We start from the raw sequence: 134812 nt of genomic DNA on the forward strand, positions 1-134812 counted from the left end.
TGGATGGATGCACCGACAAACTTGTTTTCACAGACAGTGGTTTTCAGAAGTCTTCCTCAGCCCATGCAGTGACTTCCACTGCAATGATGCCTGTTTTTAATGCAATGCTGTCTGAGGGTCCAAAGATCACAAATTTTGCACTTGAATTTTGCACTTGTACGTGCAGTATTTAACAGAGTGGTGATCCCCTCCCCATCTTTACTTCTGAAAGACTCTCTGAGCACTTTTTAACACAATTGTGTTACTGACTTGTTAATCAACCACCAGGTGTTGCATTACACAACTTTAACAGCGTTTTGTTGTCCCCCTCTCAACTTTTTTGGAATGTGTTGTGGGCATCAAATTCCAAATTGATATATATTTTTCTAAAAACAAATTTCTCATTTTCAACATTTGGTATGTTCTCTTTGTGCTATTCTCTTTTTTTGTGAACAATTGTTTTATTGTTTCTTTTCCTTTTTTTTTTCCCCCAACCCTCCCGGTTCCCGGCCCCCCTACTGGCAGACCCCACCCGAACAAATCAATATACAGTCACATATAAAAGAACATTGCTGCCATCAATCTCCAGAGTCTTGAGAGTTCACTTGTGCAAGAGAAGCAGTTTCACCCTCTCAAAGGCGTCATGCCATCTTCCCAGAGTCCTAGCCTTAGCCCCGTGTATACGAGCTGTAGAAAGTTCCATAGATATTATGTCCAATAAGGTTTGAATCCAAGCAGTTCTGTGCAGCTTACATGTAGGGTTCCAGCGTTTGGTCAGTAGAAGTTTTGCCGTGGTAAGAGCTGCAAGCAGTAGATTTCTCTGCCATAGTGACAAGTTGAGGCTTGAGATGTTATTTAGAAAGAATAAGTCCGGAGTTAAAAAGAAGTCTTTCTCAATCAACTCTGATATGTCAGATGTAAACTGATTCCAGAATGCTGATAATGATGGACAGGACCAAAAATAGTGCATAAAAGTCCCTAATTCCCCTAGGGAATCACACAGGGGAGAGCTGGTCAGGTGCATATGATATCGCTTTAAAGGAGTTAAGTATGCTCTATGTATAAATTTCCAATGAATTACTTGATGATTCGGGTTTTTAGAGGATATAAATGTTAGACCCCAAATATGTTCAGTCGGGATGTCTTGTAAATCTGTGTCTAGGTCTTTTTCCCATATTGGGATAATACCCAGAGCAGTATAAGTAGATTTTAGTAGAAAGGATTAAATGTTAGATACTGAATTCGGGGTAAGGTCACTCTGCAAAATTAGTTTACGCAAAGGGTGTATGGGTAGATTGGCGTTAACTAGAATCCCATTTGCGCGGAGTACTGATCTAATGCGTAAATACATAAAAAAAGAAGTAGCTGGTATGTTAAATTGAGATTGAAGGTCCTGAAAAGATTTTAGGCCTTCATCATTGTATAAATCACAAATTTTTTTAATGTGCTTCTGAGACCACTGCGGGCAGCATAAGGGAGCATTAGCGGAGAGAAGATTATAATTGCGGAAAAGCGGGGAATGGCGATGCCATTTAACAACTGATCCAGTCATTTTCTCAACGGCTCTCCATATGGATATCAAATATGATATTATGGGGCCAAAGCGTAGCTTACATTGTCTAATAGATATGCCACTAAATAACAAGTCCTCAAGGGTGTGTGGTGCAACAAGCGTTTCTTTGATGGGTCGCCATGAGGTACAGAGATTTGAATTAAACCACACTGCCAGTGGACGTAGAACAAAAGCTTGGGCGTACAGTTTAACACTAGTCCTCCTGAGATTTCAAGATCCTCAGGACATCACCCCTCCTTCTTGCCAGCAATTAGCAGGACCATACATCACCCTTTATTATGTTAATTCACAGAGGAGGACTGAGACAGCAGCTCTGTGGTGCACACAGAAAGTCTAATACTACTACTAATATCCTCTGCAAATATATAATATTCTGCTAAATGTTTGTTGTATATCAGATTATTTTTTTTTGTATCTGATTTGATCAGAATAATGTTGTTTAGCACCACATGTATTTGTTTCATCCTCTTATTGCCTTTATTGAGTATATTCTGTCTAGAGTAGCTTCAAACTGTAGTTTATTTTGTTATTTAGTGGGACTCATTAGTGAAATAGTCGTCTGTACGTCATCTGCTATGTGCAATTGAATTAGATAGATAGATAGATAGATAGATAGATAGATAGATAGATAGATAGATAGATAGATAGATTCAATTTTTCTTTTCAGCTAGAGGTATGGAGCCACAGATTTTCTTGTTTATGCATGTCATTAGCGCCACACATTTACATCAGTGAACCATTATCACGGGTCCATATTATCGTCTTTCATGTTGTTGCCGGATGTGCATGTCATTAGCGCAGTATTGGCATTATGTAAGAAGCGCCACACATTTACATCGGTGGACCATTATCACGGGTCCATATTATCGTCTTTCATATTGTTCCGTGTATGCATGTCATTAGCGCAGTATTGACGTTATGTATGAAGCGCCACGGATTTACATTAGTATGAGCTGCTGTGGGCGTGTTCTTCAGAGTTATGATAAAAGCAGAAACACAAATGCAGGTGAATTACATTTTCCCTACTATCCTGTGTGGAGAAGACTGCGGGCATACACAGTGCGCGCAGGAACACGCTGGTGGCCAGTTGCAGCCTTCTACAACCTACTTGACCTGGCAGCGATGAATGCGCATGTTTTGTACACGGCATGCACGGGGTCCACAGAGAGTAGGAGAGTCTTTCTATGTGCACTTGCTGAGGAACTTCGTCATCGTTATCTGCAGGAAAAGGAACTGAGGTTGAATTGTTTGTTTTTCTGACTATTTGATCAGAATAAAGTTGTTTAGAAGCATATGTATTTGTTTTTTCCTCTCATTGCCTTTATTGAGTATATTCTGTCGAGAATAGCTTTACAATTGTTGTTGGATGCAGTACAGCATAAAATAGAATAAACAGCGCTTACACGAATTGAAACGCAGAACCGAAAGTGTTCGATGACAAAATATCATTATATATTATAGTAAAAGAAATGTACAAAGAGCGAGATTCAAACTGTAGGTTTTTTTATTGTTTAGCGGGATTCATTAGTGAAACAGTCGTCTCTACGTCTGCTGCTACATGCGCTTGAATTTTAACTTTTGAAACACGGGTCTACAAATTTTCTGCCGCTTGTTGTAGGATCGGTAACATATACAGTCCACTTGTAACTTCAAGTTTACCTTGAAGTTGTATCACGTTCGTTGCTTTGGGAGTTGTATGAGCTCGAGGTGGGCATGGGGGGTTTCCACTTCCACCGCACTCCATATCATTACCAAGACAATGGGCGTTAATCGCTTCACAGCAGGGGAGTGGGCTACATGGTCGCTGGTTTCCCTTACGAAAATTTTCGTAGCTTTCGGAAGATTAGTGTTAAAATTTGGTAAAGAGAGGCCTCCCTCCAGTTTACTACGCTGAAGAGTTGACTGTTTGATGCGTGGACGTTTCCCATTCCAGATATAATGAGACAATTTGGATTTAACTTTATCCCAGAACCCAACTGGCGGAGAAAGAGGGATCATATATGAATAAAAATTAATGCGAGGAAGGACATTCATCTTACTGCAGAGACACGTGCATGCAGGGAATTAGGAAAATGAGACCAATTAGAGAGATCGGCGTCTATCTTAGATAAAATGCCATTAAAATTTTTCGCCGCAACGTCAGTTAAAGACGGGAAAATTTTTATTCCAAGATATTTAAAGGAGGTGATAACCGGGATAATACTAGGAAGTTTCTCAGCACTAGGATCGAAATTAATTGGAAGAAAGCAAGACTTATTCCAATTAATCTTATACCCAGAGAAAAGACTAAAATTGTCAAAGAGGGTCAATATATGAGTGATGGAGCTGTTTGGTTTATCCACAAATAATAAAATATCATCTGCGTATAGGGATATGTGATGAAGCGTGTTGTTAATGATTATCGGTGAGATCAATGTCGACTGGCGGACGGCCTGTGCGAGGGGTTCAAGGGACAAAGCAAATAGTAGAGGAGAGAGGGGGCAGCCCTGACGGGTCCCTCTACTTAACTGAAATGGTTGTGAGCAAGTTCGTCCTGTTAAAATAACTGCTGTTGGATTGAAATACAGAACTTTAATCATGTCAATAAAATTCGAACCGAGCCCCATTTTTTCTAAGACCAGCCATAAATAATTCCATTCAAGCCTATCAAACGCTTTAAGAGCATCTAAGGAAAAAACTGCATGATGGGAATCTGTTTGTTCCGAAGAGTGGATAATATGTAGTAAGCGCCTAAGATTGTCTGAGGCGTTACGCAATTTAATGAAACCAGTTTGATCTTGCTGGACCAATTTAGTCATATATGTCTCTAATTGGCAAGCCAGAACTTTAGCATATAATTTTATGTCAGAGCCTATTAAGGAGAGTGGGCGATAGCTAGCACATGAAGTGGGGTCTTTGTCCTTCTTTAGAAGAACAGATATAACAGCCATGTTAACTTGTTGACGAAAAAAAACCATTTTCAATGGAATATAGAATCATTTCTAATAGAAGAGGGCCCAACTCAGTCCAGAAAGTTAAATAAAATTCGTTGGGGATTCCGTCTAAACCGGGTGACTTGCCTTTATTCATACCTTGAAGTGCAGATTTTAATTCGTCGAGAGTATTGGTTCAGCTAGTGAATTTGCCTCAGAGTCTGTCATGTGTGGTAGGTTAAGGGAGGAAAGAAAGGATAAGGTGGCGTCATTTTTTTGAGTTTACTTCAGATGTGTATAGTTCTGAGTAGAAAGACCGGAATGTTTCATTAATATCGGCTTCGTCCGACATGATCTCACCGGATGTAGATTTAATAGCCGAAATATTAGCAAATTTCTCGTTACTACGCAATCTCAGAGCCAGTAAGTGGCTTGGCCTACTTCCATGAAAGTAATAATTTTGCCTTGATCTTTGTATAAGAAATTCTGCCTTATGTCTAAGTAACTGATTGAGTTCTTGCTTTATAACAAAAATTTCTTTTACTGTATCGTCCGAATATAGAGTCTGATTAGAGTTCTCTAGAGATGTTAACTGCGCTTCAAGATCAGATATCTTTTTAAGGCGTTGTTTATTATTCCATGAAGCATACGATATTGAATTATTTCTGATGAGACCCTTTACCGCATCCCAGAGTATACGTGGATCATCCACCGAGCCCTGATTTATTGTAATAAACTCCTTTAATTCATTTTTGAACTGTGCACAGTAATCTTTATCTTGTAATAATTTGGTATTAAAGCGCCAACGTGGTGCCCGTGGTGGCTTAGGGGTTATAACTAATCTAAGAAAGTTACTATTATGGTCTGAGAGAGTCATAACCCAAATATCAGCCATGGGAGCTAATGGAAGAAGAGTTCTAGATATAAACATATAGTCAATTCGAGAGTATGTCCTATGCCTAGACGACAAAAATGTATATTTCTTCAGGGATGGGTTTAGAGAGCGCCAACAATCTACTAGAGAGGATGAAGATATGCACTGTCTGAGTTTCTCTGCACACATCTTCTGCAAATAAGATTCATTTTCTCCGGACTGATTGTGCGACATAACTGCATTCATATCTGCCCCTAGCACCACCTCACAGTCTGACAAGTTCAAAAGATAAGCAGATAACGTAGAATAGAAACTTGGATCTCCAGTGGAGGGGGCATAAACAGACAAAAACGCAATCTTTCTATTAGCGACCAAAGTTTTAACGTGAGCTATTCTACCCTCAGTATCACCGCCTTTCTCCAATATAGAAATCTGTAATGTCCTACGTATCATAATCATCGCTCCCCTAGTTTTACTGCCTGCAGCAGAGTGAGAAATCACTTCGTAAAATTTATTATTGCACCTGTAAACATCTTCTTCTTTTAAATGTGATTCTTGAATTAGGGCTGAAACAATCTTTTTCCGTCTCAGTAATTCTAAGCAGCTCGTACACTTATGAGGCTCGTTCAGACCGTTAACATTCCAGCTTAGGATATTTAAGTCAGTCATAGCTATCGAATATTAACTGCACCGTAAACATAACCGCTTCCCGCACATTCACCCGCTTCATTAACAGCGGGTGAAACATGTCAGAAAAATGGGGTAACAGGAATTATATGAAACACTCGAGTTTCTACCTACCCATCCCCGACACATAGTTAGCAAACCGAAAACAAACACTACCTCTCAAATTGCGGTGTTGTGTACAGACTTAAGGGGCCTCCATATCTGAATCGGTCAGTCGGAGGTGAGAGTCGAGAAGCTTGCGGGCTTCTTCTGGATCATTCAGCATTTTAACTACTCCGTTGATTAAGACCTTCAAAGTCGCTGGAAAAATGAGAAAGTTCTGAATGCCTGCCTCTCTCATCTCCCTCCGAACCGCGGTAAAGGAGCTCCGCTTCTTGGCCGTAAAAGGAGAAAAGTCGGGGAAGAAGCTAAGCGTGGATCCGCCATTGAATCTTACCGGCCCGTGCTTCCTCGCTTCGCGTAGGATCAGCTCTCTATCTCCGTAGCGGAGGAGCTTAAAAATGAAGATTCTCGGTTTCTGCCGGTCAATGCTTGTCTTGCTGTATATGCGATGAGCCCGCTGTACTTCCAGTTCTTTCTTTACCCGTTAGCGATGGAAACCACTGCTGTAGTGACCGCCTGATGAAGCCTACCGGGTCGTCCTTTTCGGCTCCCTCAGGTAGCCCCACTAACCGGAGATTATTGCGCCTGCTGCGGTCCTGCAGTTCCACCACCTGTTGCTCGAGAGCTTCCAGTCGGCGAGCATGATCGTTGAGGGTTTTCTTCTGTACTCTCTGTTCGCCCATTAACTGGTCGAATTTCGAACACAGCGAATGAACTGTGCTCATATGAGAGGAGAAGTCCGCCCTCAAAGCTGCTAACTCATTTTTCAGGATGCTCTCCAGTTTGGCTATGGCGTCCGCTGTAGTCGCCATGTTAGCTTGATCCGCGGAGTCGTTTTGTTTCGGTTTCTTCTTTGTTGGAGAGGACGTTGGAGTCAGGTTAAGCTGTTTTCGAGTGGAGGCCATGAAGGAGAGTCAGATTTATCGTCCGAAAATAGTGCCAAAATGAATATACATGAAAATAAATCCACCAAAAAGGGCTGGGGTCGCGGAGCTGAACAGATTCTGAACAGTGCAGCCCTGTTCACACTTGAATTTGTCTGTCTTGAATGGTCAGTGAGATGTATACATCTGTTTACATATACACATATACACTCACTGCCCACTTTATTAGGTACACCTTATTAGTAAACCATGCTAGTAAAAGGTTGGACCCCCTTTTGCCTTCAGAACTGCCTTAATTCTTAGTGGCATACTTTCAACAAGGTGTTGGAAACATTCCTCAGAGATTTTGGTTGGTTATTTGAGTTACTGTTGCCTTTCTATCATCTGGAACCAGTCCATTTCGTCCACACAACTGCCGCTCACTGGATATTTTCTCTTTTTCAGACCATTCTCTGTAAACCCTAGAGGTGGTTGTGCGTGAAAATCCCAGTACATCAGCGGTTTCTGAAATACTCAGACCAGCCCGCCTGGCACCAACAACCATGCCACATTCAAAGTCGCTTAAATCACCTTTCTTCTCCATTCTGATGCTCAGTTTGCACTTCAGCAAGTTGTTTTGATCACCCCTACATGCCTAAATGCATTGAGTTGATTGGTTGATTAACTATTTGTGTTAACAAGCAATTGAAAAAAAATCAAACTGAAATGTGTCCTGTGTAAAAGTTAAAGCACATTTTGTTTTATGGGTTTTTTCCAATGTTAAACTCAGCAAATAAACAGGAAATTGTGTAACTATATATGTAATGTATTGTAAATATCGACATGAAATAATGTCTGTTGATAATGAATGCAGTAAATATAATGCATGATTTAGCTTAGCCACAGCTATGTAAAATTATAGTAATTTGAACTGCATGTGAATTATAGAGTGAACATTACAGCACTTGAAGAACTGACATTATGTATTGAGTGCAACAATGTGCTAGTTAATGGATATCATATTTGACCAGAAATATGAATGCATCTGTAATTATCATTCCTGTGTATGGTTTTCATCAACTTCATTTTTACACTTAACGTCTAAATGCTAGTATATTGCTTAGATTTTTCTGGTTGTGTTATCCAGTGAGAGAGAATTTGGATACCTTTTGTTGCTGCCATCAAACAGATAATTACCTCCCTTCCCCATCCTCGTAGTACTTTCTCACTCACTCTCTCTCACACTCACCCACACCCACCCCCCAGTACATTCTCCTCTCTTACCAGTGCATGAAGCAAGAAGAGCTGTTGTAACAAAATGTTCTACATCCAAAATGGTAAATTAATGGGTAAAATTAAATTGCCTTAACTTTAATATATACTGCTCAAAAAAATAAAGGGAACACAAATAACACATCCTAGATCTGAATGAATGAAATATTCTCATTGAATACTTTGTTCTGTACAAAGCTGAATGTGCTGACAACAAAATCACACAAAAATCATCAATGGAAATCAAATTTATTAACCAATGGAGGCCTGGATTTGGAGTCACACACAAAATTAAAGTGGAAAAACACACTACAGGCTGATCCAACTTTGATGTAATGTCCTTAAAACAAGTCAAAATGAGGCTCAGTGTTGTGTGTGTGGCCTCCATGTGCCTGTATGACCTCCCTACAATGCCTGGGCATGCTCCTGATGAGGTGGTGGATGGTCTCCTGAGGGATCTCCTCCCAGACCTGGACTAAAGCATCCGCCAACTCCTGGACAGTCTGTGGTGCAATGTGACGTTGGTGGATGGAGCGAGACATGATGTCCCAGATGTGCTCAATCGGATTCAGGTCTGGGGAACGGGCGGGCCAGTCCATAGCTTCAATACCTTCATCTTGCAGGAACTGCTGACACACTCCAGCCACATGAGGTCTAGCATTGTCCTGCATTAGGAGGAACCCAGAGCCAACCGCACCAGCATGGAGTCTCACAAGGGGTCCAAGGATCTCATCTCCGTACCTAATGGCAGTCAGGCTACCTCTGGCAAGCACATGGAGGGCTGTGCGGCCCTCCAAAGAAATGCCACCCCACACCATTACTGACCCACTGCCAAACCGGTCATGCTGAAGGATGTTGCAGGCAGCAGATTGCTCTCCACGGCATCTCCAGACTCTGTCAGGTCTGTCACATGTGCTCAGTGTGAACCTGCTTTCATCTGTGAAGAGCACAGGGTGCCAGTGGCGAATTTGCCAATCCTGGTGTTCTCTGGCAAATGCCAAGCGTCCTGCACGGTGTTGGGCTGTGAGCACAACCCCCATCTGTGGACGTCGGGCCCTCATACGATCCTCATGGAGTCGGTTTCTAACCGTTTGTGCAGACACATGCACATTTGTGGCCTGCTGGAGGTAATTTTGCAGGGTTCTGGCAGTGCTCCTCCTGTTCCTCCTTGCACAAAGGCGGAGGTAGCGGTCCTGCTGCTGGGTTGTTGCCCTCCTACGGCCTCCTCCACGTCTCCTGGTGTACTGGCCTGTCTCCTGGTAGCGCCTCCAGGCTCTGGACACTACGCTGACAGACACAGCAAACCTTCTTGCCACAGCTCGCATTGATGTGCCATCCTGGATGAGCTGCACTACCTGAGCCACTTGTGTGGGTTGTAGAGTCCGTCTCATGATACCACGAGTGTGAAAGCACCACCAACATTCAAAAGTGACCAAAACATCAGCCAGAAAGCAGAAAGGTACTGAGAAGTGGTCTGTGGTCCCACCTGCAGAACCACTCCTTTATTTAGTGTGTCTTGCTAATTGCCAATAATTTCCACCTGTTGTCTGTTCCATTTGCACAACAGCTGTGAAATTGATGGTCAATCCGTGTTGCTTCCTAAGTGGACAGTTTGATTTCACAGAAGTTTGATTTACTTGGAGTTATATTGTGTTGTTTAAGTGTTCCCTTTATTTTTTTTGAGAAGTGTACATTAACATAGCAAAAAAGTCCAAATAATTTCAGGAAAGTTCTATTGGTCCATTTATCAAGTAATATTCATGCAGTGTGAAGGGCAGCTAGTGCTTTCCAGCGGTGTTAAAATGTTTTAATATGACAGTGATTATGTATAGATCATTCTGCCAAAAACTGATTGAACATTGCACTTGGAGCTAATTTTGAGCATAACTCAAAAACAGCTTCGAAACATTTATATACACCATATTTTTTTTATACAACATAAAGTATTTTCACATGTTGACATTAATGATTTATGTATATCATAACACAATACCTGTACATATTTAAGATCTAAATACTTTCAATTTGTTCTTTAAATAGGTTTTTTCCCCTCCACAGTTTGAACTTCTGTGTTGGTCTGCACTCCTGGAGTAAGTGACAGGTTATGCTTGGTAGGTGCACTGTTGTTTGGTTGTGATCATTATTAATATTAACTTGTGTCTTGTGAAAAAAGAGAGAAACATCATCAGGCAATTTTTGCAGAATTGTATTGCCTTGTATAATCTAATGGAATGAGGATTCAGTAGTGACCTGAGCCAACAGAAGTAATAACGTGTGCATATTGGCAGTCATGTGTGAAAATGTGTATACCCAACTACAGAAGTGGGAGGTAAGTGCTTGTTATCTGGCAGTACTTGGCCATAGTCTGTGCATACTTGCACACTCTCTCACACTCATAGACAGACTGTGTCTCCTTTTGTCCATCCATCATCCTCAGTCTCCTCCAGTGCATGCCACCCAGTAAGGTTCCTGTTCGGACAGAAGCCAGGTCTCTGTGCTGGATCCATAGCTTCCTGTCCTCTTTCCACCTGTCAGGTGCTCTTGGCTGTTTCAATGGGAAGAAAAGGACATAGCCAGTAGTCAGTGTGCCAGACCCAGTTTGTGCCAGCCTAACCATGCCAACCGTCCTGGCTGTTCGTTCTGCAGCTTCACTCCGCTTCCGCTTACTATCTGCCAAGTCTTCTGCAGGTGTCCCTCAGCAGAATGGAGGTCTGTTAAGGCAACCACAGAGGGTCCACTTTTTCTCATCTGGTTGCACCAAGAGACAGTCATGTCAGACTATAAGTGCATGTCAGCAAGCACTTATAAATGCAGCTTTATATTCCTAGAGCAGAAGCTTAGGAATTAAGCATTATTAGGTTTAACAATTCTTTCCATCTGTGATGAAGCAAATTCACAGTATTCTACGCTGCAAGCTTCTTCTGACAGAAATGTAATTGTGTTTTTTGATTGCATCACTCTGTCTGGAAAGGTTTGTCCATGTTCCACTGTGGTTACAATTGACGTAGCCTGGCAGGTAGGACTGTTTGAATCCAGAAATTTTTTAATTCACTTTGATTCTGTTTCCAGATTTGGCCTCAGATACAAGATTTGGCCTCAGTAGGCCTTAAGGAGAGCTAAAGCTAGCCAAATGAACTGACTATCAGGGCTAGCTAAACTTACCTGATTCTCCTGCCAGCTTTTTCAGGTGGATACATGTCTTGATACTGGGAAAATTTATTGTAAAAATGTTTTGTTACAAATTGTAAATTATACATTGTTTTCCAGCTTGTTCAAAGCAGAATACAGCCAGCCTATTGCATGTGTTGTGGACAAGTGCAGTGGAAACCACATAGACACAGACAGCAGAGTATCACACTCTCCGTGTGCATGTGGAATGCAAGCTTTGAAAGTTGAAGCTGTTCTAGCTGCAAAAGGTGGGCTGACATAGTAAACCCTATGGATTAAGAATGCAATGTCACTCAAGTTCATGTGTGTGTGAAGGCAGACGGCAATATAGTGTATGTACATATACTGTGTTCTCCACAAATATTGGCACCCCTGATAAACATGAACAAATCAGCCTCTAAAAACATTCTGTTATCCTTTTGATCTTTCATTCAAAATATTAAACAAAAATCTAACCTTTATTAAACAATCTTATTAGGAAATAAATATTTTTCTCAAATTGTTGTTGGAACCGCTTCATTTAACACCTTGTGCAGCCTCCCTTTGTAAAGATAACAGCTCTGAGTCTTTTTCTGTAAAGCTTAATGAGAGCACATCACAAGTGATCTAAGACCATTCCTCCATACATTAGTTCTCCAGAACCTTCCGTTTCTAAGGACCGTACTTGTGGACTCTCGTCCTCAGCTCATCCTGCAAGTTTTCTATGGGGTTGAGGTCAAGGGATTAAAACTTCAGTTCTGTGGTCAGCAAACCATTTTTGTTTTGATTTTGAAGAACACTCTGGACCATTGTCTTGCTTTAAGATCCAAACTGTGGCCCAGTTTAAGCTTCCTGGCTGAGACGGTGAGGTGTTAAATTTTCTTTCTGCCACAACTTAAATGGAGTCTATAAGTTGCCCAGGATCTTTGTAAGAAAAACAGTCCCACAGTGTCACTGAATGACTGAAAAAGAATGTATTTTGAAAAAGAAAATTTAAAAAATCAGTTTTTCTTGAATTTCTTACCTGAAATTGTCAAAATATTTTTGCAAAATAATGACTTATGCCAAAATATTCACTTTCTTAACAAGTAACAAATATTTTTCACTTACTTTATTTCAACCTAGTGAGTCACGATTTGAACCTGAAATAAAGTCTTGAGAAAATAAACCATTATTTCAACAGAATCAGTCAAAGACATCATTTCATCAAAATCTTAAGAAAATCATTGTTTGAGATAAGAAGTCATACTATCATGCTGGGGAGGTATCTTCCTACATGACAATTTAATTTCATGGGAGGCTGAAAAAAGCATGTGAAAATTATACATTTAAATGTTATTTCCACCAAAAGTCCAATCGTCGTTCCAATGAACAGTGAGAGAGCAAATGCACATTTGCACCCCCCTCCAATAAAAGTGGGGGTGTACAGGCTCCACTTGCCCCATTGTTCAAGCATCTATGATTTCAGACACTCTTTTCATATTTCCATTAAATATTAAAAAATAAAGAATTCATGGTTTAGACGAGGTAGACGCTAACTGTAGATGAATACATCAGCTGAGGGAAGAGCAGCTGTCACTTTAATTGAAAAAGGACTTTGCATATTCCAGTAGGTGCTGTGCGAGGCCGGGTGACCAATCGTATCTCTTGCGCATGCCTATTGGCTGAGGGGTGGAGGTTGCTTGGCTCCCAACTGGGCTGCTCTCTCAGCTTCACTCATCCAATTCAACTCCTGCAGTCAGCAAAACACCCGGCAGAGTGGAGGTCCACAACTAAAGCATCCTGCAGAGACTTCATGGGCTGTGCATGTATGTGTGTGAGAGCGAGAGAGAGCGAGAGCAAGAGAGATAGAGAGAGAGAGAGACGGCTTGCTTATGGACCACTGCTGTAGCATTAAATCTGGGGCTGAGACAGAATCAGACTAAAGATGAGAAAAATATGTCAGGGACTCCAGTTACGGATTCCAAAAGATGCTGTCCTTCAGTAGATCACACAGGAGGAGACATACTTAAATCTTCTATTGGGGACACAGACAGCAAGAGAGTTGGATGAAAAAGAAAATTAACTTGCAAAGGTGAAGATTTGGACTATATTTTTGATTTTCTGTCCTTTTTTTGGGAGGGGGGGCCTCGAAACACTTTCGTGTGTCCCTCAAGTCCTTCTTCTGTTCAGTGTCCTTTCTGCATGTCCTGCTCAGCAGGTGAACACACTCATGGTGGATGCCAAGGGAAGGAACATGAAATGTCTGACGTTCTTCTTGATGCTTCCAGAGTCCGTGAAGAGCAAGTCCAGTAAAGGCTCCAAGAAGGGAAGCGCCAGCGGCTTCTCCAAGCTGCCCCCTGTTTGTTATGAGATCATCACCCTGAAGACCAAAAAGAAGAAGAAAATGGCTGGAGAGTTCTTCTCAACCAAAAAGTCGACTTCGGCTAGCACAGTACAGAGATACCAGCAGCAGAACCTGAATAATAACAACACCATCCACTGCTGCAACTGGCAGGGGCTGTATTCCACCATCAGAGAAAGGTTGGTTTTTCTTGGTTTAAAAAATACCCTGTGAATCCTCAAGTAGCTGCATACAATATATAGACCTTTTAGGCTTTTTCTCTTTTTCTGTAATAGGGTTATTGTTAACTGTGGGCTTATATAAATCCTAATAGTCTTGTTTCTCTGTGAGAAGAAGTAGCACAGGTTCAGTCTGTTTTCAAAATCACTTCTGAACTTCTCAGCTTTACTCGTTCAGAGTAATAAAACATTTTTTTTACTGTATTGGTGTCAAATATGATTGAACACAACCTGTCAGATCCTAATATTCCAAAGATGGATCCATCTTATTGATGCCAATTGTGTACAAAACTGAAAACATCACCTGTAGCATGATAAATACCTGTGGCAACAGTAAATTCTACAGCATGCCAGTTATTCAATAATCATCAGTTTCTGTTCAGAGAGTTTGTAGCTTGCATTAAAAAAAGCATGAATGCTTGAGTGTAGAGTTAGCAGTGGGCAGTTATAACCTATAATAAATCTTGCACATTTTTTATTTATGTAATCAGGAAAGGTGATAAATCTTTATCCTTGAAAATAAAAGCAAAATTTGATTCTTAGATTTTTGGAGAGCTGACAGTGTGTTGAATGTTTGAGCTGTGTGGGGAAGGGAACAAGTGTTGTTTAATGTCCACAGTGTCAAATGGTCATATTACCCCTTCCATCTCAGGACAACCCGGTGCTGGTGAAATCAAATTAGTACTTTCAGGTCTGCTTTAGTTGTCTTTATAGAACAGCATGCTTTGTTTACCCAGTACTCCTTTGTGGCCCAGCTCTCAATAATATATGAGGAAGGTTCTATTGTGTGCTGAAGATGCAGAAGTTCGTAGGGATTTTCCATGAGGTGGTTTTGGAAAACAGTGTTTAAACATTAGTTTTTTCTTTGGATGTGTTAATATACACATTGGCAGAATTTTTTCCCCCCTATTTAAAACTTACACTCTTAGAGAACCATAGCTAACAGTTGGTCATAGAATTTGACATTGAGAGCCCGCAGAATTTACACAACAACAGTATTCCCCGATGCGTTTCACTGAAATAAATAACAATTCGCTGCTCCTCTTCCTAAGACCTTCCTTTTTTTGTTTTTGCATTTGTTTCATCAAACATCTCGTCGTCTTTGCAGAAATGCTGTGATGTTCAACAATGAGCTAATGGCAGATGTACATTTTGTAGTGGGCCAGCCTGAAGAAACACAGAGGCTTCCAGGACACAAGGTAGGTTTTGTCCTCATCTTAAAGCAGTCACATTATCATTGACAAACTGAGCACAACACAGTGTCACTTTCCTTAGTAGCAGCAGTGAAGCAGAATGTGTCTTTGCGAGAAACAGTTCAATTATTTATGTAAAGGATGAACAAAGGGGCAATGAAAGATTTACAGTTTGCTTTGCATCTATTATCTATTTATCTGTCTATTATATATTTATCTATCTAGTTATTTTGAATTACTAATTTATACTAACCTAGACCCGTGTGTGTGTGTGTGTGTGTGTGTGTGTGTCCATAAGATAGAGAGTCCTTGTATCTGCACTCAATGTCCCTTTTCTCAGCTCTACTTACTATGTAGGCGCACTTTGTAGTTCTACAGTTGCAGACTGTAGTCCATCTGTTTCTCTGATACTTTGTTAGCCCCCTTTCGTTCTGTTCTTCAATGGTCAGGACCCCAACAGAGCAGGTATTATTTGGGGGTGGATCATTCACAGCACTGAAGTTAGTGACTGATGTGTTGTGCTGATATGAGTGGATCAGACACAGCAGTGTTGTGACAGTTTTTAAACACCTCAGTTTAACTGAGAACAGTCCACCCACCAAAAATATCCAGACAAATGGGTCCTGTGGGCAGCATCCTTTGACCACTGTAGGCTTAGAGGCTTTTATCTCTGATTTTACATCTACAGGGTGACAAACAAGGTAGGCGTGTAATAGAGTGGACAGTGAGTGGACATAGTGTTAAAAACTCCAGCAGTACTGCTGTGTCTAATCCACTTGTACCAGCACAACACGCACTAACACGCCACAACCCGTCAGTGTCATTGCAGTACTGAGAATGATCCCCACCCAAATAGTACCTGCTCTGTGGTGGTCCTGTTGGGTCCTGACCATTGAAGAACAGGGTAAAGGGGTTAAAGTACACAAAAAAACAGATAAACTACAGTTTGTAATTATAGAACTACAAAGTGCACCTATATGTAGTGTAGACAAAGAGGTGCACTTAATAAAGCTTGTAGTTTGTATATATGTTTGAAAACTGTGTGAGCCTTTCTGTGTGAGTTCAAACATGTTTCATTAATTCAATAACCAGACTTAATCAACTCTTATTGTCGTTCAATTTAAACTAACTGATATTAAGCAACCTTTTAGTTCAAAAGTCTCACCAGTGGCAAAAAGCATATCTGATGTACTTTACTGCTGTACTGTATATTTTATACTTATCCATCTACAACCCCAATTCCAAAGAAGTTGGGACGTTGGGTAAAACATAAATAAAAACAGAATACGATGATTTGCAAATTCTTTTCAACCTATGTTCAATTGAAAACACTACAAAGACAAGATATTTAATGTTCAAACAGATAAACTTTATTGTTTTTTGCAAATATTCACTCATTTTGAATTCAATGCCTGCAACAAATTCAAAGAAGTTGGGACAAGGGCAACAAAAGACTGGGAACGTTGAGGAATGCTCAAAATAACCCCTGTTTGGAACATTCCACAGGTGAACAGGTTAATTGGAAACAAGTGAGTGTCATGATTGGGTATAAAGGGAGCATCCCTGAAAGGCTCAGTCATTCACAAGCAAGGATGAGGCGAGGTTCATCACTTTGTGAACAACTGCGTGAGCAAATAGTCCAACGGTTTAAGAACGTTTCTCAATGTGCAATTGCAAGGAATTTAGGGATTTCATCATCTACAGTCCATAATATCATCAAAAGATTCAGAGAATCTGGAGAAATCTCTGCAAGTAAGTGGCAAGGCAGAAAACCAACATTGAATGCCCATGACCTTCAATCCCTCAGGCGGCACTGCATTAAACGAGTCCACATTTCAAATTGTTTTTAGAAATCATGGACGTTGTGTCCTCCAGGCCAAAGAGGAAAAGGACTGTCTGGATTGTTATCAGCGCAAATTTCAAAAGCCAGCATCTCTGATGGTATGGGGGTGTGTTCGTGCCCATGGCATGGGTAACTTTTGTGAAGGCATCATTAATGCTGAAAAGTACATACAGGTTTTGGAGCAACATATGCTGCCATCCAAGCAACATCTTTTTCAGGGACATCCCTGCTTATTTCAGCAAGACAATGCCAAGCCACATTCTGCACCTGTTACAACAGTGTGGCTTCGTAGTAAAAGAGTGTGGGTACTAGACTGGCCTGCCTGCAGTCCAGACCTGTCTCCCATTGAAAATGTGTGGCGCATTATGAAGTGCAAAATATGACAATGGAGCCCTCGGACTGTTGAGCAACTGAAGTTGTACATCAAGCAAGAATTCCACCTACAAAGCTTCAACAATTAGTGTCCTCAGTTCCCAAACGCTTATTGAGTGTTGTAAAAAGGAAAGGTGATGTGTAACAGTGGTAAACATGCCCTTGTCCCAACTTCTTTGGAACGTGTTGCAGGCATCAAATTCAAAATGAGTGAATATTTGCGAAGAACAATAAGGTTTATATCCTTATATCCTTTTGCATAGCCCATTTGTTAGCACAAATTTCGCCACCCAGGAGCCAATACGACTCATGAGTTCAGTTTTTTTAAGAGACAAAGTGTATAAGACTGATACGGACCACTTGGCTCATGTATAGATGCCATTTTTGGAGGGGTTTTCATGACTACTAATCTGTACAGAATAACCTCAGCCAATAATGCAGTGGGGCAATGAACAGTTATGGCTGAGCATCCTTTATAACTATCCATTTGGCTCGTATTCAAACGTGCATTATGGGTTTTATTTTCAAAACCTATGCTCTGCCTAGTAATAATATGCTGTCTTCTGCATATTATTTTTATCACCTGATGCTCACAGTAGTTAACTGTCACATACCATCACTGTCAGAAATAAAACCTGTATCTGCCTTTTTACTTTTTTACATTTTTTTTTAACAATTTGAAAATGTCAGCTGCCAAGTTTTGTGATGGCTGAACCAAGTTTTGTGATGGCTCGACCAACAGAAATGCTACAGAGTTACTTGAAATAAAACCTTGTTTCTTTATCCAACAAGCAAGCTGGTCTGGTTATGTGTCTCATGCAAGAAAGTTATGCTGAGAAAACATAGCATGCTTTACTTTGGTTTATCCATGTAGTGAGTAGTGATGGCTGTCAAGAAGGCTGGCAATGTTGTAGCTGTCGCTACCTTCAGTCAGCTCTGGCAGTGCTGTACATCATGTGGGCCAAAACCCAAAAGGAAAACCACAAGCATAATTAAGTGCTTTGCAAGTCAATTTGATTGTGCTCCACCAGAGTTCATTTGTAATTGATTCCAAGAGAATGAGAACAAGCTCAGATTTAAATAAGAGGAGACTTAAAAGAAATGTTGTGTGTGGACAGAACAGCCCCAGTTTAAACATAAATGTAGGCCATGTTGGTTTTGTGTGTGTGTGTGTGTGTGTGTGTTATCCTTAACCTAATTAAACATCTGTGCTAGTTTTCTTTCTTCTTCCACATGGAAAAGCCTCCTGGTGAAAGTGTGTGACGCATTAAGGACAAGTGCTACATTTATGAGAGAGAGAGAGAGAGAGAGAGAGAGAGTGAGAGAGAGTTTAGGAAGCTTTAGAATTTTGAGAAGTTTGAACAATTTTTCATGGCTAACACTTTCATGGTGTTGCAGTTTGTTATATTCCAGGTTTTATTGAGTCACTGTATTGTGCTTCATTCAGAAAACAGTGTGGCACTTCCACAAATATTGGCACCCCTTGTAAACATGAGCAAAATGGGCTGTATAAAACATTGTTTATCCTTTTGAAGAAAAAAAAACTAAATCTTATCATAAAATAAATATGATGCAACTGCAATAAATGAGATGTAGGTACTCAGAGGATAGAACACTGATATAGAATCTTTCAGATTGTACAGGATATGGGATGAGATGTGGATGAGGTGATGATTGTCCATGGAGATAATGACTCAGAGGTGCAGTGACAGGCCTACAGATTGATACACCAGCACTACTGGCTGTTTAGCAGCCTGATGGTGCAGGGGACGAACCGGCTGGTTTTGGACTTTATGCTTCTGTACCTCTGCCCGCTCGGCAGCTGTGAGAACAGACAGTGGCTTGGGTGGGTGGAGTCCTTTAGAATTCTCCTGGTCTTCCTCAGGCAGCAGCTGGTGTGTAAATCCAGGATGTTTGGAGCTGGACCCATGTTTGGTGCTGGGCTGTCCGCACCACCCTCTGCAGAGCTTTCTGCTCAATGGCAGTGTAGTTTCCATACCAGGTGGTGATGGAGCCTGTTAGAACGCTCTCTACAGTACATGTGTAGAATTTTCTGAGGATGCGGGGGTTCATGCCAAACCCCTTCAGCCACCTGAGGTGGAAGAGGCGCTGTTGTGCCTTTTTTACCACCCATGTTTGCTCCGTGTCAGTTCCTCTAAGATGTGAACACCGAGCTGCTGACACTCTCTACCATGACTCTGTTGATGCTGATGGGGATGTGCACTCTCTCTTGCTTCCTGAAGTCCACTATGAGCTCCTTGGTCTTATTGACATTGAGAGAGAGGTTGTTCTGCTGGCACCGGAGTGTCAGAAAACCTGACCTCTTTAGGCTTCCTCATTGTCATAGGAGATCAGGCCAACAACTGTAGTGTCATCTGCAAATTTAATGATGACATTGGAGCTGTGTCTGCCTGAGCAATCATGGGTGTACAGGGAGTACAAGATAGGGCTGAGCACACAGCCCTGAGGAGCTCCGGTGTTAAGGGTCAGTGAGGAGGAGGTGATGTTGCCCATCTTTAACACCTGGCGTCAGCCCATCAGGAAGTTCAGGATCCAGCTGCACAGAGAACTGTTCAGACCCAGATCCCGAAGCTTAATGTTGAGCCTTGAGGGCACGATGGTGTTGAATGCTGAGCTGTAGTCCACAAACAGCATTCTCACAAACATGTTCTTTCTGTCCAGATGGGAGATGACAGTGTGTAGAGTCAGGGGTATTGCGTCATCAGTGGATCTGCTCTGTAAGCAAACTGCAGTGGGTCCAGGGGGCAGATAAAGTCTCTGACCAGCTTCTCAAAGCACTTGCTGTGGTCAGAGCAACCGGGCGCCAGTCATTTAGAGTATTATCCCTGGCTGACTTTGGAACTGGCACAATGGCGGCCAGTTTGAAGCATGCGGGAACAACTGAGAGTGAGAGAGAGAGGTTAAAATGTCTGTAAACACTTCTGTCAGTTGATGTGCACAGGCTTTGAGAGTGTGTACAGGGATCCCGTCAGGCCTGGCTGCCTTGTAGATGTTAACGCGCTTGACGGCTTTGCACATGTCAACGATGGAGACGGAGGGAAGTGTTGACTCGGCAGTAGCGGGGGCAGGGACTCTTTCACATAGATTCCCTTAAAGATCCATCACTATGAGAAAGACCAGAAAATATAGCAGAAATGTACAACAAAAGGTTGTTGGGCTGCGCAAAATCAGGAAATGGCTACAAGACAATAGCTACACAGTTTAAAATGTCCATTTCCATGACCAGGCCATTAAATAAGGAAAGTAATGCAACTGGAGAACATAAGAATCTGCCAGAAAGAGAACAATTCTAGTAGCCAAAGAATTGTCAAGGATGACAATAGATCAGGGGCCACCTACATACGCATAAGTTGCTGGGAAGGTTGCCAAAAGAAAGCCTGTGCACTCAAGGACCAACAAACTCAAGTGCCTACAGTTTGCCAGGCATCTATTTTTGAAGCTTGTTTTTGCAGCATGAGCTGCTACTAATATTGCCTGACAAGCAATAAGATATTAACAAAGATATGTGTGTAATTGTGGTACATGGATTGTGGGATGTATTTTTTAGCATTAACAACTTAGCAATTCCATTCAAACTGACATGAGCAGATAAAAATTAAGGTTTGTTATTGTTTGATTGTGATGCACAGAGGTTAACTGTCTCTATTTTTAGTTTTTTTACTTTTAATTTCATGCTCACAAATGTTAATCATGCATGCTCATCAGAATATTAGGACCGCATCCACACAGTTCCCAAACAGGTCTGATAAGCCATTTTTAAGGCAAGTTTTACCATATCTTGATTTTTCATTCAACATTTGCTGGATGTTTAAAATGTAACACTTCATATTAATCTCATGCGAACATTTTTCATTTTGGAACTTTAAAGGACAACAAATGACTTAACTCCCATTTTTCTGCATTTCTTTTTAACAAGTATGTCCTGGCTGTGGGGAGTTCAGTGTTTCATGCCATGTTCTACGGAGAACTAGCAGAAGATAAGGATGAAATCAGTATTCCAGATGTGGAGCCTGCAGCCTTCCTGGCCATGTTAAAGTAAGAGTCTGTCTCAGTATCTGTCTCTGAAGAGTTTTAGCTGACTCCTCAAGATTTCCCTTTAAACTCTTTCTTGTGTACTGTGTGAATGAATGAACCGTGATTGTTTCTTGTGAGGAACAAAAGTATGAGTAACCCCCTGTTTAAAGCATGCATCTTTCAGTCAGGTAGTCTCAGCTTTAAGGACCAAAGCTTTGTACCGAATCATTCACAACCGTTGAAATTTAGGGAAAATTTCCAGTTGTGGTCTTTGTAATCATTAGTAATTGACTTAACATTTTATGTACAAATCCAATTCCAGAAAAGCTACCAGTACCAGCTTCCAGTACGTAAATTAACAGAAAGTAGTGATTTGAAAATCCACTTTTTCGTATTTGAATGAAAGCAGTACACTTTATCAACTTTTTTGCTTACATGCTGATTCTGAAATTGATGCCTGCAACACATCCCAAAGCTGAGATAGGGGCAAGACAAGACGAGGAACAGTGTTAAATATTCAGAAAACATTTTCAAAGAGGCAATGTAATTATGCATGGCTATAAAAGGAGCATCTAGGAAAGGCCTAGTCCTTTATGAGTAAGGATGGGTTGATGTTTGCCATTTTGCCAAAAATGTATCAGCACATAGCCGAACAGTTTAAGAACAGTGTTCCTCGATGAGGCTTTTAGGTATTTCATCCTTTGTGGTGTATAATATTATCAAAATATGATATTATTATATTATATAGTATAATATTATATTATTATATTATATAGTATAATATTATCAAAATCTGAGATGGGTGTAAGCACATGGCCTCAGGAACACTATGACAAACCACTGTCAAAAAACACTGTTCATCGCTGCTTTGATGCTTTGTCTTTACAGTTCATAGTAATATGTTTAATATGACTGCATGTCATAGAGAAAGTTCTGTCAGAATTACGTGAAAAAAGGCAAACAAAAGTTTTTTCACTTCACTTTCCATATAGCACACTGTGATTGAAACAATGTTGATTTGATGTTCAGTGTAGATTTCTGATGTTGAATTTGCATTGATCTTGCTGGTGGTATTTGCTATTTATAAAATGCTGGAACATCAACTATGTTGAACATTGATCCAACAGCACTTAATGGCAGAACAGCTCTTGATCTAATGTCAGTACTGATGTGGACTTAATTGTGAAACAGGGAGGTTGTGTAGTCTTTTTCACAAGCCTAGACTAGGCTTTATTCTATTATGTTGTCATCATAAGTTTGTAGAATTTGTGCTTGACAACACAAAGTCTTATATGTGAGGATGGTGCAGTGGGTAACACACATTGCCCACCATACCATACGCTGCAGTTTCAGCCCCCATCCAGGCAGGAGTGCCATTTGAGAATAAAAGTCAATGGATACATCTCTAAATGGTGCACTTGCCAACCACTGTAAGTTGCATTGGACTCGAGAGTCTGCTAAATGCTTAAAACGTAAGTAATTCTGAATTTACTACACTGTTTAAAAAGACATTTTTTATGGGTTTTAGTAAAGAAAATGGCTCTATATAGAACCCTTTTCTAAAAGGTTCTATATAGCACCATATCCATTCTCCATTAATCTGAAAATCAATTTCACAATGCAAAGAACCTTTTAAGCATGCAAACGGTGTTCATGATTCTATAGAGAATCATTTGTTTTTCCTAAAGAACTCTTGAAGAACTAACTTTTTAAGAGTGTATGTTTTTAATTTTGAATCAGCACAAAGTTGATGAATTCAGTGTATTGCTTCAACATTAAATTAACATTGTTGCTGACATTAGATCAACCACTGTTCAAACATCAGTTAGTTCTGTCGAATTATCAACAATTTTCATCATGGTTGTTTTTCCAATGCTGGATCATTAACCATTACAGCATCATTGATGTTGCTCAACATCAAATCAACATTATTTCACTTAAGTCAAATTCTAATAGGGCCTATTGCATTTCTAAGCAACACTTATTTATGTCTTCCTCAGGTACATATACTGCGATGAGATTGACCTAAGTGCTGATACGGTGTTGGCGACATTATACGTAGCGAAGAAATACATCGTTCCACATTTAGCACGAGCCTGTGTCAACTTCTTGGAGACGAGTTTATGTGCTAAGAATGCTTGCATTCTGCTGTCTCAGAGCTGCCTTTTTGAGGAACCAGAGCTTACCCAGCGCTGCTGGGAAGTGATTGACGCCCAGGCTGAATTGGCCCTTAAATCGGATGGCTTCTGTGACATTGACCCCAAGACTTTGGAGAGTATTCTACGTCGAGAGACGCTGAATGCCAAGGAGATTGTGGTGTTTGAGGCAGCTCTGAAATGGGCAGAGGCTGAGTGTCAGCGAAGAGATTTGGCTGTTTCCATTGGTAACAAGCGTAAAGTTCTTGGCCAGGCTGTATACCTGATTCGCATTCCCACCATGGGCCTCGATGACTTTGCTAATGGTGCAGCTCAGTCAGGTGTGCTGACGCTAAATGAGACAAATGATATATTCCTGTGGTACACAGCAGCTAAGAAGCCAGATCTGCAGTTCGTCAGCAAGCCCCGCAGAGGACTGACCCCACAGAAGTGTCACCGCTTCCAGTCCTGTGCTTATCGGAGCAACCAATGGCGTTACCGTGGACGCTGCGACAGCATTCAGTTTGCTGTTGACAAGCGAGTATTTATTGCTGGTTTTGGCCTCTATGGTTCAAGCTGTGGCTCTGCAGAGTATAGCGCCAAAATTGAGCTGAAGCGCCAGGGAGTGATACTAGGCCAGAACCTCAGTAAGTACTTCTCTGATGGTTCAAGCAACACTTTCCCTGTGTGGTTCGAACATCCTGTACAAATAGAACCTGACACTTTCTACACAGCCAGCGTGGTTCTGGATGGGAATGAGCTCAGCTATTTTGGGCAGGAAGGAATGACTGAGGTACAGTGTGGGAAGGTGACTTTCCAGTTCCAGTGCTCCTCAGACAGTACCAATGGCACAGGTGTACAGGGTGGTCAGATCCCAGAGCTCATATTTTATGCTTAAGGTTCCTCAAAGAAGACAAGAAAATGCTCTCATTGACAAAATAATTTTTTCTTTTATTAAGTAACTGTTTTTATAAATCCTGCTTTGACATGTAAATGTTTTGACTGTGAAAATGTGGACTTCACGGCAAATCAGAACAGGACAGTTGTATGCATGTACAGTGTATATTTAATTGCCGTGTGTTGCAGTGATTTGCTTGCACAGGCCACATGCACATGGTAGCAATACTTACAATATTCAAGTCAAAGGTAATTATGTGAATCTAATCATTTTCCCTATTCATTAGAGGGTAAGGACACCTTTACAATACCTTACACAAAAGTAACATTGCAACCACTGTGTGATCTTCATGTCTATTAAGCAGGGGTGGAAAAAAGTACAAAGAAATTGTATGTCAATATAAGTATGAAAGTATTGGGGCTAAAAATATACTTGAGTGAGAGTACAAAAGTATTAACATTTAAACCTATTAAAGTAAATAAATCTATGTATCAATAGATAAATTAATAATTTGTCTTTGGTAAGTTTTGTGTGATGCAGTTGGGCAGCTAGTCGGCACTAATCCTCACATATACGAATTTGCTTGGATTTTTGGTAGTTTTGAATTTAAAAAAAGCACTAAATTCAAACGCATGTGAACTCAACTGACGAAGTACTTTGAATGTCTAAGTGACTTACATCAAGTAAGAAATAATGTGTAATTTATCTCTTTGTATTTATCTGCTTTGTGTATTTATCTCTTTGAAATGTAACTGAGTCAAGTATAAGACATCAATCATTAGAAATCAATAATAATATTACAGTACAAATATGCAAAATGATACAATTTCTCAAATATTTTCCACCCCTCACTTATATGTATTGTATTAACTTGTCAGCAAACAAAAATTTAACAACCACTTTGTATTAGCTATGAAATACTAGAGTATTAAATACCCCCCTCACTGCAGGAAACATTTATGGAGACAGTTTGGTGCAGTAAGCACCCTTTAAGCAGTGTCGCGGTCTTTACCTTTTTTATTTTATAGAATTAAGAATTCATCTGTTTGAATTTGACTTGTTGCCAGTGACATGGCAGGCTCTTAGAGTTATCAATTAGTCTGTTATTAAGAAGCTTTACCCTGTTCAAGATACACATTGGGTTTAGTGGTGTAATTAACTTTACACTACACCTCTCATGGATATTTGCAACAAAGATTTGTTCTACTTTATTGCTTTCAGCTTTGCTATCCAGTATTTAATATCTTACTGCCAAGGATTCAGTTCTATAGATAACAATTACCTGGAAAAGAAACAAACCTACATGTTTATGTTTGTCTCACAATTTAAGTAACATATTTAATTGATTCAATTTAACAAGTATTTTATGATAATAATAACTTTGACATAACTTGGAACATATCAGTTTGTATAAAGCTAAACTATGGGTCTCTGGAACTGTGTCAGTTTTGATTACAAGTTGAACATCCTTTTCATGTATTACTGAAATGTATTTTGATCCATGTGCACTAACTGATGAGGGAGCTTCTCAGTATGTGAATGACCTATGTTTTGCAGGCTTACATTGCAAAAAGGCTATGAATGTGAATGAGAGCTGAATTTGCTGGATTTTTAATAAGTGAGATATCATGAGTGGTTATCACTATATAGTTAAAGTCTCCTTACATATACCACAATTGAAAGATGAAACGTCATCAGTTTATGCAATGTACATGCCAACAGACACTGACTGTCCACTTCATTAGGTACACTTCTCACTGTGAATTTTATGAGGTCTACTGTCCGTACAGGTGCACTTCATAGTGCTATAGTTACTGATTGTTTTCTGTCTGTTATGATGTTTTGGTAAAAATCAATGGCTAATTTTGCAATTCCAATGGAGTCATTTTATTCCATTCTGTTCATTTTTTAAAATTCTGACATGGATCTGCCATGAATAAATCCATGAGAGAATTATATTTGGTTGTTATGAATGAATGATTAGTAATGCTAAAGAAACTAGGGCAACATGTCAGTTTGACAAACACACTGAGGGAAGTCTCTGATCATTTCCACTAGTAGTAGGACCTACTATTTCTGTACAGTTCTACAGATCATTCCACAGTCAATGTGTTTGTGCTCTGTTGTAGATGAGGAAATAAAGAGTGACCACACCTTATTCTGTGTTCAAAAATGGATTGTCTTTAACAGAATGTATTAAGTCCCCAAATACAGCTCTATGACCTGGTAATACAATAGGGACTTCAAGGCCTTCAGAGAAGGTTATCTGTTTTGTTCATTTTTATTCAATAAAATCTTGCTCGTATTTACACTCTGCAAGTTTGAAAGCACTACTCTTGTTTCACTGTAAAGCTTTAGATGAAAACTAAAGGGTTATATTTGTGAAATGCTGAGCAGAAAGTTGGGCAATCCATAATAGTTTTTGTCCATGGTATCTAGGAAGAAATTAAGAAAGTAAGAAATAAAGAGTCTAACACATAAAATTAACTATCAGCATAATTACAGATTAACAAAAGAATCAATCAATCACATTTTAAAGATTTGTGTGGGACCAATTTTCATGAGAAGAAAACTTCATTCTAGCTCTGGAAGTTCTAGAAGCGTCACTGACTGCGAATATTAGGGGCAGGTTAATCAGTAGGTTGTTAGAAAAAGAAAACAGCACCAGCAGCTCTATACTAAAACTACTACTGATTCACAGTGAAACTGCTACAAGGTATCTTAGCTGTATGCTAATGTTTCTGTCACAAGCTTCAAGTAAAACATGGAAGCTTCAAGTGTCTGGGCTTAATCTAGAACTGCCTTTTTCAAAATTCCTTTCCGAAGCAGTTACATTCTGGTGCCAGCAAGTTTTCCATTCCTGCTTAAGAATAAGAAGCTAATTCAGCCTTGTCAGAAAGTGTTCATGTGAATTACAACTGTAGTCAGGGATTATCATTGCCATGAAGGGGTGTACCTTGTCAACCACAAAGCTTAGGTAGATGGCATGTGTCAAATTGGCATTGACATGAAAGTCTGGACCTAGGGTTTCCCAGCAGAACACTTCTCAGACTATCACACTCCCTCCACCATCTTCTCTTCTTCCCACAGTGCATCCTTCCCAAGGTAAACAGTCCATACATAAAAGAAAACAGGACTGGCAGATCTTCTTGCATTACTTCAAGGTCCAGTTCTGTTGCTTTGAATAGTGGACAGGGGTTAGCATGGGAGCTCTGACCAATCTGCAGTTAAGTAGCCCAATATGCAGCAGGGTGTGATGCACTGTTTTCATGACAGATTCCTTCTGAAACCGTCATTAAAAATTTCTGTGACTTCACAGTAGCCCATCTGTCGGTTCAGACCACACAGGACAGCCTGCATTGGCTTTGCATGGTCAATAAGCCTTGGGCACCCAACACCCTGTGTCACAGTTTGTCCCTCCTCAGACCACTGTCAGTAGCTACTGATCACTGCTGACTGGGAGCATGGTATAATCCTTGTCGCTTTATATATGCTCTGACCCATTTGTCTGCCCATAATGATTTTGGCCTTGTGAAAGACACTGAGGTCTTTACCCCGGTCACGCCTCTTACATCCAACACATCCACTACGAGAACTTTTGCTTACGTTTGCTTACTGTAATATATATCCCAGGCCTGGACAAGCACACCTGTTACAAGATAATCTGTGTTATTCACTTCATCTGTGAATGGTCATAATCTTTTGGATCATCAGCATATATATATATCATGTTATATAAAATTATCATAAATCATAAAATTATCATAAAATTATCCTATTTTCCAGGGAAAATATGAAAAAATCATGCAGTCTGGGGAAGTTCATCACTCAAGATCAGAGACAAATCTACAGGGTAATGCATTATGTTCATTTTGATTGTATCTAACTAAGTATGCTCCATATGACTGGTGCTATAATGGCAGTGTGTGATCAAACTGCAGGGTGCTGGCAACATGTCAAAAAGCGAAGGGGAATAAGTGCTGAGCAAAAATCGTTTGAAGGCAAAGCACATATAAGCCAGCTAGCCATTTTTAATTCTTAAGCAGCACAGGGCCATGTGTGCATTACCATGTATATTTGTCTCTGATCTTGAGTGATAAAAATATTTTCTCTTGACTGCATGATACACATTTAAATAAGAAAAAGAACCAATGGCAATAACAAGTGATAAGAAAAATAAATGTTTTAAAAAATGATTTATAATAGAAATATTTAAGGAAATAGTTCACAAAAACAGAGAGTGTGAGACTGTCTCCTATTGGAAACGTGTTTTTTTAAGCTCTGAAGGCCAAGGCCCTGTACAGTTGAGACATTCTACATAACAGAAGAATTGCGGGGGAAAAAAAAAACGCTTTCAAAAATGGGTCAGTCATCATCACGTGTTGCAGGTTTAGTTTTGAACCCTTCTGTGTAATTTTCTGTTTAAGATGTTCTCTGCTTTTTTCCTCAAGTTGAAAAATGAGTATCTTGTACTTAAAGGCCATTTTGAGTGGAAATTAAAAGTACTGTTGACTTTCACATGTTACTGTACACACAAAGTTTGCTACTGAACGTGACAGTGAAAGATGGACAACATGAAGACACCAACAGAAGATAGCTCAGAGACAGCTGTGACTCTGGCAAGGCTTCACAACCACTGAGAGAAAAAGGTGAGTATAAATGCATAGCAAAATATCTACTGATGGAGTTATATATGCAGCTGACAATGATTAGGATGGAGAATAGGAAACAGAAGACTGAGGTGTGACAGGTCCTCTTATTTACAAGAAAAATTAGATTAAGGTGCAATATTACATATTGCCAAATTTATCTTACTTCAATTGTGTAATGTAGGTGACATGGTCTTTATACAGGAATCACCACAATGATGCTGGCATATTATTTATGTTATAAGTTACTGAGTTCTTTGAACGTCACCTCCCCTTGAGTCTTCACAGATCTGTTTCTGTGGCCTCATTTACTAAGCTGCTTCATGTCTTCGTACTATTTTTGAGAGGAGAGAGAGCGAAGAGGAAATCAGGTCTTAGGTTGTCAGTGTGTCTCACACAGAGTGTTATAAAAGAACATCCTTTATTCAGAGACATGCAGAGACCATTTCTTTATTCAGAACCATACAGAGGCTGCAGGACTCCAACAATGGAAAGGAAAAACCCTGACGTGTGAAAGGTACATTAGTACAAGTACATAAGTAGAAACAAAAAAAATGTTGTGTAGCTAAATATATTACTATATATTTCCACCTGAGAGACAAATGTCAAAACATGAACCCACCTCCAGGATAATGCTAGCTTCTGTTAGTGGCCCTATGGAATTCTAGTAGCATTTTTAGCACTAATGGTAATTCACATTAATATGTTTTAGCAGTTCTAGATAAAAAACAAAAATTCAAAGCTTCTGAAAGACATTCCATTTTTAACTTGAAGCTTGAAACAGACATATCAGCATATATTTTACCTGGCAGTTTCAAAGAGACGTTTCCATAGTAAACTCTAGAATAGAGTTTTTCACTACTGCTATTTTTCATTTTTATATTCCCATTGATTAGGCTGCCAATCATATTCAGTCAGTGAGATATCTGGGACTTCCAGAATGGACTGCGCTCCAGTTCCTACCAGGAGATCTTGCTCAACTATATCTACCAAGATACCACAGGAAAAAAAATCATGATTAGTCAATTTTCTGCTGGTGTTTCAAGAATACAACCCTTTTGTTTTCATCCAACACTTTACAATGAAACAAGAGCAGTGCTGTAATAATTGTAAGAGTTTTATTTATTTATTTATTGTCTATTGAATAAAATTGAACTAAAAATTATAGACTTTTTTTCAGATCCCAGAAATCATTAGGCCTTCTCTGAAGACCTCAAAGGCCCTACAGGCCCCATCTGTTACTGAATAATGTGTTTTCTAACTGTGCATCAGTGCATTATACTGTCAAGCAAAGAGTGTGGAGACCTTGTTCACTGAACATCTCTACATTTCTGTTTTCAAAGGTTGCATATTTATGCATGTCTTAGTCATCCTGGTCCTCCAGAATTTCTGAATCTCCACTTCTTCAGCCTCCCTGTCTGATTGTTGGCACCTTGCACACCCTTAAACAAACAAACAAGCAAAAAAGAAAGAAATGCTTTTTCAAGAAAGCCTTCAGTTTGTCAACTAACACTGGGTTCAGAGAAATAAGGGACAAAGCACCGTACAGCACAAAATAACTTGGTGACAAAGGTGCAAACTACAGCAAGTTTGCACAATGTAGTTTGCACAATGTAATTTACAAGCACATAATGGAGTTCATGGCAAACCTCTTCACATAGCCAGACATTTACAAACACATCCCCATTTCCAAAAGAAGCTGGGACACTGTACAAAATGTAAATAAAAAACAAAATTCAATGATGTGCATATATTTAATTGAAAATAGTACAAAGAAAACAAATCAAATGTTGAAACAGAGAAATTTTATTGTTTTTTGAAAAATATTTGCCCATCTTTACTTTAGTGACATTTCTTAGTTTTAATATTTGATATGCTATCTTTGAAGCATTTTCAATGAAATACAGAGTTTAAATGGTTTGCACATCATTGCATTTGTTTTTATTTATATTTTTCCACAGTTTCCAAACTCTACAATACTTCTACAACAGGCCGAAGACTCAGATGACTACACCTTCTTAGTTCTGTGAGAGTGTGTCCAAAAGCCCTGTTTAAAACATCTATTACCTAAAAATACCTTTCGACTAGTCTGAGTGGTATGGATATAAAGGGGTGAGAGATAAAAGAACAGCAGAATGGTAGGTGAACCACAGAGCACTAGGAACCAGCAGCCCTGTAGTTAACAGAATGGTAGGAGGACTCATTAAGTTCACCTGTTGCCGAAAAATCTTATTTTGATCTTGTCAGATCTTAACTTAGGACCAAAGATAGGAAGTTTCTATAATGCGGCTCCTGGTCTTATATGACTGGAGATAAATACCTGAGGGCATTGCTAAGATGGCCATCAAGGGGAAAAAAACTGTAAAGACTTTTGCTGTGTTGAGTCTGAAACTAAGAAATAACAATTTTTCTATATGTATATTGCATTTTATCAGCCGACAAAGCGGAAACTTGGGATTCTACAAACAGAAAACTAATGCAGGCTTTCACCACTCTGAATCTTATTCTTTCGGCTGCTCCCTTTAGGGGTCGCCACAGCGGATCATCTGCCTCCATCTTGCCCTATTCACTGCCTCCTCTACTTTTACACCAACCATCTCCATGTCCACCTTCACTACATCCATACACCCTTCTCTGAGGACTACCTCTTCTCCTTCTACCCGGCAACTCCATCTCCAACATTCTTTGACCAATATATCCACTATTCCTCCTCAACACATGTCCAAATCATCTCAACCTGGCCTCTCTGGTTTCATCTCCAAACTGTTCCACCTTCACTGTCCCTCTGATTTGCTCATTTCTAATCTTGTCCATCCTTGTCACTCCCAACGAAAATCTCAGCATCTTCATCTCCGCCACCTCCAGATCAGCCTCCTGTCTTTTAGACAGAGCCACAGTCTCCAAACCATACATCATAGCAGGACGCACTACTGTCTTGTAAACCTTCCTTTTCACTCTTGCTGCAATCCTTCTGTCACACATCAGCCCTGACACCCGTCTCCACCCACTCCATCCTGCCTGCACCCTCTTCTTCACCTCTTTTCTACACTGTCCATTGCTCTGGATGGTTGACCCAAGATATTTGAAGTCATCCGCCTTTACGACCTCTACTCCTTGCATCTTCTCCTTTCCACCTGCCTCCCTCTCATTCACATACATGTATTCTGTCTTGTCTCTACTGACCTTCATTCCTCTCCTGTCCAGTACAAACCTCCACCTCTCCAGATTCTCTTCCACCTGCTCTCTACTCTCACCACAAATTACAATGTCATCTGCAAACATCATGGTCCATGGAGCCTCCTGCCTGACCTCATCTGTCAACCTTTCCATCACCATTGCAAACAAGAAGGGGCTCAAAGCTGATCCCTGATGTAACCCTACCTTCACCTTGAAACCATTTGTCACTCCAACTGCACACCTCACCACTGTCTCACTATCCTCATACATGTCCTGCACCATCCTAACATACTTTTCAGCTACACCTGACTTCCTCATACAGTACCACAGTTCCTCTCTTGGCACCCTATCATATGCCATCTCTAGATCCACAAAGACACAATGTAGCTCCTTCTGACCTTTTCTGTACTTCTCTACCAACACTCTCAATGCAAAAATTGCATCTGTGGTACTCTTTCTGGGCATGAAACCAAACTGCTGCTCACTGATCTGAACCTCTCGCCTTAGCCTTGCTTCAACAACTCTTTCCCATACCTTCATGGTGTGGCTCATCAACTTTATACCTCTGTAGTTACTGCAGCTCTGCACATCACCCTTGTTCTTAAAAATGGGGACCAGTACACTACTTCTCCACTCATCAGGCATCCTCTCACTCTCTAGGATTTTGTTAAACAACCTGGTTAAAAAGTCCACTGCCTTCTCTCCTAAACATCTCCATACCTCCACAGGTATGTCATCTGGACCAACTGCCTTTCCATTCTTCATCCTTTTTAAAGCTGCCCTCACTTCCACCTTACCAATTCTCTGCACTTCCTGATCCACTATCTCTCCCCCCATTGTCCTCCTCTCTCTCGTTTTCCTCATTCATTAGTTCTTCAAAGTATTCCTTCCATCTACTCATCACTCTCTGTTCACTCACTAGTACATTTCCCTCTCTATCCTTTATCAGCCTAACCTGCTGTACATCCTTTCCAGCTCGATCTCTCTGTTTAGCCAAACGATACAAGTCCTTTACTCCTTCTTTACTGTCCAGCCTCTCATACAGCTCATCATAGGCCTGAGCCTTTGCCTTTGCCACCATTCTTTTCGCTATGCAACTAGCCTCACAGTACTCCTGCCTACTACCTTCATCTCTCTGGTTATCCCACTTTTTCTAAACTGCCTTCTTCTTTTGAATACTCTCCTGGACTTCCTCATTCCACCACCAACTTTCCTTGTCTCTTTCCTCTGACCAGACGAAACACGCAACACATTTTTGCCAGTTTCTCTCACCACCTTAGCTGTAGTTTCCCAGTCCTCAGGTAGGTCCTCACTGCCCCCAAGGGCCTGTTGCAATTTTTTCCCGAACTGCCTGCAACCATCCTCCTCCTTCAGCTTCCACCATTTAATCTTTGGTTCTGTCTTCACTCTCTTCCTCTTCTTTGCTTCTAATCTCATTCTACAGACAACCACCCTATGCTGCCTTGCTACACTTTACCCTGGTACCACTTTACAATCAATCTCCAATCTCCTTTAGGTGGCATCTCCTGCTAAGGATATAATAAACCTGTGTGCACCTCCTTCCACTCTTGAATGTCACCCTGTGTTCTTCCCTCTTCTGAAAATACGTGTTCACCACAGCCATTTCCATTCTCTTTGTAAAATCTACAACCATCTGACCTTCCGCATTTCTGTCTTTCACACCATACATACCCAGCACCTCTTCATCCCCTCTGTTCCCTTCACCAGCATGTCCACTGAAGTCTGCACCAATCAGTAATCTTTCCTCTCTAGGGACACCATCTACCACTTCATCCATCTTACTCCAAAATTCCTCTTTCTCCTCTAACTCACAACCAACCTGTGGTGCATATGAAATGACCACATTCAATATTACACCATCAACCTCCAACTTCAGGCTCATGATCCTGTCTGACACTCTCTTTACATCCAGAACACTTTCCCCAAGCTGTTCCTTTAGGATTATCCCTACTCCATTTCTCTTCCTCTCTACACCATGATAGAACAGTTTGAATCCACCTCCAATGTTCCTGGCCTTGTTTCCTTTCCATCTGGTCTCCTGGACACACAGAATATCTACCTTCCTTCTCTCCATCATGTCTGCAAGCTCTCTGCCTTTACCAGTCATTGTCTCTATGTTCAGAGTCCCTACTCTAACCTCCACACTCTTGCCTTTCCTTCTCTCTCGCTGCCTTCTAACCCGCCTTCCTCCTCTCCTCTTTGATGGTCTTCGACCTACAGTAGTCCAATTTCCACCAGCACCCTACTGGTCAACAGCACCGGAGGCGCTCGTTGTTAACCCGGGCCTTGACCGATCTGGTATGGCAATCATATTTGTGATCCGCATGATAGTTTTGGCACAAGTTTTACGCCAGATGCCCTTCCTGACGCAACCCTCACCATTTATCTGGGCTTGGGACCGGCACCAGAAGTACACAAAGTACACCCCTAATGGCTGTTTTTTTCACCACTCTGAATAATAATAAGTAATTTATAGAAGTTCATAATTTATGGTGTGTGAGAAAAACATGCCGTTTGAATGCTGTATTCAGGTGCTCATTGGGACGTTGTACACATCAGATAGCGAACAATGAAAGTCAACTTCACACTGTTTAGGCACTTGTTTGGTCCCACTTTATATTTAGTGTCTCTAATAACTGTGTAATTAGAAAATGCAACAACATTGATTTAATCAGTGTTACAGATGGATTACAGAAGTAAAGCCTATGTAATTACACATGTGTATCAGCTTCAGTTTTGCCTCATGTAATTACATAAGTGTATCTTTTACACAGGAACTTTCCTGTAATGTTGTGTTAAAGTTACACTTCATAATAAGTGGACAGCTCCTGTGAAGTTGTTATGTAGGTACTGTGCAACAGTGGGGTGGTAATATAGACATTGCTTTGGGGGAAATGCAACACATTTAATGTTATGTTACATTTTAAGATAAGGGACGTCTGTTGTTCTGTCACATTACAGAATGGTTTAAAGCTGAAACCTGTTACAGTGTCACAGCACTGGCAACATAAATGTTGGCTAAATGTTAGGAAAGCTGGCAGATACACTGTAATGTCTTAATGTATGTTATTACATACTTCCTTTTACTGCTGAAAAAAGAATTTCAAAAAAATGCTGTTCTAGTCTAATTATTAATTACACTTGTCTTATTACTCTTGTGTAATTACATGCATGAGAATTAGCTGTTACAACTATTAAAATACACTTGCAATTGCATGAGGCCAAACTGAAGTTGATACACATGTATAATTACATAAGGTGTGCTTCAGTAATCCATCTGTTTCAGTGACTAAATCATTAGTAGTTACATTGTTGTTGCATATTATGTTGTTCACATGTAACTACATAGTTATTAGAGACACTTAATATAAAGTGGGACCACTTGTTCAAAGATGTGGAAGCTACATAGAAAAAGAAAGCACATTCCATCTCACAGAAGCACATCAGGCTTTTTTTTTACCTTCACTGAGAAATTAATTGTTTTTTTTTTTAACCAGCAGAAGAGGTGAAAGGTTGCATTAGTTTCCTGTTTGTAGAATCTTGCCATCTTAGCAATGGCCTCAGGCAGTTATTTCCAATCATAAAAGACCAGGGACCACATTGCAGGAACTTCCTATCTTTTGCCCTAAGTTAAGATCTGACAAGATCCAAATAAGATTTTTCACAAATTTATATTACAAAGGCAAATTCTTATATTTATTTAGAAATTCTGTCATATTTTACAGCATCTTATTACCTATATACCTAAATTACTAAACAACAATACACACACAGCTGAAATGCAAACAAGCAATCAAAATAATGCTATAAATGTAAATTAAAGTTTAAAAAAAGATAGAGATTAAGAATATTGTAAGAGCGCCCTTGCTGTTTATCAGAGCGTTGCTGTTTCATAATTTCAGTTGAAGTTTTAACCAAGCATGCTAACATTATTCCTCCTAATAAACTGCCATGCATTTAACTCTGTCTCCTCATTATTCACCAACATCACTGTAATAATTGATTTGACCAGTTTTTATGAACATTGACACACACAAGAGTAATAAGAGGGGACAGAGGTTGTGAACCATCTCTGACAGCACAGTTTTGCAACATAGCTAAAAACAAAAGAAACAGATGGACCAAGCTGAAGTTGGGACACCATTGGAGTTATTGTAAAGTCAGGAAAGTAATTATAGGCACGCCTGGTAAAGACAAGTAAAAAGGGTTGTAAAAAGTAACTGGTGAGTTAGCTAAATCACATACCAAAAAAAAAAAAGTGAAAATCCAACCTTTAATTGAAGTAAATTTATTCTGGGATATAAAAAAATTTAGAAATAGTTCTTTTTAACAAAATCACGTGCTACAATTGTTGATACCCCTGCATTTAATTCTTTGTGCAACTTCCATTTGCCAATAAAACATTTAGCTTTCTTCTATAAAATCTTATAAGGTGGGAGAAAACAAAACAGGGAACTTGAGACCATTCCTTTTTACAGAATCTCGACAAATCCACCAGTGTTCTAGGTCCTCTTTTGTGCATGCTCCTCTTTAGTTTACCCCACAGGCTTTCTATGGAGTTTAGATCAGGGGACTGAGGGTAAAAGGTTCTTGGTGAACAATTTTTTTGAGGTGATCTGGACATATGTTTTGGATTTGCTGGACGATCCTCTGACAACCTCTTTTTAGTTTCTTGGCAGAGGTTCAAGACAAAGTCCCAGTAGCAAAATTCAAGTCGCTTATGTTTATGTTTAAATGACAGGAAAGGCTTTTACCTACCATGCGTTCCAAATATTGTGTTGGCATGGAGGTGGTGTCTAAGGGTAGTTTCGGAAACTGATGACCAAATAGTTAGCTTTTTCTGTAGCCCTCCAACAGTGATCTTTGAAGATTTTTTGCCTCTCTTGTGGGGGCTGTGTGTGGGGGCAAAATAGAAGGCAAGTTTGTCATAGTTCCAGTTGATTGGAACTTTTTAATTATTGCTCAAATTGCAGGTGAGTGGCTATTTTTTATAGCCATTCCTAACATACTTTTTCCTTATTTGAATTGTTTGTTTCAAGTCTTTCCCACAAAGAAGAATAAGAAAAATGACTAGGGGAATTTGACTTCTGTGACTCTACTTTCAAAAAAGTAATATGAAAATGGAAAAAATTGTTACATTTTGTTTCTAAGACCTTCTCAGAATAACATTACTTTAATTAAAAATTTTAATTTTTCTCATTTTTTTCAGTGTGAGATTAAGGTATATTTCATATAACCCTTTTATTCATCTTTACCAGGGGTGCCAATAATTGTGGAGGGAACTGTATACTGTCTAATGGAAAGAGACCCATAAACCCAATACTAAAAGTTATATAATGTTTCAAAAACATCTTTGAAATGACTTCTAAAACTACTAAAATCTGGCAAAACCAGCATAAATACACTATATTGCCAAAAGTATTCGCTCGTCTTCCTTTACACGCATATGAAATTGAGTGACATCCCATTCATAATCCATAGGGTTTAATATGATGTCGGCCCACCCTTTGCGGCTATAACAGCTTCAGCTCTTCTGGGAAGGCTTTCCAGAAGGTTTAACAATGTGTTTATGGGAATTTTTGACCATTCTTCCAGAAGCACATTTGTGAGGTCAGACACTGATGTTAGACGAGGAGGGCTGGCTCACAGTGTCCAGTCTAATTCATCCCATACCATGTACTATCATGGTACCACGCTGGAATTCACTGAGCTCCTGAGAGCGACCCATTATTTTACAAATGTTTGTAGAAGCAGTCTGCAAGCCTAAGTGCTTGATTTTATACACCTGTGGCCATGGAAGTGATGAGTTCAATTATTTGCAGGGGTTTGCAAAATAAGAAGCAGCTTCATCTGTACTGTAATTTTCTTCTTTTGAACTTCCTTGATGAATCCCATACTTTCAAATTCTGCTGATGGTGTTTTTTTATTATTATTATTATTATTATTATTATTATTATTATAGCTCAACATTGATCCACTCTTCAAGTGAAGCCTTTGAGTTGAAGCTGATCATTTATATACCAGTTCAGTTTTATGAATTGTGGCCATTTGCGCTTGAATGCCTTCTTTGCCCCATTTTTTTTTATCAAGACACACTTAGTGAGCAAGCCAAACGTTGGTATGAAAAGGTAAGTGTACTTAGGATAGTGTGCAGGGGCACAATGTCTAAGGCTGAAGTTTGTTAGTGTTCATGCAGGAATACACAGATGTTAATACTATACTGATTAGCCACTTCATTAAGTACACCTCTGTGTATCCATACCATTTTATCAGTTCCACTTACTTTATAGGTGCACTTTGTAGTTCTACATTACAGACTGTAGTCTATCTGTTTCTCTGCATACTTTCTTAGCCCCCTTTTACCCTGTTCTTCAGTGGTCAGGACCCCCATAGACCCTCACAGAGGAGGTACTATTTGGGTGGTGGATCATTTTCAGCACTGCAGTAACACTGACGTGGTGGTGGCGTGTTGGTATAGTTGATCAGACACAGCAGGGCTCCTGTGTCACTGCTGGACCATCAATAGTCCATCAACCAAAAATATGAGGCTAACAATGTCCTGTGGGTGGCATCCTGAAGGACGCCAGTGTTGTCAGGAGAATCAAACTCAATCTCCTGACTCAGCAAAAGCTAAGCTCAGTAGCAACCTGTATGTACCCATACTGCAGCTTTTGGCAAGGACTACATTGATGCAGACTCAGCAGTGGCCTCTTACTTCTTCCTTGAAAAAAAATCCCTACTTAAGTACAAGAACTGTTACCCTAGTGATAATTTGCTCAAGTACAAGTAAAAGTAGTAGTAAATATAATTACTTAAGTAAGGGTAAATAAGTAGTTCATTGAAAATGTATTGAAGTCACTAAACACATTCACAGCCTTCAAACTGTATATTTCCACTGATATCTGTTATCAGAATATTTGCACCATTAAAAACAGCAGCAAGATCAGCAGTTTATCCAGTTTCAATTTTAATTGTAATATATTTCACTAGCAATCATGCTGATCACTTAAGACAGAATCAGACATTATTACTTACTTTGACAGTTAAACAGCTAAACAGGAGGAAGACAGAGAGGCAGAGGAAGAGAGAAAGGAGAAAGACCATCTCATTTCAGTTTAGTCTATATGGGTCCACATAGCCTTTGAAGGATGCAATCTATGAGGACATGTCCTTCGAAGGCTGTGTAGCCCCACAAAGGTTGCAGCCCATGAATTGGGGCACAGCTATAGATAGAGGGTGGGGAGGTGGCAAGGGATCAGATCAGGCCAGTCAGATTAAACAATGACAACATGGCAGAATCACTGTCCTGAGTTTATGAAGAGTCTGTATTAGACTAGATTTCTTGTACCATAGCCCTACGCCGTGTTTATCTCCAAAACAGCAGCTAAACTAGGCTGTATTTAAATGCTAAACTGTAGGCTGTGGACAACACCTGTTAACTAAAGTAGCTGACAGGCACTGTAATAAAACAGATTTCAAGTTTAATAAACAGAAGCATTGTAAAAGAAAACCGTAAGCATGGTAGCTGTTTAGCTCAGATCAGCTAGCTTGGCTAAGGCTGCCTCAGGCTGAAGTCGAGCTGTGAGAGTGGTTTTGTATTTGGCCGCTGATAATAAGACAGTTTTCTTTAGTTCATGTGAAAATGAATACAGATGACCGTTTGGATGCAGTCTGTTCCTCAAGTGTGCTGTTTAAGCTCTGTCCTTCTCCACTAAACTAGACACCACTGCAATATTTTTTTGATAGGTGAATCTTTTAAATTTAACCACGCTTTGTTCTTAGTGGTTTATGAGCTGATATGCTCATAATGTATTTTTACACTGTAATGTTATTAATAATTAAAGTAGCAAATTAAAAGTTTTTAATTCAAAATTAACTCAAGTACAAGTACTATGATTTAATTCTACTCCAAAAAGCACCATTACAGGAAAAACTTTACTTAAATACAGTAACAAGTGTAAACGTAATCCCTTACATACACCTCTGATTATGTTTGGAATCTGTACTGATACACTCATTTAAAACAAGTTTGGCCAAAACTGTGTGGACTTTGAGGAGGACTGCAGATCTTGGGAGCTATTTTAGGACTGGGCTTCAAGAATATTCACTTGCTCTGACCAATCACCTCCCCTTCACAGTGAATTGGACCTGTGGTTTGTTATTAATGTTCTGTGAGTAGATTTGAGTATTGAAAACTCTTGTGTTTATTGACAAGTCTTGTATCACTTAGTCATGTCCTTGTTAATCTTTTTTTTTAATTCGCCTATAATAACTGTCTCTTATGGAATCTTCGGAAAAGGTGCTCTTGCCTCTGGTTGGTGTTTGTCACTATTTCACAGCACAGTACTGTTACTGCCACTTCAATCCCTTTTCATTAAGTGGATTGCTAATAGACCTTTAATACCCACCACCCTAGTTTAGTTCTACAGTATGCAAAATGTTTTCATATTTACTGAATTTCCTCCAAAAATATCAGGTAATATAATTTTAACTCATTGTTCTCTTGAGAAGATGCATAGCAAACGTAATGGCTATTTCCAAAAAAAAACATGTTAATATAGTGCCCTCCATTGGTAAAGATGAGCAAGTTCATTCGCTTGATGATGAAATGCTGAAAATATGCTCCATCCCTTTGACAAGATTAGAATATCAAGTGTCTTATTTTGCAGTTTGAGGTAGGAGAAAGGCATCTGAAATCATTCTTCCATACAGTTCAGGGTTCACTGCTTGCAATCTGTCCTCTTCAGCTTAGCCCACTGGTTTATAGTCAGGTTAAGGACAGGAATGAGGGCAGATGTGGTTTTTGGCCTATGCACATTTCTCTCATAAAGGACTAGGCCTTCTCTGGATGCTCCTTTTATCATATTAAGGTGAAACATTTTACCCTGTTCTTCGGTGGTCAGGACCCCCACAGACTACCACAGAGCAGGTATTATTTGGGTGGTGGATCATTCTCAGCACTGCGCTAGTATGTGTTGAGCTGGTATGAATGGATCAGACACAGCAGTGCTGCTGGAGTATTTAAACACTTTGCCCACTTACTGTCCACTCTATTAGACATGCCTCTTGTAAATGTAAGGTCAGAGACAATACCTAATCTGCTGTTGGAATATTTTGGTTGGTGGACTTTTCTCAGTCCAGCAGTGACACTGCAGTGTTTCAAAACTCCAGCAGCACCACTATATGATCCACTTCTACCAGAATAACACACATTAACTTACCACCACCATGTCAGTGTCACTGCAGTGCTGAGAATGGTCTTGACTACTGAAGAACAGCGTGAAAAGGGGCTAACAAAGCCCCTTTCATAAATTCTATATATTCAATATATTTTATGCGTTTGTGAATTTGATTTATTTACTTATTTTTATTTTATATTTGTAGATTCCAAATTATTTGTGCATCTGGATTTTACATGTATGTAGTTGCTCAAACAAAACTGCAGATATAATTGAATATAATTTTTCAAGCTTAAAATCGTTTTGACCCTTTTGACATATGCACAGAGCCCTGACCTCAAGCCCAATGAACACCTTTCTGATGAAGTGGAACGTCAATTGAGAGCGAAGCCTTCTCATCCAACATCACTGTCTGAACCCTGCAAATGCTCTTTTGACTGTGTGTGTGTGTGTGTGTGTGTGTGTGTGTGTGTGTGTAACCTCACATCTCCAAAAACCTTTTGGAAATCTCCAAAATTATAACTTTACAAGAGAAGGAAAAAACATACCTTACCTTTAATGCAAGTCAATGGAAAGTTGACTTCTTTGCCATTTCTTTTAGTCTAACCATCATGAAATTAACACACAATGCGTACCTGCTATAAAGCTCTGTAAGTGGGACATGTTTTTCAAACATATTGACAAATCAAATCCCATTTCCCATCATATGACTAAGCTGTTTGATAAGCATTCTGAAACAATTTCTTTATCTACAGGGATGTGCTTCAAATAATTCCAGACGTTTTCAAACCAAGCTGAATTTTAAATTGAACATTACTAGAAATAAATTGTATACAGATCAGCAATAAACAGCTAGAGAATAATTAATGGGGAGCAAACATAGATGGGAAGAGGGGACATGTTTTCTTGCAGAACATTTCCTGCTATGCTCTTGACGTATTTGACTGATTTCCTGAAATTCAATGCAAAACACCTAAGGAATATTATGGAGCAGAAGTTCAGTTTCATTCATGTATTTAACCTTGTTGAAAGCAAATTTAAAATGGTTCATTGTTTACCTGATTAGCATAGCTTGTTAATAATATGGTTCTAGCTGTAACATTACACATAGTAAATTAATAGGACTAATGCTATTTATAAGCATAACCAGTGGTTCTATGATGTATTTGCCTAATGTGCGCTGGGTACTGCAGTGAGAGAGAAAAAAAAGAAACATGAAAATGATATAAAATTGATAATTCTGTCAAACCAATGAGAAGACATGACGAATAACACATGAAATGCTAGTCTAACATTTGCTTGATGATTTAGGCTTGCAGAATACACCATGCTGAATAGTAGATATAAGCTTCCATTTCTTATTTGCTACATTAGATTTGTATCCAATGTAATTTGCCCAAAGCGCTTGGAATATAGCACAAGTCATAACTATGCTCCGTTAGGTTTACAGCACACAGTAGTCTCAAGTCTGTCCTTGAAAGACAGATCAACTACTTGTGTCTCTACCAAGTGATCCATGTATTAGCTGCACAGGAGTAATGCTTTACACAGAAGTGGATTTACTGAATAACTCAAATTATAGATAGGAATGGCCAAATTGTTAATGCTCAGAGAATTCAGGATGACACAGCAAAATACATCTGAAATCATTTAATATTTACCACATTTTCACATTTAGTGCTGTATGTAATGTTTTGCCATTCCCAGGAAAAAAAGCTGAGATACCTCAATCATTTCTAATCCATAGCCCCCTGTAAAATCAAGCACTGCACATTAAAAGCACTTCTTTTAGAACAAGAACTGCTAAAATAATATATGGTTCATTCAGTTTAGATTAAATAAATGATTTCAAAAAGAGGTTAAGGAAAATGGCTTAAATATCCACTGTGCAAAACAAAACGCACAATCTGTGTGAAAAACTGAATCTGAACCCTCTCTGTGCCTATAAGTTACTTGCATGAGGTAACGTAAGATAATGACATCAAACTAAAATGTTTGTTTGGTGACTTTGTGGTTTATGGTTTGATGTTGTAAAACAGTTTTCATTCATTTTCAAACACTTTATTTCTTAGCTATGTACCAACTGTGCAATACAAAAGGAGCTATATTGGTTTATCCTGTAATAGAGATTTTAATGAAACACATTGCTTCAGGTCTGAATATGATTAACCATTTAATTACCTTATAAGACAATCTTCTTCTATGTTGATTAAAAGTAAAAAAAAGTCAACATTAATACCTCCATTGATAAGACTTTGTCTTGATTACGATGAGCATATTGCTGCTGAAAAAAGGGGATTTTATCTGCTTTCAATCATTTGTGGCCCCCAGCCGACACACACCACCTTCGATCGCCAGTGATTGTCCAGCCACAGCTCCAGGAGGCAGTCTGGATATATGAGTCTGGCGAGAGAGCGAGAGAGAGCAGAAAACAGAATAGGACAGTATGTGCTCAGTATTATGATTCTTCAGAACAAGGAGTGAAAGACAAGTGTGGCTGGTGCAATCTCATTAAGTCTAGTACAAATACATGAGGGTGTTTTTCATGCTGCTGGGATCATTAAACACCTTAAGAACTGCAGGCCTCAGTTAAGGTCAATGTACATGATTCCACTGTAAGAACGACACTGGGCAAAAATGGCATCCATGGGAGAGTTGCAAGGTGCAAACTGCTGTTGACCAAGAAGAACACAAACATTTAGATGACCCCAAGACGTCTGGGACAATTTTCTGTGGACTGATGAGTCAAAGGTGGAACTTTTTGAAAGGCATGGGTCTTGTTACACCTGGTGTAGAGTTAACACCACATTCCACCATAAGAACTTCATACCAAAGGTCAAACGTGGTGGTAGTGTGATGGTCTGGGGTTGCTTTGCTTCTGCAGGACTTAGATGACTTGTCATGATTGATGAAACCGTGATCTCTCTATCAGAAAATCCTGAAGGAGAACATCCACCCATCAGTTTGTGACCTAAAGCTCAAGAGCAGTTGGCTTATGCTGCAGGACAATGATCAGAAGCACACAAGCAAGCCCACCTCTGAATGGCTCAAAAGAAGCAAAAATATATATGGTTTTGGAGTGGCCGAGTCAAAGCCCTAACTTGAATCCCACTGATACACTTTAGAGACTTTAACCGGGCAGTTCATGCTCGAAAACCCCCGAGCGTAGCTGCAATGTAGCTGAAATAATACAATTCTGCCAAGAAGAGTGGACGGAAATTCCTCCAAAACAATGTAAAAGACTCATCACAAGTTATCGCAAAAGCTTGATTGCAGCTGTTACTGCTAAGTGTGGCAGAAACGGTCATTAGGTTTAGGGGGAAATTACTTTTTCACATGGCTGATAATAGGTTTTCAATAAATCTTTATCTTAAATAGAATGATAATTAAAAGCTGCATTGCTGTCTTGATCTTACATTAAAATTAGTTGGATGATCTGAAACATTTAAATGTAAGAAATCAGGGAGGGCAGCTCTTGAGCCTGAAGATGGTACTGAAAGAAAAATGTGCTGGAAAAGAAAGATAACCATCACTGTGTATACAAGCACCGCACATAAAGCCTCGCTTCAGATTCACTAACTGTGTCCTGTCCTAGAAGCCTCTGTCTGTTTTTTATAGCTCCAAAGTCTTTAATGCCTACTTGGGTCTCTGCTAATCTCAGCCTTGTTGTCTCCTACTCTCCTGCTTCACCTTAGTCTGGGCATCTTGGTGGCATAGTTGCAAAGCCAAAGCTAAAAGGCTTCCAGTGATTACACACTGCACCACTCCTCCCTGATTCACAAGTCCAACAGGATTTCTCAATGTCATGAGACACTGAGAAGCCTCCAAGAAGCAGCAAGAGTTAGCTGTACAACCAGAGGCAGAACGTCAGACATCAGATGGAATCTAAAAGTGCTAACTAACGGTAGATGATGGTAGATTTCTAAGACAGTTATTTATAGCTTGTGTTTATGATGTATGAGTCAGTCAGAAATGAACAGAGTACTATTAATTAGGTGTGAGAATAGCCAATGTTATGCTGATAATGATAAATATTTTTTGAGGCTGGACAACAGACAGATTGCCTAAACCAACCATCTGCCTTGCCAAATAGGTTACAGGCCTATTGATACTGTCTGTTCCTTGAATCAAACAAAATTTCAGATAAACTGTTCTAGCAACAAAATTAACATCAAACTAGTGATGGGGATTCAATTCTGAAATAAATGTTTCTTCGACTCTTACACTCCTGGGAGTCAGGGTCAACCCTTGGCCAGTGTCTTAGTTTAAATGTTGGAGATGACTCTTCGTCTCTGTTGTGTCTATCTTATTTCATCGTAATGGGCGCGCTGGGCATTTTGATAGAAGCACATGTGAAGCAGGAAAGAGATTCAGTAGTGTGAGTTTCATTAGAGTAAAGCTTTAAACAATGCCAGTGCTGCTCACCAGCCACTGAAAGCACTTAGTCTGCTCACAAAAGCATTTTCAATATGTCCTACATTGCAACCCCTCATGATAATGGTTGCAATAAACACTGATCAGAAACAGTATATGAAACGAAAAACGAAACCAAAAACGAAACCATTTTTACAGAATATTGTGCAAAAGCAGATGAAGCTGAAATCTGCTCTATATTTCCCAGCTTCTAATTAAAATTTCTGTTCCACCTTAAATGGCACTGCAGTTACATTCTGGCACATGTGCATCTTTTAAGGTCGACCTGAAAAGTCTAATATGATGCTGGTACCTACAAAGCCAATGGAACATCTTCAAAATCAAAGAATTCTGACAACAGTGATCATTTTCTCTGTACATCATTCCGAGTCTCCAAACACAGTCATGCACCAGTGTATCAAACTAGCTCAACTGCCAACATCTGATACGTGGTCTACTGAGGACAACAAACAATGTTTTGCTCTTCTCTGATGAGCGCTTTATTATTCACTTAGTAATAACATAGCATTTGACCCCACAGATCATACAGTCCCACTAATCAGGCCAGTTTCTACCTAATTGTATTTTGTTCATTATCAGAATCAGAATCAGAATCCTTTATTGATCCCAGAAGGAAATTGCAGCTGTTACAGTTGCAACCATTTATGTAAAAGAATTAACACTTTAATAATTTAAAACAAAACATAAAGAGAAATTTGCAATATGTACATGAGATTTAAACTCTTATGAATACAGTAAAGTGGCAGTGACTGCGATAATAAATATTAAACATCTAGTATAAAGTGGTTCAAATTAATGTACCTTTACATTATTTATGTTATTGCACACGTAATTATTATTATTACACATATGAACAGTACAGTTTGGTATTGAGTTTTGCACAGATGAACCATAGTATCACACACTGAGGGAGGAGTTATAGAGTTTGATGGCCACAGGTAAGAATTGCTTCCTGTGGTGCTCTGTGGTGCATTTCGGTAGAGTGAGTCTTGCAGTGAATGAGCTCCTGTGTCTCATCACTGTGTCGTAGAGTGGGTGGAAGCCATAAGTTAAACACAAATGGAGAATTAATGCTGTTTCACTCTATTTCTTGTTAACATGGCATCAGGAACCACTCATGCTGATGACACTTTTTAGACAGAGGATTGTCTAAAATACAAAAAAAACTGGATATAGAGTAATAGAGTAACTTCCAAGTACAGCTGGACTTCTACGGCTTGCTATCTAGATGCTCCAGTATAAGCCTAAATAAGTTTTAGTTAGTCCAGAATGCAGCACCAAGAGTCCTTAAAAGAACCAGAAAATTTATTATTTTCAGCATAATATTGCTGATTGACATATAAATGGCCTTGCTGGATTAAGGCATTTGGTAATTCTCCCTTTCGTTTAAAAGATTCTGTCTGAGGGTAAAGGAACAGTGAAAATTAAGGTAAACTGAGCTGCTGATGCTCTTGGTGTCAACACCAACATAAGCTCTAGAATAATTAAATAAATTGTTCATATCAATTAGCTATTATCAATCTGGAGGGCACTATATGTCTGTGTTACTCTGTAGTTGGTGTATAGTATGTGGAGATTTCCTTACCTTGGCTTTACTGTCATGCGCAGACATGTAACCCACACACATACTTTCTGTAGTATGGCTCCAGAGGAACTCTACTAAAGACAGAAGAGAGATGCATCAGGGACCATTTCAAGAAATGAAAACATATAACGGACACATTTTTAAAGGGGATCTATCATGCTTTTCAGATTGTTCACTTTCCTTTAGTGTGTTTATTAGCTTTCTGTGCATGTAAATGGTCTGCAAAGGAACAGAGCTCAAATGTACATGGCAGAGGACGTAACACCCTCCCACAGAAACCACTTTTCCCAGGTGCCTGAAACATCTTGTTGGAATTCCAGCCCTTTTTTTCAGTTAAAAGGCGACGTCAGCTACTGGTACGAGTGGATCAGACACAGCTGTGCTGCTGGACAACTCTGTGTCACTGTTGGGCTGAGAACAGTCCTAAAAATATCCTTCCAACAGCATCTTGTGACCACTGATGAAGGACTGGAAGATGACCAACACAAACTGTGCAGCAACAGTTGCTCTACTCTCTCTGATTTAGCATGTCTAACAGAGTGTCTAACAGAGAGGACAGTGAGTGTTTAAATGCACCAATTCATGTTAAAAATGGAAAAGCTCTATACCAAACCTTTCTACTGAGTCTCTTATACTATAAGGTAAAATATACTGTATATCCTAATGTCCGTTACAAGCTTCATGTAAGTCATGAAATGTCTTTTAAAAGTTCTAAATGTCTGATGTCAATTTAGAACTGCCTTTCTCAAATAATTAATAAAATATTCTTTCATTCTGGTGCCTAAAGGCTCTAGCTACAATGCAACTGCTTCACCATTTAAGGTGGAATGGAAAATTCATATAAGAAGCTAACTACACCTGCTACTATGCTTACTATACTGATAAATAGCCTTATAATTGTTGCGTACTATTCTGTTTACACACTGTTTCCTATAAATTTTTGGATGTAGGCATTGACTTGTTAAAGCGGCACACAATTAGGTTTGAAAATCATCTACACTGCTTTTTCCTAAAATGTGCTGCTGCTCCCTGGTGGGACCAGAAGGTATTACAGACTGGATCTAACCGACTCATCATTTTCCGTTTTACATAAAAAGCTGTATTTGTAATAGTTACATAAATAAAGTCTAGCATATTCAGTAATGCATAAGACAGGTCAACCTTAAAATCATTACCGTAAAAACAGCAGCAAAGATGCTAAAATGAATGCACATACAATAATTACTTCAATAATGGAACAACTGAGTATTCACTTAAAACATTAAAAGTCGCACTACATTTTTTTAAAAATAGATGCAGACACATACACACACAAAATGCTACTTTTATTTCTCAGCTTCTCTCCTTTTAGGAATATTGGAATTTCTATTTGAATGTTTTCTTTTGTAAGTGCCTTCTAAGCAGATGCTAAAACAGATTTCTAAAGCAATACTTAATCTAATATGGAGTACTGTGTCTGTTTATTATTTGTAGGCATTTCTGTGTCTGTCTGTTAATGAATTCCTGTGTAAACAAAAGTTTTAGTTGCTGGGACATGGCCTATTCATCTTTATTGTCAACATTCAACGTTCTCTGCGAAGGTTTACAAAAATTGAACAGAGGGCGAATAAATTAATGTTATCATGTTTTGCATTTGGTGTACATGTGATTCATTTATTGTTGTAGGAATAAATCATGCTAAGTATGCCACATAAAGGCCTTAATAGGCCTTGACGGTTCGCCACTGCATTTAAGTGTATGTTAGTATTTATGTTTGAATGAAAGACAGCATGTAAAGATGTTCTGCACTGTAATTGATTTGAAGACAGCAACATCCTGCATAGCACTGGGAAAATTAAATACACTTAAATGCAGTGGTGAACCAGGACTATCAAGGCCTTTACATTACATACGCAGTCGTGGGCTGGAGGTTAGGGAACCAGCCCTTGACCAGAAGGTTGTAACAGATAACCAGTTTGATTACAAGGTTTCTGGTTCGATCCTGGCAAGGCACCTAAACCCCAATTGCTTCCCAGGCGCCATGGATAGGGCTGCCCACTGCTCCAGGCAAGTGTGCTCACTGCCCCCTAGTGTGTGTGTGTTCACTAGTGTGCATGTATGTGAGTGTTTTATTGTACGGATGGGTTAAATGCGGAGGTCTAATTCCACAGTGTGCAAACACAGTTGGCAAATAATTCTAAATTCTAGCTTCAGAGGGCCTCTTACAGTGCTGTATATCTGCTTATTCAAATCAAGAATTAAATTATGCTTAATTTTCAAAAAATACTCTTTTTTTGTTTTTGTACTACTCATTTTTGCATCAGATTTCTTATTTGAAGATTTGGTGAGATGTTTTTTGGCTTCTGAATTTTTACATTTGTGTGGGTTTTAGAAGAAAGCATTCACTCTATTGGTCAACAGATTTTGGAGTGACAGATCCTCTGACCATAGGCACACCCACTCCACACACCATGAAACTTCAACATTGCAAAACACAGGCAAATCCGATTATAAGCAGTGTTTCCCAGTGTTTCCCAGACATCAGTCTCGTTTAACATGTTTGATTCCTGTGTTACGCAAGATGTTTTAGAAGCTGAAGTAGATTTGGTAAAGCTGTTAGACAAAGCACTAGTAACTTCAAAACCAAAAGGTGTTACAGCTTGGTCTAAAACTAGGTATGCCCAAAATATATTTTGCAAAGCTGATCACTTGACCCATAAATCCAAACTGTATTATGTTCATAACTTGAATAGAACATTAAAGATATTGCTTAAAAACATTGAACATGCCAGTGCAATAACACACTTGTGATGCGTTCTGTCACGTTGGTGGTACTCTATGTTTTTTTTGGTGTGGCTAGAAGTCAGGAGACTGGTCACTTCATGATCAGTTGACTGAAAGAAAAAGAAAGTGGAATGCCTATTCTGAAACCAACCCCCCCCCCCTTGTGACAAATGCCCAAAACACTATCTTGCAAAATTCATAAACAGAAAAAAGAAAGATGTGCAAAATGCTAGTAAAGGGACTAAATATCTTTGAAAAGAAATGTAGCTTAATTCAATTCTCATTATTTGATTTAATATAATATAATACTTTGATGATGACAGAGCTGCATTGAAAATCTGTGTTACTGATTACATGGGCTTCCAATTTTCTCCCTGATGCACACTGAGTCACCATGGTGTGTTATGAAGTGCTATTCAGGCACTTTTCAGGATTTAATACTTCCTTCAGCCCTTAGCTACTTATGTTTGCATGTATCTGTGTATCTTTAGGGAAATTCTTGAGTGTCACTGAAGGTAAGGGTGCTGTGTTGACGGAAAGTGAGGGTTATTGTGTTGTGTTAGCAAGTATAGGACATACCCAGCAAAGCCTGGAGATTCTCAGAACTCTGATCATCTCCACATTTACAGCACCTTAGAACAATTACCCCACCCAGAACACCATCCTCACTGGCCAGGAATCGGGAACCTGTAACAGACACACAGTTAGATTGAGTCACATTAATCAAGAGTTTCTCTGTAATCAACACACACACACACACACACACACACACACACACACACACACACACACACACACACACACAGCGATCAGGCGTAACATTATGACCACCTCGTTTTTACGCTCACTGTCCATTTTATCAGCTCCACTTACTTTATAGGTGCACTTTGTAGTTCCACAGTTACAGACTGTAGTCCATCTGTTTCTTTACCTACTTTGTTAGCCCCCTTTCACCCTGTTCTTCTGTGGTCAGAGGTAGTTTGGAATTTAGCAGTGAGTAGCAGAGAATGATTTTATCTACTTGCAGCACATCAGGGCAAAGCTAGCAGATAAAGGACTATGCTCACCATAACAGCTCTTCACTATAGTGCATTCTACTGCAACTGCTGGGTTATGGAGATGATTATATGTTTTGGATTTTATGCACCTGTGAGGAAGAATGCTGCTGAAATATCAGAACACACACATTTGCTCATTATCCAGTGTGCCCTAATAGTGAACCTTTCAAGTAGACATTGACTGCTTTTGGCTGCAGTAAAAATGATGATTCTTTGCACTGCAACAAGAAGTAATGAACTTTCTTTCACATAAAAATGTTACTACATTTCATGCAAACCTCCTTGACTGACCTAACTTAAAACCTGACCTGTAAAGCATCCTAGACTAAAGCATACTGCCACAGCAGGCATAAAAAATATTAGATTGTTTTATGAGATGTGAACGAACAGAATGGCAGTTAAATAAATTTGCTTTTTAAACACAATGATCTTGTTCATTTTAAGAATTTTGGGAATAGAGGTACACTGTGCTTAGTTGCATCATGAGGGCCTGCAGAACTGGAGTGGTGAGCACACAAAGGGGGTGGCTGCTGTCACCCACATGTCACCCTGTAGATCAGCCGTTGCATTTAGGACAAGTAGGGTCTTTGGTTGTTCATTGTTTGTCATTCATGTACATAACTTTGAAAATATGAGGATGTCCTTGGATCTAGCCTAAGACCTTAGCTAGAAAGTATTAGTTAAAACTCTTCAGCTGCAAAGCAAGGTTGAGGATTGGTCCAAATAAAATATACATTTAAGTTATTTAAATGCTCTCTACAAAAAACAGCCACCACCAATGCTGCATTCCCAACTGCAGCAATGGGATCATAGAAATTTGGATCTGGGGCCATAGTGTCTGTGGTGGCTGTGTTTGATGTCTTGCTGTTTAAGGCTGTTTTGCCTGATGTCCAATTGTGTAAGATCTAAAGTTCTTTAGTCTGAGGAACGATGCCTGAAGATCGTCTAATTTGTACACCATCATTTTTTTGTGAATGAGAAAGCAGCTTTAATTATCATGCAGTTTTATCAACTGTTTTATATTAAACATTCTACTCATAATACCGTTCATGTTCCATCAACTCAGAGTGTCCACTTCCTAGTGGTTCACTTACTGCTGTGCAGCAAATGCCACTGCGAAAGGTCAAAAGACACCGCAAAAGAAAAAAAAAAGATGTTTCAAGGTAGACCAAGCCATGTAGTAGCACTATTCACCTATGAACTTGTTTTGCATAGCTTCCAGGAGGGCTTGATGTGCATCTTCAGCCTGCACAGCTGTGGAACACTCTCTGGCTAGCATAGTGCGTATCAGATGCTCACCACATCCTTAAGATCAACAAGAATAACAGGAATGAGCAAAATTCTACAACATGTGTATAGATGTGCATAGAGTGGACATTCATTATGTTTGGCCATGTTCAAATCAGTCACTCAACTAAAGTTCTGATAATAGATATGAGGGGACAATTATCTGCATTCAGAATCGACATGGGTGTTTAAGTTGATTTTGTGGGTGGCGCATATAGATTACTGAAATTAAAAGTATGCACTTCACGTCTCCTGTGCAGAGCTTTTTGGGCATGTTTTAAATACATACATACATACATATGTAAATAAATAAATAAATCCATGTATGTAAGAGTAATATGACAATAACCTATGACAAAGCAGGGATTTTTCATACCTGAGGTGCTTACAGCTGTAGCGTAAGTTCTGGCATCATGTGCATTTTCAGCCCAGCAGCCACAGCCATAATGAGCAGCCTTACACAGAGTGGGAAACAGGCATGGAAGGAGATAACTGTTGCTGTTGCATTATATTCAACACACGAGGCTGAGAAATGGTAAACTTTCTACCAAGGAGTATAGAGATGTTTTTTGGATTGGAGTGGAGAATATCATTCCAGCAAGGATGTGATTCTATAATCCAACTGCATAATTGTGGAAGATGTAGTGCTTAGAACAAACTCCAAAACAGATGAGTGTCTCCTACCTGGCCCACTCGCCCTGGATGTTTCATGGCCAAACCTCCACTGGAGACAGCAGCTGCCACATTCCCTTCCTGATCCACAACGATTGCCCCCACTGTGTCCAAGGACGAGGAGATAGGCTCTACAATTTCACTCACCTATTGGAAAAAAAATCATTACATTAGTATTCTGTTCAGTTTTGTTTGCAATGGTGATGGAAAGGTTGACAGATGAGGTCAGGCAGGAGGCTCCATGGACCATGATGTTTGCAGATGACATTGTAATTTGTGGTGAGAGTAGAGAGCAGGTGGAAGAGAATCTGGAGAGGTGGAGGTTTGTACTGGAGAGGAGAGGAATGAAGGTCAGTAGAGACAAGACAGAATACATGTGTGTGAACGAGAGGGAGGCAGGTGGAAAGGAGAAGATGCAAGGAGTAGATGTTGTAAAGGTGGATGACTTCAAATATCTTGGGTCAACCATCCAGAGCAATGGACAGTGTAGAAAAGAGGTGAAGAAGAGGGTGCAGGCAGGATGGAGTGGGTGGAGACGGGTGTCAGGGCTGATGTGTGACAGAAGGATAGCAGCAAGAGTGAAAGGGAAGGTTTACAAGACAGTAGTGCGTCCTGCTATGATGTATGTTTTGGAGACTGTGGCTCTGTCTAAAAGACAGGAGGCTGAGCTGGAGGTGGCAGAGATGAAGATGCTGAGATTTTCGTTGGGAGTGACAAGGATGGACAAGATTAGAAATGAGCAGATCAGAGGGACAGTGAAGGTGGAGCAGTTTGGAGATAAAGCCAGTGAGGCCAGGTTGAGATGGTTTGGACATGTGTTGAGGAGGAATAGTGGATATATTGGTCAAAGAATGTTGGAGATGGAGCTGCCAGGTAGAAGGAGAAGAGGTAGACCTCAGAGAAGGTTTATGGATGTAGTAAAGGTGGACATGGAGATGGTTGGTGTAAAAGTAGAGGAGGCAGTAGATAGGGCAAGATGGAAGCAGATGATCCGCTGTGGCGACCCCTAAAGGGAGCAGCCGAAAGAAGAAGAAGAAGAAGTATTCTGTTCAGTAAAATGACCATTGCCATTACATTTACCTTTAACAAACAAGATCCTCTTGCCACAAACCAGTATTTCTATCATCCATGTGTATTGTGCTGCCATCCCAATTCTTATAACCCTGTAAAATGTGATGTATCACTTATGTTGTTGTAAATCATATTTCGATTGTTTGTAACATCTAGTAATTGGAGTTGCTTCCAATCTGCACACCTCTTAACTCTTAGATTTGTGGTTAAAACAGTTATTGCAGTGTCACTCCATGTACTCCATGCACTAAAACACAATACTAATGAAAGCTGGAGCAGTTAACACACTGATAATATTACTAGAATTTATTGTAAGCACAGGTATCAGCACTATTTAGGTGAAGATATCAATGCACACTAATCAATGAAACTCTCTTAAATTAAGCACTAATCAACTGCTAGATCTGGATTGGATATTTGTAAGCTGGCTGCATTTTAAGTGAAAAATAAAATACAACATTTCAAATGAAGTGTCCTGTAAACATTTCATGACATTAAAATAAAATAAAATGCAGTAACAGATAATGCAAAAAGTCCCTGATCCAAAGATGACGGTATTGTACCAGTGGCGAGCCATATTTATTAGAGCTAGGCTTTTAATTTAAGTCGTACATGTCAAAACCCACTGAAAACATGAGGAAAAAACCCATCTCTACCATAATGTTAACTTCTGATAGCAAAGCTATGTGATTCTAGGAGTTTGTTAGCACTAAGATAACAGCAATTGCACGAACAGATTAAACACAGACATTAGACGCTTCTTAAAGACATTCCTTGTATTACCTGAAGTTTGTGACAGACATATTAACATATATTTTACCTTGTAACAGTTTCACTGTGACTCTTTTAATAATGAGCTCTGGTATGAAGCCGCCATGACAACAAACCACTGATTAGGCTTCAGAGTCAGTGACAAATCTAAGACTTCCAGAAAGCCTAGAGTGATGTTTTATTGCACAAAAATACCCATTCATGGTTGCCATAGAGAATTACATTTTTAACCATAAAACCTTAACTAAAATGCCCAACATAAACTTACCATTAGATACAAGATTGTGAGGGGGTGGTGTATGATCCTTGCTAAAACATACCACTAGAACTTTTAGGAAACCTGATGGTTTTTCTTTTTAATGGGACTTGGCCTAGGCAGTACCAGTGGTGGCATTACTCACCACTAGTTTCCTAGTTAGGACACCTGTTTAGGAAATCATCAGATGCATCTGGTATCAATTCTAGGTCACCTGTTAAACCATTAGAATCCTTTACACTGTGATATCAATCCATCGGGAAAACACCATTAGTGACCGTTGAACATCACCAGGAAGCAACAAACACAGAGTTTTCTATGAGTTTTATTCCCTCCTTGCTCATTAAGAAATACAGTAGCCAGTTTTTGTGGATTTTGAAAGTCTCTCTTCACTAGTTGTGTTTATTTTGATACATATATTTTAACCTATTTAGACAGAACAATTCATCAACTCGAGTTATTCTGACAGTCTATTATGGCCAGCAATCTTTTCATTGCTTTGGTCAGATTGGGGCACCTTTACTTCAGGGAAGTGCCTCAATAAAACACATTAGGAAAGCTAGGCAAATTGGAGCCTACATTCTGAACAATTCTATCCCTCTACTCTACTGTGTATTACTCAGGAGCACCTTTAGCAAGGAACTTATTCCACCAAGGTGCTCCCTGAAGAACTATTGGGGGATCAGTATGCTGACAATAATTAGATTTTGAATAAATATAATGCAATTTAAAAAAAAGTGTCTTGACACACAACACAAAAAAAAACTACTGCAAGACATGAGTGAGCATGAGCAATTTCTGCTGAAACTATGCATGCTTTTATATATTTACTCACAGTTCCACTTGACGTTCGTTGTCTCTTCAAAAAATGATGTTCTGTCTCTATTTTCTCTGCCAGCTCCATCTTCCGTTTGTTCCTTTTGTACGCTGACAAACTAAATTCTGGGAAATATCAAAGAAGTAAATCTCAGTTTCTCAGATTTCACAGCTGATCTTATTCCAGAAACCATAATCATGACCTTTTGTGTGTGTCTTCTGTTCCATTAAAACATGGACTATGGCAACTCATTAACTGGATTCCATCACTACTCTTCAACAAAGCACCCAGAATCCCACTGCTTCCATAATGCACAAGTTTCTCTTTTTTGACTTTTCTCTTAAGATCTGTGCATCTATTAAAGCAAGGACTAATATTCTTATCCACAATTTCTAAAGTACTAGTCAGACTAGTTTTACATGAGAAGGTGTTGCTGTTACTGTTGCACGTGCAAGGACAAATGAATCCTGCATGAACACAAAAAAAATCACAGTTGCACAAGTGCATATCTTTATTCAAATATTTTGTCAAGTTGGAGTGACCAAAGAAGTTGTAGTAAATTGTTCGCAGTCAATTATCCAGGAACTATTCTCACTACATGGGATGTACAATATCTGCACTGTCCAAGCCATCTCCCCAAGCATAGTCATAAAAACAGCACACAGGTTCTTTTGTTTATGTTAGTTCTATTCCAACAGGTGATTTAAAATCTATATAACAATTCCAGGTGTACAAAATGCTGTAATACCATAGTTAAAGTCATGATTATGATAGTCAGCCCAAAGATATTTCGGGATTCATCTGGTGAGACACTCCCTGCTGTGCTTGCTGGCATTGCTAATGTTAGCCTATGTTCTTTGGTACAATTCAATGATTAAACTAAACATATCAAATAGCATTGAGCCTAACCAATAGATAATAAACAGTTTTGCTTCCAATAGAAAAATCTGCTTAGACCCAGAGTCCCTAATGTGGGTATGATGCTAACTACAGAATGACACAAGTCTTCTCAGATCTACAGGCAATATGTTTGGCTGTTTACCATAAACTGTCTTTGAAAAAATGCAGTGTACCATTGGCATTGGCATTGTTTTGGGAATTTACAGCAAACAGTCTGCATTGACATTGACATAAAATTAAACTTCTTTTTGTCATTTTACATGTTTTAATGGAATTATACACCTGAAATTATGCCAGGTATGGACCTCAGTAGTTTCATAAGGACTTTCTTTTCTATGTATCAACCTTTATGAGATTTGGTGTTGAAACAGTGGTATTTTGATAATGCCTGTCATTGTATAATGGTCAATTAAAATCATAACACATAACATCTTCAAAGCTCTGTCTCATTTTCCACAGCCCTCCAATCACTGGTTAGCAACTACTGCTATCTGCCATTGCCCCAGTCCTTCAGTTCTTCATCAGTAAGGATTTTATGATATCCAATGTGAAAACAGCAACAACACTACCAAATGCCAGGAACTGAAATACAGGCAATGAATGTATAAAGTACTCACTGGTGGCCATCTTCTCTGAAGGACAAGGAGGTATTCCGTGAGTGAGAGCCCATTGCTGTGCGCCTGTTCCCACTAAAAAGCTGACACAGACAGACCTCATCAATCTATTTGCTTAGAAACAGGATGACTTTTTCGGTTCTTGAGTAACATTCACATGAAAGACCTCAAGTATGTAGTGCCAGGACAAGTGTGCCTTGCAGGAGCACATGACAGAGCTCCTGTACAATTTTTAAAAATCACTTAAATACCCTTTTAAGACCTCAACAAAGTGAAAATAAGATTATTTGATTAATGACTTAGAATCACTGACCAAAATGTAAAATCCAGGCTTTCCACTGGCCTCTGGTGGAGTAAAGAGTTGACATATCTCATGGTCAATAAATAAGAGAACATATAACATTAGACTTTAATGACTATCAAAAGGTTCTGACATATCCCCACATCCCACATGTCTTATAATGAACATATCCCATCAAAGTCATTTCAGTTTGGTTTCCCAGGGGGTTGCCACCACAGGGGCTGACACCACATTTTTTAGTTCTGAACTCTGTGTGCAGTGTGCAGTGCTATATTGCCTAATAACCCCTGTAATTGTGATTGCAGATGGTCCCAGCAGACAACAAATGAATATTCTGTAAAATGGTTTTCATACTTGACCTTAAAAAAGAAAGAACAACTAGAAAGGGAACGTTTGTGAACGTTATAAATGCTTCAAAAGTTAAAGCAGTTGCTATGGTATCCCAGGTGGTTGCCAAGATGTTGCTGGGTCATTGATGTGGTATCACAGGCGGTTTCTAGGCTGTGTAGTATTAACAAAATTTCAGTATAGAATAAAAATACAAGCATTACAAAGAACAGTATATAAGATGAAATATTTCTTAATTATACAATTATATAAACAACATTAGTGAAATTTTGCAGAAAGTGCTGAAAGTTTTTCATGGAAATCCATCAGACCCTCAGTGAGTTGGTACTGCCTATCCCATACATATCCCTGTATATCATGTATCCATTCCTAGATGTCCATGGCAGTGATCTCCAAGTAAACAGTAAACATTTGGAAACAGACTACATTGTTATTTTATTGCAGAGATGTGTTGGATTCTTGTAAAAACATTATTAATCTTGCTGAAATATTTTTAAAAACGATTTGCCAAAAACCAAAACATGCCTAGTATTTGTCAAAACAAGTGCAATATTAAGTGCCACATTTTTACCTTATCTTAATTTGCTTTAGTGAAACAAGTGCCTGATCTCTAAAGCAAATGAACGACTGGTTTAAAAAGGCGGAGAAAAAGCCTATAAACGAAAAACTGACAACATCTAACACAAATACACAAACAGCAAGATAATTAATTATTTAATAACAGACAGGTTGGCTCACCAGGGAGGGATTCTGCCAGCTGAAAGCTTCCCTTTCTGTGCTTCACTCAGTAGTCTTCTGGCCACCAACACTGGGTTTTTGATTCCTGAAGAGAAGATGCAGAGCTTGCACATAAACAAGGTTACGAAGAACATGCATACATCGGAATTTTCCCCAGATGGTGTGGGTACACTCTTAAAAAACAAGATTCTTTAGTAAAGGAAACAGTTGTGTATGGAACCATGAACACTCAAAGAACGCTTTGCATGATTAAAGGCTTTTTAACACAGTGATCCCCTCCAAGCTGATCTTAAAGCTTGGCCAGCTTGGTATCGGGACATCTCTGTGCAATTGGATTCTGGACTTCCTGACTGAATTAGACAAACTCTTCTCATCTCCCATCACCCCGGCGTGCCAAAAGGCTGTGTGCTAAGCCCTCTTAGTGGACTTCAGGAGGAGTAGGAGCCAGGCACACTCCCCCATCTACATCAGCGAAGCTGAGGTAGAGCATGTGTCTGACTTCAAGTTCCTTGGTATCCACATCTCAGATAATCTCACCTGGGCCCTAAAGTCCTCCATCAACAATGTCTTTACTTCCTACAGAGCCTCAAGAAAGCTCTCTTTTGTCCCGGGATACTTGTGAACCTTTACTGCTGTACCATTGAGTGCATACTCACAAACTTCCTGTCAGTGTGGTTCAGCAAGTGCTCCGCATATGACTGCAAAGCGCTCCAGAGGGTAATGAAAACTGCCCAATGCATCACAAGTGCCCAGTTAGCCTCCACTGAGAGCATTTTTCATAAGTGTTGCCTGGACATTTCTCAGGACATTTCTCATCCTAACCACAGACTTTTTACCCTCCTCCCATTTGGCAGGCATTACAGAACTTCTTCCCTGAGGCTGTGACCCTGCTGAACTCCTCACATCTTTGCACTCAGTGCACTGTATTGTACTTTATATCCTAGTTTTATTGCACTATTTAATATTTGCACAGTCTATTACTGCACTATTAATATGTGCAACGACAATTTCTGTACATTCTTCATACTTATCTTTTACATATGCTACCGGACATACTACCTCATTGTACGCTCTCCACTCACTCCGTATATATTTTACATTATATTTGTACTTGCATATCTATATATTTCTGTACTTTATAAATAAATAATAGTACTATATTTTTCATTTAGGGTTAGATGCTTACAACATTTTATTGGCTCTGTAGCTGTACTCTGCACAATGGCAAGGTTGAATCTAATCTAGAACCCTCTTCAGAAAGGTTCTATAGAGAACCATATACAACACATTTCCCATCAATCTGAAGAACACTTTAAAGATGCTAAAAAGCTGCAGTGTGTACCCAAGAACTTGTGCCTGGTTATTGGTTTTAACTTGATTCTTATTTGCACTGCATTGAGTAGACAGTATACTGTGTAAGTTTTGAATCCAGTTAATTGCCCTCATAATGGGGTAAGCTACCCTGTGAAGTTGTTTTTTTAACAGAATAAATTTAATTAGATTATGGATTAGATTATTAAACCATATTGGCAAGTCTGAGTGCCATTACCTATATATAATAACTGTTATAACTGCATACTCACATCTCAAGTATGTACAGTACTCTGTAAAAGGCAATGTACAAACAGTGTGAAACACGCCTATAGCAGACCTTTGTCTGATCTCTCATTGTCAAACACTGAGTTAACATTAGTCCAGGTTGTTATTGAGGAAGTGAACATTAGAGAAACCTATGAAACTGCCAGTCTCATAGTGTAATGACAACCCTTAGCCTTGCTTTAGCCTTTAGTAACGCAGCCTGTACATCCACTAGCCTCCATCGGTCAGCTGTATTACACAGTGGCATGGTCTAACAGCCTGTGCTAAGAAGCCATGGCTCAATCACTTCTGCATGAATAACAGTAATATTTACTAAACTCCAGCAGAGTCTTAGATGCTTAGAGATGTAGCACATGTGTACAGAAAAAGTTTAGCCTGCATTACATAAATATATGAAGTTTCTGCAACAGCAATTTCAATCTCTACAAAGACACCAAAGACTAGTCAAAAGTACACAATAAATTGAACAGGGAAAATAACATGCAAATAAATATACAAATAAAAACAAAAAAACTAAGTACAAGTTTTGTTGCAAAACACAGACAGAACATATTACAGAGTACTGTCTTTAAAAGGACTCAAACGCTTAACACTTTAAAAGGTTTTTAAATTAAAATTATGTATTGCAGTAGATGCCTTTATGAAAAATGGGACACTGTTGTGTGCATTAAGAAAGTGGCTGTTCTTTTTAAATAGCACACAAATGCTTAGAAACCCTATATTTTAGGCTATTGTACTTCCAATATAGAACCGAGACAGTCATAGATATCTTTATTCTAGTTCAAATAAATATTTACATCCTTTTGTATTGTATTGCCACATCTACGTGCAACTTTTCTTTATCGATGAAGCCAGATTTTGTTGTAAACAGCAGCTTTGCTATTCAGTCTCATAGTGTGGAGTCCCATATGAAACTGATCTTGGGAGAACTCCAAAAAAACTCCCTTATAGGGGTTTGAGCAAAGGTTCTTAATTAGATTTAAAATACTGAGTTTAGTTGCTTACAGAATGACTGAATGGAGCATTAACTATGTATAAAAGATAAAGAATAATATTGCCCTTAAAATGGGCCACTGGTTTCATGTTCATAATAACAAACACAATATAGCAAGTCTTGACAGAAACATACAGAATGCAAAACATTTATGGAAAATTACAGTGACGCTGTGCAAAATGTAAATAAAAACAAAATGCAATGATGTGCAAATCATTTAAACCCAATATGTAATTGGAAATAAACTGAGAAATTTGAGTGTTTTTTGAAAATGGATGGAAAGTGTGTGAATTAAAGAGAAGATAATGTCTTCATGTCCAGATCACCACTCCACTTGTCACTTGGGGGTTTGGATCCCAACCACCAATTTTAATGTTTAGCATTATTCTGGAGTTGATTAAGATACACTGTCAGGTTAGGAAAAACACTTGATACACTGTGAAAAAAGAAAATTGCAATCTGATTTCCAATTCACGGTGACTTTAACTCACAGAATGGACCAGATATTTCATTGCTATGATCAGCGGCATGGTCAGTGACATGGTGCAGCACTTTATTTAGCTCTGATCTCTAAGCAAAAAATGCATTGATGCAGCTTCCTTGTAACCAAGATATCTCCACAATATGATCCACAGTTTGAAAATAACTAGTAAATCTCAATGTAGCAAATTTGCTGTGAATTTTTAAAAAATAAATATGAATTTATTGATGTATTAGCAGTGATACTGTCACTGTTTTGGAAATAAATGTAGGGAAGACTAACATGATTATAAAGATTTTGAAATGCATAAACATGGCTTTTATGCATACAATTAGAAAAGCATACCATTAGTGCTATACCAAAGCATACCATTAGAGAAACACTAACTATAAACAGTTTTCTAACTCTGAACATCAACCAGCTCAATGCTGGATGCATAAATTCTTTCATGAAACAGCACTGCAGAAATATATTACAACCCCATTTCCAAAAAGTTGGAAGGCTGTGCAAAAATAAAAATAGAAACAAAATTCAATGATATGCAAATCATTTAAACCCTATATTTAATTGAAAATAGTATAAAGACAACATACCAAAAGTTACAACTGAGAAATGTTATTGTTGTTTGAAAAATGTGTGTCCATTTTGAATTTGAAACCAAAAACATGTTCCAAAAAAGTTGGGACGAGGGTACTGTTAACCACTGTGTTTCATCACCTCTTTTTTAACAACACTGTGTTTGGGAACTAAGGAGACAAACTGCTGTTGTTTTGAAAGTCAAATGTTTCCCATGTTTGCTTAATATAGGATTTTAGCTGCTCCACAGTTCAGGGTCTCCTTTGCCTTATTTTTGATTTAATAATGTGCTGTTGTAATACAAGCAGAATGTAGTTTGACATATGTTGCCAAAACTTGTATATATCATTCAGCGTTAATGGTGCCTTCACAGACATGCCAGTCACCCATGCCATGCACTATTTGATCATGCAGTCTTTCACAGAGTGGTGAACTCCTCCTCATCATTACTTCTGAAAGACTCAGCCTTTCTGTTACCAATCATGTTACCAATTAATCACCAGGTGTTTTTTTAGCATTACAGAACTTTCCCAGCCTTTTGTTGCCCCCGCCCCAACTTGCTTGGAACATGTTGCTGGCATCAAATTCAAAATAGGCATATATTTTTCAAAAACAATACAATTTCTCAGTTTCAACATTTTGTATACTGTAATTGAAGGATCACAACGACATAAAGGGTTTAAATGATTTGCACATCATTGCATTTTTTTATTTACATTTTTTACAGTATCCCAAGTTTTTGGAAATGGGTTATACTTTGGAGGACATGTCTCACCACTCCTGACAAATGTTCTAGAGTTTGAAGCTAAAGGTATGCTGAGAAGTGAGATGAAGTGCTAACAGAGTATATAAACATGTTCTCTTGTTTCCTGAAAAAAAGCAATGGACGATGCACAGGATTGACAGTCTAACAAGCTAAATCTAATTCCTGTAGGAGTATTTGCCACCACAGCCTCCAGAGACACCAGTGAATAGTTCCCCCTTGTGGATCATGCTTAGCCTGTTAATAGTGAGTGAGTGAGTGACAAATCATTTCTATAAAGTGCTTTGCATTTAAAAATGTAAATATCTCAGTGACCACAGTATTTTAAAACAAGTGTTGGAAAAATTAAAATGCTTAGAATACATTAAATATTACAAATATAATTTGTAACACTTTGGAAATGATCTGGATTTCTGCATGAACGACTTCGACAATTGGATCCGATCTTCATTTAAGTCATAATAATAAGTAAAGACATAGGGTGTATTTATATCTGTATGCAAAATATGTAAATAAAAGTAAAATGGGTAAAAAAGGAAAAAAAATCCATTTGGTGATAAGACCACAAGAGGCTGTGTGTTACCACAGTGTTCGCACAGCACAAGGGTGAGTAATACCACTGTAACATAAAACTCTCCACCATCACTCAGCGCAGTGCAGGCGTCTGATAGCTGATGTAACAAACTTGGTGGTTAGAGCTCTCCTCCAAGTGTGCTTAGCGGTCCAATGATGTTGTGTTAGCAGCAGTTTGAAAAGATGCGGCTGGTTTCACGTGACTCAGAGGAGGCCCTCAGTGTCATGGGCCTCTGCCCTCCTAGCGCTGGTGGCATAGTATGATTGGGGAAGTTACAACTACTGGGTGGAATTGAAATATGACTAAATTGGAGAGAAAACTGGGGGGAAAAAAAGCAAGGCCAAAAACCACATGAATGCTTATAACCTCCGACCCCTGAGATGGCACTGCAATAAAAATCAGCATGCTTTTTGATGGATATCACCGCATGGGTTTGGGAATACTTAGACAATCATTGTGAAAAAAATACTACTTGTCGCTGCATAATGGATGTGTTCTCTGGGCAAAAAGGTAAAGGACATTTTAGATGCTGTTTTTTTAGGTATGTCCATGTTTATTTCAACATGACAAACGCAAGCAACATTTTGCACATATTACAACAGCATGGCTACATAACCAGAGTGCAGGTGTTAGACTGGCCAGTCTGTCTACTGTTGAAAACATGTGATGCATTATGAAGAGCAAAAAGCCCTGTACTGAGACACAGCTGAAGAACTGTATAAATGAAGAATGTCAAAAAAAAATCTGCTTTCAAAATTGGATCTGTTGCTTCAGTCTCCAACTGCTTCTGTCCCAACCTTTTTGGAACATCAAATTTGGAATTTGCATATATTTGCTAAAAAACAATGAATTTCATAAGAAAAATATCATAAAATATACTGTATTTTTCCATTTAGTACAGGTCAAACAGAATTGACTAATCACTGCTTTTTGTTTTATTGGCATTTAACATACTGTCCCAACTTTTTGGAACTGTGTTTGTACTTATTTAAAAGACATCACAAAGGTTTAGTGAACAAATGGTTGTGAATCAAGAAAACACTTATGGAAGCAGTGAGAACCTCTGTGATCACGACCTCTTGAAAAGAGACAGATTGGAGTCAGGTGTTTTATTCATGAGTGACTTTGGTAATTTGGTAAGTAATCTGTTTTCACAACATGATTCTATTTGAACTGAACATGGTCTGATTATAAGACATTTTCAAGGTCACCAGAAGAAAGGTTGCTGAAGCTCACAAAACTGGAAACAGCTCAGACAATCCTCCATCAGTTCAATTCATCATGCAGAGCCAAGAAAATGTGCAATATTGCTTCTCTCTCTGGGAAAGGGTGTTCTACAAAGACCCACAATGGAACAGTGCAGAATCCTACAAAACAGTAAAAATCCCTCAGATGAGTGGTAATGGTCTTTAAATTCTGTTGTCAATAACTGAATAATAAACCTGCAGATTAAAAATTTGAACCATATGATCACAGTAAACTGTACTGCATGTTACTGATAAAAAAAAAACTGTCTTTATTTTTATTTTGACTTGGATGAAGATAAGACCACATTTCAGAGTTATTCATGCAGAAATCCAGACAGATACAAAACACACACAACTATTTACCAAAATTGTGGCAAACAATGTTTAAAATCAAGAAACCATATCTATATAGTGAGGAAGTAAAGAAAAAGCAACTCAATTCATTATTTCAAAGTTATAATCATTTCAAATCTTCAACTGAATTGAATTCATCTGCAATGATTGCAAGCACTGAGGAAGTATAACAGACTAAATAATAACTCTATAAAAATCATGTGTTTAAATTTCAAGGGGATAAAGTGTGAAAACATATAGTATAAAACAACAGACCCTAAATGTTTGATGAAAATGTGATGACATGTATTCTAATATCAACCTGTTTCCACTTTTTTAAGGCAGCAGAAAACAAGTTTTTTTTCTTCTGCTTGTCATATAGATCAGTCTGTGCTACATGTCTAGTCATGCACCTCCATGTCTAAACAGAATATGTACTAAAAGTGGCATTAACGAACCCACCACTTAAAGCTCCAACTGCTCCATATTCTAATGACTTCCCATCCATTATGCTCGCATCACACTCAATATCCCCAGAGAGGTTAAGGTTGGAGCCTGTACCAGCGTTGGTGAATGGTGAATCCTGCAAACAACAAAGAACACTAAGGATGTCTGTATAGTTGTCTAAAACACTCTAAATTTCATCTTTGTAGCTGAATTATCATTAATTTCCTGCAGAGTCATCATGTGCGATGAATTATCAAGGTCATGATTTGTAAATGTTTCATGTTTCAAGGTCAGATAAGGAATAAATTTCACTTGTCTCCTGACCTATATATCAATCCCAAGTGCACATGTTTGCTATCTGAAAATCATCATAGTCCCTCCATAGCCAAAAATACAGATACCCAAATATACTGGCATACAAACTGTCTGAATCAAAATTTAGCCCAAATGTTTTGTTCTATGAATATTTATTCACTGTATTTAAAATTTTGTCAAACTTCCCAGCTAAACACTTTCTTTTGTACTGCAAGCAGCAAAGTTCTTTGGGTGAATTAGGACTGCTGTTACACTTTATTTACTGTCAGTACACTCCACACCTCTGCCCACTAGAATATATTAATTTTCTTTAGTATTTAATCGTGCTATAATAGAACATTGCACTCACTGGACCTTAAGTCAACAGTTACAAATTTCAAAGTATTTTCTCCAATATCATTTTCATTTATGAAGCTAAATGGTACTGTGTGTGATAATAAATAAAAAGCAGGGACCAAAAATGGAAAATGGAAGAAAACAATAGTAACATTTCTCATCTGTGGTAAAATCCAAACAAAAACTACTTAAAATCCATTAAAAACACATTCTGCTTACATCTGCCTGATCACTAAAGGGGTTCTGTAATCCAAACTTGCTAAGATAAATTTCAGAGAGGTTTTACCTCTAGCTCTGTAAGAGCTGCCGTCACTGCTTCCAGGGCCATGGCTCCAGCTCTCAGCCTGTCCACAGCCTGCAAAACATGAGGCAGCGTAAAACAAAAGGGGAACATATTTCATGGAAAAGTCATGGGTCAAAATGAAACAGAGACCTAAAACAAAAGTATGAACTGTTTATAATTGTGGCTGGATATCAATATCGTCCACTGATTCTTTTTAGAAACCATGAGTAGGTGGTTTAGTTCAACTAGAACCAAACTATTTTGCTCACAATTTCTGTACTACAACAGACATATATTTCTATATGAAGTGTTTGGTTAGAATGCTAGCTTTTGTTCGGTTTGCATTATTTTCAGGTACACATTTAGCCTCAAACTGCAACAAATTACAAGACTACTGTTTTTACTGAAGTACATTAGCTAGAGATAAAGCAAAAAGATTCCGTTTTGAAAGCCCATCAAAATAAAAAAAAGGTAAATCTACTGTCCGAGACGAAACTGTGTGGATGAAAATGGAGGAGCAGCAGCACTAAGGACGGATACAGATTAACACAAATACGTAGAAGAACAAATATTATTGGTGGAGACATTATTGTAATGGTCAGCTGGTGAACTGATTTCATGTATGTTCATGTTTTATAATGTTAGACATTAATGTTAAAGTCAGCAAACAAATACAACATAGGGGCTATCTAACCTGTAGCATATTTAAGTACAAATACTATTAAAAAGTGATGCATTGAGTTTACTTTGTTCAAATGTACCTCATTTCCACATGAATAAAAATAATAATAAAATAATAATAATATTCTAAAAATCATTTCTGAGCATTTTGCCAATCTGTGCTTTATGACAGAGAAACAGTATTTTGTTTAAAGGTAACACAAAGGGAACATGTGACGTTGCATTTTCCAGCCCTGATTCTGTGTAATCTCAGTATATTAACCTCATCTATTCCTGTGTAAGTACACCTGTAAAGTAGTAGAACAACCATAAGATCTAATGCAGTAATGTAGTCACTGTTTCAGTGCAGTTATCCAGACTGTTTTGCGGAGCTGATGGTATTCCATGATGTGAGATGTAGTAAGCGGGAAAAAAGATGGAAAGAAGCAAGTTTGCATTTTACAGCTCTGATACCACTTAGTTTAACTGTTATTACAGCGTGTAACATCATCCTGCCCCTGACCACATAAGACATAAGAAACAAAGTAGAAACAAGTGAATTAGTATTTTAAACACTAATACCACATGATTTCACCAAAACTACTGCTTTGTTTTTGGGTTAATAACCCTAATATTACTGCCCTTTTGATTGATTAAAATATGTTACTGTTATTTTTCCACATTATTATCAACTAGTCATCACTGCAGTTACTGACTTATTATTTACTAAGAGTTAGAACATTTGTATTAATTTTTCTACGTAAGTTCAACTTGTTACCATTATTTTACTATTTTATTACTGACCACCGCTACAATGACTAACTTCTTATTTATTAACGACTAACCAATGTGCATGTCATTTTTAGGTAAATACACTTTTTACCTTTATTTTGCCATCTTATTACAAATTTGTTATCACTACAAACACCAGCTTATTATTCATTACAAACTGGAAAGTACGCAAGTAATATTTTGGTAAGTACAACTTGGTACCATGATTTTACCATTTTATTCCTGCCTTGTTACTGCTACAATTACCATTTTATTATTTCATAACAACTATGAAATTGACATTTAAATTATGGATAAATTCAATAACCAATCTGTAAAGCGCTACCGAGATTTCTTCTATTTTAATGTTATTAAGTACCATAGGTGATGAAAAGCAAAAGGTATTTGCCATTTAATATTGAGAAACGTTATTCTTGAATCATTGCACTATTTGCCCATGCAGTCTTTCACAGAGTGGTGAAACCCTCCCTATCTTTACTTCTGAAAGACTCTCTGGGATGCTCTTTTATACCCAATCATGTTACTGACCTGTTGCAAATTAACTACACATCAGGTGTTTTTCTTTTTTAGCATTACACTTCATCAGCCTTTTGTTGTCCCCATCTCAACTTTTTTTGGAATGTATTATTGGTATCAAATTCAAAATGGGCACATATTTTTCCAAAAAAAACAATAAAATTTATCTGTTTCAACATTTGATTTGTTGTCTTTGTTGTATTTTCCTTGAAAAATATGGTTGACATGACCTGCATATCATTGCATCCTATTTTTATTTAAATTCGACATTATTTACATTCTATAGTATTTACAATAATTGATATGTCGCCTTTGTACTCTTTTGAATAAAATATAGGGTTTAAGTGATTTCCATATCACTGCATTTTGTTTTTATGTTTTCATTTCCAAAAATACACACACACACATACCTGAATGCAAGCATTGGTAAGAAATTCAAATGTACTTACTTTCTGACAAGCTCTCTTGCACACATGTTTATACTCCTTGGCTTTGGATTCCGAATGATACCCTGCTCCTAGGTTAAAAACGGGGAAAAAATAATTAATGCTATTTTACCATCTAGAAGTGTGCAATTCACAACTAAAACATGGAACAGACCAGTGACCTCTGTCAGCAGCTTATGTAATGACGTACATAAGCATGTGTGGTATGTATGTATGAGTGGATCAGACACAGCAGTGCTGCTGGAGTTTTAAACACCTCAGTGTCACTGCTGGACTGAGAATAGAATCCAACCAACAGCCAACACAAACTGTGCAGCAACAGATGAGCTACTGTCTCTAACTTACATCTACAAAGTGGAGCAACAAGGTAGGAGTGTGTAACACAGTGGACACGGTGTTAAAAACGCCAGGAGCACTGCTGTGTCTTAAACAATTGTAACTGCTGAGAAAAGGCTGAATATTTTGACTGATAAAAAAGGAAAAAATATGCCTACAATAAAGTGTCATAGTCTAAGTCTTCAAAATACATTTACTGGTAACGAAAATACACAGTAATTAAAAAGACTCCATTCCCTTTGCACAAAGCTGAAGTTGGCCTCTTGCTTGCCAGCTTCTTATTTGAATTACGGTTACAGTCAACCAGCATATCAGTACGTAACTGCCACGCTATTTAAGGCGGAATACAGTTTCTATGATGAAAACTACACGACAGATTTAAAATCATAGTTCATGATGATAATCAAGAGGAGAAGAACCAGAAGATCCTCAGTAGCAAGCTGTAGCCTCAGTTTTTGAAATGCTGAAAAAATCCAATGACAGGGCCACAATGTACAGTATAATAAAAAAATGTAATTCATTTGCCTTGGATGACCAACAGTTCTCATTTCAGTGCATCACTACTAAAAACTCCCAGGCAAATGAACACAAACACTTCTTAATTAACACAGCCAGCACAATATAAGAAAACAAAAGACAAGAAATGATTTGTTATTTTGACTGATAAAACGACTAGAGGGACAAGCTCCTCTTGAGCTCGGCACAATGTGTTTCTTAGAAAATGTGTAATATTAGAAAAAATACCGGTTTAATTTCACTGATTTTTATGATTTTTACACACTTTATGATTTTTAACTTGTGGTGAGCATAACTTCTTAGCAACATGCAGTGCATCAACGACTGTGATGTACAGGGACTACAACAAACATAAAGCAGCAAAGTAATACATAGGTTTCACGATGCAGAGATTTTGCATTTAACACTCGTTTGGTAAAAATCATTATTTAGGCAAAATCTTCATATATTGGAGTATTATAGGGGTTCATTATAATAATCTCCTCCAAGTTATTTGCAGTCAAGGTTTCTGGGGCAAAAATACCCAATAGCAGCAAATGCCCTTATTGATCTCACAGACCCATATTTTATTCCCTGTGCACAAGGGACAAGGCCGACAGTCAATACTGGATGCTTGTGAGCTTCGAGCCCTCAGATGGCAATGCACTGAAAACAGGCATGTTACCGTACTGGAAATTCCTGCATGGGTTCAGAAACACTTTGAGAAATCACTGTCTGTGAACACAGATCGCTGTGCAATCCAAGTAAAAGCTGTATCATGCAAAGAAAAATGTCAACAAGATCCAGAAACATTGCCGTCTTCTCTGGGCCAAAGCTCATCTAAAATGGACAGAGGCAAAAGAAAAATGTTCTTTGGTCAGTTGAATCAAAATTTAATATTCTTTTTAGAAACTATGGACACTGTGTCCTGTGCACCATCCAGATTGTTATCAGTGCACACTTCAAAAGCCTGCATCCTGTATTAGTGCCTATGGCATGGGCAGCTTACACATCTGGAAAGGCACTATCAATATATATATATATATATATATATATATATATATATATATATATATATATATAGTGCCTTTCCAGATGTGTAAGCTGCCCATGCCATATATATATATATATATATATATATATATATATATATATATATATGTATATATGTGTGTGTGTGTGTGTGTGTGTGTGTGTGTGTGTGTGTGTGTTTCATTTGCTTGTATTTACCACTGTACTCCACAGTTTTAAATTTATACTCACAAAGTGCATAATCTCAGATTTTAATTAAGGGTCTTTTTATAATTTGGTTTCACAAAATAGAAATTACAGCACTTTTTTATACATAGTCCCCCCATTACTGCAGGTATAAGAGCTCTTTCAGGATCAGAGTTCTAAAGAAAGAGTGCTAAAGAAAGTCAAAGGAAAGATTATAAGGCTGAGAAACATCGGTCACTTGAGGTTTACCAAAATCAACTGATCGGAACACTATTGACAAGAAAGAGAGAACTGGTGAGCTTAGTAACCATAAAAAGGTACTAGTAGGCCAAGGAACACCTCCACAGCTGATGACATTATGATGAGAATTCTCACCATAATGCAGAAAAATCCCCATACACCTGTCTGACAGATCAAAAATGCACCTCAGGGGGCAGGGGTGGATTTGTCAATGACTACTGTACCCAGAAGATTCATAAGCAGAAATACACAGGCTGCACTGCAGGACGCAAACTAGTTAGCAACAAAAACATGATGGTCAAGCTAGTTTTCTAAAAAGCATTTTAAAAATCCTGCAGGGGTCTGGAAAAAGGTCTTGTGGACAGATGAGACCAATATTTACCTGTATCAGAGCAATGGCAAAAAGTGTGGCGGCGAAATGGAAATGGTAATCCAAACCATACCGCCTCATCTGTAAAACATAGTGTTGGTAGGTTTTATGGCTTGGGCCTGGAAATGGATTCTGAGATGTATAGAAACATCTTATCAGCTGGAGTTCCTGAAAATGCCTCCAAACTCTTTGGATAGCACCTCATCAAGACAATTATCTCAAACCTACTGCTCTGCAACAAAGGAGCTTTTCAAAGCTAGAAACTAGAAAATGCTTAACTGGCCAAGTCAGTCACCTGTTCTTAATCCCACTGAGCTTTCTTTTCATGTACTGGGGGAAAAAAAATATGGGGACTACACCCCAAAACAAGCAGGAGCTGTGGTAGAGCATCACCAGGGAAGATACTCAACCCCTGGTTATGTCTAGGAGTTACAGACTGCAAGCATGCAATGAATATGCAACAAAGTACTAAACATCATTAATTAACTGTACATACCACTGCTGTGGTCCAAACATTATGGTGCTCCTGAAATGGCAAAGTGGCTATGTATAAACAGTTTTACAGGGTAATGCTAAAACATAAAAAAATACCTTTATTCAAATCTGAGAACATGCACTTTAACCATGTGTGGATTGTTTAAAATACAAGTTTAAAGTTGTGGGGTTAAATGAGAAAACGTCTACACCTTAGTCCCAAACATAATGGAGGGCACTGTCTGTTGATCATCTACAACCCCAATTCCAATGAAGTTGGGGTGAATATTTGCAAAAACAATAAAGTTTGTCCATTTGAACATTAAATATCTTGTCTTTGTAGTGTATTCAATTGAATATAGGTTGAAAAGGATTTGCAAATCATCGTATTCTGTTTTTATTTATGTTTTTATTACGTCCCAACTTCATTGGAATTGGGGTTGTAATTCCTTTTAACAAAAGCACAGATAATAAAGGGAGTTGACATGAGAGAAGAGTTTACAAAAGGCGAAAGAGTATCTACCCTGACTGGACGATTTAAAAAAACAGATTGAATTAGTACATTTAAAAGTGTGTGCCTCTATTCATACACAAACCTGCATGCACAAGCACAAAGCCCACAGCTCTGTGCTCCCTGCTGGAGATAGTGCTGTTCTGCATAGTCCCTGAATACTGTAGTGGGCACACAATCCCTGTGCAACCTGTTGAGTTTCTTAATTTCTCCATGACTTGGGGGAAGCAGCGGGCGCATCTTGGCCCGTCAGTCATTCATAACATAAACATATTGGTCCTCTGAGCCCTAGGGGAAAAAAAAAAAAATCAGACACAAGGATAAATAACGTTGCATGACAAGAAACACAAATCAGTGTCTGAAATGTAAATTTACGTGTAGAACATTTTAAAGTTTTAAACATAAGGAAAAAGTCCTATACCAATGTAAAAGCTTCATGTGTTAAACACAAGACACCATCCTATCAGACCCTCAGAAGCATTTTCATTTTCTTTTAATATTAGCCTGTTTCACAATGCGCTGCACTACAGTCCCCAGCATGCATAACGTGCACTCTGACTCTCCTACCCCAACAACAGTCAATGGGACAGCAATTTCATCTCAATTCTATGCAAATTCACATCTGTCGTATCACCAACACACTAGCGGCATTTCAGCTGCAATTTAAACAACATAAACATTTAACGTTAGCTCAGCAGCTCAGAAACAGCCGAAGTATCAATAACCTTGCAGCAAGAAAAAAAAGGATGCCCAGGTGTCTAGGTCAAGCAAATACGCAGGTTTAAAAGAGCCATCTACTGGCGAAATTAAAATGTTTAATATTTTAAATATTTATGTAATATTTTAATAGTTTTATAAAATATTGTAATATTTTAATGTCTTCTACAAGTGCTGATATTTTACTGCTGAAGTGTTGCGTATGGTCAGTTCAGGTCATAACACAACATTAATTAAAACTGAAATAAAACCTTTTTTTCTACGGCCCACAAATATGTTAAATATTTATAATGTGGACCCTTTAGTGGTTAATTTTGACACCTCTGCACTAAAAATGTTTCTGCTATGGCAGTGCACAAGCAACCATTTATGGCACCTTTGGTTTTGGGAATCCTGTGTAGAGCAGGATTTGGGAATCCTGTGTAGAGCAGCAAAACATTTAAGCATATTTGACTAAGAAATTGTGGACTGAACTGGCTAGAGTGGTCCTTGTTGGTTGGTCCATGACACACATATATAACACAGAGGAATCAACCAAATGATGACACACAACAACTTTTCCAATATAACAAATGTTTGATGAGGACCCTTGCAGTAATTATTCATCACAGTTATATTTTATGCATTTTATTCACCTAATGCAGCAAAGCAGCATTAAACTCCATCTCAATTTACCCGATGTCCCACTTTTGCTAAACTTACCCTACTGAAGATAAGTTTGTTTGTAGTATACTATGCACTAAAACATGAAATAGAGTCCATCATAACGCAGTGAAACAACATACATTTTAGGACCAAAAACATGTAGACATGTCCTAATTATTGGGTTCAGGTGTCTCAGCCACATCCAGTGCTAACAGGTATATAAAACCAAGCACAGAGCCATGCAAACTCCATAGACAAACACTGGCAGAAGGAGTTCAGTGACTTTAAACGTGGCACTGCCATAGGATCCCACAAACCAGTTCATGAAATTTCTGCCCTGTTCAACTGTAAGTTCATCTGATTTTACTGTGAAATTCAAGGGGTAAAGAGCAACAACAGCTCAGCCAGGAAGTGGTAGACCACACAAACTGACAGAGCAAACACACTGCACTATCTGGCAGTCTGATGAACGAATGCAGACTGTGTCCAGCATATACTGATGTGCTGAAGACTGGCTAGACCACTTTGTTCAGCTGAGGCAGGTCAAACTTCTAGGTTCAGTTAGTGGAAGATCATTTTTAGATATTTCCTAAACTATGACATGGCATTCTAAAGCACAATACCATGAATGCTGTTTTTAAATACAGATTAAAATTATGATTATTATTTTTTTATCATCATAACCTAGCACTAATTACATTACAACACTGTCTTAAAATAGTTGTGCAAAATACGAGTTAATACAGAATGCAGTGATGTTCAAATAATTTAAATCCTATATTTAATTTACAATAGTACAAAGACAGAAACTGTACTGTATTGAGAAATCGTATTACTTTTGAAACATATGACTGTTTATTGTTTGACACTAGTAAGGCATTGCAAAAGTTGGGACAGGGGCATGTTTACCACTGTGTTGCATCTTCTTTTAACAACAATGTAAGCAACTGGGAACTGAGGAGACCAATATTCTGTTGTTTTGAAAGTATTTTTTTTCTGATTCTTCATTCATACAGGATTTTAGCTGCTCAATAGAGGGTCTCATTTGGCATAATTCACCTTACTTGATGCACTAAATGTTTTCAGTGGGTGACAGGTCTGGACTGCAGGCAGGCCAGTTTAGCACTTGGACAAAGGTATGCTGTTGTAATACGTGCAGATTGTTGTTTAGCATTGTCTTGCTAAAATAAACAAGGCCTCCCCTGATAATGATGTCATCTGGATTGCAGCATATGTTGCTCCAAAACCTATATATACACTGATCAGGCATAACGTTATGACTACCTCCTTGTTTCTATGCCCATTTGTCCATTTTATCAGTTCCACTTACTATATAGGTGCACTTTGTAGTCCATCTGTTTCTCTGCATACTTTGTTAGCCCCTTTTACCCTGTTCCTCAATGGTCAGGACCCCCATAGACCCTCACAGAGCAGGTACTATTTGGGTGGTGGATCCTTCTCAGCACTGCAGTAACACTGGTGGTGTGTTAGTGAGTGTTGTGCTGGTAGAAGTGGAACACCACCACTACATCAGTGTTACTGCAGTGGTTTTGGAGTGTGTTTGTGGGAATTTTTGACCATTCTTCCAGAAGCGGTCAGACACTGAAGTTGGACGAGAAGGCCTGGCTCACAGTCTCCACTCTAATTCATCTAATTCAAGCAGAGGTGAGGACTCTGCGCAGGCCAGTCAAGTTCTTCCACACCAAACTCACACATTCATGTCTTTATGCACCTTGCTTTGTGCACTGGTGCACAGTCATGTTGGAACAGTAAGGAGCTGTCCCCAAACTGTTCTCACAAAGTTGGGAGCATGAAATTGAGTCCAAAATCTCTTGGTGCTTAAGCATTAAGAGTTCCTTTCACTGGAACTAAGGGGCCAAGGCCAACTCCTGAAAAACAACCCCACACCATAATCCCCCCTCAACTAAACTTTACACTTGGCACAATGCAGTCAGACAAGTACCGTTCTCATGGCAACTGCCAAACCCAGATTCGTGTTGCCAGATGGAGAAGCGTGATTCGTCACTCCAGAGAACACGTCTGCACTGCTCTAGAGTACAGTGGTGGCACTTTACACCACGGCACTCGACGCTTTGCATTGAACTTGGTGATGTAAGGCTTAGATGCAACTGCTCGGCCATGGAAACCCATTCAACGAAGCTCTCTACACTGTTCTTGAGCTGATCTGAAGGCCACATGAAGTTTGGACATCTATAGCGATTGACTCTGCAGAAAATTGGCGACCTCTGCGCACTATGTGCTTCAGCATCCGCTGACCCCGCTCTGACATTTTACATGGCCGTTCGCTTCGTGGCTGATTGCTGTCATTCCCAATCACTTCCACTTTGTTATAATACTTCTGACAGTTGATTGTGGAATATTTACTAGCGAGGAAATTTCACGACTGGACTTGTTGCACAGGTGGCGTCCTATCATGGTACCACACTGGAATTCACTGAGCTCCTGAGAGCGACCCATTCTTTCACTAATATTTGTAGAAGCAGTCTGCAGGCCTAGGGGCTTGGTTTTATACACCTCTGGCCATGGAAGTGATTGGAACACCTGAATTCAATTATCTGGACAGGTGAGTGAATATTTTAGGTAATATAGTGCATTTCAAAAATCTTTTTTTTTTTTTTTGTTTCAACATTTGATATGTTGTGTTTGTACCATTAGGTATAGGGTTTACTCTGCCAGCATATTTTACCAGCATATGTAGTGATTTAGATGTTGGACAGCAGCAGTGGAAGCTGTTACGCTGATCACCACCAAAACCAGCATATGTTGTGTTTTTTGATGCTGGTATGTTGGTTAACCAGCATGAACATGCTGGGTGTCCATTCAGACCAGAACACAAGACCAGCACAGAATTCATGCACCATGCTGTGTGACTAGCTAAACCAGCAGCAGACCAGTATAACTCATAAACCACGCTGTGTTACTAGGCAAGCCAGCACCAAAGGTAGCATAAACCAGCAGAGGCCAGCATGGAATCTGTCTATAGAAGTGGAATCAGATGTATTATGATTACAGGATGTATTTGGGACATTATAAAAAAAAAAAACAACATGAATAATCGTGATCAGTTTCTGAGTGAAACAGAGCGTCTCCGAACAAGCAGAGTATTTTTGTTCAATGATAGGTGGGGGTGGTGGACGGTACTTCATCAATGGGCAGCGGTGGACAGTAAGTAAGTAAATGTAATTCGTTACTGTACTTAAGTACTTTTTTCATGTATCTGTACTTTACTTAAGTATTTCTTAAGACTTTTTTACTTTCATTCTACTACATTTCAAAGTCAAATATTTTACTTTTTTACTCTACATTCTGCAAAATCTGTCATTCCTCTTGGTTTCTGTGTGTATAAAAATGTAACATGTTAAAACGAAAGAAGCGCAAAGCAAGAACACCAATCAGGGCACAGCAGTCACTTTGTTTTGACCTGTTGGTCATACCGACCCAGTGCAAGCACACAGTTCAATGTCAGTGCAGCAGTGTAACATTTTGGGAGTCTATTCAACATAAATGATGGAACTAACCTAACTTTGTGTAAATAGACCACAATATAGAAATATGTGCACATATGGAGTCGTAACTGACCCATTTTTTCTGAATTCATACACTTTCATTTTATAATATATTCGTTTTAGCTAGTTAATATTTATGCACAGAGACCTACAGATACAATATAGAAAAGGAAACTCATTTGTGATCCTGAGTTTAAAGCAAGTTTTATTAAACTGAAACTTTGCTTGTTTGTAAAAAAATCTTCCTGGTGGAAACTGTTTGCCTTCAGTGTTTTGTGCTTATGATAATTTTAATAAACATCAGCGTCACTAATTAATGACTTTCTATTAAAACACTGGTTTACCAAGAGAGACACTGGAGTATTTTCACCTAATATGAGTCCATGAAGCAAGTCTTGTTACAAAAATCATAATATGACGTTAAAGCTGTAATTAATCCTTTAGTACTTTTACTTTTGATACTTAAGTACATTTGAAGGCAAAAACTTTTGTACTTTTACTCAAGTATAGGAACTTCTACTTTTACTGTAGTAATATTTTACCTTGGGTATCTTTACTTTAACTCAAGTACATGATTTGTGTACTTCATCCACCAGTCAATGGGTTACAATGAAGACGGAATACAACAGGGAGAAACATCCTATTCATTCAAAGCAATAATGCTTTTCTTAGTGTAGCATTAGAATAAAGAAACATGGCAATCATGCAAATGCTTGATAAAAGTATTCACGCACAAACACTCATAAAAAAAGATGGTTCTTCAGCAAAGGCAGCGGTTCTACATTCCACGCTCAAATAGCTCTTTGCATGGTAAAATGGTCCTTCAGATTGACGGAGAACATGTTGCATATGATTCTCTACAGAACTGCTTTTAAAATGGCTCTAGCATCAGTGTTGTTCTATTTTAAGCTTGACATCATAACAGAGGACCCCTTTTCAGTGCTAGAACCATTTACAACACATTCTCCATTAATCTGAATAACCATTTCACCATGCAAACACCCATAGAACCCATTTCAGCATGAAATGGTTCTGCGCAGAACTCATAGGACAACTGCCTTAACTAAAGAACCATCTTTTTAAAAAAGTGTAAGTCTTTCATTCTTAAAAAAAATCACATCACTAGGAGTTTAATTTGCTTGTGCTCTGATGTTTCACCACAGCTGGCTGGCTGCAAAGACACCTGCGCCATAATGAAAACTTCTGCTCTCAGATCTCCCAGAGGGTTCGCTCTCTGTCCAGCTAAATGTCCAGGGAATAACGTACGTTTGCACACCTACGGAGGAGCATCACGGCTGCAGTTACGTGTCTGTATTGTTTTGTATTCAATAAGACAGATTTCTTGCTCCACTCTGTTTCACGTCTTAGTGCTGTTTGAAGTAGTTGTGTCACAACACTGTCAGGTCACTGATCATGCATTAAGTCAAACCACGCAAGCTGAGGCGCATGCCGTCTTCAGTCTAATTAGATTAGCAGTAAATACACACCTACAGCTGGAGTTCCGCTGCTGCGTGTGTATAAAAATCACATTTAACTAGGCGGAGGTCTTCTTGTTGTAGTTGTTCTTCTTCTTCCTTTATTCGGTGTCTCAGAAGCGAAAGATAAGTGCCTTATCGCCACCTATTGAGCTGGAGCGTGAAACTCGGTCCATGGCCCCTTTAGTCGAGTCAAGCTGTATATCTCTTGGAGACAGGGGATGGAGGTGCCAACGATCATCTCAGCAGCTCTCACGATGCGCTGGAGCGTCTTGCGGCAGGACACGGTGCAGGCCCCATACCACACGGTGATGCAGCTGGTCAGGATGCTCTCAATGGTACCTCTTTAGAAGGTGCACATGATGGGGGCTGAGGCTCTGGCTCTTCTCAGTTTGCAGAGGAAGTAAAGGCACTGATGAGCCCTTCTGGCCAGTGATGTTGTGTTGTTGTCCCAGGAGAGGTCCTCTGTGACGTGCACGCCCATGAACTTTGTGCTGTTCACCCTCTCCACAGCAGCACCGTTGATAGTCAGAGGAGCATGCTGCGTGCACGTTCTCCTGAAGTCCACAACAACCTCTTTTGTCTTCTCAATGTTCAGATGGAGATTGTTATGATTACACCACAAGGTCTTGATGTGTTGCATGACCAGCCATTCAAAGCACTTCATGAGGATGGGAGTGAGTGCAACCGGATGGTAGTCATTGAAACAGGAGGTGACACTTTCTTTGGGACAGGGATGATGGTGGTGGCTTTCAGGTATGTGGGGACAACAGCCTGACTCAGCGAGATGTTAATGATATCTCTAAAGACATCTGTGAGCTCCAAAGGACAGGCCCTCAGCACACGACCGGATATGTTGTGAGGACCAGGAGCTTTCCTAGCATTGGTCTTGCTGAATGATCTCCTCACACTGACTGAGCACAGCGTCAGCACCTGGTCTCCAGGACAGTGTGGGATCTTCTGTGCAGGCATGTTGTTGTCTGCCTCAAACTGGGCAAAGAAGTTTTTAAGCTCATTCAGCAGAGAGGTGGAGCTGTCACAGATCTGCGGTGGGGGCTTGTAGTCTGTAATGGTCTGTATCCCCCGCCACAGGCTCCATGCATCTCTGCTGTCACTGAAGCGATGGGCTATCCTCCTGGAGTACTGCCTCTTTGCCTTTCTGAACTTAACAGGACATATTGTGTAAAAGTCACTACCTTTATTTTAATATTGATACAATATTTATGTCAAATTGCCCACGCTTTAGTCCAATTTATGTTCCCAAATGCAAAAGAACAATGTGGTTGTTTATAGACTCTTTCATTAGATATGACGTTCCTATTTGTTTGTACATTTATATTTAAGGACATTCACCATTGTTTCCCCAATTAAGAGACTCTATGACTGTTTTTTGGTATGCGTCCTCGTGTTCTTGGCTGACGTCATCTTAGTTACAAATACACACACACACACACACACACTCACACCCACACACACAGTTTCAGCTGTTCCTCAAGTTAAACACCTGAAACAGCTCATCAACTGATTCATGCCCTCCATGTACTGAATCAGTGTGGTAGGTCAGGAATTTGCTGAATCTGCTGTGCTTAGCAGTCGAGGGAAATAAGGCAAAACAAAGACCCTTTGATCTAAAAAAAAAATTTGACTAGGCTACAGTTTAAAGTTTAAACCAGGTTATCACAGGTCCTTGTGCACAGTAAATCTGGAAGGATCCATGTAGATCCATATTGAGTTGAACTTTCCCAAGGCTAAGTAATAAATTGCTTTGTGGTAAAAGTGTTAGCTGCTTATTGGTTTGCTGAATTTGCCTTGTTTGTATTTAGTTTCACAGGTTATTTTTTTCACAGGTTATAGTTTCACAGATTATAATTTTTGTTAACTTCCCTGATGTTCAGTAGTACTGATTGTCATACAGATGTATGAAGACACTGCTCTGGAAACTGTGCTTTTGCTGTGGTGTAAGTTTTATATCCCGTTACTTTTTTCTGCATATGGTTACAGACTTAAAGAGGAAGTCCATCAACAACCCAGTTTCCAAAAAAGTTGAGACGCTGTGCAGAATGTAAATACAAATAGGATGCAATTATATGCAAATCATGTGTACCATTTTTAACATAAAATAAAACAAAGATAACATATCAAACATTGAAACTGAGAAGTGTTATTGTTGTTTGAAAAATATATGTCCATTTTGAATTTGATGCCAACAATACCTTCCAAAAAAGTAGGGACGGACATGTTTACCACTGTGTTATCAGGACTCAGGTCAGTGTTGGGGAACTGAGGAAACCAATTGCTGTAGTTTTGAAAGTGAAATGTTTTCCATTCTTGCTTAACATAGCATTTCAGCTGCTCAGCTGTTGTCTCCTTTTGTTGTATTTTTCATTTTATAATGTGCCAAATATTTTCAGTGGGTGACAGGTCTGGACTGCAGGCAGGCCAGTTGAGCACCCGGACTCTTAATATGGAGCAATGCTATTGTAATACATGCAGAATGTGGTTTGACATCGTCTTGCTGAAATAATCAAGGCCTTCCCTGAAAAAAAGATGTTGTCTGGATGGCAACATATGTTGCTAAAACAGCATTAATAGTGCCTTCATAGATGTGCATGTCAGCCATGCCATGTGCACTAATGCCCCCCTAAACTATCGTGAATACTGGCTTTTGAACTGTGCACTGATAACAAGCTGGGAGGTCTTTAGCCTGGAGGACATGATTTCCAAAAAGAATTTCAAATGTTGATGCGTTGGACCACAGGACCCCTTTTCACTTCCCCTCAGTCCATTTTAAATCAGCTCAGGCCCAGAGAAGGTGACACCATTCATGTTTATGTACAGTTTCCTCTTTATTTTTTATATTTTTAACTTGCGTTTGTGGATGCAGTGACTAAGTGTTTCATAGACAGTTGTTTTCAGAAGTGTTTCTGAGCCTGTGCAATGATTTCCACTACAGAATCATATCTGTTTTTAATGCAGTGCCATCTGAAGGCCCAAGGATAATGGTCGGGAAATACTGGATTTTGGCCTTGTCCCTTACATAAACAGATTTTAATGATATTATGTACCATAGATGATGAAAAGTTCATGTTGAGAACCTTATTCTTAATTTGTTGCACTATTTGATGGTGCAGTCATTCACAGAGTGGTGGACCCCTCCTCATTTTTACTTCTGAAAGACTCCGCCTCTCTGGGGTGGTTTTTTATACACAACCATGTTACTGACCTGATGCCGATCAAACACCAGGTGTTTTTTTTTTTTTTTTAGGATTATTACGAGTCTTTTGTTGCCTCGCAACTTTTTTATTTATTCATGGTGCCATTTTATTCACTATCCAAAACCACTAGTGAACCTACACGTCTTCTAAGGTTAATGATGTATGAGTATTTACTGTAATTGCAATGTTTATTGTAAAGTAGTGCTAGGTTTGAAAGAATTTTGAGGACTTGCTTCTAGTAATTGATATATATATATATATATATATATATATATATATATATATATATATATATATATATATATATATAGACCAAAACAGATGAGATGTTTCATAACACTGAGTCTGTGTAAATTTATCTTTTAGCTTTTTAGAGTCAAAGTCTGTACTGCTCTTATTATTAGTGTTATTCTACGTAAAAAAAATAATAAATTAGCAGAAGATTTCAGTAATTCATGGAAATAAATAATTTAAAACAGGCATGCTAGTTTTCTATATCAGCTGCTCTATTTTTGCAGAGCCCACCATGGCAGACAGCAGCTTAATGGTGATACACGGCGCGACCATCACACACCCACACTAGTCTCTCACGTACCTGCACGACCTTGAGTGAATTACTGTCATTATACATTACAGTTTTATCACTAATAGGCCTATTTATTATTAGATCAACAGACAATTAATGAGAAAAATTGATGGACATGGATGCATATTTACTATTATTTGATAAATAATTGCATTAAAGATCTATTTCTGTGCACCAATGAACTACATTTATCAAAAACTATAATGTTGAATAAAATGTGACTTATTAAGGATTCTAGGAGGTTGCGACAACGTACAGACAACACAGCATAGTTTTGCAGTCTCCTCAAGGTTGTCACAATGTCACAACCTCCTAGAAAGTTGTCAGACAACATTGTCACAACTTTCTGAGGAATTACATTTCAGCGTTGTGACAACATAGAGAGCACCAAGCAGACGACGCTGTGGGCACCAAAACAGTACGTTGTCACAACATAACTGTTTGTGTGGTAAACATCTAACATTAAACATTTTAAAAGACCTGTCACTCCAAATCAGATGACCAATGGAGAGTGCAGGTGTACACCCTGTTAAAAGTGCCAAAAGCAAAATAGCACTTTTAAAAAGTTATCAGCAAATAAAAATGATATCAGAATGAGTAAAAATGAGTAGTGTTTTTTATTGAGAAGTCATTATTTGTATTAGTAACATATTTGGGCATTTTGATCATATTTTGTTTGTGTATTTTATCATTTAATTTAAAGCTTTTGGCACAAAATTAACTCCATTTACCTCTTTCTATGCTCACTAAATCTGATGTAATATGAACTCAGACATGTTTATGGAGTTAGCTAAACCCATAAGATCCACAACTGTTTGTGACCTTAGAGCCCACAAGAAGGTCAAATTGCCCCTGACCAAATGTCCTAAATGTAAGGGTAAATATATATTTGGGCATGAAGGATTTAAAATTTGAATGGATGGAATGGGAAGAATGATATTTTGACAGGGTCTGCGATTAAAAATAGGGTAAACAGGGTCAATGCCCCTGTTCTACACCACTAAAGAATAAGATAATTAGTATACGATTAGTAAAAGAATGTAGAAATTTTGTCATTGATACACACATTGTACTGATACATAAAACACTGCCACCTGGTGGCAAAAAAGAATGCAACACAAAACTATTAGAAAAATAGAAAAAGAAAATTGATCCGATTTCAAAATTGTCCTTGTTTAAATGTAGAAATGTTACATCAACTGCAGAAGGACACGTAGTTTAGGGTTATAGGGTTATGGGTTGGTTTTACTGTAGAAATATAAAACCTTAACCCTTTAGCCCCAATAGAAAGAAGCATCAGTGCTCAGCCCTTGGGATTTAGGCGCTGCATACACTGCTAAAGAAAAGCCCACCAGACACAAAATTTCATACAAAAGTACTGCATGGAAAGCCCTTTCAAACAAGTTAATGAAGAAAACTTCAGTTTTATCAAATGTATTTTGAAATTTCTTTTCCACAAACAGGAGCCACAACACTGGAACTTATGCAGTTAAAAGGGGAGACAAGAGAAAGAAGCAATGACCAATCAGACTGTTAACTTGTGTCCCACTGAAGTTTCACACCAGAAGATATGCCAAGTGGGAGATATAACAGCTGGTAAAAATGTCATTGCGTCAAATTACTTTATTTAGTTACATAATGTAGTCAGTACAAATAATTGGCTGCTCTGGGTCTCAAAACTGGCCTACAGCTCTGCATGCACTTTCTCTCTTTACACCTCAGTTCACTACGGAGTCACTGTGAAACGTCTACACAGTAGACTATATGCTTATGTGTCTGTCATAAGCATCTGTAAGAAGCTTCAAATATCTGGGCTTGAGCTGCTTTAAGGTTCTTATTTCAATTTTACATTCTACCTTAAACGGAGCAGCAGTTTTATTCTGGTGCGTTTAGATGCTAGAACAGAGGTGCACAACTCTGTCCCTGGAGAGCCAGTGTTCCACTACAGTTTCCCCTACTCAAACACCTGCCATAAAAAAGCTTTAATCAGGTGTGTTTGAGCAGGAAAATGAACTGTGCTGAACACTGGCCCTCCAGGATAAGAGTCCTGTACCCCTGTTACTGTGGCATCTTGTAAGATAGAATGGAAAATTCAAAATAGGTAGTTCATTTCAGCCTCAGAATGTGTTCCTGTAAATCACTATTACCTTAGCACTGACCCCTTAAGCTAGCGGAGTTTTGCCTTACGTTTTAATTTTGACATTGTGACATTTATAGCCCAAGTAGAAATCCTTCAGGTTTAAGAGTGGACTGGAACTGTCGACAGAGTGCATGTTCCAAACATTGAATCACTTTTAAAATGGACTGGTTCAAGTGATTCAAAGCTTCAGAAACCATCACTTCTCAAAAGAACAGATTTTCTGACCAAGTTGACATAAGGGACATGAAAGGGTGCCACATCATAAATGAGCTCAAAAATGATCCCAAATAAACGGTTTTAGCATTATGAAAAATTTGATGTCTGTTTTACACGGAATTGTTTCAGAAACTTCAAACAAGAGCTTTTACTGTGTATTTTTATCATTATCATTTGCCTTAAAAATGTATTTCCATCAGCAGAAGCCAAAATAAAACTTTTTTTTTTGTGTAGAAAAGTAAAGAAAATGTTTTTAAAAAGCTTCTATAGACTTATTAGGTCAGGTGGAAGTAGAAATACAGTGGTGTTAATTTGATTACATTAGTCTTAAAATAATCTTTTAAGAGAGTGGAAATAAATCTTTTAAATTGAAAAAAATATTTGCATGACAAATGATTCATGCTTTGGGCAGTTTTTGTTTCTTCATCTGTTGAGCAGAGTTTCAAATAATATTCTTCTGTCCACTCAAAACAGCAGTTCAGCTTAAGGTGTTTTAAACCAAAACAACAACAACAACAACAAAAAAGCTCTTCACCCAATAAATGATTTACCTTCAATCAAACCGCTGCTGAGTGTTAAACAGTGTTAACTTGGACAGCTGAGCAGAGCTGGTTGTGGTGCTATGGCCAGCTTAGCTAGCAGGCTAACAGCAGTAAATAGCACAGCACTGGTTCAAAAAATTTTATTGTTTTAGTGACATGACACTATTACACAAAGGCAAATGAGTGTGTGTGTATATATACACACACCTCAAAGATATAGCACCAGATCACATTCAGAGAACCTCTCAGTTTCTATCCAACAGCCCAAAATGATTATATAACTGACTACTAATAACTTTCCTACTTAGACATTTTACAGACAGCAAAGGTTGGAGATGGCCTGAATCTGAAACAGTTTAGACTGGACTTAGTTTTGACTGAATCTGCAATAGTTTAGACTAAATATGATAGCTTTGACTGAATCAAAACAGTTTAGACCTCAGCTGAATACCGGATTTGGTACAATTAACACTGGGGACGTCAAAAGGTTCAGATTGGATTTGATAGTTTGGACTGCACCTGAAACAGTTTATACTAGGTTTGGTACAGTTTAGACTGGACATGAAACAGTTTTGTTAGAGGTTAGATTTGATAGTTTAAACTGGATTTGGAGAGGTATGAATCACACTGCAATAAACAAACACAACAGCTTGCATTTACACATGAATCTTTTGTATTTCAGGATGGAAAAGAAAAAGAAAAGCTGGTTGGTAAATTACCTAAAAGCTTTTAATAAAATAGCCAAGTTCTTAACATCTCTGTTTAAGAAGGTAAAACATTGCACCAAAGGAATAATTTGTACAACAGTCGCAGTCTGTTATATACATTTCATTCATTGATTTTATATATATATATATATATATATATATATATATATATATATATATATACACACACACACACACACACACACACACACACACACACACACACACACACACACACACTGCTCAAAAAAAAAAAAAAAAAGGGAACGCTCAAATAACACATCCTAGATCTGAATGAATGAAATATTGTCATTGAATACTTTGTTCTGTATGACCTCGCTACAATGCCTGGGCATACTCCTGATGAGGTGGCGGATGGTCTCCTGAGGGATCTCCTCCCAGACCTGGACTAAAGCATCCACCAACTCCTGGACAGTCTGTGGTGCAACGAGGCGTGGGGGATGGAGCGAGACATGATGTCCCAGATGTGCTCAATCGGATTCAGGTCAGGGGAACGGGCGGGCCAGTCCATAGCTTCAATGCCTTCATCTTGCTGGAACTGCTGACACACTCCAGCCACATGAGGTCTAGCATTGTCCTGCATTAGGAGGAACCCAGGGCCAACCGCACCAGCATATGGTCTCACAAGGGGTCTGAGGATCTCATCTCGGTACCTAATGGCAGTCAGGCTACCTCTGTTCAGCCCTCCAAAGAAATGCCACCCCACACCATTACTGACCCACTGCCAAACCGTCATGCTGAAGGATGTTGCAGGCAGCAGATCGCTCTCCACGGCATCTCCAGACTCTGTCACGTCTGTCACATGTGCTCAGTGTGAACCTGCTTTCATCTGTGAAGATCACAGGGCGCCAGTGGCGAATTTGCCAATACTGGTGTTCTCTGGCAAATGCCAAGCATCCTGCACGGTGTTGGGCTGTGAGCACAACCCCCATCTGTGGACGTCGGGCCCTCATACCATCCTCATTGAGTCGGTTTCTAACCGTTTGTGCAGACACATGCACATTTGTGGCCTGCTGGAGGTCATTTTGCAGGGCTCTGGCAGTGTTCCTCCTGTTGCTCCTTGCACAAAGGCGGAGGTAGTGGTCCTGCTGCTGGGTTGTTGCCCTCCTACGGCCTCCTCCACGTCTCCTGGTGCACTGGCCTGTCTCCTGGTAGCGCCTCCAGCCTCTGGACACTACGCTGACGGACACAGCAAACCTTCTAGCCACAGCTCACATTGATGTGCCATCCTGGATGAGCTGCACTACCTGAGCCACTTGTGTGGGTTGTAGAGTCCGTCTCATGCTACCACGAGTGTGAAAGCACCACCAACATTCAAAAGTGACCAAAACATCAGCCAGAAAGCAGAAAGGTACTGAGAAGTCGTCTGTGGTCCCACCTGCAGAACCACTCTTTTATTGAGTGTGTCTTGCTAACTGCCAATAACTTCCACCTGTTGTCTGTTCCATTTGCACAACAGCTGTGAAATTGATTGTCAATCAATTGTCGTTTCCTAAGTGGACATTTTGATTTCACAGAGGTTTGATTTACTTGGAGTTCTATTGGGTTGTTTAAGTGTTCCCTTTATTTTTTTGAGCAGTGTATATATATATATATATATATATATATATACACACACACACACACACACACACACACACACACACACACACACACATACATACACATATATAACTACACACACATATACACACACACATATATAAGTAACAGTTTTGTAGTGCAACACAACAAAGTTGAATTAATGCTTCAGAAAAAGAAAAAGAAAAAAAATCACAATGTTTATGATTAACTTATGATTAAGAGAGAGACAGAGTTCAGAGTTCCTCAGAACCGGGACTAGAGGACGGGACAGTAGGTACCATTTCTACATCAAATCAAATGAAAGGTCACTTCTAGCAGTTTTCCTTTTCGATTTTACTGTACTTGAGGATTTGAGGTTTTACTGAACACTGGGAATGGGAATTGGCATTAGGCCAAAATGTTAAGAACCCAAACACCAAGCTAAATCAGCCCAAAAGGTTCATATGTTAGTAATTTGAGAATTAGAGGATAAACTGGTTAGTATATCCGACATATGTAGAGCACTCATATGCTGAAAAAAAATGTATATGTAAAAAGGCAGAATTTAGAAAAAGGGTTGAAAACATTATTTTTCTCAGTAATAGTCCAAGGTATGAGTCAAATGTAGTTACAGTATATGACTTAATGCTGTTGCAATACTCCAGTATGAGACTTAAAAAAAAAAACCAAACACAAAAAAACAGTTTGTACACCTTCTGACATTCCTTCCACATCTTGTAAGCGCCAAGAATTTTTCTTAGTTCTCTGCAATAATAAAATCAGCGATGTTTCAAACAGTAAAAAGGGGCATGTCTATAGATATAAAATTAACATATAAGATTAGATAGTGCAAGTTTTTATAATTAAAGTCTTTTGCTACATGTTGCTTGCTGAGGTTGCGTGCGTGTCTTAATGCTCTTGATTTTTCAGCCAGTTCATTCTTAAAGGCACCTTTTGTTTGGGTTCTACGTACACTCCTGCTAAGAAACCCAAAGATCCCCAGTTATTTGGATGGTCCTGTAAGGTAGAGATATTGCAGGATATATTTACAATTTCATTGTTAAACATAAAGCAGCAAAAGAAACAGTATTAAAGTGGGATGGCCTCCCAAAAAAAAAAAAAAAGAAAATAGTATTCATATGTTCTGTACACTGATAGCAGAACCTCAGGAAAAACTCCGAACACAAACCTCACAGCACATTAAAAGAAGCAGAGTATGACCACCTCTAAAATTAATTGTGACAAACCAGCAGAAATAATCCCTCACTGATAAATACAGTATATTATCTACATATGGTTGCTTACTCAAGCAGCTTTTATTTGTATGAAGTTCTAGCTTATGTTCTAGGTAAATGTTAGGTTTATAAGAGTTAATTTTGTGCCATATTGAAATTTGAAATAAGTTTACAAGTAAATCCTTCAGCATCAAAATGTTAAAAAAGATACTGATACAAATTAAAGGACCAAAATACCAGTCACTCAAACGTTTAAAGTGAAGAACATCTAAGACCCACCAACTTCTTACATGTCAAATCTCAATTGTAAAAGAACTACAGCAACCAAACCATACCAAGAACAGAACCAAAAACTGCCTACATATTAAAGTAGTAGAGGGATATCTTAATTTTTTTTTTGTTTTATTTATTTATTGCAATTTATTTGCTATGGATTTTTACAGGTTCATTCTTAACATTTTGTTTGTAAATTTTATGAATTTGAAACATTTTATACAAAATTGTCTCTGTGCTCTCAGGTTCCTGTTCACTCAAGTAACTAAGAAAACCGCTCATTTTTAGAGTGGTCACCTAGACCGGCATGTTCTGCTGATACTGTTGTATAAATTTTTTGTGAACGCCTCAATCCAATGCAGGGGTGCACACTTGGGTGTGGTATAGGGGTGGTTCCCCTACTCAAACACATCCACTAAACCTGCCAGTTAACAAGCGTAATCGGGTGTGTTTAAATCAGTAAATCACCTGCGAGGACTGTAGTTGTGAACCCCTGGTCAAATGCAAGGCCATCCCTCTTTAAAAACTGAAAGCATGTTTAAGAATCCACATAATATTTATTTATATGAATTAACATCTTTAAAACACACACACAACATACTCACCAAGTACAAAATCGCACCACCTTGCTCCCAGAACACCCCTGCTGCTCCTTGATTGTCGTGTCATTTTTGCGGGAGGCAACTCGCTTGTGCGGGAACTTCTGCGCTTTTTTTCAGACATTTTCTGGTTCATCTGAAACAATATGGACTTCCTCGGAGAACTAGTCTTCTCCAACTTAGTGGTTTCACTGCTCTTTTGTTCCATAGATACATCACACCCCCCAGGTGATATATTGAATTTCACTGTGCAAATGTTACATTCTCCAGTCACTGATTTTGTGCTTGAAGAGTTTATCTTTTTCAGAAACACCCGGCACTCCTTCAGTGTCTCTGGACTCCATGCTTTAGAGCTAATTGTCTCCTCCTTGGAGATGCCAGTAATGCCTATTGTCTTCTCAGAAGCTTCAACCTTATGCAGTTTGCTTTCTGAGATATCTGATGCATTCTGCACTTTCTTTTCTGAGGCAGGTATTTCTTTTGATAAACCAGTTGTCTCACAACTAATTCCCAGGTGGCTTTTATATTCTACCTCACTCAATGAACTTTTCTTTGCCATGGTTTTGAACTTGGACCTTGCTCTGAGTAAAGCTGTTCTGTAGATCCCCCATGATCCACAAGACCTGGATGTTTTCTGCCCGTCAGTGTACATCAAGGTAACTTTTGATGGGCTAAACAGGTATTGTTTGGCAAAAGACCTCCTTGGTTTATACATTGCCGCTTGTTCCTGCCGATGCATTCTTGGACTCTTTGGGACAATTTTTGCAAATTTCTTGACATGCTTCCTGAGTCGATCTGCTTGTGAGCTAGGGCAAACATCCTCTCTGCAAGTAGATCTGATAGAATTGTAATGAGAGATCTCAAAGGGATTTCTTGCATTGGCATTCTTCACAATTGCCAAGGACTGAGTCTCTGTGGTCTGCATAAACCAGGAGCAAACCTTTTCCATACTGTAGTTTCTCTCAAACAGTATTTTTACCACAGAGGACCTCTTATCAGAACTGGTGACCTTTTCACATGGAATTGGATTCTGTTTTGTTTTAATCACTTCTGACTTTTTTACCTCAGAGACATCTGATACCCATGTGTCAGACATCAGCCTGATCCTTCTGCCCAACTCTTCACTTATGGTCTCATATGATGCACTGATGGGCCACCACTTGAGGCTGTCATTTGATGCAAAGATAGAGTCTAAAGAAACCCCCGAAAAACGAACAACATTTTTCATATGACTGACCTTCTTTTTGGAAAGTGCATTATTAGCAGCCACCTTGGGCCTGCGCTGATGTGCCTGGTGGTTAGTCTTGCTCATAAGCAGTTTGTGTGATCTACAAACCAGTGCATTGCTACGATTAAAAGATCTGGCTGTAGCAACTGAGTGCAGCAGATGAATAGAGGGTTTGCGCTCCCTTACAGAATGTCTAACAGGGACGAATGATGTCCCGGGACTCTCTGTACTTTCTTCCATGGTACCCACTCCATCTCTGAAGGCACCACCAGTATGTTCACTGATTGTCGTATTTTTTTTGGAAGGTTCAAATTCCATTAAAAGTGCCCTTCGCTGTGGAGGCGAGTCCTTCATGTCTCTTTTCATGTGAATCTTGCGTTGCCTTGGTGATACTGTGGTAACAGTGACAGAAATTCCAGAGATCTTGACCTTAGGTGGCCTTCCTGGTTTTCTTGTTCCTGTCAGATCACTTTGCTTTTGGCATTTTATGTTACTGCTTGAATGGACACAGCCTTTCCTGTCTTCCACAGGTATAACAAAACTTAGATCTTCTAACTGATTTTTGGCTGTATTAAGCATAGAATCTCCACTGATATTTGCCTCAGCACTTACACCACTACCAAGGATGTCATAAGCAGGCTGGTTGGTGGAAAGATGCCCCATGTCCTCAGATACCACTCTTCTTGCTTTTCTTGACCTCCCATACATGATAGTTATTTTCAGACTTTTGTTCACATCATCTTCACTTGACTTTTCACTCACTGTGTGATTTATAACATTTGTACCATTCATGCTATTTGGGTCTCCAGCCTTGGATTTAGGGGGTCTGCCAATGGGACGTTTTACTGCTTTTTCAATCTGTGGTCTGAACTTTTTGGGCCTTCCAGGACGTCTTTTAACAAGAGATGTTTCTTGCACAGCTGGTAAAGCCTCACCAGTCCCAATTCCATGACTGATTAAATCAGTCTTATCGGTGCATACAACTTCTTCAGATAGTTTGATGGTGGTACCCCCAAACTCAACATCCTGCACTGAATCCGTTTGCAAATCTTTATCCAGGGCTTGCTCATTTATGGTGCTGCCTGCCCATGAAGCTTCAACGCAAGGATCAAACATTTCTGCACAAGAGTTTGTTCCAGAGTCTGCAGCTTTGAGTGTGTATTTGATCCCATTTTCACCCTTCACAGGAGACACCAGCATGAGCTTTATGGGACTAACATACTTTAAACTACATTCCTTAGTGTCCTCTAGGCTTCCTATATCAGTAGACTGACCCTGAATTAACCCAGGGCTCTGGGATTCCACTATGCCTTTCCCTCCACAGGATTTCAACCGTTTTGTTGGTGTTGTGTAATCTTCTTGATGTTTTGCTCTGGGATTCTGTTTTGCCTGACCGTTTTCTCCACTCTTATCTTCGCAACTTCTTTTCTTAGGTGAATCAGTTGAAGTGTGGCTTGATGGATGCATCATACGATCTTGTGTTTCAGTTTTGATTGAGTATTCAGTGTCAGTTTCAGTAGACATATTAATCTTTGCAGAGTCATGTTTAGTTGTAGAATTACTGTTAGGAGAATGTTTTATGAATATGCTCTCAGAAAAACAGGCAGCATAGTACATCTTCCGGGGCTCTGTTACATAGGAAGAGAAACGCTGAGGACGAACAATATTTCTCCTAGACCTTTCAATTTTGCCAATTGGTTGAAACATTTGACTTTTGTCCTGGTGGGACTTTGCTATTGCCTTTGTGTCAGCCATATCCATTTGAGAAAGGTCTATATCATTGCAGTGTGGAATTCCTGGCAGGACAGCAGGTTGGTTTTCCTCCTGAAGGTTTCGTGGTTCTGAAGTTAATCTGCACAGTTCACTGTTTTGAGTGTCTGAGAATTTGTTTACAGGCTCCATCTCAGATAGACTTTCTGGAGAAGTGGACTCTTCTGAAGGCTCATTGTGGGCCTGAGCATTCTTTGGACACTTGCTTTTGTCCAGCCCCAACTTTTTTCTATGGGCAGAAGGGTCAAGCCGTGCAAGGTCTCGTTTGATCTGTAAGCTCTGTCTGCGGGATGCTGACAGATCAGGGGATTTGCTCATGGCAGCCAACACTTCCTGCCTCCGACGAGAGCGTGTCTGAGGGGAGCTCTGCTCCGCGGCCATGCGCTGCTCAAAGAGTTCCTTCAGGTCATACTCTTTGTCACTGCTGCTGTGCAACACTGTGGTTATAATCTCTGTCAACTGTGTATCATCACACGCTTTTGAGTTTTGACCTGCATGTGCAGTCTGTGCAGTTTGCTCTCTCTCTGGCGGTTGGATATTCTTTAGTTTTTCAGTAAATTTATCCATTAGATCACCTAAAAAAGATCCACAATGATGTTTGTCATCTTGAGAATCATCTTTAACTAGAGAAGTGGCAGCTTCCCCAGATTGTGGAACTTTATCTTCATCTTCAGCCTCGGTTTGGTGAGGTAGAAGAGGTGGAGGTTTGCTTAGTGCTGCAAACTCCTCACCTTTACAGCTGACTGTTTGGTCACCTGTTTTACATTCCACATCCACCGGCTTTGGCGAGAGTGGGGGTGGTGAGGGGCTACGGCAAGTTAGACAAGAATTTGGAGTGCTGGGATGTTTGATATGGACACTCAACACATTGCTTGCATGTGCAATGCACACGCTTTCACTGTTGCGCTGGTGCTGGCACACTAGTATTTTATGATGAGCACAGCAAACGGCAGAGCTCGGACAAATGACTTTGCTGACACATCCGGGCGCAAGGTTTTGGCAAGTGAGACCACTGAGGGTCTTCATACAGATACAAATGGAGGTATGTGCACACGTTCTAATTCCACATGCAGTTAAACAGCTAGCACAACCAGCTGCTGTGCAGTTACCTAGTGAGCAGGTTAAAGGATCACTGGGAGATTTCCCTTCAGCAGAACAGCAGAAAAGCTCAGTTTTAGCCATCCGCCTGTGGGCATCTCTCAGAGCTAATACAACGCTATAATGCTCCCGCATATCCTGTAGGATGCGGAACAGAAGCGTTCTGTGGTAAGAGCAGAGTGAAGACAGGACCTTCTCCAAAACTGTTCCTCTCCACTCCTCTGGTTCTTCCTTTTCCTCTTCCATTCTGCATTGGTCCTCATCCACAGTCACCAAAGAACTACACAAATAAATGGGGAAAAACGTTATTCATTTTACTGATGAAGATCAGTGACAAGGGTCAAAGGACCAGTAGTGCATATGATGTGTATATCAACAGATTTTAGACCAAATTATTTTATCACTTTCAAACACATTATGACACTTATTACATAAACACCACATTTTTTAATGACAGCTTTTTTATTGACAACTTGTAGAAGGCAGAGGATGACGATTGTAGCAACGCTCACACTCAAGGAAACTTCATTTGTACAAAGCATCCATAAAATCTGTTAAGCAGCCAAACCATCTGCCTCTCTAGATGTCGCTTTAGAATAACCACGAGCAAACCCATTTCTGCAGGCAATACACTGTCAGAGTTAAACAAAAAACAAAGATTGCATGAGGACATTAATTTGTATAAGGAGGTTTAGGTAATGTTAACATGTAAAAAGTTACATTTTGAGTGTCAAATAGCAGATTTTCATTAACTAACATTAAAAGCCCAATTCATTAATTCATCTTCATAAGCTTAAAAGACTTTCATTAGCTTTTTAAAAGAAACATTAAAAGAAACGAGAACATTACAGTTAGCATCAACGATTTGATCCAAAATAAGTGTTCAATTTCTACATCAAAGATCTCAAAGAGTAAAATTATGGAGTGTTTTAATGGCCTCTCTCCATGAAAAGCCCTTTCTCTTGTTAGTAAGCAAACAAAAATAAATAAAGAAAGCAATCAGGATAATCACAAGGAGAAAATAACCTTATTCAAAGAGACATTAATATATGCATGCAATTACAGGAAAACACATTTCACATTTAAATCTGAGAGCAACAAAGTGCTTAGATACAAACTCAACACACTAAAATCTGATTCTCATCACAAAGAAATAAATACACGTATACAACACAAAACATTTACGTAAAATTTTCAGAGAAAAGAACTCAATGATTCAATCATAGTGCAACAGATGTATGCATAAATAAATGATTGCAATTAATTTATCTTACTTCAGCTTAAGAAATGACAAACTCACTGCTGCGAACTGTTCCCACTGCGAAAAGCTTTGAGATCCTGACGCCTTTTAAAAGTTTGGCTGAAAAAAATGTCAATAAGTTTTATTCTGAATAAGAAAGCTCGGAGGACTCTGCAGTTCAGCCGATTTATTTTATCGACCACCTAAAAGTTTTCACAGAACGGTACAACTTACAGAAAAGGAATCTGTAAAAATGAGGCTTTCTGTCAGAACCCTTACAACTCATCCTTGGACTTACTGTAGTTAAAAGGGCAGTTACACCTTTAACTATATTCGTAATCTTACCCTGAGGATACTCTATGGCTACATTAAGACACCAAACTTAATCCATTAGATTTGGTTTCCTGTACCTGATTTCACCTGCAAATTATCATTTGCTGAAAAACTTACATTACATTACATGAACTATACAGTACTAATTCATGTGTTGAAACATTGTATTTGGAAAAATCACATTTTAGTAGAGATAAATCTGCCTTCGTCTGCACTCTTAAAAGTAAAGGTGCTAAAGACCGTTCTCTGGAGCAATGCCATAGAAGAACCACTTTTGCTTCCCTATTAACATCCTTCAATGGACGGTTCTTTAAAGCAGTGGTTCCCCTGAGAGACCCCCACTAGAGGGTCCACATTTTTGCTCAATCCTAACTCCCAACAAAGACAGGAAATGTTTTTTTATAAAAGAGAAGTAAGTGTGAACGACCTTTTCAAAGTAAACCTCCAAATAATTTAACCAATCTAGGCACCTTTGAAATGATCAATTACATTTTGTCAAGATTGTCAAAAAAAAAAAAAACCTAAACTTTACAGATTCAGCTATAGAAAGATTCTTCATAGAAGCAAAAGTGTTTATTCTAAGGTACTACCCCAAAGAACCCTTTGTAGTGCCTTAATTTTAAGGGTGTGACCGAATTGACGCGTTTCTATAAACTTTCAGCACTGAATCACTTTGAGCTTTACTTTAATCCATCATGCGACAGACGGGGAGACCTGAGAATTGTTCGACTGTAAAAAGTACACTAAAGGTAAGAAAACTTCACTCAAACACCGGTGGGACTGCCCTTGAGTCAGGGGGGAGTGGGGGGGGAAAGTGCCTGTAAAAGTAATGCATACATCACCAGGAAAATTAACAGCAATATAAACTCCTAATATTTTTAGATATAAAACTGTTGCTAACTTACAGAAAAATAACAAAAAACCCTACTCTGAAATGTGTTGTAAAAACAGGCACTATGCAATGTTAACAAGTTGTAAGGAACATTCAGTGGTTTATAGGGCAAAATTCTTTTGACTTAAATTTAACAATCTCCACATTTTTTTCCTTAGATAATATTAACAGTTATACCACATACAGAATTTTCACAACACAAAGACTACTACATTAACATTGCATGTAGAAATTCTTATATTTTCCAAAGCATCAATCACAAAAATTCACATTTAATTCTAGGGCTGCATTTTATAAGGAGCTGCACTTTATAAGGAGCTGCAAGTTCCTGTGCTTGCATTAATAAATGCGCACAATAAAATCTCCAAATATGGCCATGATGATTATTAACTTACACAACGTAATTATTAATAATAATTAGATAATACAAATACACAGGAGAATGTGCATCTTATTATAAATTGCAACCTACTCTTATCCTTCATTTATAGTTTAACTTATTAAAACAGGTCCATGCTATGAAATAAGGGGAGGACGAAGGAATTTGGGTTTCATTAGCAGTACACAGATCACAGCCAGTGACATGTGGATCTATTAGTATCGTGCTTTGGGAAGGTGACGCTAAAGGAAGGTGAAGCTGTGGAGGGGGGAAAAAAAACAAAACAAAAAAACAATACAAAAAGCCAAATGAGGCAGAAAGATGGGAGTCCACAGACTAAAGCCTGTATTCACACTCGTTGCTGATCTAAAGCAGAACTAAAACCTCAGAGCCACTGTGTGAATGCAGCACTCGCCCTCATATAGACGAACATGGACATTACTAAAGCAGCTTCATCTGGAGTGTAATTAGGTTGTAAAATGGCCCTGAAGTGATATTTTGGTTACAGCAGACAGATAAAACACATCGGGACAGGGTTGCACCAGTTCTGCGCAAGTTTTTACTTTGTGCATCAAGCCTTTACAGAATCTGTAGTTAGTCAGTAGTTAGTTTTATACTATCCTTTTATTAAATTCAGTTGCACCAGGAATCCGCAAGATACCTAATGCATAACAATGCTGAACACTGTCACTTTGATTTAACATGAATGCTAAAATCAATAAATATGATGCCATGTAAATATAAGCAGCAGCCTGCACTGATTTTTTGCGTTCCATAAAAAAAATTAATCCAGTATAGAAAAGAAAAATTGACATTTTCATAATTGAAATCCAGTAGTTTAGATTTCCTCTCAACACCTGAATGTGCAGCTTTTTAGTTTTGCACTTACATTTGTAGTTTAATTCTTCTGGGCTGGATTGAAACAGAAAACCGGCACTTCAGTTCTGGTTCGCTTAATGCTCCTACTGACCGTGATATGGGAATATGTACATTTGGTGACAGTAACTTAGGATATTTACCGAACCACATTGTTTTCTGACTAAACTGAGCTCATGACTTTCATATCTTGTTTAATCCGTCTTGTGATCTTCAAGAGCAATAAATCATCTGGACATTAACAAATTTCACACAACATTAAAGAGAAGTGAAACCGTCTCTCACAGCCACCAGTGTCTTACTGCTGTTATAAAACAGAAAATTCTGCACTAATACACGTTTTGAATGTCTCAGCATCACTTTGAAAACAAACTCTCTTTTATATAATTACTGATTTTAATCTCTTTGAGCTCTGAAACACATTCACAAGTCGGAAAAGTCTAAGTAACTCATCTGTTTGAGGAACTAAAACGGGTCTGCAGGGCAAAATGCTTCAGTCAGTGTTTGTTCTGTGTAAACATCTTGTGTTCAGATTTCAAATGGCACAAGTTGTTTGGAAGTTGACCAAGACCAGTGCGTAGATATTTAGTAGACATTAAGCGCAACACAAAAAGTAGTTTGTGTAGTGAAACCTTTCTTGATTTAGTAATATGTAAACCTAAACTTAGTAAGCAAACTCGCACCATAACTAGCCTACATTGGAACTCACGTACAGCTGGTACAACCTGCCCCAGATCTTTAGTGATATACTGAAAATGACAATAAAACACAGAGTACTTGAAGCAGCAGAGAAAAATAGTTTAAAATGGTTTTACAGCAGTTGAGTGCTAAAAAAAATCTAATATTAATATTAAACGACACATTCACTAGAACTATCAAGCTTTTTTTCCTGTGCAGATTTTTTGACATGCATTATGTTGCATTCCAACTTACCCCAAAACAAGTTCACTGAAAAGAGGCAACGCATTTTTTAAGCTGACAAACATTACACACTTGCATTTGTGTTACGAAAAGAATAAAACTGAGCTGGTCTGAGTGGGAATTCGGTTCTTCATTAAGAAAAGAATGTTCCAATAATTAACCCACTCAATCCGATTCATCAAGTTTCTATCGATATCGAAAGGATTTAGCAAATATATGTTAACATTGTGATTCTTCAGCGGCAACGAAAGTTTGTACCTGCAGGTAAGAATACAAACCTTACTCCATCATTAAATGGAGGAATAAAATGCTGAATAAAGCGCTGAAGCAATACATTCCCCATTTTATCAGCCTAAACAGCACAGAAAACACTGTACAGACTAACTCTGGGGAACAAAATACAAACAAAAAAAATCTCTCAGTGACTAAGACTGGTGAACCTGTCAAAGTGTGAAAGCTGTTAATCATTAAGAGCTGATTACCTTAGGTAGAAATCAAACCTGAATAAATTCTTTAGATTAAAACTGAACTTAACTTAAAAATCAGTGCTTTACAGTATATCGTCTTTAAATATATATCTTTATATGTATATAATTATATAGATATCCACAGTGAAACCCCTGAATAGATTCTTTTTAAAGGCATGTGTTGTGATTTCTCTGAAATGTACCAGAACCTGTAAATGAGGATTTTTGAGAATTCAAGTTTTTCTTTCAAGTCAGAAGGAGTGAAGGTCCTGACTGTGTTAAAACATCCTGTAGCTGAATGTGAGGCATTTCTGTTAGAGCCGTGTGCAGGCAGTAGCTGAGGTTGTGTCGTGTTTAGAACCGTTTGAAGGCGGTTGTTGAGGCATTAGTTGTTGTCGTCCCTGAATGAATGGAGCCTGAGGTTTTGGCTTCAGATAGGCGGAGCTTCTTTTTGGGTGGTGTTTTTAGCGTGCCCATGCGTTCCTTCACCTTGTACTCCAGCGTGCTGTGGGGAACCCCATACACGCCCTGAGCTTTCGACACGCTCATCTTCCCACCCATCACCATGGCAATGGCCTCCTCCAGAATGTCATGGTCGTACTGGCGGTAGCGTCCGCGTTTTTTGCGTGGCTGTTTGTCTCGCCGCTCTCCATCGTCACCGCAGGCATCGTTGCTTCCTGTAGCGCTGCCCCCCACAGCACCATTCTTCATGCAGAGGGGGGGCAAGTCCCCCTGTAGTAGCAGCCGCGACTCCGGCACAGGGGGGCACTCCAAGACACCCTGTTTGGGTAGAATGGTCTTTAGCTTGTGCAGCACGACCGGACCATCCGAGCTCTTGTTGGCCTGAAACACAGCGTCCACCAGACCCGCCAGATCCAGCTGCGTTTTTGGCTGGACGCCAGCGCGTACCTGAGGGATCCGGATAGTGACACCAGCCCCATTGGCAGGGCTCTGTGGGGGTGTGGGTGTGCCAGGGTGAGACAGGACGCTGTCGCTGCGCTCCCGGAGCTGAGACACCATCCTCTGCAGTGTCAGACGGTGGAGGTATGATGAAGCCATCGCTGTGGGAAACTCTGCATTCTCCACAGGAGAAAATGCCACTCTGGCGCCCTCTGGGTGGTCTGTCTGAGAGCGGGCCCAGGCTGCCACCTTCTGCAGCAGCAGCTGTGTCTCAGTCGCAGGCCAGCCTGCCTCTGGACCCCCGCCATTATCTCCAACAGGCAGCCGCATTTTTTTCTCAGGCAGTAAGGCCTCAGCCTGCACCCGTAAGGTTTTCTGAGGTATCCCGTACAGAATGGCAGCTTTATGAACATCCAGTGAACCAGAGCGAATGTCTTTCAAGGCTTTAGAGAGCAAACCTTCTGCAAACTCTGAACTGCGATCCAAATAGTCCTCTTGGATCAGTCTCCTAAGGGGAGGTGGATGGGAGGATGAGAAACGAACGGGTGAACGGACGAACGACAGGAAGCACTCAGGGTCCACTCCTTTACTGCCTTGTCTTTGGGTAACATCACTCGCTTCTCTCTTTGTCTGTTTAACACAAAGCCTCTGAATAAGGGGGTAAACATTTTGGTTTGATTTTGGCCTTAGGTTGCAAACGATACTTCGTGGAAGGAGAGCTCTCAGTCAAACGTGTGGAGAAAGACACACTTCTACAGTAAAGCTTCCAGTATCTTTGCAATGCAGCTTAGGTAGGTTTTGAGTGAAAATGATAATAATAATGATAATAATAATAATAATAATAATAATAATAATAATAGTAGTAATAATAATAACGCATAAATAAATATAAATAAAACAAATAAATAAATACAGGCTGCACAGAGGAACAAGTGAAGCCCTGACTGCTGACAAAATGTGACGTTACCTTCCAACAAGTTAGAAAAGAGTCAACCCCTTTGGCAGTGCAACAGATCAGCCACTAAACTCTATTGCTGTTAACATGCAAAATGTTCACAACCATTACCTATGATATAAATGGAGAAAAAAATCCTGATAAACAGAGGAAACTAACTGATGTTTTACATTTATGATACTACTCCATCACAAACAGGAAATACACACTAAAAAGTCAAACCAAACACTAAAATTTAGGAGTAAAAATACTCACCGCGAAACATTCTGAGAATTCAGCACTTTTAAAGATGATGTGTTTTTCTTTGAAAGGTCAAGAACACCATCTGCTGAAACATGTACAAAAATATTTAGTAAGGTTTCAAAAATGCAGGTGTTCACTAAATATAAAAACATACAAATATACTGTTTCTTCAGGTTACGCTACTATTCTATTACACATCAGCACCAACAGTTAACTCCACAGCAGTTCACTATAACTGAGTAGATCACACCAATTTACATGAAAAGGTTAAAGAGAATGATTATTTTCAAATCTGGCAACCATGCAGAATTTCAAAGCTGTACTTTTTTTTTTAGTTAAGAATGTTATATATCTGCTCCAGCCTTGAATACGGATTAACTACTCACAGAATGACAGAAATATTAATTGGATAAAAATACAACACTAACAGCAATATTTCAGTTTAAATCAACTGACCTTAAAACTTTCACACAACGCATTCTTTAACTGGAGGATGAACTTTATATCAGAGTTTGAAACATTTCATCCTTAAAATTTAATTTGCATTGTAGTTCAATTACTGTCCTAAGTGTTTTTTAGGGTTTATGTAATATTTAATTAATGCTTAGTCTTTGTGTTTTGGGTAGATTTAGCCAATTGTTTTTGCATTTTCAGCCAAGTGAACTATTTTTTCTTCGCATTCTTGGCCAATTGAATGTACTGGGGCAATGTTGTGCTTTGTGTTTGTTTTCTTGCCCAATTTATTTATTTGTCTTTGCGTTTGGGACCATTTAATGATTTATCTTTGCATTCTGCACTGATTGTGATTTATCTTTTTCCTGCATTTAGATGTGTCAATTTATCTTTGCATGAGACACAATTAGCTTTGTGTTGCTCTACACACTGACTCAGACTAACAAAACTACTTTTAAGTAACTTTGTTTTTTAAACAGCCGCTATATTAGAACTTAAGTAAACTAATATTATGATGAGCTTCAATGTCTACATATTTGAATGACTCCCCTCACCCCTAATCCTCACATTAAAGAGTGAATTAAAGAGTGAAGTGTGCCCCCCTGCTATTTGGCTCACCTTGCTGTGGGCAGTGCATGACTCGGCTGACGGCGATGTCCGGGCAGTGGGTGACGCGGCTGATGGTCAGGTCCAGGGGACCGTCGAGCTCACTGTGTTTAGGGAGATCAACCTGGCTGGCGTCGGGACCCTCGGGACCCTCAGGCTGGATCTTACAGGCGTATTCAATTGCAAACTGACGAATCATCTTACGCATCAACTCTTGCGCTGCCAATGGTATACTAGGATCACAACTCTCTGGGAATTCTGGGTGATGAGGAAGGAAAACACATTTGATTTTGTTTATTCCTCTCAAAGACAAAAAGAAAATTTTTAATAATAATAATTTTAAAAAAAAAGGATTTTAATTACAACACAAACATCACAGAGCTAACCTCATTTGCAGCTAACATCAGAGTTCTGATCTGTATTACTACACTTCATTTGTGAATTACAGTGCGAGCCTGTTTTTAAAAGTACATTTACAATTACGGATTTCAATATTGGTCACAACCAAGCATTTGATACAGGCATGTGCAGTGACACAAGATGTGTGCAGTAATACAAACCAAAGCTACTACAGATATGACATTGTTATTATCACTATTATTATTTTTATTATTACTACTACTACTACCACCATTACTACTACTACTACTTTACTATTTTAGTTAACTGAAAATTCTTAATAACAATTACCTTTTTTATGAAAAACTGCATGAAGAAATTGGTCTGCTTGGCACTGGAGTTTTTCCGAGGTGGTCAGGCCCTGAGGTGGGGGGGTTTCGGCGGGGGGTGGCGACACGGGCACGTGTTCCTGTTTCAAAAACAGTATCAGCTACGTTACAATTCATTTACATTTAGCTTATTCGCAATAATTTACATACACAGTTAAAAACAGTTTAACACTTTACATGCTCAGTGTAAAATTATTCTTCTATAATCAGATGGACAGAGCTGCTTAATTAAAACATCCTTAATTCTGTTAAATAATAACTAATTCTGTTAAGTACTAAGTAACATAAGTTTGCATTTTTAATAAATGTAAATGTTGAAGCTGAATGAAGTATTACGTTAGAGCCAATGATACAGACCAAATGATAGACGTTTGCAAACCCAAAATAACAACAATATTAAATTGTAATAGTAACAGTAATAGTAATTATAAAATAAGAACAGAGAAACAGTGATAGATGGTAAAACAGTAACAAGATCTGTGAATGATTGTAAAACAGTGTCTGTAGTGAAGCTGTAGAAGAGAGTCATTGTGCTGAATGTTTGCAGAAACAGGAATGCTCTGTTCACGGTTTAACGTGTCAGTTTGAGACAAACTCTGCAGATCTTTACTGTCCTGAGAACAGTTTTATTCAGTATTACTGTACAGGCTTTGTTGTTCATAGTTACTGTGGAAAAACCCTGAAAGAGTGACCCAAACACAGCCCTGCCCCCAAGACACATTTACAGAAATCTGAACAGCTGAAATAACTCAAACTCAACTAAAAGAGCACTTTAGACATGAAACAGTAAAAGGAGGAGAAACTGTAGAACACAAGAAGGGCCTCTGCAGTGGAGGGCAAAAATGGTTAAAATAACACACACAGAAAAACAATCACAGAGTGTTTATTTGTATTAACTGTAAAAAAAAATGTTTACTGTCCTAATAAACAGCCTTACAGACCATTTTCTCAGACTAAGACTTTTGCACAGTACTGCATCTGGTGTTTTCAGAGGTGGGGCAGGTTTTAACTGAACGCTTGTTTTGATGGATTTTCTGCTGTGAAGATGATTTTCAGACTTACGATAAGTTTCTCTAACTGCAGGTTACAGAAGGGGCAGCGAGCATCAGTCGACCAATCAGAGATGGCCTCTGGCTCACAGTCTGAACAAAAAAAACCCGACAAGTTTAGAAAATACTGACAGTGATTCTTGAATACAGACAAATGTTATTATGCAGAAATAAATCTCTCATTTAGGCCCAATCCCATTTCACCTCTTGCCCCTACCACTTAGCCCTTAGCTCTTCATTTTTTGCCTTCATGTCTAGGGTTAGGATGTCCCGAATTCTGTTGAGATAGTAAGGCGATGTGTTAAGGTTACACCACCTATCAAATGTTTTTCAGAGGCTCACTTCAAACAGTGTTATGAGAAAAGTCAGCAAGATCGCTGCACAAATGACCACAGAAACCCACAAAGTATTTTCTTCATTAACAAATTACAGTAACAATTGACTTATCTTAGTTTAATGTTGTTTCAATGTATTATCATCCTTTTCTTCATAACAAGCATTTAAAAAACTACTAGTACTATGCCAACATCTCAGGAGCTAGCCAGCTAAATTTCCCATTACACCTTAAATAGTCCATCAGTACTGACGCCTGAAGTGGCAGAATGTTACTGAAAGAGAAGCTTGGGGGGTTTGGGGGGATTTAAAGAACCATTTTTGCATCTCCCCTCTTATGAAAACATATGATGCCCTAAATTTACCTTAAGCCCAGCAATGAGGTTGCTGTACTTTTCCGTTCCTCTGCCATAACTGCAGACTGGCAGGGACACCTACAGAGCACTACTAGTAGCCTGTTAATGAAAATGTTTTTTTTTTTTTAACTATTTTAAGTTTGTCCCATTTCATAGAGGAAGTTCCTAGAGACAAGGGGACACTCGAAAACAAAGGTTAGGGCTAAAAATAAGAAATGGGATTGGGCCTTAGTGTATAAACATCTTTAACAATATCTCACCATCAAATATGCTGAGGTCCTGCAGCAGTCTTGGCCCATAAATTCCTTCCAGAATGCTCTCAAACCCTGAAACAAAGAAATCTCGTTACAAAGTATTCAGTGACAACATTCAAGTGAATTCCTCTTGTAAATGCAGCATTTATCTTGAAAGCATGTTTAAATTTAATTTACAATAAGCAATTGTGATAAACATAGTACCAGTTTTTTTTTCTTCAGGCCAAGTACAAGTACATATTATTAAGCACTCACTGATATAGAGTCTGATACCAGGCCAAGTAACATAGTTGTTAGTGTAAATGAGTGTAATGTACCTTAACAGTTAAATTGTTAAAATGTACCCAATTTTAAATAACATGCATTAGCTAGCTATGCTATACTATTTAACACTGCCTTGAATTGAGTAGCGCTGCAGTGGAGAAGAGTGGGTTTTGTTCCTCGCAGAAGGCGATTCTGTACAGCTATATTTTTGCTCCTACCATGTCTTTCAACAAAAGTCTCTGACAGAATCTGAGGCCAACACATATGAGGAGCCCACATGTTGAGTCTTCTCTATTTAGTTTGGCTCGCTGAGCCGTAGCTAAACATCCTTTAAAGCCAGAAATTTTAAAAAGCCTGTTCTCTGGTCACACCGTATATTTGAACAGACCATCTACGATTTATATAGTCGAAATGTACAGAGATGCTCTGTCCATGCTACTCCAACCACAGCCTTGACAGACAGTTCTGTCTATGAATAAAAATGTCAAATAAAGCGGTTTCATTTAAAACACACTGAGAAACTGAGCTACATTGCTGCTAACACTGTGCACAGAAGCTAAAAAAAGGCCATGACACAATATATAGTGTTATTTCACATACACTTACTGGACTTCTATAACAAACACCCAAAATTATTTAATTATTTTCAGTTATAAAACAAATATTATTGGTTCTAAGAATGAGTAAAGCCTGTAATATGCAGTTCCATTACAGTTAAAAGTATAAAATATAACCATATAACTTTACTACTGAATAAGCATTACAGTCATTACACAGTAATGACAATAAAATATTTCTCACAATTTTTTTGTATAGTTTCAGTTCATTTAAAACGAACACAATATTTTTATTTCTGTTTTGGATAAGATGCATTTGTTTCTAACTCAATTTTGTATCTAAGTACAAAAATTATAAGTGCCTCTAGGTGTGTTTTATGGCAGATTCATTTAATTCAGTTAAACTCCAAAACATTACTTACAATAATGCATAATTGTAAAAACATTATTTATTTATTTCGGTACACAATAAAATGCAAATAAAATGTTAATAGAAATTTGCAACTCTCAGACCCATTTTTATTCACAACAGAACATAGAACACATATCAGATGTTGAAAATGAGACATTTTTCCATTTTATGAAAAACATGAACTCATTTAGAACTTGATGCCAGCAACGTGTCTCAAAAAAGTTGGGAAAGGGTCGTATCTACCATTGTGTAGCATCCCCTCTGCTTTTAACAACAGTCTGTAAATGTCTGGGAAGTGAGGAGACCCACTGCTGGAGTTTTAGGAGAGGACTGTTGTCCTGTTCTTGTCTTATGAAGGACTCTAGCTGCACAACAGTCATGGGCCTTCTTTGCTTTTTCATTTCACGATGGGCCAATGGTTTTCTGTTGGTGAAAGGTCTGGACTGCAGGCAGGCCAGTTCAGCACGGGGACTCTTCTTCTGCGAACCCATGCTGTTGTGATGGATTGGTGTGTGATTTGTCCTGCATTATACAACTTTTCCAGCCTTTTAATGCCCCGTCCCAACTTTTTTGAGATGCGTTGCTGCCATCAATTTCTGAATGAGTTAATGTTTTTCATGAAATGGTAAAACGTCTCATCTCACTTTCAACATCTGATATGTGTTTTATGTTCTGTTGTGAATAAAATATGGGTCTATACGATTTGCAAATGACTGCATTCTGTTTTTATTTACATTTTACACAGCAACCCAACTTTTCTGGAATTGGGGTTGTACTAATTTACTTTATTAAGCTTTATTTCCTGCTATACCTTTCACAGATCAGCAGCATTAATCATATAATAAAACTCCAATTAACCATTTAATTGGTTGTTTTAAACTAAAGGAATAATTTTATTAAGAATGTCCTGTAGGCCTGAAGTGTATTAAGACGTGAGTGTGTATGCTTGTTAGAAGAGAGAGAAAAACATTTGTAAAAAAACAAAAAAAAAAAAAAAAAACATTGCACTGGGTGAAGGAGCAGCTTCAAATACTCAAATCTATTTTATAATTAAAACCACAATACAGCAGGAGTGCCATTTGCCAGTATTGTGATGTATTACATAACAATAAGCTTCTGAACATATGGTGGATACTGTCAGTACTTAAAGAACACCAGGCATCTGTCACTCTGTTGCTTCCTAGTGTAAACATACAGTAATAGAGAAAGACACCAGTGACACTTTTGGTGAAAACAGAAGATTCTCTCAACATAAGTGACGTGCAAGAAAGGGAGCATGCTTAGAAACGATGTATTAGGAATTAATTCTATTTGTGAGACCATTTTAAAACAATATCACCTGCTAGGGTTGTAGAAAGTGTAATATTAAAGACAGACAAAAGGTTATTGTACCGCAGTAGAAAAAGGAAAAAAAAAAAAAAAAAAAAAAACATTTGTGGGGAAACTGCATCCATTTCCTATTCAAAGCTTTGAAATGCTTCTCCTCCAACCCTGTGACCCAAAAACACATTAAATATGAGTTTATATATAATACACAGTTTTAACAATGAATATATATATATATAATACACTGATAACATAAGTGACAAACATTAAGGACAAAAACACTTTTAATTAAACTGAAAATTTATTACAAAACTATTAATAGTCATTACAGTTTTATTGATTTCGAAGAGGGGTGACAAACGGGCTGAACGCTAACCCAAAGAGACCAGCTGGTCATTACACATTTCTCCTTAATGTCTGCTCTCTTCATAACAAACCTGCTATTTATTTATTTATTTTACTCAAACATCTCTCCATCCAGCTAAAGGTGCTAACTAACTGTACTAAGAACTGGAACGTACATACACTGTGATATATATGCTTGACAAGGGATCTTCTGACAAAACTGACTCGCAGAACAAAGAACCAGTATAACCGCCCACTACTACAACTACAGCTACTATTATTACTACCTCTACAAACAAGGCCGGTCCTTTATGTGCCATGATTATCTCGGTCAGCGTTCTACGTATCTGTTATCGTCCAGGTCGGGTTTTCAGCGCGATGCCATGATGCATTTTACACATTACCATTAAATGAACGTACAGAAACATCTGAAGGAATATTTTTTTGTATTTAAAAGCATATTTTAACCCCCAGCAGGAGTTGGGTCACATTGAAATAACACCCCCTTTATAAAACTCTAAGCTAAAGCAAAAGAGCAGATTTATAAGACATGACCACAAACAACGGAGAGCGAGCTGCTGTTCAGGTTCTCCTCAAGCGGATCTTTGACAGAAAATTGAGATTTTCTTCAAAAGACTACGCGGTTTTCAATAGAGCAGATTATCAGGGACTATAATGCCATCTAAAGCCGCCTAAATCCCTCGAAAACCCCCACTGATCCCCGGCCCCAGCCCCGGATCGCCCGGAGCCGGTTAGCCCAGCTCGGTTAGCAGCTAGCTGGCATGTTTACAGTTGAGGTAACTACTGTTAACTGTTACAGGGCCGGAGATGCGGCCGAGCTAAACTCCCTTCTCCTTAACTCGCCACAAAAGGGCATCCAGGATGTAATGCCTACCTGCTCTTCCCAAAAACACCGGAGGAGAGAGGAGAGGGAGCCGGGCAGAGAGACACACAAAAAGCGGAGCAATGGCGACCAGCCTGATGCTAATATGAGCTAATGTTAGCTCGTTAGCAGTAGCATTATTTCTCCTGCCCAAAACCCCGCACTGCAGCACAGTTTGGCATATAAAGATATAACTCACACGTATGAGCGATGTATTTCGACGTATATTTATATATATAAGTACGTGCCAAACATCTATAATGCATCTGTGAGGTCTTTGATTTGTGTGCGTTTTACCGAGAGTGCGGCTTTGTGTCTTCTCCTCTTTGTGACAAGAGGCTGAAATTGGCTTCTTATCCGAATTTTCCGTTCCACCTTAAACGGTGTAGCAGTTAACAACATTCTGGCGCCTCCAAGTGCCAGAACGGACCCGCTGCAGCACTTAAGGTGGACAGGAAAATTGCAAATAGAAGCCTTCCTAGCTCTCGGCTCCCAGCGCCGACATGTGAAGTGAAAGATTGTTTGTGTATTTGTTTATATTCATATATGCGTTTATTTTTCTCTATAATGTTTTAATCTCTTACCCACGCAAGCGATGAGCTTGTGTCTCCACGTCTCGAGCTCTCTGCGCACGCCCCTTCTTTCCGCCGCGCACTTCGCGATGCGGCACCGCGTCGCCATGTTATCCTCCCGCCTCGCACCCGCGCCCGCGCCCCTGACTGACAGGCGGCACAGAGCGAAGGGGCGGAGTCACACAGTACTGCGCTCTGATTGGCCATCAGCACGGCCCTTTGTCTTTTCATTGTTGGTTTATTTTTATTTTAAGCCATTTCACTTCATTCTTTCCTTTAGTTTCAATGCATTAAAGCACGCGTCGAGCCAGAAAACAGTTTAACGTTAAGTTTAATGTTTTTTTGTTTTATTTGTCGTTGTGATGTGTACATTGCAATCTGCGCAGCTAATATTAACGTCCATATAAAGGTTTAATATGACCAGTCTGATTAAATGTACAGGTGTTTTAGATGATGATGCTGTTTTCTCATATATTTAAAGATGAATATAATAACGCAGCAAAAGTTAGACAAGTTGCCATTGGCCATGTTAGGCCAGCTTATTCGGATTGAAGTTGATTCATAACGTCGCTGGCCCCATCCAAATTGATACTTTGAGATACTTCTGTCTAAATGAGCAGGCCCTTTTTGAATTAAACATGACAAATGTTTCTTGATATCTGTGTTATTTAGTTTAGTTCCGCTGATCAGATGTACTTGAAATATTTGAACGAACTAGTAAGAACAACATTGTAAAACCAGGCGTTTGAACCCGAGTATCACGCACAGTAAAATAAATGAAGTATTTGTCTCTTGATGCCAGGGGCCTGCTGGTCACTGAGTGACAATTTAATGAATATGTTCATAGATTACAGCTCAGCATTCAACACTTTCATCCCTGCCAAACTCATTCCTAAACTCACAGATTGGATACTGGACTTCCTGTTGAGCAGACCCCAGGCAGTGAAAGTTGGGAACAGCTTCTCCTCCACACTGACTCTGAGCACAGGGGCTCCCCAGGGATGTGTGCTCAGCCCCCTCCTGTACTCCCTGTATACACATGACATTTAACATCATCTTCAAGTTTGTTGATGACACCACCATCCTAGGCCTCATCACTGATGGAGATGAAACAGTCTACAGAGACAAGGTCAGCACTTTGTCAGAGTGGAGCCACGACGGCAATCTCTGTCTCAACATCAGCAGAACAAAGGAGATGATCGCGGACTACAGGAAGCTGCAGAGGGGTGGTCACTCTCCCCTATTAATCAATGAAGCCAAAGTGGAGAGAGTCAGCAGTGTGAAGTTTCTCAGTGTACCCCTCACTGATGACCTCACCTGGTCTCTCCACACCAACACTATTGTGAGATCTGCCCATCAGCGTCACTTCTTCCTGCGCAGGCTCAGGAAATTTGGTCTGCCCCCTCAGATCCTCACCAACTTCTACAGATGCACCATAAAGAGCTTCCTCACAGGCTGCATCACTGTCTGATACAGCAGCTGCACCGCCTGTGACCGCAACGCCCTTAAAGGAGTGGTGAGGACGGCAGAAGCCATCATAGGCAACAAACTACCAGCCTTACAGGACATCTACCAGTCCCGCTGCCTCAGGAACATCAAAAAGAACTGGTCAGACAGCACACAGCCTGTTCACCATCCTGCCATCAGGCAGGAGATTCCGCAGCATCCAAGCTAGAACAACCCGGTTAATGAACAGTTTCTGCCCACAGGCTGTCAGACTTCTGAACAAGCTGTGAAGCTGTGGGTCCTTCCCCAACTATCATTTCACTCAGTCACTCTGTCAGCATTATTATTGTATTATATCATCTCTGCTATGGACAATAAAACCTTAACAATAAGCCACTTTAAATAACAATAACACTGAGTCACTCAAGTCACTTTAAAATGTATATTGTTTCTATGTCTTGTATATATTTCTCTATATTTTATGTATATTTAATTTCCATTTGCTTTTTATATTTTACTTTTACTTATTTACTTTCTGTAGAGTGATTGCCTGAGTCTCACCAAAAGTATTTCAATGCATACATGTCCTGACATGTTGAGCAAATGACAAATAAACTTGAAACTTGAATATGAACTCATTTGCCACTAAGTTTAGCCCAGTTTAAAGCAGTTTGGGGTTTTAATGGGAGAATGTGGAACAGATTCTGAATAAACATTGACAATCTTTACTGAGAAAATGCTGTACAGAGGACTAGTGTGGTTGGACTTTAACCTTTGGGTCGTTCCTCTCACTGACTGTAGATATTTATCACAGCAGACGAAGTTTATCACTGAATCATAAAACAGCTTATCTCTATGTACTTTCTTACAAAGTCACAGGAAGGAGCATTAAACCCTTTCTTATAATAAAATACTGCGGCCTCTTTAAAAAGTGCTGTCTGTAAAAAGTCTGTTAAAAATGGCTTAAAAATGGATCCAAAACCGTTCGACAAGTTAGGTACTCGATAGTAATACCGCTTTCAGCTGAAGCGTGTAACACAAAACGTCTGACCTCTGACCTGAAAAAAACATCAACACTAATTCTCTACTTTTAAATAACATTATAATAGCATTGTAGCCCCCTAAATGTACAGTTTAAGTTAGGCCCTGGGCTTCCAAGCGGCATATCCACTGCAGAAAAGAAAGCTTGGCAATATAATAAGATCATTTGTTTTGAACAATTATTAGAGTAATTATTAACAAAATGACTAGTTTTGTTTATTTATCTATTTAATACATTTTCCAGGAAGTAATGCATAATGCAGTCCCAGTACAGTTTGAGAAAAGTAATTAGTAATTTAATGTTTTTTTTTTTTGAGTAACTACCCCAAAACTGTGTAGTGAATTTTTTTTTTCCTTTCCTCTCTCGTTTGCTTCATCCTGATAGCAAGAGGAAAACCAAGAGCTCACTTTATAATCAATGATGCTGTCTACACTAGCTGTGTAACATCATCACATAAAAACATCAAGCAGTGGAGCTGCATTGAAATTACTGAACATTTCGCTGAACAGTTCGCTGAAAAAACCTCATGTCTTCTAAATCTTTACAGGAAAAGGAAAAAACCTACTGTACTCAATGGAAGTCAATGTTGTGGCTAATTTCAATAGGTTTAAATACATACTTGCTTTGTTTAGTCTCCAATTAATGGTTTAAATTGTTGGACTTCCTTTAAGAAGACCTTTGACCAAACAACACACAGCTGTAGTTACTGGTTTTCAGTTCTCAACTGATTGGTCTGATTTTTAGAGATGGTTTAGATGAGTCATTTGTGGTTTAGTATTTTACTGGACATTTTAATGAAAAACCAATTAAATTTATTTATTTTTTAATAAATGACATTTAAATGTTTTACCCTAGTGCACTATATGTATATCAAATCAAATCAAATTTATTTGTATAGCGCATTTACAATGGATGTTGTCACAAAGCAGCTTCAGAGAATTCCAGTAAAGACAAAGTTATAACAAGAATGAAACCTTGGGAGGGACCAGGCTCACCAGGGGGGTCCCATCCTCCTCTGGTCAAACTACCTACAAGTGATTATATTACTAATATTAATAGCAGTAGAATTAGTAGTAGTAATAGCTAGGAGTCTATGAAAACATCAGTGTAGGGTGGGCAGCTAGCCCAAGGTAGGTGGCGGTAGCTGGGATGTGGGCAGCTGGTCTGAAGTGGGTAGCAGGAGGGCTCGACAGTCAGTCGTCCTTCAGTGTCCGGCTGGACATGTGGGTGGTTGTATACTCGGAAAAAAGGCAGAGAGAGGGAATTAGTTTAATTCTGTCTGTTTGTATGTAAAACAGGGGATGTAAACATTTCCAGAGTGTGGCTAATGACTCCGGCAGATCTGACTATGATAGCTTAACTAAAAGGAGAGAACCAGAAGGACTCACAGACACGGCAGCACTCTGAAACAGTTTGGCATCCCTCCGCTCCACCGTCCACAAACCTGAGTGACCGTGTGCGAGCAGCGGGACGACAGCACCAGCGTCTCAGTTTACTATACTTCCCTGTGTCCATGGACCCCTGGATCTGCTGCCTTTATCTAAGGGGGAACATTAGCTACCAAAAGCTAAACTGAACAAGTGAGTTTTCAGCCTAGTTTTAAAGACTGAGACTGTGTCTGAGTCCCGAACAGTTTCTGGAAGATCATTCCAGAGTTTGGGGGCTTTATAAGAAAAAGCTCTTCCCCCAGCTGCAGCCTTATGAATTCTAGGAACTATTAATAAGTCAGTACTCTGGGATCTGAGTAGTCGTGATGGCTTGTAATGGGAAATAAGGTCTTGCAGGTACTCAGGAGCAAGACCATGTAGGGCTTTATACGTCAATAAAATGATTTTATAATCAATACGGAATTTAACAGGCAGCCAATGAAGTGATGATAGCACTGGACTGATATGATCAAATTGTCTACTTTTAGTGAGGCCCCTGGCTGCAGCATTTTGGACTAGTTGAAGTTTGCTTAAATTCCTGCTTGTACATCCTGACAGTAGTGCGTTACAGTAGTCTAGCCTAGAAGTAATAAAGGCATGTACTAGTGTTTCTGCATCATGCAGGGACAGGGCATTTCTTATCTTGGCAATGTTGCGAAGATGTGAAAAAGCTGTTGTAGTGATGCTGCCTATGTGTTGATCGAATGATAAATCTGAATCAATTATGACGCCAAGATTTTTTGCTGCTGAGCCAGGTGTAACTGGAAAGTCGGTGAGATTTAAAATAAAATCTGGTAGTTTATTTTTGCCAATTTAGTGACCCAGAAGGAGAACCTCTGTTTTGTTACTGTTTAGTAGGAGGAAGTTCCGTAACATCCAGCATTTCACGTCTTTTACAGTCCTCTATTTTCTTTAATCTGTATTTGTCATCAGGCTTGGCTGATATGTACAGTTGCGTATCGTCTGCATAACAATGAAAGTTAATGCCATGGTTACTTATAACTGTGCTTAACAGTAACATATATAGTTTAAATAATAATGGTCCTAAAACAGAGCCTTGCGGAATTCCAAATCTTACTTTTGAATAATTGGAAGATAAATTATTTACGCTGATGAACTGATAACATTCTGTTAAGTAAGATATGAACCACGATAGGGCTTTCCCTGTGATTCCAACCGTTTTCTAACCTTTCTAGGAGAATACTGTGGTCTATTGTATGGAAGCTGCGCTGAGATCAAGTAGCACTAACAGGGATAGGTAGCCTTGATCAGAGGCAAGAAGAAGATCATTAGTTATCTTAACTAGAGCTGTCTCAATACTGTGATGTGGCCTGAATCCAGATAGGAAGTTGTTGGGCCACAGCTTTTTCTAAGATCTTCGATATAAATGGTAAGTTAGAAATAGGCCTGTAATTAGACAATATGCCAACATCAAGATTTGGTTTCTTGATCAGTGGTTTGATAACTGCTAGTTTAAAAGCCTTGGGAACATAGCCCAGACTAAGGGACGAGTTTCCTATAGTTAAAAGAGGGTTTATAATGACTGGCAGTATTTCTTTGAGTAATTTTGATGGAATTGCATCGAGTATGCAGGTTGTGCAATTTGCAGAGGAGATAATCTTCTCTAGCTCTAGCTGCGGGAGTGGGTGAAAAGTTTCCAGGCTCTTTTCTACAACTGTGTTTTGTTTTATATCAGCCAAGTCAGATGACAGCCAAGTTGGGTTTAATACTGTGGGTTGAATTTGTTGTCTAATATTTTCGATTTTATTATTAAAGAAGTCCATAAAAACTTCACTAGTGAGAGTTGCTGGGATTTCTGGTTCAGTACCTGCCTGATTTTTTGTGATTTGGGAAATCACACTAAACAGAACTCTAGAGTTATATTTATTATTCTCGATCAGCGAGGCCAGATATGCTGAGTGAGCTTTTGTGAGAGCATTTCTATACTCCATAAGGCTGTCCTTCCAGGCAGAGTGGAACACTTCCAGCTGGGTTTGTCGCCATTTCTGCTCTAGTTTCTGAACTGTTTGTTTTAAGGTACAGGTTTTATCGTTGTACCACGGGGCGAGCTTTTTCTGCCTTATTCTTTTTATTTTAAGTGGCGCCACATTTTCTAAAGTGGATCGTATGGTATTTTCTAAATAATCGGTTAGTAAATCTAGTTCCACCGGGTCTGATGGAGTGACAACTGGCATTGATAGTTCTGGCAGATTTTCTATAAACTATATGGCAGTAAAAGTTTTTATTGAGTACTTTGTAGAATAACGAGGGGACGTAAATATATTATGGCTAAGACGTAGTTCATATGAAATGATTGCTGAGGTTTGCGGTAGGATATTAAGCTTGTCTATGTTAAGACCTAGTGTCAAAACTAAATCTAACGTGTGATGACAGTAGTGTGTAGGCCCTGTTACATTTTGTGTAATACCAACAGAGTCTAGTATTGAGGTAAATGCCTTTTCAGTGGGTCATCTACCTTCTCAAAGTCCATCCATCCATTTTCTAAGCCGCTTCTCCGTCAGGGTCGCGGGGGGTGCTGGAGCTTATCCCAGCAGTCTTCGGGCGGAAGGCAGGATACACCCTGGACAGGTCACCAGTCCATCGCAGGACAACCTTCTCAAAGTGAATATTAAAATCTTTTTTAAAAATTCAGAGTAGGGCCCTGGTGGCCTGTAAATGTTACATAATGAAAACGCCTTCTTTTTTGTGACTGGATTTGTAACATGAATGGAAAGGACCTCAAAGGAACTGAAAGTGTCACATTGTTTCTGACTAATATCTAGAGAATTTTGGTAGATTACACAGACTCCACCTCCCTTGCCTGATAATCTTGGCCTATGTGTATAATTATAGCCTACAGGCGTGGCTTCAGTAAAAGCTGAATATTCATGTGGTCTAACCCACGTTTCAGTAAGACAGAAAAAGTCAAATTCATGATCGCTTATAATTTCATTTACGATGACTGCTTTTGAGTTTAGTGATCTTATATTGAGTAGTCCAAATTTTAGATCTAAGGTGTTCATCTGAATATGGATGTATATTGATTAGGTTGTTTAAATGGGCTGATTGAGTTTTTCTATGATTAAATTTTGTTTTAATTCGGGGCAAAGACACAGTCTCAATAAAGTCGAACCTGGGTGACGCCTCAAGGCGGATCACAGATGGTCGGTTTAGTCTGTCTGTCTGTGGCCTGGTCCCGGCTCTGGACTGTCAGCAGCTATTTATACTACTGCCGACTAACTAAAAGACTATGAGCTATGCTGCAAGAAAGTAAGGGTGGGTGGACACGATCCGTAAGATCAGGCTTGCCCTTGAAACGTAACCAATTGTCTATAAAGCCCACTTGATTTTCGGAACAGCACTTGGACATCCAGCAGTTTAACGCTGAAAGCCTGCTGTAGGCTTCAGCGCTGTGCTGCATTGGGATGGGGCCAGAGCAAATTACGGCATTATTACTGGGACCACATGACATAAACATGCTGACTCTTGATATCTGTTCCAGTCTCCATGAAAACTTCAGTTAGGACTGAATTTAGGACAATGGCTATTACCGAACAACAGTTCCTAAGGTCAATCTTATCTGAAGTCCCAATACAAAACAGTATAGCATAAACCTCTTAACTAGACAAACTTGACTAAATACCCAAAGAGTGTACTAAGTTTTGTTTTAACCTTCAGTTTGTACCACTAGCTGTTCTGATGAAAAGATTCTTTTATGCAGCAGAAACATGCATACCAAGTTCACTTACAATTACATTATTATCAATTACATAGCATAATACTGTCACATTCATTCATATCACAAAACACCAGATGAAACCTTACTAAATGAAATATTGCAGTGAGTTAACAAAGAGAGAGCTAAACTTGTGGTTATTTATAAGGAAGAAAAGAAAGTCTAATGGTAACTGAAACAGGGGTGTTATCCCTGTAAACAGGAGGGGGCCCACTCACAATAATTGTAACTTTTTTTGACCTGAGGTTATTTAAAAGTCCAGCTTATCCCACTTTAGTTTTATTTTCCCATTTTTTACACGCGGTATCTGTGTATTCTAACATTTTTGTTTAGGTTGTGTTTATTATATGTTTACATCTTAGCTGTGCACATTAGCTTTACTTGCTTGGTAACAGACATACAACTGATTATCAACCTCAGTTGAGTGGTTTAGAATTCTGCAAGATCAGATATTGAGGCAGCAGTGATGAATAAGACATGGGATGCATAACACTTTAAGCGAATGCTCTTTTACTAAACACGGCACCCAGGGAACACCACCGCTTAGCGCTGCCGAAATGGCAGAGATAGCATTGAGGTCACTTTTAACTGTACATATCTACTTGACGGTAGTATCTAACACCCCACTACTACCTCACAGCCCAGCACAGACTTCACCCAAACCACAAAATCAAATCAAATCAAATCAAAGCCAGGGGCAACAGTGGCAAGGAAAAACTCCCTCAGAACTGAGGAAGAAACCTTGGGAGGTACCAGGCTCACCAGGGGGGACGCATCCTCCTCTGGTCAAACTATCTACAAGTGATTATACTACTAATATTAATAGCAGTAATTTTGGTATTAGGAATAGCTAGGAGTCTATGAGAACATCAGTGTAGGGTGGGCAGCTAGTCCAAGGCAGGTGGTGGCAGCTGGGGCATGGGCAGCTGGTCTGAAGTGGGTAGCAGGAGGGCTCGGCAGTCGGTCGTCCTTCAGTGTCCAGCCGGACATATTGGTGATTGTATACATGTAAAAAACATATGTACAAAGTTTAAAGCCTCTACTGCCAGAAATGGCACCTCTGAAGAGCCTGTGTGCACAGCTGCTCTGCGTAGCCGGGCTTCCTCCATGTCTATCGCTATGCAATCCCGTAGCAGTGAAAATAAATAGATAACATTTGCTGCTGCAGTACAAACATGTAAATATCTTATCTTGACCAGATCTTAACTTTGTTCTTGTTCTTTTCTCCCCCCTTTAAAAATCAGCCTGTTTAAACAGGACTCTGAGTTCTGTTTGAAGATTAATATTAATGCACTCATGAGTGCTCATTTTCATTCTTTGAAGTTTGGTTAAAGACTGTAATAGACAACACATCGTCAACATCTAACACTGTACTGACTGAAGTTGGTTTCACACTTAGTGCATTCACATTATCACAGCAGATGTACAGTGGTAGCATTTGATTCAAGATGGCAAACGACCTTTCAGAGAAACTTAAATATCTGAAATGCATGTTTTTGATTATTTTATGATTGAAGATTAGAGGTGGGAAATCCAGATCCACAAAGTGAAAAACTGCTTGACTTCTCTAATTTGTTCAAACTAGCAACAAAGGTGTTCAGGCAGTTGGAACAAAATCCTGGGGAGGTTTTTCACTTTTTGGACCTGGATTGCCCACCTCTATTTAAGATATACTGAAATATAAACTATGTGTTTTGCATTTGTGCATTAGAGCAACAGGGTGCCCCTTTTGCATCATAGTATATTTTCATTTTGGAGACAATGGCACAGTTGAATAATAAAGAATCAACACAAATTACAGTTGATGATTTTGTTGAATTATGTACATTCTGCTTGGGGGGTTGAGCTAAATATTTGTGTGTGAGGGGTAAAGCCTCTCTAAAACTGGCCTAGATGCCCCTTGAGTTAGCCCACAGTAGCCATCCGATTTCCCTTCACTTTTGAATGACCAAGTCTGTTTTGTTAATGAAAAAGGTGTTTAATCAAATTCATCAATAATAATCTAATGTACACAACCTTCTGATCAGAGTGTAGTGTTAGACCTATAAACATTGCAATAGATTAGATTCTAAATTAAGATCTGACAAGGTCAAGACAAGATTTTTTTCAAGAATTTGAAGCCTGTAATAAAATAAAACAATAAAACAGCTGTCATGATTGGCCCCTCCCAGTCCTGTCCATGTGTTCGTGTTTTGGTTTAGCCCATGTGCGTTTGTTTTGGTTTAGCCCCCTCGTTTCATGACTCTGCCGCTGATTGTCTCCACCTGTGTAAGGCGGAGCGATGAAGCGGACGCATGTGTGGAGGTAAGCGACTTTTATTAAGGGCAAATCCATGGTCGTGGTCAAAACGGTCCAGGGTCAAATAGCCAATACGGACAGATCGGGGGACAGACATGACAAACCAGAAAAAAACAACAAACAGAGACCGAGACATCAAACAAAGACGGGCAAACACAAGAGGCCAAAACAAAACGCACATAGACTGGACTGGGAGGGGCCAATCGTGACAACCTGTTTCCAACCTGTCCCTCATTTTCCCTGTTTTATAAGCCCTGTGTTTGCCCTTTGTTTTGGCTGGTCTTTGTTGGTTGTTATCTGCTGTGTTGGTTGTACTGGTGTTGTTTGTTTGATTCTGGTTTATGTCATGTCTGGTCCCCGATCTATCTGTGTTGGCTCGATGACCCTGGACCGTTTGAGCTATGCCCCTGGATTTGCGCATAATAAATCTTGCTTATCTCTTCGTATGTGTCTGTCTCCTCGCTCCCCGTTACAACAGCTGAAATATAAGCATGGAAAAAAATAATAATTTTGTAATCTTAGTTATCTTGGTGAAACCATCTTTTTGCCATACCAATAATTGTAACGTCATTATAATAGTTGTAGTGAACTTGCTGTGCTTGCTATTGAAATTTTGTCTAGTTAGAATGTTTCTGTGTACTGTTTTCTTATTTGGATTTAAGGCAAGATTATGACGTTAGGAACTGTTGTTCTGTAATAGCTCCTGTCCTAAATTCAGAACTAGATTAAGTCAAAGTGATTACACAAATAAGTTTTCAGAGTTAGGAAGGTGAAATCTCACATTTCAACATCATTCAGCTTAAATCCATGATTTTGGTATTTTTACATTAACAATGATTCTACTGCCGTAATAATAATTTGTAAAACAATAATAATAATAATAATAATTATTATTATTATTATTATACAAATTATTATTACATGTCAGTAGAATCTTTGCTGAGAAGCATTGAAGACCATCTTACTGAGATACCTATACTGATTTTAATTTAATTTCTCATCATCTCTTTATATTATATTATATTATATTATATGCACTGTACACTGGGTGTATATGTGTGTGTAGAATCTGTCAGAGTAACCTTCAAAAGCACACGCACAGATCAGCTCCCTCAAGAAGTATTCTTTTGATCTCTGGTGCCTTATCGCTATGGAAACTGTATCTGCAGCAATTAAAGTGGCCTCACTGGAGCTGCCCTGTATGTGTGTGTTACAGGGTTAAACATCAAAGGAATCACAAACACAGCAGGCTTCAGTAAACACAGAACCACTGAACCACTCTGAACAAACAGAATTTTAATTCCATACAGTTCATATTGTCATAAAAATGAACAGTTTTACAGATTATCATTTCAGAATGAATTGTACAGAAACACTGCAGTACCTGCAGCTGCTGAATAAGTGTTCTTTAGTGAAAGCAATCATTTTGATCTGGTTTACTCTCTCTCTCTCTCTCTCTCTCTCTCTCTCTATATATATATATATATATATATATATATATATATATATATATATACTGTATATATATATATATATAAATATAATCTCAGTTTCTAAAAAAATACAGTAATCAATCCTGCAAGAAATAGAGAAATAAAGGGATGAGTTTCTCCAGAAACTGTAGAACTATTAGACTGGACAGTAGAACTATTGGACTTTAGACCTGTTGCAATGTAGGACATTTGGACTACCGAGCTGTTGGACTGTGAGACTGTTGGACAGTAGGGCTATTGGACTGTAAGACTATTGAACTGTAGACCTCTTGCACTGTAGAGCAATTGGACTGTGCACCTGTTGGACTGTAGACCTCCTGGACTGTTGAAGTGTTGGAGAGTGGCACTATTGGACTGTTGAACTTGGACTGTAGACCTGTTGTACTGTAGAAATGTTGGATTGGACAGGAGAACTATTTGTTATATTGTAGGACCGTTGGACACTAGGGCTATTGGACTTCTGAACTGTAGACCTGTTGCACTGTAGAACTACTGGATTGTAGACCTGCAGGACTGTTAAACTATTGGACCATAGAATTATTGGACTGTAGGCCTACTGGACCGTTGAGCTACTGAACTGTAAAACTGTTGAATACTAAGACCATTCGACTAGGTTTTTCAACTGTAGAGCTTTTGAATAGTAGGATTATTGAACTGTAGGCCTGTTGCACCGTAGAACTGTAGATTTATGGAATTAATATTTAGAGGAATTTAACATTAAATTACATTAATTAAAAGATTTCAACACTGAGCTTTTTGAGGTTTTTGTCCATGCGCTGGTAAACATTAGCTTGAGAGAGGGAGAATATGCTTTTCTTTCTTTCTTTTTTTTTGTAGTAATTATAGTAATTATAATATTACCAGGGCAATACAGCTGTCATTGATTTTCTTTTGCTAGAATGATTAATACACTTTTCATAATGTATCTTAATCCAAGCATTTTTAATGCGAAAATTCAGCTTTAACACAGCATTAGAAGAAAGCAGCATAAAAGTCCTGCCCTGTTACATGTTTTATAGAGTGTGTCTGCTGATTTAGACTTGACTAATAGAGCTGGTGTTGGATTTGGACATGGGCTAACAGCTTTTAACACTGAAATATGGTGCTGGATAATGAATGTGTTAGACCTCTGCCTGATTTTGTTTTACTGGCTCTTTAGAAACATCTGTAAACTCCATCAGAGCACTTGAGCTCTCTACGAGCACAGAACAGGTTCATTTCCGTGATGAATCCCAAAATATCCACAAATATCCCCAAAGTCCTTCACTTTCTCCACATCTTCATTCTTAAATTTATTTTTCCTGGAGCGAAATAGATGTTTTTTTCTCCAGATTGATGATAATCCTGCTGTATGCGGTGTGCTTTGGTTGTAATAATTCAGTATGTGTGTTGTGCTTGGCCATGTTTGAGAGTGTAGAATGTGTTGCGATAAATTTGCTATACAAGCAGTTTTCTTCATGTAAACAGACATTAAAGCTTTTGGCAGGTACAGAGGAATGTACAAACACGGCCAACGGAATTAAAACCTTTAATCAGCATAGTGTGTGTGTGTGTGTGTGTGTGTGTGTGTGTGTATGTGTGTGAAATAGAAGTTGTGTTGTTGTTTTTGTTTACAATAATGTCATTGTTCATGATGAAGCTGTGAAAGAGGCTGTCAGGCAACAGCATTTTTTCAGTCTACAGTTGGGTTTAGATAGCATTCTGACAGGCTACATTAGATTCAGACAGAATTTTTTTAGGTTACAACCTTATTTGGACAAATTTGGTTGGACTAAAGTTGAGTTCAGGCAGAATTTTTTCAGGCTACAGTTGAATTCGGACAGCATTGTTTCGGCCTTTAGTCGGGTTCAGACCGAATTTTGTCTATTTACTATAATATTCAGACAGAATTTTGTCAGGTTTACAGTTGAGATCAGAGACAATTTTTTTGTCTTCAGTCAGGTTCAGACCGAATTTTGTCAAGGTTACAATCAGGTTCGGCAGAATTCTGTTGGGGTTACAGTCGAGTTTAGACATAATTTTGTCAGGGTCACAGTAGAGATCAGACATCATTTTGTTGGGGTCATGGTAGAGATCAGACATAATTTTGCTGGGGTAACATTAGAGATCAGACATGATTTTGTTGAGGTTACAATCGAGATCAGACATAATTTTGTTGGGGCTACGGTCGGGATCAGACATAATTTTGTTAGGGTTACAGTCAGGATCAGACATAATTTTGTTAGGGTTACAGTCGGGATCAGACATAATTTTGTTGGGGTTACATGTGGGATCAGACATAATTTTGTTAAAGGCTACAGTCAGGATCAGACGTAATTTTGTTGGGGTTACAGTCGGGATCAGACATAATTTTGTTGGGGTTACATGTGGGATCAGAGATCATTTTGTTAGGGTTACAGTCGGGATCAGACATAATTTTGTTAAGGCTACAGTTGGGATCAGACATAATTTTGTTCGGGTTCCATGTGGGATCAGACGTAATTTTGTTGGGGTTCCATGTGGGATCAGACATAATTTTGTTGGGGTTACAGTCAGGATCCGACGTAATTTTGTTGGGGTAACATGTGGGATCAGACGTAATTTTGTTGGGGTTACAGTCGGGATCAGACATAATTTTGTTGGGGTTCCATGTGGGATCAGACGTAATTTTGTTGGGGTTACAGTCAGGATCAGACGTAATTTTGTTGGGGTTACATATGGGATCAGACGTAATTTTGTTGGGGTTACAGTCGGGATCAGACATAATTTTGTTGGGGTTACATGTGGGATCAGACATAATTTTGTTAAAGGCTACAGTCGGGATCAGACGTAATTTTGTTGGGGTTCCATGTGGGATCAGACATAATTTTGTTGGGGTTACAGTCAGGATCAGATGTAATTTTGTTGGGGTTCCATGTGGGATCAGACGTAATTTTGTTGAGGTTACAGTCGGGATCAGACATAATTTTGTTGGGGTTCCATGTGGGATCAGACGTAATTTTGTTGGGGTTACAGTCAGGATCAGACGTAATTTTGTTGGGGTTACAGTCAGGATCAGACGTAATTTTGTTGGGGTTCCATGTGGGATCAGACATAATTTTGTTGGGGTTACAGTCGGGATCAGACATCATTTTGTTGGGGTTCCATGTGGGATCAGACGTAATTTTGTTGGGGTTACAGTCAGGATCAGATGTAATTTTGTTGGGGTTACAGTCGGGATCAGACATAATTTTGTTGGGGTTCCATGTGGGATCAGACGTAATTTTGTTGGGGTTACAGTCAGGATCAGATGTAATTTTGTTGGGGTTACAGTCGGGATCAGACATAATTTTGTTGGGGTTACAGTCAGATTTGGACAGAACAGGTTGAGAAACACTCAGATCAATCAGAATAATGGTACTTTAGTGGATTCTTGTTTGTACTTGAGTCCTGTAATCAAAGCTGTGCTCAGTTTAATTGAGTATTGATTTCAGTGTTTCATTTTGTCTTCCCCAGCTGTGACCAACAAGTGCTTAAACTGTAAGCAAAGTTTTTATGTTCTTCATCTTATTACTTTTAGTTTTGCAGTTCTGATGAGAACAGTTCTTACTCTCACAGCGCAGTAGGGGGCAGCAGTGCTATAAAATTTAATACAGCCCGTTTTAAACACAGAAACTTTCCAACATTTTGAAAGTAGTGTGTGTGTGTCAGAGAGATTTTGTTTTAGTTACACAGTCTCTACACTCTCTCTCTCTCTCTTTCTCTCTCTCTCTCTCTCTCTTTCTCTCTCTCTCTCTCTACCTCTCTCTACCTCTCTTGCTCTTTCACACACACACACACACACACACACACACACACACACACACACACACACACACACACACACACACACACACACCATATAAGTGCTGAGGTTTAACAGATGTTTATGGAAATCTTTAATTTCTGATTTTCTAAAGTACTTTCAAATCGCTAAAGGAGTTCTGGCAGAGAGAGAGAGAGAAAGTGAAAAAGAGAGAGAGAGCGAGTGAGAGAGGGAGAGATTAGAATTCCTGAGGTATAAATATGGAAATGATTATGTTGGCATTAGGTGTTTTCAGTGTGGATGGAGTCTGTTATGATTAATGAGGTTCAATGGAAACACTGAATACACTTTTATAGACTTATTTTGTTTGCGTGCAAGTCAGTCTGTGTGAAATGTCATCCTGACTGACCATCTCTGATTTGCTAAATTATTTCAGTTAATAATGTCATGGTGTCCTATAGATTGTATGAAATTTGAATCTTGCATTTTCCCAAAAAGTAGAAACGGCCTCAATTTTTACCTTAAACTGAGCACTACAGAAAAAGTTTTTTTTTTAAATGTAACTTTGACAGGACATAGCTTTTGATTTCTTGATGGAACATGTGTGACACATTAAGGGATTATTGTGTATGGTTTAAGTGTCTCACTGCTTTGTGAAAAATTATGTCACAATAAACTTTTAACGTGATAGATTGTATATGTTCCTACATAGGTAAAAAACACTGACCAAGCACATTTTATTGGAAAGATTGCAGAATTAGTACTGTTTCATGTGATTTAGTGCAATGTAGTGTGTGAAACCCTGCATAAAAGATCCATGTATATAGATATAAATATAGATTTTTTTTTTGTATTTATAAAATTTACATTTTTGTATTTTTGAAATATCACCCACCCCTCAGGGCCTTCTAGTTATTCAGGGAATGAATTTCTGGTAATTCAAAATGAAAACTTTAAATGATTAGGCCTGTCATTTTTTATTGAATTTCATTTGAAAGAATCATCATGTTTCTATGTAAACTCAAACTTTGTTCTCCAAACTTGCTTAGAAGATTAACCACTGTTTAAAAACAACAAGGGTCTATCTGTACCTCGACCTCGGCCCATTTAAGCCTGTGCATTAATTACTTTGTTTATGTAAATATTGGTGTGTATGTTTTATTATTGCATTACTAGCCTGGTCAGTTTGAAAAGCCAGAGGTTTCCTCCCATATTTATGTTTAGTTGCTGACATCACCCAAATTATACAGCTGAGAAACATCTGGATCATCATGAACAGGAGAAATATTACTTTTACTTTTGCAGCACGGCCATGTTAAACATGTGTTAAACAGTGGTCAGCGCTGAACTGGACTAATGCTGAAAGAATGGACTTTCGCATCGTTTAGTGAAGATTAAAACAGCAATCAGTACACTAAATATTTTCACTGAGAGAGAAACATCTGGAAGCTTTCAATATCTGACAGAGAAAAGAGAGAAAAACACTCCTTTACCTGCTGAGGGATTAAAGAATATGTTTAGTGGAAAAAATGAAGCCCCATCTCTTTGTCTTTTCCCGTTTTATCATTCCTCTTTCCATCTGTGTGTGGGAGAGAGATGGTACATACGGGAAAAAGAGTGAGAGAGGGAAAGAGGGATAAAGGAAATGAGAGATGATAAAAAGAAAGAGGGGTAATAAATGGAATGAAACATGATAAAGGAAAGGTTGGTGATAAAGGAGGGATGATAGAGGGAAAAGGGGATGATATAGGAAATAAGGGATGATGAGATGAAAAAAACAGGTGATAAAGGAGAGATGATAAATGGAAGGAGGGATCATTAAGGGAAGAAGAGGAGATAAAGGAAAAAATGAGATAAAGAGAAAGAGATGAAAAACAAGATACTAAGGGGAAGAAGAAATGATAATGGAAATGAGAGATGACAGAGGGAAGGAGAGATGATAAAAGGAAAGAGGGATGATAAACACTGTGCTGCAGTTTCAGCACTTCTGTTAGACACAGGCGGTAAAACCTCATCAGGACTTTCGTAACTGTGTTGACTGTATCTGTCTTTAATCAGACGTACATTCATCAGTGAGAGCCAAACAATCAGATGAAGATAACAATCTAACACACAACTGTTTATAAAACTATTTAACATTAGAATAAATCCAAATAAACACTAATTTATGACTTTAAAGGGGCACGCAGACCAAAATGAAAGATCTCTGCATCTGTTGTAAACTTACTGCTCTGCTGCGACGTGCCTAGTGAGAGATTTTCTAATTCAAAGACTGAAACCCCCTTCTGATTCTGTGTGTTGAAGGTGAGAGGGTCTTTTGACAACCTACAGCTGCTTTGGGCTGAATTTCTCTTTGTAATGTTTTGTTTTTTTAGCTGCTGAATGCAAAAGGAAGGCAGATCACTTACATTACTGAATCTGAACATCCTATCAGGAGGTCAGGAGGAGCAAGCTAACAGCTAAAGTTAGCTAAATAGCTTGGCTGTGTAGGCATGTTCATTTGGTTTGGCTTCTTTTGTGACTGAAAGTATTTGGACGCATCTCTGGTGTTCATTTTGTGCTGAAAACAGAGTGTATCACTGTTTTCTTTACAATTTTGTATGAGGGTTGAGGTAAGAGTCAAACTAATGCTAGCTTGGTAGGATCAATTAGCCTATAGCTTAGTGGCTAGCAGTCAGGACTGAGTTACGTAACAGAAATACACAATTTTTGTGTGATGTATTTCTGAAATGTACTCTGAGTGCTGTGGTGGGAGAACATAGATGAACCAAACACATTAAATGATATAAAGTCATAAAATGAAGTTAATCATGAAACAGAATACTTGGCTTGCTTGGCTGCAGATTGGCTGGTACTGACAGTGTTGGGGGCATGACAAGATCCATAATAGTACTACTAAACACTTCTTTTTCTAAATTCTGTACAACACAATCCAACAAGATTTTCTAATTCATTACTGTTTTCTGTACATTCCAGTGTGGACTGGACCCTATGCTTACAGACACTAATTTGAGCATCTGATGGAGCAATAACTTTGGGATGAGCTGGAGTGGCGTTTGTGAACCAGTACTAGTCAGCCGACCTCTGTACCTGACCTTGTTAATATTGATGTGGCTAAATGTAATCAAATTCTTGCACCAATGTTCCGAAATCTAGTGTAATGCCTTCCCAGAATTGTAGAGACTGTTACTGCAGTAAATGGGAACAAACTCACTATTAACACCATTAAATTTACAACCCCAATTCCAATGAAGTTGGGACGTTGTGTAAAACATAAATAAAAACAGAATATGATGATTTGTAAAATCTTTTCAACCTATATTCAATTGAATACACTACAAAGACAAGATATTTAATGTTCAAACGATAACAATCCACACAGTCCTTTTCCTCTTTGGCCCAGAGGACACAACGTCCATGATTTCCAAAAACAATTTGAAATGTGGACTTGTCACTTTTCCACTTTTCGTCAGTTCATCTCAGATGAGCTCGGGCCCAGAGAAGCTGGCGGCGTTTCTGGGTGTTGTTGAAATGTGGCTTTCAGTTTGCATGGCAGAGTTTTAACTTGCACTTGTGGAAGGAGTGACAAACTGTGTGTTTGTCAATGATTTTCTGAAGTGTTCCCCAGCCCGTGTGGTAATATTCATTACAGAATGATGTCTTTTGATGTTTTTATAATGTTTTTATGATGTTTTTAATGCAGTGCCACCTGAGGGATCGAAGGTCACAGGCAATCAATGTTGGTTGCAGAGATTTACTTCCAGATTCTTCCAGATTCTCTGGATCTTATGATGATATTATGGACTGTAGATGATGAAATCCCTAAATTCCTTGCATTTGCACGTTAAGAAACGTTATTCTTAAACTGTTGGACTATTTGCTCACGCAGTTGTTCACAAAGTGGTGAACCTCGTCCCATCCTTGCTTGTGAATGACTGAGCCTTTCAGGGATGCTCCCTTTATACCCAATCATGACACTCACCTGTTTCCAATTAACCTGCTCACCTGTGGAATGTTCCAAACAGGTGTTTTTTGAGCATTCCCCAACTTTCCCAGTCTTTTGTTGCCCCTGTCCCAACTTCTTTGGAACATGTTGCAGGCATCAAATTCAAAATGAGTGAATATTTGCAAAAAACTATAAAGTTTATCTGTTTGAACATTAAATATCTTGTCTTTGTAGTGTATTCAATTGAATATAGGTTGAAAAGGATTTGCAAATCATCGTATTCTGTTTTTATTTATGTTTTACACAATGTCCCAACTTCATTGGGGTTGTAGAATAAACATTGCAGTATACAAACATTTGGACATACAGTGTAAATGCCTGTTGACTTGTTTAAAAATTTAGCTTATGCTCAGTTCAGCAGGTCTCAGACTTTGTGTTGAATGTACTGGCTGTGTTCGCTTTGCTGAATAACACTGTAACAGAATGATTTTGATCAGAATGGGCAGCAAAATCTGAAATCCTTGATTTACATTAAATTCCCTGAGGATGAAATTTGAAGGACAACTGTTTGTGCGCGCACACACACACACACACACACACACACACACACACACACACACACACACACACACACGGTGACATTAAACTGTCTCAGTGTATTACAACATGTTCATTGCCTCAGTGAAGTAGACATTGAGTGCTTGCCTTTGGTCATCGTCCAGTAAAAAATTTCTCAGTGTTCTCTCTATGAGTAATAATAATAATCATTACAATTATTAATATGTATTATTATTATTATTATTATTAGTAGTAGTAGTAGTACATTGCTTTGAAAAAAGTGTTAAATCCATAGTAAATACAATAGTAAATAATGTGTGTATAATGTAAATATTTATCAAAGTGTGTGTGTGTGTGTATATGTCTGTGTGTGTGTGTGTGTGTGTGTGTGTGTGTGTGTGTGTGTGTGTGTGAGTGTGCGTGTGTGTGTGTGTGTCTCTTTATGTGTGTGTGTGTGTGTGTGTGTGTGTGTGTGTGTGTGTGTGTGTGTGTGTGTGGAGCAGGAATCTCCAGGCCAGACACACACATCACCACGGCAACATCCCAGACAGAAATCATTGCCACAGCAACAGTGTCTTTGATCTTCTGGAACCCTGAGAAAACAACCTTAAACCTGTGTGTTTTTGTGCATGCTTGCTGATGCTGTGTTTGATGCTGTGTGTGTTTAAGTATTTTTATTGATGCAATTTGTGTGTGAGAGAGTTTATGCAGAATGCAGCATCAATCTTTTGTTTCAGTGTTGATCTGTTTCAGTACTTTTGTTTCAATGTTAATCTGTTTCAGTATTAATCTTTTGTTTTAGTGTTGTCTGTTTCAGTATTGATCTATTGGTTTAGTGTTGATCTGTTTCAATGTTGATCTTTTGTCTCAGTGTTGATCTGTGTCAGCATTGATCTTTTGTTTGTATTAATTTGTTACAGTATTGATCTTTTGTTTGTGTTGATCTGTTTCAGTACTGATCTTTTGTCTCAGTGTTGATCTGTTTCAGTTTTGTTTCAATGTTAAACTGTTTCAGTATTGATCTTCTGTTTCAGTGTTGATCTGTTTCAGTATTGATCTTTTGTTTCAGTGTTGATCTGTTTCAGTATTGACCTTTTGTTTTAGTGCTAAACTGTTTCAGTATTGATCTTCTGTTTCAGTGTTGATCTGTTTCAGTATTGATCTTTTGTTTCAGTGTTGATCTGTTTCAGTATTGATCTTTTGTTTCAGTGTTGATCTGTGTCAGTATTGATCTATTGTTTAAGTGTTGATCTCTTTCAGTATTGATTTTTTTTTCAATGTTAATCTGTTTCAGTATTAATCTTTTGTTTTAGTGTTGTCTGTTTCAGTATTGATCTATTGGTTTAGTGTTGATCTGTTTTAATGTTGATCTTTTGTCTCAGTGTTGATCTGTGTCAGCATTGATCTTTTGTTTGTATTAATTTGTTACAGTATTGATCTTTTGTTTGTGTTGATCTGTTTCAGTACTGATCTTTTGTTTCAGTGTTAATTTGTTTCAGCATCAATCTTTTGTTTCAGTGTTGATCTGTTTCAGTACTTTTGTTTCAATGTTAATCTGTTTTAGTATTAATATTTTGTTTCAGTGTTGATCTGTTTCAGTATTGATCTTTTGTTTCAGTGTTGATCTGTTTCAGTATTGATCTTCTGTTTCAGTGTTGATCTGTTTCAGTATTGATCTTCTGTTTCAGTGTTGATCTGTTTTAGTATTGATCTTCTGTTTCAGTGTTGATCTTTTTCAGTATTGATCTTTTGTTTTAGCATTGATCTGTTTCAGTATTGACCTTTTGTTTCAGCATTGATATTGTTTCAGTATTGATCTTTTGTTTTAGTGTTAAACTGTTTCAGTATTGATCTTCTGTTTCAGTGTTGATCTGTTTCAGTATTGATCTTCTGTTTCAGTGTTGATCTGTTTCAGTATTGATCTTCTGTTTCAGTGTTGATCTGTTTCAGTATTGATCTTTTGTTTCAGTGTTGATCTGTTTCAGTATTGATCTTCTGTTTCAGTGTTGATCTGTTTTAGTATTGATCTTTTGTTTCAGTGTTGATCTGTTTCAGTATTGATCTTTTGTTTCAGTGTTGATCTGTTTCAGTATTGATATTTTGTTTCAGTGTTGATCTGTTTCAGTATTGATCTTCTGTTTCAATGTTGATCTGTTTTAGTATTGATCTTTTGTTTCAGTGTTGATCTGTTTCAGTATTGATCTTTTGTTTCAGTGTTGATCTGTTTCAGTATTGATATTTTGTTTCAGTGTTGATCTGTTTCAGTATTGATCTTCTGTTTCAGTGTTGATCTGTTTCAGTATTGACCTTTTGTTTCAGTGTTGATCTGTTTCAGTATTGATCTTTTGTTTCAGTGTTGATCTGTTTCAGTATTGACCTTTTGTTTCAGTGTTGATCTGTTTCAGTATTGATCTTTTGTTTCAGTGTTGATCTGTTTCAGTATTGATCTTTTGTTTTAGCATTGATCTGTTTCAGTATTGATCTTTTGTTTCAGTGTTGATCTGTTTCAGTATTGATCTTTTGTTTTAGCATTGATCTGTTTCAGTATTGATCTTTTGTTTTAGCATTGATCTGTTTCAGTATTGATCTTTTGTTTCAGTGTTGATCTGTTTCAGTATTGATCTTTTGTTTTAGCATTGATCTGTTTCAGTATTGGCCTTTTGTTTCAGTGTTGATCTGTTTCAGTATCAGTAGTGGACAGTATCTAAGTAAATGTAATTCATTACTGTACTTAAGTAGTTTTTTTCTGTATCTGTTCTTTACTTAAGTATTTCCATTTTGGGCAACTTTCTACTTTCACTCCACTACATTTCAAAGTGAAATATCTTTCTTTTTACTCCACAACATTTTAAGAAATCTGTTGTTCCTTTTGGTTTTTGTGTGTGTAAAAACGTAACATGTCAAAACAAAAGAAGCGCAAAGCAAGAACACAAATGATGGAGCTAACCTAACCTGTAAATAGACCACAATATAGAAATATGTACACACATGCAGTTGTGATTGGCATGTTTCTTTTTTTCTGAATTCATACAAACACTTTCATTTTATAGTAAATTAGATACGGTTAGTTTATGTTTATAACAGAGACCTACAGATCAATACAGTAAAGGAAAACTTCTTTGTGAACCTGAGTTTAAAGCCAGTTTTTATTAATCTTGTAACTAATTTACAAAGTAATCTTAAACTGAAACGTTGCTTGTTTGTTAAAAGTGATTTCAGAGCCACTCGGTTCTCCCTGATTGGAACTGTTTGCCTTTAGTGTTTTGTGCTTATGATCATTTTAATAGACATCAGCATCACTAATGAATGACATTCTATTAAAAGACTGGTTTACCAAGAGAGACACTGGAGTATTTTCACCTAAAATGAGTTCATGAAGCAAGTCTTGTTGCAAAAATTATAACAGGACATTGGAGTCATAATTAATCTTTTAGTACTTTTACCTTCGATACTTAAGTACATTTGAAGCCAAATACTTTTGTACTTTTACTCAAGTTGAGGTCTAGAGTAAGGACTTCTACTTTTACTGGAGTAATATTTTACCTTGGGTATCTCTACTTTAACTCAAGTACATTATTTTTGTACTTTGTCTACCTCTGTTCAGTATTGATCTTTTGTTTCAGCATTGATCAGTATTAGTGTTGATCTATTTTCAGCATTAATCATTGTTATAGTGTTGATCTGGTTCAGCATTAATCACTGTTTTAGTGTTGATCTGTTTCAGTATTGATCTTTTGTTTTAGCACTAATCTGTTTCAGTACTGATCTTTTAGTGTTGTCTGTTTCAGCATTAATCATTGTTTCAGTGTTGATATGTTTCAGTATGAATCTTTTTTCCATTTCTAAAGTGAGTGAAAACATGTTGAATCTGTTCTTTAGTAACTGAACACATCATTGTTCTCTGAGCTCCGAGACTCATATTGTATATAATCCTTTACATTCAGAGGCAAAAGCAGTGATTAATAAACTCGACTGATATGAGATTTAACACACACCCACACACATGCAGGATTGTATATGAACTAAAGATCAGCTCACTGTTAACACACAGTTAACAGTGTGTTCACTGTGTGAAAGAGCTGAAAGAAGAGAATCTGCTGTAAAAGAGGAATTCCTTCAGCTTTAGCAGTTCAGATGGAAAATAGAGTGTAATGTGTTTCTCCAGAGGAAACTTCATTATTTCTGTCATTTACAGCAGAGTTTTAACGCAGTCTGTAAAACTCATCAGACTGCACATGTTCTGTCTGAATGTTCAGTAAAAACATTCTGGAAAAGATTTACTACAGCCTGTGATTGGCTGAGAGAGGACTGCTGCTACAGTAGGATGTGGACAGTGATAGCAAATTCATCGTTTCAGAGTTTATCTGTTTCAGTATTTATCTATTTCAGTATTAATGTGTTTGTATTGATAGTTTCAGCTTTGATCTATTGTCTCATTTTGATCTGTGGTTTCAGAATAACTCTGTTGTTTCAGTTTTGATGTTTTAGTAGTGATCTTTTTTTTCTGCACTGATCTGTCTTCATCTTTTATTTCAGCGTTTATCTGTTTCAGTATTGACTTCTTTCAGTCTTGATCTTTTGTTCAGTATCAATCTGTTATTAGTCAGTATTGATCTGTTTCAGCAAATATCTATGTCACCATTGATTTTTCGTATTTTTCAGTATTGATCTTTTTTAGTTTGGATCTGTTTCAGTGTTGACCTAATTCAGTATTATGTTTCGATGTTGATATTTTGTTCCAGTATTGATCTGTTTCAGTATTGACTCTTTTCAATATTATTTTTTTCAGGGTTGATCTGTTGTTTCAGCACTAATTTGTTTCAGCGTTGACATTTTGTTTCAGTGTGGATCTGTTTCAATGTTGATCTTGTGTTTTAGTACTGATCTGTTTCAGTATTACTCTATTTCAGTGTTGATCTGTAGTTTCAGGATTGATGTAGTTTAGTACTGATCTTTTGTTTCTACATTGAGGTGTTATGACAGTGGTTGAGGGTGATTGAGACTGAGCGGAAGTGTGTGTGTGTGTGTGTGTGTGTGTGTGTGTGTGTGTGTGTGTGTGTGTGTGGAGAATTCAAGCCAAGATTCAAAAATACTGATAAAATTTAAGC

General features: G+C 38.7%; 4 protein-coding genes across 10 annotated transcripts; 1 reads left to right on the top strand and 3 right to left on the bottom strand.

Annotated features, from left to right (window-relative positions):
• The first annotated feature begins 13119 nt into the window (after nt 1-13119).
• Nucleotides 13120-26605, top strand: btbd3b (BTB (POZ) domain containing 3b). 2 transcript variants are annotated; one of them, XM_017714995.2, is made up of 5 exons: nt 13120-13483; nt 13680-13932; nt 15080-15170; nt 21317-21435; nt 23415-26605. In XM_017714995.2, exons 2-5 carry the CDS (start codon nt 13796-13798, stop codon nt 24445-24447), a joined length of 1380 nt encoding a protein of 459 aa, XP_017570484.1. In that variant the 5' UTR covers nt 13120-13483; nt 13680-13795; the 3' UTR covers nt 24448-26605. The 2 variants fall into 2 exon arrangements, with proteins under 2 accessions (XP_017570484.1, XP_017570483.1); XM_017714994.2 differs by having other exon boundaries at nt 13120-13932.
• A 2668-nt stretch (nt 26606-29273) lies between these two features.
• On the bottom strand, nt 29274-79593 carry tasp1 (taspase, threonine aspartase, 1). 3 transcript variants are annotated; one of them, XR_001858643.2, is made up of 15 exons: nt 79471-79593; nt 73180-73382; nt 69454-69521; nt 67040-67108; nt 66118-66238; nt 59089-59173; nt 57705-57784; nt 56206-56312; nt 53285-53419; nt 52977-53055; nt 52508-52618; nt 50835-50942; nt 47493-47566; nt 43713-43876; nt 29274-30538 (listed from the first exon to the last, which is right to left on the bottom strand). XR_001858643.2 is itself a non-coding variant. In XM_017714998.2 (14 exons), exons 2-14 carry the CDS (start codon nt 73349-73351, stop codon nt 43784-43786), a joined length of 1299 nt encoding a protein of 432 aa, XP_017570487.1. In that variant the 5' UTR covers nt 73352-73382; nt 79471-79593; the 3' UTR covers nt 43109-43783. The 3 variants fall into 3 exon arrangements, 2 of the variants coding, with proteins under 2 accessions (XP_017570487.1, XP_017570486.1); XM_017714998.2 differs by lacking the exon at nt 29274-30538 and having other exon boundaries at nt 43109-43876; nt 47493-47563; XM_017714997.2 differs by lacking the exon at nt 29274-30538 and having other exon boundaries at nt 43109-43876.
• Nucleotides 79594-88504: 8911 nt separating this feature from the next.
• Nucleotides 88505-110125, bottom strand: lcorl (ligand dependent nuclear receptor corepressor-like). Of its 4 annotated transcripts, none has more exons than XM_017715000.2 (8): nt 110008-110125; nt 105643-105708; nt 104707-104786; nt 103607-103724; nt 102929-103174; nt 101870-101939; nt 90562-94931; nt 88505-89465 (listed from the first exon to the last, which is right to left on the bottom strand). In XM_017715000.2, exons 1-8 carry the CDS (start codon nt 110102-110104, stop codon nt 89452-89454), a joined length of 5061 nt encoding a protein of 1686 aa, XP_017570489.2. In that variant the 5' UTR covers nt 110105-110125; the 3' UTR covers nt 88505-89451. The 4 variants fall into 4 exon arrangements, with proteins under 4 accessions (XP_017570489.2, XP_017570488.2, XP_017570491.1 ...); XM_017714999.2 differs by having other exon boundaries at nt 101870-101942; XM_017715002.2 differs by lacking the exons at nt 88505-89465; nt 90562-94931 and adding an exon at nt 95079-101167.
• A 14095-nt stretch (nt 110126-124220) lies between these two features.
• LOC119261983 (protein PBMUCL2-like) lies at nt 124221-124742 on the bottom strand. The gene has a single exon (XM_037532577.1). The coding sequence runs from the start codon at nt 124740-124742 to the stop codon at nt 124221-124223; it is 522 nt and encodes a 173-aa protein (XP_037388474.1).
• Nucleotides 124743-134812: the final 10070 nt, after the last annotated feature.

Source organism: Pygocentrus nattereri, chromosome 22 (genome assembly GCF_015220715.1).
Source record: "Pygocentrus nattereri isolate fPygNat1 chromosome 22, fPygNat1.pri, whole genome shotgun sequence".
Lineage (NCBI taxonomy): Eukaryota > Metazoa > Chordata > Actinopteri > Characiformes > Serrasalmidae > Pygocentrus > Pygocentrus nattereri.

What these genes read in the sequence shown, in the direction of transcription:
- LOC119261983 (XM_037532577.1), bottom strand. Translation starts at nt 124,742, where the DNA reads ATGTCTGATCCCGACTGTAACCCCAACAAAATTACATCTGATCCTGAC.
- tasp1 (XM_017714997.2), bottom strand. Translation starts at nt 73,351, where the DNA reads ATGACTGACGGGCCAAGATGCGCCCGCTGCTTCCCCCAAGTCATGGAG. An exon ending in CTTTGTGCTTGTGCATGCAG is followed by an intron (nt 69,522 to 73,179) that starts GTTTGTGTATGA and finishes TTTTTAACCTAG; the next exon opens with GAGCAGGGTATCATTCGGAA. An exon ending in GCAAGAGAGCTTGTCAGAAA is followed by an intron (nt 67,109 to 69,453) that starts GTAAGTACATTT and finishes CATGTTTTGCAG; the next exon opens with GCTGTGGACAGGCTGAGAGC.
- lcorl (XM_017714999.2), bottom strand. Translation starts at nt 110,104, where the DNA reads ATGGCGACGCGGTGCCGCATCGCGAAGTGCGCGGCGGAAAGAAGGGGC. An exon ending in GGACCTCAGCATATTTGATG is followed by an intron (nt 104,787 to 105,642) that starts GTGAGATATTGT and finishes TTTTTTGTTCAG; the next exon opens with ACTGTGAGCCAGAGGCCATC. An exon ending in TGCAGTTTTTCATAAAAAAG is followed by an intron (nt 103,175 to 103,606) that starts GTAATTGTTATT and finishes CTCATCACCCAG; the next exon opens with AATTCCCAGAGAGTTGTGAT.
- btbd3b (XM_017714994.2), top strand. Translation starts at nt 13,622, where the DNA reads ATGGTGGATGCCAAGGGAAGGAACATGAAATGTCTGACGTTCTTCTTG. An exon ending in AGAGGCTTCCAGGACACAAG is followed by an intron (nt 15,171 to 21,316) that starts GTAGGTTTTGTC and finishes CTTTTTAACAAG; the next exon opens with TATGTCCTGGCTGTGGGGAG. An exon ending in GCCTTCCTGGCCATGTTAAA is followed by an intron (nt 21,436 to 23,414) that starts GTAAGAGTCTGT and finishes TGTCTTCCTCAG; the next exon opens with GTACATATACTGCGATGAGA.